This window comes from Ranitomeya imitator, chromosome 4, assembly GCF_032444005.1.
Source record: "Ranitomeya imitator isolate aRanImi1 chromosome 4, aRanImi1.pri, whole genome shotgun sequence".
Taxonomy (NCBI): Eukaryota; Metazoa; Chordata; class Amphibia; order Anura; family Dendrobatidae; genus Ranitomeya; species Ranitomeya imitator.
The window spans coordinates 536,587,992-536,732,170 of NC_091285.1; the positions used below are offsets into that span (position 1 = coordinate 536,587,992).

General features: G+C 44.4%; 1 protein-coding gene across 2 annotated transcripts; it reads left to right on the forward strand.

Annotated features, from left to right (window-relative positions):
• Positions 1–39,992: 39,992 nt before the first annotated feature.
• Positions 39,993–103,804, forward strand: MFGE8 (milk fat globule EGF and factor V/VIII domain containing). 2 transcript variants are annotated; one of them, XM_069766225.1, is made up of 10 exons: positions 39,993–40,169; positions 64,650–64,772; positions 66,380–66,511; positions 78,201–78,314; positions 78,799–78,980; positions 88,077–88,232; positions 90,187–90,331; positions 96,573–96,775; positions 99,800–99,955; positions 101,687–103,804. In XM_069766225.1, the coding sequence occupies exons 1-10, from the start codon at positions 40,106–40,108 to the stop codon at positions 101,828–101,830; spliced, it is 1,419 nt and encodes a 472-aa protein (XP_069622326.1). In that variant the 5' UTR covers positions 39,993–40,105; the 3' UTR covers positions 101,831–103,804. The 2 variants fall into 2 exon arrangements, with proteins under 2 accessions (XP_069622326.1, XP_069622327.1); XM_069766226.1 differs by having other exon boundaries at positions 40,022–40,169; positions 96,591–96,775.
• Positions 103,805–144,179: the final 40,375 nt, after the last annotated feature.

Genomic DNA, 144,179 nt, shown 5'->3' on the forward strand with positions numbered 1-144,179 from the left:
GGGAGCGTTAGGAGCAATCCACAGCTATTTCTAGTGTGTTTGATAGGATTAGGGATTGCGGTCAGCAGAGTTCCCACGTCCCAGAGCTCGTCCTTTATTATCAGTAACTATCAGGTCATTCCGTGTGCTCTTAACCACCAGGTCCATTATTGTCCTGACCACCAGGTCATAACAGGCAGGATCCTTTAGCCCTTGCCAGTAGTCAATGTTCCTTGTGAAGTGTTGGATCACTTTCTGGCTTCTCCTGCTCGCTGCCAATTTCAGCAAAGAAAAGTGTTTGGTTTTTGTTTCTGTGGCACACTGCCGGTGTGCTTGTTTCAGTTTTATTCCTGCTCTGATTGTAGGATTCACTGGAGTTGCAGATTTACGCTCCTACATCTTTCAGCAAGATGTAGGAAGTTTTTGTATATTCTGCTGTGGATGTTTTGAAGGGTTTTTATACTGACCGCACAGAACTCTGTCCTATCCTGTCCTATCTAGCTAGAGTGGCCTCCTGTGCTAATCCTGTTTTTCTGCCTGTGTATGTTTTTTCCTCTCCGACTCACCACCAATATTTGTGGGGGGCTGTCTATCCTTTGGGGATTTTCTCTGAGGCAAGATAGTATTCCTATTTCCATCTTTAGGGGTATTTAGTTCTCCGGCTGTGACGAGGTGTCTAGGTGTGTTAGGTACACTCCACGGCTACTTCTAGTTGCGGTGTTAAGTTCAGGATTGCGGTCAGTACAGTGGCCACTTTCTCCAGTGAAAGTTCTCATGCAGCTCCTAGGTCACCGGATCATAACAACCTCCCAACTTTTGAAGATGGGAAAGAGGGAGAAACTTTGCGGCGCGCAACGTGCGCCGTGGCAAATTTTAGGCCACGCCTCTGACCACACCCATTCATAACTAGTCACACCCATATCCACACCCCAACCACACCTATTTAGCACTGCTGATCACACGGTTTCATAAAGAATAATTATAAATAAAAAAATATGGCCACACAGTGCTCCATACTGTATAATGGCCACACATGATGCTCCGTACTGTATAATGACTGCACATGATGCTCCATACTGTATTTTGGCTGCACATGATGCTCCATACTGTATAATGACCGCACATGATGCTCCATACTGTATAATGGCCACACATGATGCTCCATACTGTATAATGGCCACACATGATGCTCCATACTGTATAATGGCCACACATGATGCTCCATACTGTATAATGACTGCACATGATGCTCCATACTGTATAATCGCCACACATGATGCTCCATACAGTATATTGGCCGCACATGATACTTCGTACCGTATAATGGCCAGACATAGCTACTCCTACACACGTGGCTGCGCTCCGTACACTTTGCACACACGGCTCCACTCCGTACACATGCGCTCCGCTCCATACACCTCGTACACACGCGGCTCTGCTCCGTACACCTCGTACACATTTAGCTCTGCTCCATACACCTCATGCACACTCGGCTCCACTCATACACACACGGCTCCGCTCCGTACACCTTCAGCTCCGCTCCATACACCTCATACACACACTGCTGCACTCCATACACCTGACCTCATACACACATGGCTCTGCTACATCCACATTGTAAACACCTCCTGACCCCACACATAAGGCAGCTTACTTACCTCATCCAGCAGCACCATGGCAAGTTGGGTATGCAGTATTCAGTGTCAGAACACACACTCCATGGCGGGACATGCAGACGCACCACGCACAGAACTTTATGCTCAGTAAGCACCTCCATGAGAAGGTATCCAGTTTGTCGAGACAGCTTATCTTGACTCCAGGTTCGGCCCAAAATTTCCTGCAGCAAAACGTGGTGGATCGGTATCAGATTTCTGTCTAATGCCTCCAGAATCTGCTGAGTGTATCATCCATCGAATGAACGGGCCTATCCAAAGTCATTCAAGTAGTCATGGACCAAGTTGAACTACATATAGGAGCATTGCATACGGAGATCATCTTCTACTGTACATGCTAACTGGTATATTTCATCCACTTATCTTAGGTCTTCTATGCCTGAGAACTTATGATCCCATTCTAGACTGGAGGTCTGGTAAAGTGCTTCGTTAGGGACAGTTGTGCCACAAGAGGTGTCTGGTCATTATACGTCCAGATCGGTCGCCAGTGTTGCCATCTTCTCCGCCATGAACCTCCCACCTCAAGGATGTATCTTCGGTGAGACCAATTTGATGACTAACCCAGAGAAGGTATGGGCAGCACGGTGGCGCAGTGGTTAGCACAGCAGCCTTGCAGCGCTGGGGTCCTGGGTTCTAATCCCACCCAGGACAACATCTGCAAAGAGTTTGTATGTTCTCTCCGTGTTTGCGTGGGTTTCCTCCAGGCACTCCGGTTTCCCCCCACATTCCAAAGACATACTGATAGGGATTCTAGATTGTGAGCCCCATCGGGGACAGTGATGATAATGTGTGCAAAACTGTAAAGCGCTGCAAAATATGTTAGCGCTATATAAAAATAAAGATTATTATTATTAGGGTATCTTCTGGTTCCAGGTGGTCACAGGATGGTCAAGTCTTTACTATCTACCGACCAGATTGAAGAATCCCAATCCATCTTCGTTTCTTGCAAGGGGTTGGCCAGCCTTGCAGGGCTAAGAGAGACTCAGCAATTTAATGTTCTTGTTGCCAAACCCCCTCTGGTCTGTTCCGAGGATGTCCAGTCAGTGAGAAGCATCCTGGCCAAAAAGGTGGGAAATGTAACCTTTCTTCCAGTAGTTTGGAGAGAATATGGTACTGGTTGTTGGAATTCAAGAAGAAGAATCTAACTCCATCTTCTCTGAGTTCTTATGGCACTGAAGAAGAGGGGGCACAAGGTGGGTTACTGTAACACCCATTGCTGGCACTCCTGTGTAGTTCCCCTCCTCCCTGCATGTGGGGACACTGGCATACGTCCTAACGCTCCTCTCCCTCCTTCCCTTACGCACGTGTGTGTTCCCTTGCTCTTAAAGGAGCAACACACACCTGCAAAGATGCCCCCAGCTGTTATGGACCTGGTGGTTAGGAGCACCTGGAACGACCTGATGGTTAAACTAACACAGAACAAGCTCTGGGAAGTGGGAGCTCTGCTGACCGCAACCACTAAACCTATCGCACACACTAGAAATAGCCGTGGAGCGTACCTAACTCGGCCTAGACTCCTCTTCACAGCCTAAGAGCTAACTAGCCCTAGAGATAGAAAATAAAGCCTACCTTGCCTCAGAGAAATTCCCCAAAGGAAAATCCAGCCCCCCACATATATTGACTGTGAGTAAGATGAAAGTCACAAACACAGGAATGAAACAAGTTTCAGCAAAGGGAGGCCAGACTAACTAAACAGACTGAGGATAGGAAAGGTATCTTTGCGGTCAGCACAAAAAACTACAAAAGACCACGCAGTGTGCAAAAAGACCTCCGCACCGACTCACGGTGCGGAGGTGCCACTCTGCATCCCAGAGCTTCCAGCTAGCAAGGCAAAATCATGATAGCAAGCTGGACAAGAAAACAAAGAACAAATAATAAACTAGCAGGGACTTAGCTTCTGCTGGAGTAGACAGGTCACCCGAAAGATCCAAGAGCGAACTGAACCAGTACAAGAACATTTACAGCTGGCATGGAGTAACGATCTGAGTGGAGATAAATAGAGCAGCCAGCCAAAGAATAAACTACGTCACCTGTGGAAGGAACCTCAGAAGCAACAACTCCACTCACAGCCACCAGAGGGAGTCCATGGACAGAACTCGCCAAAGTACCATTCATGACCACAAGAGGGAGTTCGATAACAGAATTCACAACACCCAGCCAACAGATGGGAGGCATTTTGTATAAAAGGTACTCTCCCCAATAGGGAGGTGCCTGAGCAACCCTTATAGTTACTTAGTGGTAGTTTGTGAACTTGTGTGTGCAACTGTATATTGCCAGGTCCCCCGTCCTTAGCCTATTATAGTTATCTCCTTATCTAGTGTCATCTCTTTAGTCTTGTTTAGTGTGTACGTGACCCTGAAGCTACTCTAAGCAGCGCCAGCTTTGCCTGATCTGTTTCCTGAGACCTGTGTGTCTAAAAGAGAACCATTTCCCAAAATCCATGTTGTCCGGTCTGTCAATCTCCCAATCCTGCCTGTCAGTGAGTCCAGTCACTTATCCCCGTCCAGCGAACCTGACCCTTGGGGTTGGCAGGTACAGTACCACCTAAAAGTGGTACCTGGCAGCTATCTACAGCTCAAGACTGACTCAACCTTCAGGAGTTGCAGTGAACAACAGGTAGCCACTTAGCTACGCCCCTCCTAGGCAAGCTGGCCACTAGGCACAGTGGGTCCACGAACCACGTGCACCACCTACGGGTGTGACAGTAGGCAGAGGTTACGTCCTTTGGGTAGAGACAGTCATGTGGATGCAGACTTAACTAGTTATTTTACTGATGTTATAGTTTCCCTTACAGTGATTGTACATGTACTAGGCTCCAGGTTAGTTGCTAGAGCCATCACTCAAGAGCAGATGGTAGGTGATGTGGAATCTGTAGTACAGAGAGCCCAGCGGATTTCAACTTTTAAGCCTCCCATAAAAGGGCCCAAGAGGAAAGGATGGCCACTTGTACCTACAAAGAAGCACTTAAGGAGGTGCCTTAGGATGAATTATTGGACTGCAAAGGGCCCAAACACTATTCTTGTACATGGGCCTTTTTCTGTTTATGCAAATAGTCAGACACAAAGACAGACAAACTTGCTGATAGTTGCAGGCATGGCTGACAGTTTAATGTGTATGGGTTGCTCATGACTCTCCCCCGAACAGATGTTTTCTTGGAAGAGAAAGATCCTACCTATTAGACTTCCAGCTGTCAGTCATATTGTTTGGTGGGAAGATAAGCTGCTGCCAGATGAGTCTGGTAACAATCTCAAAGAGAAGACGGGCAGATGGCCAAGCAAAGCGTTCTTGTATATGGGGGAGTCATGAGAGATTGTTGTTGGGTGACTGACCAGCTATCTAGTGTGTATGGAGGCCTTTAGGAACCACCTTTGGCGCTGCGCCAACCGGAATAACACTTATTTTTTCCATTCATTCCAGCTGCTAAAACATTATACACTTCAAGCACTGTCTGTAGTTTTACAAGTTTAAAACTGCTGGCACACTCTTTTTAACTGTTCCTTTAAGGACATCATTGTCATATAAAGTAAAAGTTTTTACTTCAACTATATAAAAGTGTAACATGCACAAAATAGTATTTAATGTGTTGCATTGTTACAAGTCATGAAGCTAATGGGGATGCAGATAATGCTGAGGCATACTGTGCCTGGTGCCAAAATTACTCCAGGACTAGTGATGAGCGAATAAACTCGTTACTCGAGATTTCTCGAGCATGCGCAGGTGTCCTCCGAGTATTTTTTAGTGCTCGGAGATTTAGTTTTTCTTGCCGCAGCTGAATGATTTACATCTGTTAGCCAGTATAAGTACATGTGGGGGTTGCCTGGTTGCTAGGGAATCCCCACATGTACTTATGCTGGCTAAGAGATGTAAATCATTCAGCAGCGGCAAGAAAAACGAAATCTCCGAGCACTAAAAAATACTCGGAGGTCACCCGAACATGCTCGAGAAATCTCGAGTAACGAATATATTCGCTCATCACTACCCAGGACCCATCTGAGACATATTACCCAGGTCTTGGAGAGCGTTTGGTCCACATTCTCAAGATTGACTGCAAAATGCTATCCTTAATAGAGTTGTGTTGTGCAATTAGGCAACTTTCGGATGCAATGACAATATCCTGTAAATGTTGACAGTATGTACTATGTTAAAGCTGCAGAAAGACACGGTGATTCTAACATGCTCAACTATAGGCTGGATGCATGTTTCAACAGAATCGTTTATTAGAAGGGCAAATTATCACTCAAGAATTCTTATCTCTCACACAGGCTGAAACTGGTATGTTCCAGATAGAAAGAAGTTTACAATGTATATTTCCAGTCACTCTTTTTAATGTTTGTTTTTAAGAGAAATGTAAAGAGGCAAAAGTGCCTGTAAGGGCAGCCAAAACGGATACCCCTTTACTTAATATAGAATGTTAGCGTTGGAAGGGACCTCGAGGGTCATTGTGTCCAACCCCCTGCTCAATGCAGGATTCACTAAACCATCGCAAACCGATGTCTCTCCAGCATCTGTTTGAAGACTTCCATTGAAGGAGAACTCACCACCTCTCGTGGCAGGCTATTCCATTCATTGATCACCCTCACTGACAAAAAGTTTGTTCTAATATCTAATCTGTATCTTCTCCCTTTCAGATCCATTCCATTGTTTCCATGTGCAAATGAGAATAGGTTTGGGCGCATGACAGAGCTCGGAAGCGAAGGAGCGCCATTTGACTCTTCAATGCAAAATTGACTGGAATTGAAATGGGACACCATGTTGCGTTTGGAGAGCCACTGATATGCCTAAACATTGAAACCCCCCACAAGTGACACCATTTTGGAAAGTAGACCCCCTAAGGAACTTCTCTAAATGTGTTTTGAGCGCTTTGACCCACCAAGGGCTTCACAGAAGTTTATAATGCAGAGCCATAAAAATAAAAGAAAAATCTTTTCCCACAAAATCTATTTTTTTAGCCCCCAGTTTTGTATTTTCCCGAGGGTAACAGGAGAAATTGGACCCCAAAATTTGTTGCCCAATTTGTCCTGAGTGCTATGATACACCATATGTGGAATGCAGACTTAGATGGAATGGTCTGCAGGTGTCACATTGCATTTGCAGAGCCCCTAATGTACCTAAGCAGTAGAAACCCCCCACAAGTGACACCATTTTGGAAACTAGACCCCCTAAGGAACTTATTTAGATGTGTGGTGAGCGCTTTGACCCACCAAGGGCTTCACAGAAGTTTATAATGCAGAGCCGTGAAAATAAAAAATCTTTTTTTTTTTCCACAAAAATTATTTTTTAGCCCCCAGTTTTGTATTTTCTTAAGGGTAACAGGAGAAATTGGACCCCAAATTGGACCCCATTGTTGTCCTATTTGTCCTGAGTACGCTGATACCCCATATGTTGGGGTAAACCCCTGTTTGGGCACACGGGAGAGCTCAGAAGGGAAGGAGCACTGTTTTACTTTTTCAACGCAGAATTGGCTGGAATTGAGATCGGACGCCATGTCGAGTTTGGAGAGCCCCTGATGTGCCTAAACAGTGGAAAACCCCCAATTATAACTGAAACCCTAATCCAAACACACCCCTAACCACAATCCCAACAGTAACCCTAACCACACCTCTAACCCTGACACACCCCTAACCCTAATCCCAACCCTATTCCCAACTGTAAATGTAATCTTAACCCTAACCCTAACTTTAGCCCCAACCCTAACTTTAGCCCCAACCCTAACTGTAGCCCCAACCCTAACCCTAACCCTAGCCCTAATGGGAAAATGGAAATACATTTTTTTTAATTTTTCCCTAACTAAGGGGGTGATGAAGTGGGGTTTGATTTACTTTTGTAGTGGGTTTTTTAGCGGATTTTTATGATTGGCAGCCGTCACACACTGAAAGACGCTTTTTATTGCAAGAAATATTTTTTGCGTTACCACATTTTGAGAGCTATAATTTTTCCATATTTTGGTCCACAGAGTCATGTGAGGTCTTGTTTTTTGCGGGAAGAGTTGACGTTTTTATTGGTAACATTTTCGGGCATGTGACATTTTTTGATCGCTTTTTATTCCGATTTTTGTGAGGCAGAATGACCAAAAATCAGCTATTCATGAATTTCTTTTGGGGGAGGCGTTTATACCGTTCCGCGTTTGGTAAAATTGATAAAGCAGTTTTATTCTTCGGGTCAGTACGATTACAGTGACACCTCATTTATATCATTTTTATGTTTTGGCGCTTTTATACGATAAAAACTATTTTATAGAAAAAAATAATTATTTTTGCATCGCTTTATTCTCAGGACTATAACTTTTTTATTTTTTTGCTGATGATGCTGTATGGTGGCTCGTTTTTTGCGGGACAAGATGACATTTTTAGCGGTACCATGGTTATTTATATCTGTCTTTTTGACCGCGTGTTATTCCACTTTTTGTTCGGCAGTATGATAATAAAGCGTTGTTTTTTGCCTCTTTTTTTTTTTCTTACGGTGTTTACTGAAGGGGTTAACTAGTGGGCCAGTTTTATAGGTGGGGTCGTTACGGACGCGGCGATACTAAATATGTGTACTTTTATTGTTTTTTTTTTATTTAGATAAAGAAATGTATTTATGGGAATATTTTTTTTTTTCCATTATTTAGGAATATTTTTTTTTATTTTTTTTTTTACACATTTGGAAAATTTTTTTTTTTACTTTGTCCCAGGAGGGGACATCACAGATCGGTGATCTGACAGTTTGCACAGCACTCTGTCAGATCACCGATCTGTCTCAGAGCACTGCATGCTTCACAGTGCCTGCTCTGAGCAGGCTCTGTGAAGCCACCTCCCTCCCTGCAGGACCCGGATGCTGCGGCCATCTTGGATCCGGGCCTGCTACAGGGAGGGAGGTAGGGAGACCCTCGCAGCAACGTGATCACATCGTGTTGCTGCGGGGGGCTCAGGGAAGCCCGCAGGGAGCCCCCTCCCTGCGTAATGCTTCCCTGTACCGCCGACACATCGCGATCATGTTTGATCTCGGTGTGTCGGGGGTTAATGTAACGGGAGCGGTCCATGACCGCTCCTGGCACATAGTGCGAATGTTAGCTGCGATAGGCAGCTGACACCCGGCCGCGATCGGCCGCGCTCCCCCCGTGAGCGCGGCCGATCGCGTATGACGTACTATCCCGTCGGTGGTCATAGGGGTCCACCCCACCTCGATGGGATAGTACGTCTAATGTCAGAAAGGGGTTAATAGTACTTGGTGACTACACTGTGTGTACAGTTATAGGCAAACTGTATTTTTGATGATCAATTTTTTATTGAATAACTACAGAGCTGTGGCTCAAACCAAAATAGGTTAAAAAACTTGAATATTTATGAAAGTTAAAGTGAGGCTTTGTCTTTCTCTGTAGAATATCCATGAGTGCAGAATTATTATGCAACTAAATGAAAAACATATATTTTCTTATTTGAATTGTTTATTTTGATCTGTTATATTGAGAATGATAAGGAAACAACTCAAAGTGTACCAAATACATTTCTGGGATGTAAAAAACAAACAAAACAGTGAACAACAGCCAACCTTCAATAACAGCCTAAGCCTCCCATGGAGTCTATTAGTTTCTGAACCCCTTCACTACAGCACCAATTTCTGTTTCTGATTTTTCTTTTTCCCTCCTCTGCTTCCCAGAGCCATAACTCGTTTATTTTTCTGTCCACAGACATATGAGGCTTGTTTTTTTGCCAGACGAGTTGTACTTTTGAATGACACCATTCATTTTACCACTCCAAGTGGGGAGAAATTGTGAAAAAAAAAAACGCAATTCTGACATTTTTTGTGTGAATTGTTTACACTGTGTACATTTTGTGATAAAAATGATGTGGCAATGTGTTTCTGCTCATTAGCTTGATTACAGCGATACCAAACTTGGCTGTTTTTGTATTATTTTAGTGGTGTATAAAAAACCCCAGAAGTTTGGAAAATTTTTCTTTTGGGGGGTTGTGTAGCCATTTTACGAGAGCAGTAAGGTTTTTATTTTCAGATAAATGGAGCTGTGTGATGGCTCATATTTTGCTGGGTGAGACGAGATTTTTATTCGTACCATTTTGGGATATATGTGAATTTTTGATCGCTTGTTACAGCATTTTTGTGGAATTACAGCAACCAAAAAACAACAATTTTGGCGATTTTCTGGTTTACGGTGTTTAACAAATGGGTTCATTACTTTTATATTTTAAGTGGACAGACTTTTGTAAATGTGATATGACATGTGTATTTTTTATATCTTTATTTTTATTTGGGGAAAAGGAGAGTGATTTGCATTTTTGTTTTATTTTTTTCATATCTTTTAAAACTTTTTTTTCACTGTACTTGTTAGTCCCCTTAGGCCGGTTTCACACGTCAGTGGCTCCGGTACGTGAGGTGACAGTTTCCTCACGTACCGGAGCCACTGACACACGTAGACGCATTAAAATCAATGCATCTGTGCAGATGTCATTGATTTTTTGCGGACCGTGTCTCTGTGTGCCAAACACGGAGACATGTCAGTGTTCGTGGGAGCGCACGTATTACACGGACCCTTTAAAGTCAACGGACGTTGTCCGTGTGCAGTCCGTGTGCCGTGCAGGAGACAGCGCTCCAGTAAGCGCTGTCCCCCCCCACATGGTGCTGAAGCCGCGATTCATATCTTCTGTGCAGCAGCGTTTGCTGTAAAGAAGATATGAATAATCCATTTTTTTTGTGGTTTCTCGTGTATAAAATAAAGGTCCATGTCCCCATCCCCTGTGCGCCCCCCCGCTGTTCTGAAAATACTCACCCAGCTCCTTCATAGGCTGTCGCTGCTTCCTCTCCTGGCCGCACCTTCTACTGTATGCGGTCACGTGGGGCCGCCGATTACAGTCATGAATATGCGGCTCCACCTCCTATAGGGGTGGAGCTGCATATTCATGACTGTAAATGAGCGGCCCCATGTTTTTTGGGGCGCACAGGGGGTGGGGACATGGACCTTTATTTTATAAACGATAAACTTAAAAAAAAAAGGATTATTTATATCTTCTCTGCAGCAAACGCTGCTGCACAGAAGATATGAATCGCTGTTTCAGCACGATGCAGGGGACAGCGCTGTCTCCTGCACGCTCCATGTGGTACCCAGTGGGCACACGGGCGGCACACGTGTGCCACACTGATGTGCCATAAACGTAGGGGCACACGGACACGGATAATTCCGGCACCGATTTTTTCCGGTACCGGAATTATCTGGACATGTGGGACTGCCCTTAGGGGACTTGAAGATACGATCATTCGATAGCTTGTGCTGCATCCGGCGATGCCACAGCAGTAGGTTGATGATTTTGGCTCTGCCTGCAGTAGGGCAGAGCATAGTGCGCAGCTTGGCAATTTCTCTGCGCAGGATCTCATCCGGCTACATGAATGATGCAGGAGGCGTCATCCACAACAAACCAAGCAGGAGGAGGGCAAGCAGTAGCCGAGAGGACGGATAGAGAGCCCAGAATGGACGCCTCTTGGACTGGACCGACAGGATTACCTTACAGAACGTGAGAACTTTAAAAGGTTTTTGGGGCAAACTGGCAACAGGTTCCCTTTAATGGGTGTGATGAATGGGCAAACCTGTGGACCGATTCACAAGTAATGGCGGACACAAATGGAATAAAGAACTTTAGCATCCAGAAAAAGGACAATATTAATATTCCACTTTAAGCATAATTGCTGTAAAATGTGAAAAGGATGTAAAACATAATGAAACACTTTTCCTACACGTTTCAAGTCCTAGGTTTTTTTCATTTTGTGTTTCATTAAGTTTTTTTTTTTTTTGTTATTTTAGAGCAAGTATGATTAAAGTGGAATTTTAATATTTTCCATTTTGGAAGTTCTCTATTCCGGTAGAATCTTACCTACACGAGCTACAATACTAAATCATAAGCTCTGAGATTCTAGTTGTAACACTCTTCGAGGCCTCATCCGTGTTTCTTCACATACGCCAAGAAATGGCACAAAGGTCATCAATGTTTTGTATGCGAGCCCTCTCACGGCTTAAATACAAGATTCCATAATGCTGTATATCTGCCCCCAACCCGACCTGTAAGAGAAGTAAGAACTTGGTCTTCGTCCGGCAATCTTGGACAGCGGGATTTAACACGCGCCACAAATCCCATCCATCAGCACCCCTGTCATGTGATCGGGGGGCACTGATGGGTTGTCATGACAGCCGGGGGTCTGTAGAAGATCCCCATGCCTGTCATCATGGTACTCCTGTGCATGCTGGCTAGTAGATCATGATTTCTATATATAGCGAAGCCCTACTATGCATAGCACAGGCAATCGGACGATCGCAGCTTCAAGTCTCCTAAGGGGACTATTCAATACAGTAAATAGTGAAAAAAAAAAGTTTTTAAAATATGAAAAAAAAACATAAGTTTGAATGACCCCCTTTTGCCCCATTGAAAATAAAATATTTTTAAATAATACACATATTTGGATATCGCTGTGTTCAGAGCTGTCTGATCTATCAAAATAATAAATAATTAAATCAGATCGGTAATCAAAGTAATGAGTAAAAATTCGTTAGAATTATGTTTTTTTTGGCCATCGCAACTCGCAAAATTGCAATAAAATTCAATAAGAGATCAAAACATTGGTATGTACCCCAAAATAGTATCAATAAAAACATCAGCTCAAAGCGCAATTTATAAACCCTCACAGAGCCCCAGATCCCGAAAAATGAAAACGCTACGGGTCTCGGATAATGGAGATAAACTCAAAACCATTTTTTTGTACAAATTTCAGAATTTTGTGTCACGACTTAAATAAAAAAACAAACTATGCGTGTTTGGTATCAGTGTACTCATACTAACCAGAAGAATCATATTGCCAGGTCAGTTTTACCATATAATGAACATGGTAAATAAAAAACGCAAAATACACTTTTTTTTTGCAATTTCACTGCACTTGGAATTTTTTTCCGGTTTTCCAGTACAATACATGGTAAAATCAATGGTGCCAATCAAAAGTACAACTCGTACCGCAAAAAAAAAGGTTTAAATACCTGCTATATGGTTCCAGACATATTTATGGGGGTTTTAATTTATTGCAATTAATGTGCTAATTTTTTATGATCTTTACTAAAGGGGCTTTGTCCACAAGATTCTTAAATGACTGACTTTAGTTTTAGGCTATGTGCACACATTGCGGATTGGTGTGCGGATTTTTCCGGCTTTGGTGCGGATTCCACCTGTGGTTTTACATCTGTCGATTCCTATTGAGGAGCAGGTGTAAACCGCTGCAGAATCCGCACAAACAATTGACATGCTGCGGAAAAAACACTGCTGCATTTCTGCGCGATTTTTTCCGCAGCATGTGCACTGCAGATTTTGTTTTCCATACGTTTAGGCTACGTTCACATTAGCGTTGTGCGGGGCAGCGTCGGGCGCAGCCGTGGCGACGCATGTGTCATGCGCCCCTATATTTAACATGGGGGCGCATGGACATGCGTTGTCTTGCGTCTTGTGACGCATGCGTCATTTTGGCGCAACTGTCAGGGCGCAGAGGACGCTGCATGATGCAGTTTTTTTCTGCGCCAAAAATCATGCAAAAATGAATGCATGCATCACAAAAAGCTGCGTTTTGCATGCATTTTTGCATGCGTTGCGTCGCCGACGCAGCACCACACAGCGCTAATGTGAACGCAGCCTTACATGGTACTGTACAACGCATGGAAAACAGCTGCAGACCCGCAGCGTCAAATCCGTTGTGGATCCGCAGCAAAGTCTGCAATATGTGAACATGGCCTTAGCCTTCCTGTAATGCATCACACAAGCTTTAGGGGAACGGTTTCCCTTTTGGAGCTTGTAATGGGATGGATTCCACACATTATTTCCCAGATTTACATATCAATCCTACAACAAATGTGAACAATGCTAAAAATATTCACCAATGTTAAAAATCACCATTCCTCCCTCAGGGACTGTCCAGGACCCTCTAAATAAAAGCATCACCACTGCTAGCTATTACCATAGACCCAGTACAGATAACAGACATTGCTCTCACTGCCTATTGTCTGCTGACAATATTGCTTTATCTCACTGGAGGTGGGATACCTTGTAAGATACAGAAGAATCTTTCCAAGGGCTTTTTTAAGGAAAATACAGGAATGGTTGAGCAGTCTTCCAAATGTGTGGTACCGTGACTTCCTAAATGCGTGTCCTCCTCAACAGATTGATTTAGTAGGACCGTCACCTCAAATGAAAACAGGTCGAATGAACAACGACTGATGATCCCAAACACATCACAGTCAGCATCGGACAATATTGGATTTTTCTGCTCATGATGCAGCCAGGGTGCCCACCCTACATGTCCGACCAATGTTTTGAACAATTATGAAGGTTTGTAGTGAGTGAAAAACTATTGGTTGTTTCTCAAAACCAGACGATGATTGTTATGGTTGAAATCGGCCATGTCAGACGTACTTGATTTGTGAGAACTCCTTAAGTCACTCACACATTAGAGGAAAGTTGGCCAACCCTACCAATTTTGGCAAGACTTGCTGCTGACCACTGATGTGTATGGGAGCCTCCTGACATATGAGAGAGAACAGACCTGGCACCTGGAATTTCAAACCCTGCTTCTTTTGTTTCCCAAGCCACTGCCAGAAAAGTGTGGCAGGGCTTTCTCTAATTTCCCTGTTCAAAACACATGAATTGCTCATGGGTTTGAGGTGAGGTGGGAGAGAGTGGTCTGCTGCACGAATGCTTGGCTGACAGCCGAGGGGCATTTACACTGCACTTATTGGGACCAATTGTTCTTAGGGCGCAGTCAGACGGCCGTATAAATCTGAGCGAAATTAGAACAGTGCACGGACTGGCCAGCAGCTCTCCCGACCACAGTGTGAAGGCTTCATACAGTATATTTCCATGCAGCTGTCACAGGGCAGGACTGGGACTAAAATTCAGCCCTGGCATTTGAAGGTACACAGGCCCACTTGTCATATGGTGACGTGACTGCATAATATCTTTGTACACTTGTAGGTTACAAGAAGTGAGCGGAGTGTACAGTCATGGCCAAAAGTATTAACACCCCTGCAATTCTGTCAGATAATACTCAGTTTCTTCCTGAAAAGGATTGCAATCACAAATTCTTTGGTATTATCTTCATTGAATTTGTCTTAAATGACAAAACACAAAAAGAATTGTCCTAAAGCCAAATTGGATATAATTCCACACCAAACATAAAAAAGGGGGTGGACAAAAGTATTGGCACCTTTCGAAAAATCATGTGATGCTTCCCGAATTTGTGTAATTAAAAGCACCTGTAACTTACCTGTGGCACCTAACAGGTGTTGGCAATAACTAAATCACACTTGCAGCCAGTTGACATGGATTAAAGTTGACTCAACCTGTGTCCTTGTGTGTACCACTTTGAGCATGGAGAAAAGAAAGAAGACCAAAGAACTGTCTGAGGACTTGAGAAACCAAATTGTGAGGAATCATGAGCAATCTCAAGGCTACAAGTCCATCTCCAAAGACCTGAATGTTCCTGTGTCTACCATGCGCAGTGTCATGAAGAAGTTTAAAGCCCATGGCACTGTGGCTAACCTCCCTAGATGTGGATGGAAAAGAAAAATTGACAAGAGATTTCAACGCAAGATTGTGCGGATGTTGGATAAAGAACCTAGACTAACATCCAAACAAGTTCAAGCTGCCCTGCAGTCTGAGGGTACAACAGTGTCAACCCGTACTATCCGGCGGCGTCTGAATGAAAAGGGACTGTATGGTAGGAGACCCTGGAAGACCCCACTTCTTACCCCGAGACATAAAAAAGCCAGGCTGGAGTTTGCCAAAAAAGCCTAAAGCATTTTGGAAGAATGTTCTCTGGTCAGATGAGACAAAAGTAGAGCTTTTTGGGCAAAGGCATCAACATAGAGTTTACAGGAGAAAAAAAGAGGCATTCAAAGAAAAGAACACGGTCCCTACAGTCAAACATGGCGGAGGTTCCCTGATGTTTTGGGGTTGCTTTGCTGCCTCTGGCACTGGACTGCTTGACCGTGTGCATGGCATTATGAAGTCTGAAGACTACCAACAAATTTTGCAGCATAATGTAGGGCCCAGTGTGAGAAAGCTGGGTCTCCCTCAGAGGTCATGGGTCTTCCAGCAGGACAATGACCCAAACACACTTCAAAAAGCACTAGAAAATGGTTTGAGAGAAAGCACTGGAGACTGCTAAGGTGGCCAGCAATGAGTCCAGACCTGAATCCCATAGAACACCTGTGGAGAGATCTAAAAATGGCAGGTTGGAGAAGGCACCCTTCAAATATCAGGGAACTGGAGCAGTTTGCCAAAGAAGAATGGTCTAAAACTCCAGCAGAGCATTGTAAGAAACTCATTGATGGTTACCGGAAGTGGTTGGTCGCAGTTATTTTGGCTAAAGGTTGTGCAACCAAGTATTAGGCTGAGGGTGCCAATACTTTTGTCTGGGCCATTTGTGGAGTTTTGTGTGAAATGATCAATGTTTTGCTTTTTCCTTTATTCTCTTTTGTGTTTTTTCATTTAAGACAAATTAAATGAAGATAATAATACCAAAGAATTTGTGATTGCAATCATTTTCAGGAAGAAACTGAGTATTATCTGACAGAATTGCAGGGGTGTTAATACTTTTGGCCATGACTGTAACTCGACTATATAACATATAATCACAGCTGTATCCAGCACTACAGCTCAGTCCTATTTATTGCTTTTAGTTGCAGTACCAAGAAAAGCCGCTACTTTACCTACATAACTGGATCTCGTACATAATGAAGGGATTGAGACGACCAAAGGCTATGGAACCTCATTCTGATGCTCCATAAACTTTGCCTACAGCCACTTTTGCTTTCGCTGTGCAGCATGAGACCCAGTGACTCTGAAGAGCGGTGACATCAGTAACGTCACCGCTCTTCAGATATTCCGGCGACTGTGAAGAGCGGTATTGTTACTACCGTCACCGCTCTTCAGAGTCGCTGGGTCTCGCCTGGTCTGGGCTAGTAGTGGGGGTGTGTGATAGACACCTCTCCATTACTTACACCAGGGATTGAGAGCAGCTGACATTACACAGCTGACATCAACCCTAAAAATCATTACACATACCAGAATTAAATGCTCTGGTGGCTGGGAAAAGCAGTAGAGTTAGCGCTATTCCCAGGCGCCGGGTGCTAACTACAACTGTCATCATCCTTGCCTGGTCTCCCTGCAAAGCATTTCTGCTGTATTTACGAGGGGTGATCAAAAAGTAATGATAATCAATACTAAACACAATGAATATAGTCAAAAAATAAATTTATTTTTCTACATAGTCTCCTAACAAGTCTATACATTTAGTCCATCTCTTTTCTGAACTTAGAATTCCCTTCGAAAAAAATTCTTGATCTTGACCCTCAAAAAAATCCCCAACAGCGGTTATCACGTCGCTATTGTCGTCAAATTTCTTGCCCCGGAGGTGTTCCTTGAGCCGAGGAAAGAGAAAAAAGTCACTGGGGGCTAGATCTGGTGAATAGGGGGGGGTGTTCCACCAGTTCAAAGCCCGCTTCTTGAATGGTAGCCATGGCAACAGCAGCTTTGTGAGCCAGCGCGTTATCTTGGTGAAACAACACTCCAGCCCGCAGTTTGCCACGCATTTTCTCCTTGATAGCCTCCCGCAATCTTCTTATTTATTCTGCGTAGTAGGAGCCGGTAATAGTGGCTCCCTTCTCCAAATAGTCCACCATAATAATTCCTTCAGCATCCCAAAAAATGGACGCCATAACCTTCCCTGCTGAGCTTGACACTTTGAATTTCTTCGGCGTCGGTTCGTTTCCATGTCATCGATTGTTGTTTAGTTTCGGGATCAAAGTGGTGGATCCAGGTCTCGTCCATGGTCAAAAAACGTGACAAAAAATTTTCCTTGTCTGCTTGGAACTTTTCGAGATTTGCTATTGAAATGTCAACTCGTTTCTTCTTTTGTTCGTCGGTTAACATTTTTGGCACCCAACGCGCGGAGACCTTTCTCATATGCAATTCTTTTGCAAGGATTCTTTGAATACTGCCATATGAGATCCCTGTGACCTCAGCTACATGCCTGATAGTCACTCTTCGATCTGCCAATACAACTTCTTCAACTTTTTTCACGTTTTCTTCATTGAGGGACGTGGATGGGCGTCCTTCACGATGTTCATTTTCCGTCGATGTTCTTCCCAGCTTAAATTCCTTGGCCCAGCATGCAACTGTGGAATATGGAAGAGAAGAGTCCCCCAATGTTTCCACCAAGTCGCTGTGTATGTCTTTGGTAGTCATTTTTTTCAAGCAGAGGTATTTGATGACCGCTCTGAGCTCGTTTTTTTCCATTTTGATGTTCACTCCTCGGCAGTTCATATTCAAATGAATGTAGCTCCCGGGAATCGTGATCTATTTAAGTAATTTTTTTTTCCTGGACTAGTGGGTACCTAAGAGAGAAGAAAACATTTAATTTTAATTTCTGTGTGCAATAGAAATAACCGATTATCATTACTTTTGGATCGCCCCTCGTACATGCGCTGATCTCAGGCCACTAAACGAGTGTGATCGACAATACTGAAGTCGTTCGCTTGTTTTCCGGACTCTTTAAACCAACTGAGAAAGAATGAAGGGAACAGAACAATCACAATTAGATCAATCTGTCCCCATACAGTATCTTGTTATCAGCAGCACATCTACAGTTTAAACCGGCGATGTGCTGCTGAGAACAAGGATTTCTGTTCCCACATAAACAATCCAATCACTCGATAAATAGGCAGCATTTTGCTTGTTTAGTATAATATACCCCATAGTCCTCTATATATTATAATATGCACCTTAGTCTTCCATTTAGTATAATACATTCCTCAGTCCTCCATATAGTATAATACACTCCTCAGTCGTCCAAATAGTATAATACATTCCTCATAGTGATCCATATAGTATAATGCACTCCTCAGTCCTCCAAATAGTATAATACATTCCTCAGTCCTCCAAATAGTATAATACATTCCTCATAGTGCTCCATATAGTATAATGCCCCGCCATTGTCATCCATGTAGTAAAATTCACTTCCCATAGTATAATGCACCCCATAGTGCTTCATATAGTATAATGTATTTCCCATAGTCCTCGATACAGTATAATGCAGCCCACATATAGTATAATGATGCCACCCCAGAGTATAATGCAGCCACCCCACAGAATATATTGTAGCCCCTGAGTATAATGTAACCCCCCCAGAGAATATAATGCAGACCCCTCATATAGTATAATGCAGCCCCTGCATATATAACATATGTAGCCCCCTCATAGAGCATAATGCAGCCCCCCATAGAATATAATGTAGCCCTTCCATAGAATATAATACAGCACCCCATAGAATGTAATACAGCCCTCCCCATAGAATGTAATGCAGCCAACCCCCATAGAATGTAATGCAGCCAGCCTCCCATAGAATGTAATACAGCCAGCCACCCACAGAATGTAATGCAGCACAGCCCCCATAGAATGTAAGGCAGCACAGCCCCCATGGAATGTAATGCAGCACAGCCCCCACAGAATGTAATGCAGCACAGCCCCCATATAATGTAATGAAGCCAGCCACCCATGGAATGGAATGCAGCACAGTCCCCATGGAATGTAATGCAGCCATCCCCCATAGAATGTAATGCAGCACAGCGCCCATAGAATGTAATGCAGCACAGCGCCCATAGAATGTAATGCAGCCCCGCAATAGCCCCACAATCCAGTTATCACTCAGTGATATGTTTAAAAAAAAAACCCAAAAAAAACCACTTGCCTCTCCTCGTGCCCAGCGCAGCTCCTGGCTCCGGTCTCAGCAGCTGCAGTCTGCCCGGTCACACAGCAGGTGTGTGATGATATGACATGTCTTTATGCTTACAGATACACCAGGGAACTCTGAGCAATAAAAAATGTCTTCTTCTGGGAGCCCTCCTCCACAGCGTCTGCATAGTGAGGTATTTTAATATTTTTTTTTAGTTTTTGGTGTTCTTGTTAAAATTTCTGTTAAACACTATATGCATTAATTATGTTTTCACAGGAAGCTGAAGCAGCCGAGGGCCTCTCAGAAGGAGACTTGATGGGTGGAGAAACGCAAGGAGCGGCGGCACAGATTGTAAGTTGTGCCAAAAACAGTTGCTTCACACATCACAGTGCACCCAACACATACAAAACAGTTCATCATACATCACAGTATACATACAACATATGCCTACATACAACATAATTCTTTTTCCTTTTTTTTTAGTCTACTGCACATCCTCCCAGCCGCTCCCAGAGTCGGCGTCGTAATCGCCGCAACGGTCAGTCAGCAGTGAGTTGTTTTTTTTTTCTTTTTTCTCTTGTTACTTTTGTGTTTCAGTGTACTTATTTTTTTTTTTGCTCTTTTCACAGTGTGCTGCCGACTCAGATGGTGATGACGGCGGACTTGATGTGGGCCGCCTCATCGAGGAGGTCCGCGAGCTGGAGCCGCTGTGGAACATGGCTGACCGCAGGCATGCAGATCAGTTTGTCACACGTCGGCTCTGGGAGTTAGTATGCGACAACGTTGTGGCCAAGTGGGAGGACCTTGATCCAAGGCAGCAGACTCGAGAACGTAAGTAGTCACATTTCAGTAATTTCTGGAGCAGGACGGAATGTGTTGTACTTAACTGATTTTTTAATTTCATTCTTCTCTTTACAGGTGAAAGGGTTATGAAGCGGAGGCGGTCACTCAGGGATCGCTTCAAGAGGGAGTTTAACCAGGAGACGCAGGCCCTGAGTGGCTCAAGAGGACGCAGGACACAATACAAACACAGCCGCGCCCTGTCCTTCCTCCGGTAAACGATGTTGAGAATTGTTGTTGATGTTGAGCCCATTGAATAATTCACCATGTTTACTTGTCTAACCTTTTTTTGTTTCAGGCAGGGCTTTTTCCTATCAATATATTAATTGTTATTTTTTTTATTATTTCACAGCACCTTCTGTAGCACTCGGGAGCCTGCTTCTACCTTGGACCCCTTCGGAGCAATCTCTTAGGAGTCCACCACCGTGGGCCACATCGGTAGACCCCACCCCTCTGACCCCTCGTCTGGCCCTTCCCTCACCTCGGCCCCATCCACATCAACATCCGCCAGCGCTGGAGCATCATCGCAGACTTCGTTACTTGAAGCTGCTGGTGACGAGTTAGCGTTCCCTTTACCCCACCCCTCTGATCCTGCCACCTCTAGAACACCAGTAGGTTCGGCGCGGCAGCGACAGAGGGGTCAGGAAAAGAGTTATGCTCCTGAGTTCTTGCTTCTGAATGCAGCCTTCCAGAGCTCTTTCAAACTTTTGGGAGAGCAAGTGACTGCTGGGTTCAGCATGGAGAAACAAAGTATCAGAGAACGCAGCAGTCGCTTGGATAGGCTGCATTCAGATGCAAGGGAATCTCCAAACAACTTTTTCTTTTTCCAATCAATGCTCAGGAGCATGGAAAAGCTAACTCTTGACCAGCAGATGCATGTAATGCAAATGCTGCTCTAGTGCAGACCATCACCCAAGCCCCTCCAACTCCCACACCTCCCCACACAGCCACTGTCTCTCCTACCAACCCTTTCCAAACCACTTGTCGTTTCCCAACTCAGGCCCAATTCCCAACCCAGGATCAAATGTCCTCCCCACTGTTTCCTTCCCTGTCAAATTTTCCTTCCCCGTTTACTTTGCCACCTACACCACCACCCCTGTCCAACCTGACCTCCCTGCTCAGCCTCATGTTTCCCCCCCCCCCCTTCCACTTCACATCAACCCCAGCCCAGTAGGCTTTCCCCCACTATCGATATGGTCCAACCTTCCAGCCCCTCCGTATCTCCACCCCACAGTTTACAGATTTGTAAATGTTTGCCTGTTAAAGTTGTTTAATAAAAATGTAAAAAAAAAAAAAAGATACAAAATTTTTTTTAAGCTAAACTGATTACAAAAAGTTGTTAAAAAGTGTAATAAAAATTTGGTTTTGTTTAAAAAAATTTTTTATGGTCAAGTGTCTTCATTTAACTATGGTAATAAAAAAAAGGTACACAAACATAAGACGTTTTTAAGGTATAGGAAACCTACCAAACTTTTAGGGAAAACTTGGTGTCAAGAATATCATAAGACTCGGTACATAACCATTATAGGCATAGACATTAAAGAAACATCTCAAAAACTATGTTGTCTTGCCATGGAACTCGGCCTTCAGGTGATATGAAATAATCAGCGAAGTGGTCCATCATTCTAGAAACCGCAACTGCGGTCCGAACAGAGTTGCTTTGATAATCCCACAAGGTTGTCTGAGGCTACTTTCACACTTCCGTCTTCTCGGCTCCGTCGCAATCCGTTGTTATGGGCAAAAATGTGCTTGCAGGATGCGTTTTTTGCCCATAGACTTGTATTAGCGACGGACCACGACGGATGGGCACACGTCGCATCAGTCGTGCAATGGATCCGTTGTGTTTTGGTGGACGCGACGCACAAAAAAAAGTGCAATGTAACGTTTTTTTGTGCGACGTGTCCGCCATTTCCGACCACGCATGCGTGGCCGGAACTCCGCCCCCTCCTCCGCACTCATCACAATGGGCAGCGGATGCGTTGTAAAACTGCATCAGCTGCCCATGTTGTGCTAAATTTAGCACAATGTCCGTCGGTACGTCGGGCCGACGGAAGTGTGAAAGTTAAGTAAATAAGGCAGCACACTGCAGCGCTAAAACATGTAAACTTGAAATACGAAATTTGAACTGCATTACAGCACTAGAAATATGAAAAATGAGAGCGTTTAGCGCATAAAAATGGCCAATTTTATGTGTACCTGGTAGCCCCTTTACGGCATCTCTCTTATACCAGGTCCTAAACTTGCCTTACCTCACTGAGAATAAACGTCTCCATCTGAATGGGTACATGTGAAACCTCTTCCTAGACTAAAATTCTCTGTGGAGGGGTACCGGAACTGCTGTAATTAAAACACCTGTAGGCTAGGAGGCGGAGTGCACGATCAGAAGGCTAAAGAACACATTTCAAAAACCTGACCGGCACATCCAAACATAGACTAAGTGTGAACAGGTGCTGAACCTAGAGTCGCCAACTCGTATATAGTTAAGTGTGAAAGTAGCCTGAGAGTCCTCATCATCCATGGAAACTGGCTCCTGTGAAATCACATAATTATGTAGCACCACACAGACCTTGACAACTTCATCCACAGTCTCTGTCTGTAGTTTTATGGCGGTTAGCAGCACTTGCCACTTTGCGGTTAAAATGCCAAACGCGCACTCCACCACTCGTCTGGCTCTAGTTAAACGGTAGTTAAATACTCGTTTGGTTCGGGTCAATCCACTGCTTGCATAAGGTTTCAGTAGGTGTGGTGACAGCTGGAATGCCTCATCACCAACATAAACAAATGGCATAGGTGGGCCAGATGTTCCCGGTCTTGGTGGTGGGAAATCATAGGTGTCTCCATATAGACAACGGCCCATCGAAGAAGTTATGAAGACTTGTGAGTCGTTTGACCGGCCATAGGCTCCAATGTCCACATCACTAAATTTACAATTGGCATCTGCTATAGCCATAAGTACTATGGAAAAGTACTTTTTGCACTTATAGTACTCAGAGCCAGATCCTGCAGGTTTTGAAATCCGGATATGTTTGCCATCTACAGCACCCAAGCAATTTGGGAAATGGCACAGTTTTTCAAAATTTTCCGCACTCTTCAGCCAGATGTCCATAGTCGGATTCGGAATGTATTCCTGGTGCAAAGTATCCCAGAGGCCGGTTTCACACATCAGTGGCTCCGGTACGTGAGGTGACAGTTTCCTCACGTACCGGAGACACTGACTCACGTAGACACATTAAAATCAATGTGTCTCTGCACATGTCAGCGTGATTTCACGGACCGTGTGTCCGTTTGAAAAACACGGAGACATGTCAGTGTTCGTGGGAGCACACATATTACACGGACCCATTAAAGTCAATGGGTCCGTGTATAACACGTACCGCACACGGAGGCTGTTCGTGTGCAGTACGTGTTCCGTGCAGGAGACAGCGCTACAGTAAGCGCTGTCCCCCCAGCGTGGTGCTGAAGCCGCCATTCATTTGTTCTCTCCAGCAGCGTTCGCTGGAGAGAAGATATGAAAAATCTTTTTTTTTTTTTTGGTGTTTAAAAAAAAGATCCCTGTCCCCCACCCCATCCCACCCCCTGTGCGCCCCCCCGCTGTTAATAAAATACTTACCCGGCTCCCTCACTGCTTCAAGCAGGGGGCGCACAGGGGGTGGGGGGGGGTGGGGGTTGGGGACAGGGATCTTTTTTTTAAACACCAAAAAAAAAAAAAAAGATTTTTCATATCTTCTCTCCAGCGAACGCTGCTGGAGAGAAGAAATGAATGGCGGCTTCAGCACCAGATACAGGGGACAGCGCTTAACTGTAGCGCTCTCTCCTGCATGGTGCGTGTGGTACCCAGTCGGCACACGGGCGGCACACGGATGCCGCACGTGTGCCACACTGATGTGCCACGTGAGCACACGGACACGGATAATTCCGGTACCGATTTTTCCAGTACCGGAATTATTTGGACATGTGAGACTGGCCAGAGTGCGCGGCAGGTCACTTTGACAATTCCGGAAATTGTCGAGATTCCAAGGCAAAGCTGCTAATGCAGTGATGTTAGGGATTCTCCGGTAGCAAGGAAACTCTTGGAAAAAAAAAAAAAATTATTAAAAAATGCAAACACCAACATTACATTTTAAAGCAATTTTCACAAATATAATAATACTAGATGTTGGCCCGATTCTAACGCATCAGGTATTCTAGAATATGTATTTATGTATGTATATAGCAGCCACATAGTATATAGCACAGGCCACATAGTATATAGGAACCATGTAGTATATAGCAGACAAATACTACGTGGCCTGTGCTATATACTATGTGGCTGCTATATACATACATATTGTAGAATACCCGATTCGTTAATACTGGCCACGCAATATATAACAGTGGCCACATACTATATAACACTGCCCACGCAGTATATAACACTGCCCACGCAGTATATAACACTGCCCACGCAGTATATAGCAGCCACGTAGTATATAACACTGCCCACGCAGTATATAGCAGCCATGTAGTATATAACACTGCCCACGCAGTATATAGCAGCCACGTAGTATATAACACTGCCCACACAGTATATAGCAGCCACTCCGTATATAACACTACCGATGTAGTATATAGCACAGCCCACGGAGTATATCACTCAGCCCACATAGTATATAACGCTGCCTATGTAGTATATAGCAGCCACGCGGTATCTAACACAGCCCACGTAGTATACAGCAGTGTGGGCACCATATCTCTGTTAAAAAAATAATTAAAATAAAAAATACTTATATACTCACCCCTGGGATCCAGCGAAGCTCCGGCGATATGTGCACGGCTGCCGCCATCTTCCGTTCCCAGGATGCATTGCGAAATTACCCAGATGCCTTAGCGGTCTCGCGAGGCCGCTAAGTCTTCTGGGTAATTTCGCAATGCATCACCGGGAACGGAAGATGGCGGCCGGTGCGAGCGGCTCGGTGGACAACGGAGGGTGAGTATAGCAAGTTTTTTGTTTTTTTATTATTTTTAACATTACATTTTTTTACTATTGATGCCGCATAGGCAGCATCATTAGTAAAAAGTTGGGGACACACAGGGTTAATAGCAGTGGTAACGTTACCCGCGGCATAACGTGGTCCGTTACCGCCGGTATTAACCCTGTGTGAGCGGTGACTGGAGGGGAGTAAGGAGCGACCATTTTCTTCCGGACTGTGCTCGTCGCTGATTGGTTGTGGCTGTTTTGCCGCGACCAATCAGCGACTTGGACTTCCATGACAGACAGAGGCCGCGACCAATGAATATCCGTGACTGAAAGACAGACGGAAGTGACCCTTAGACAATTATATAGTAGATCTTTAATACATATATTTTTTTTTTTTAATTTTGTTAAACGGCACTGTGGACGATTTTTTTCTGTTTTAGTGCACATTTAAACCAGCATTTTTACATCTGTGCATTCCTATTATGGAGCAGGTGTTAAACATTGTACTGTAGAATGGGCACAAATAATAAAATAATTGACATGCGGCAGAAAATGCAACGCAGTGTTTCAGCGCAGTATTTTCTGCAGCATGTTCACTGCTGATGTGGTTTACCCACTGCAAAAAAAAACATGTGCACATGGCATTAACTATGAACAATGATAAAAAAATACATATCAATAGGCTTACCGCAGTGTCACCATCAGCCGCTCCGCCGGTGAGATGGAACACCTGAACTGTGTGTCCTTCCTTCGGATGACATCCCCAACAAGTTCCACCAAAACATCAAAGTGTTCCTGTTTCATTTGAACAAAATTAAAGAATTTCTCCGGGTTCTGCCGCAACTCTAGGTAGAGAGTAGAATAGACGCCCCGGGTCATTCGCTGGGCGTTTATGGGATGTATCTATAGGTGTTGCCGGCGACGTCGCTGTTGAAGAATCCTCTCTCTTGCTGCTGCCTCCTTCTCCCGAACTATTATTGCCAGCCTATTGGTCTCAAAAATAACATCAGTAACTACATTCGCTATCCTCACAAGCACTCCACCCTGTCAAAGATGGGCTGTAAAACAGGCAATATATAGGTTGCCCTTATTTTCCTGTAGCCAATCACATTTGGGAGACTCCCATTTTTTTGGTATGGAAAACGGATCCGTCAAAAAACGGATGAAACGGATGGTAAAGACGGTCAAGACTGATGCAACGGTCTAGCGGATCCATCAAAATACTGGATGCGTTGCATCCGTTTTTCACTATTTTTTGACGCATCCATCGATACGTTGCGCCGACGCATTGTGACGGACGTCACATGACGCAAGTATGAAAGAAGCCTTACAACCACAATGGCCTAGAATATACCAGAACTTAGCCACGTTTGTGGACATTGCACAGATGTACATGACTTTGGTGTAAATGGAGCGCCCCCAGACGCAGGGCCGCGGGGTACTCGGTACCGGTCCTCTTTGTCTCGGTTCTAGGGTTGTCACGGTGGCTGGACCCGGTCCGTGACCCTGCTAAGGGGTGTCCAATGAAAGGGGTGATGAAAGTCGGCCAAGGTTTCGTGACGCCACCTGTGGTGTTCGGTCAGGGTGACCGACGCTGCTTGGGGTCCACTGGGGTGATGTGACGGCAGCTAGATGGTATACCTTCCCACAGGTGAAGTATGTCCCCAGGGCTTCCCAGTAATGTAGGTGGCGATGGTGTGAGGCACAAGTAATAACGAGGACACAAGGTTGCAGTCTCTTTACCTTTTACTGAAGACTTCGGGATCCGCAATCCAGAGCACAGTTAACAGGGCTGAGACCGGCCGGTCCGAAGGCACATCCAGAGTTCCCTTTGCAGGTGGAAATCAGTGCCTACCAACTAGCGCCTGTGTGTTGTAGTTCTTCCCTGCTGAGCATTCGGGATAGTCCTCACAACTTTCGTGTTCGTTCTTTCTCTCTCTCTCTCTCTCTCTCCGTCCCCCAAGTTTATCTGGATAGGACGCACCCGTTTGACGGGAAGGCTCGGAGCTATTTTGGGACCCTAGAGACGCTCCTCTCCACGCTTGCCCCCTATGTCTTCTTAGGTGATGTATGGTAGACAGCCAACCTATAATCAACTGTCCTGCGGTATTTGAAGTAATGCTTGGAGTCAGTTACTTCCTCGGTGTTCCGGCCACTGGCTACGTGCCTCAGTAGGATGTTGCCGTTCTCGGGCACGACTCCTACTGGCTCTCCTTTGTGCTTTGATCTCGTTTCTCACTTCTCCACAATATCCTTCTCTTCGTGTCCTTTCTTAGGATGTCGCCGCAAGGTAGTGCAGGCGCGGTTCCGTCACTTTCTATCCTTTCTGCTAGGTACCTGTCAGCAACCCACCCCTGACAGGTCCTCCCTGGAGCTCTCCCAGGCTGCGTTCTGAACTAACTTCCTATCCAACCCCCAGTTTTACCAGTGTGAGGAGTGGCCTAATACATAGTGCCTTTTGCTCCCCCTGGTGGCCGGAGTGTGAAGTGTAATGTGTGACTGTGATACCTGGTCAGGTGAACTCCTTTAGTGCAATGAGACATAACATCACTCCCTTTAGTGGCAGAGCGACATTACTGCAACGACCAGGACTCTGGGGCGCTGCATAAACACTATATACCGTTATACATGTGCCCACAAGGACGGTAGCTAGTAGGGTTATCTGTTGTGAATTCTGTGGCAGAGCTCCCTCCTGTGGTCACAAGTGGTACTTCGGCTGATTCTCTCTGTGAGCTTCTGTTGGTGGAGGGAAGTGGTACTGCGGCTTCTGAGTTTCCTCCCTCAGGTGATCTGGTGAGGTCGTTAGGTGCTTTGTCATGATCCCAATGGCAGGGGATCACTAAAGGACAAGCACAGATACAAACAAGCTCTAGGGCGATGGAACCTGAGCTGACCACGACCCTGAACCTAACACACAAATAAAAGTAGCCGGGGAACGTGCCTACGATGATCCTAGACGTCTCGCTCCAGCCGAAGATCTAACTTCCCCTATTAGAAGAAACACAGACCTCTCTTGCCTCCAGAGAAATACCCCACAGAAATAGCAGCCCCCCACATATAATGACGGTGAAATGAGAGGAAAGCACATACGCAGTATGAAAACAGTTTAGCAAAATGAGGCCCGCTAAAGCTAGATAGCAGAGGATACAAAAGTGAACTGCGCGGTCAGCGAAAAACCCTTCAAAAAACCATCCTGAAATTACTTGAACTCATGTGCCAACTCATGGTACATGAGGAGCAATTTCAGCCCACTAGAGCAACCAGCAGCAAAGAATCACATATCTGCAGGCTGGACTAAAAACCAAATAAAGCAAAACACCAAAACAGGAAAATCCAAACTTAGCTTGACCAGAAGGTCCCAGGAGCAGGGAGCAGAGGTAACAAGACACACTGGATACATTGATAACCGGCGAGGAAATGCCAGCAAAGCCAGGTTAAATAGGAAACTCCCATATCCCGATGGAACAGGTGGAACCCAGAGACCCAGGAAAGACAAGTCACCCAGTACCATCAGTAACCACCAGAGGGAGCCCAAAAACAGAACTCACAACAGTACCCCCCCCTTGAGGAGGGGTCACCGAACCCTCACGAGAACCACCAGGGCGACCAGGATGAGCCCTATGAAAAGCGCGAACCAAATCATCAGCATGAACATCCGAGGCAACCACCCAAGAATTATCCTCCTGACCATAACCCTTCCACTTGACCAAATACTGGAGTTTCCGTCTGGAAACACGAGAATCCAAGATCTTCTCCACAACATACTCCAATTCTCCCTCCACCAGCACTGGAGCAGGAGGCTCAAGCGAAGGAACAACAGGTACCTCATACTTCCGCAACAACGACCGATGGAACACATTATGAATAGCAAACGATGCCGGGAGATCCAAACGAAACGACACAGGGTTAAGAATTTCCAAGATCCTATAGGGACCGATGAACCGAGGCTTGAACTTAGGAGAAGAGACCTTCATAGGAACAAAACGAGAAGACAACCACACCAAGTCCCCAACAAGAAGTCGAGGACCCACGCGGCGACGGCGATTAGCAAACTGCTGAGCCTTCTCCTGGGACAACTTCAAATTGTCCACCACATGACTCCAAATCCGATGCAACCTATCCACCACCATGTCCACTCCAGGACAATCAGAAGGTTCCACCTGACCAGAGGAAAAACGAGGATGAAACCCCGAATTACAAAAGAAAGGAGAAACCAAGGTAGCAGAACTAGCCCGATTATTAAGGGCAAACTCGGCCAGCGGCAAAAAGGTAACCCAGTCATCCTGATCAGCAGAAACAAAACACCTTAAATAAGTTTCCAAGGTCTGATTAGTTCGTTCAGTCTGGCCATTCGTCTGAGGATGGAATGCAGACGAAAAGGACAAATCAATGCCCATCTTAGCACAGAACGTCCGCCAAAATCTAGACACAAACTGGGATCCCCTGTCAGAAACGATGTTCTCAGGAATCCCATGCAAACGAACCACATTCTGAAAAAACAGAGGGACCAACTCAGAGGAGGAAGGCAACTTAGGCAAGGGTACCAGATGAACCATTTTAGAAAAGCGATCACACACAACCCAGATGACGGACATTTTTTGAGAGACAGGGAGATCCGAAATAAAGTCCATGGAAATGTGCGTCCAAGGCCTCTTCGGGATAGGCAAAGGTGACAACAACCCACTGGCCCGAGAACAGCAAGGCTTAGCCCGAGCACAAACCTCACAAGACTGCACAAAAGAACGCACATCCCTCGACAAGGAAGGCCACCAAAAAGACCTGGCCACCAAGTCTCTAGTACCAAATATTCCAGGATGACCTGCCAACGCAGAAGAATGGACCTCGGAGATGACTCTACTGGTCCAATTATCCGGAACAAACAGTCTTTCAGGCGGACAACGATCAGGTTTACCCGCCTGAAACTCCTGCAAAGCACGTCGCAAGTCTGGGGAGACAGCAGACAAAATCACCTCATCCCTAAGGATACCAGAGGGCTCAGAATTTCCAAGGGAGTCAGGCACAAAACTCCTAGAAAGAGCATCCGCCTTCACATTCTTTGAACCTGGCAGGTATGAAACCACAAAATTGAAACGAGAGAAAAACAGTGACCAACGAGCCTGTCTAGGATTCAGACGCCTGGCAGACTCAAGGTAAATCAAATTTTTGTGATCAGTCAAGACCACCACACGATGTCTAGCACCCTCTAGCCAATGACGCCACTCCTCAAATGCCCACTTCATGGCCAAAAGTTCCCGATTACCAACATCATAATTCCGCTCAGCCGGCGAAAACTTTCTAGAAAAAAACGCGCATGGCTTCATCACTGAGCCATCGGAGCTTCTCTGTGACAAAACCGCCCCCGCTCCAATCTCGGAAGCATCAACCTCAACCTGAAAAGGGAGCGAAACATCTGGCTGACGCAACACAGGAGCAGAAGAAAACCGGCGCTTAAGTTCCTGAAAGGCCTCCACAGCCGCAGGAGACCAATTAGCAACATCAGCACCCTTCTTAGTCAAATCCGTCAAAGGCTTAACAACACTAGAAAAATTAGTTATAAAACGACGATAGAAATTAGCAAAGCCCAAGAACTTCTGTAGACTCTTAAGAGATGTAGGCTGCGTCCAGTCACAAATAGCCTGAACCTTGACGGGATCCATCTCAATAGTAGAAGGGGAAAAAATATACCCCAAGAAAGAAATCTTCTGGACTCCAAAGAGACACTTTGAGCCTTTTACAAACAAGGAATTGGCCCGCAGGACCTGAAACACCTTCCTGACCTGCTGAACATGAGACTCCCAGTCATCAGAAAAAACCAAAATATCATCCAAATACACAATCATAAATTTATCCAGATATTCACGGAAAATATCGTGCATAAAGGACTGGAAGACTGAAGGAGCATTAGAAAGTCCAAAAGGCATTACCAAATACTCAAAATGGCCCTCAGGCGTATTAAATGCGGTTTTCCACTCATCACCTTGCTTTATTCGTATAAGATTATACGCACCCCGAAGATCAATCTTAGTGAACCATTTAGCCCCCTTAATGCGAGCAAACAAATCAGTCAACAATGGCAAAGGATACTGATATTTTACGGTAATCTTATTCAAAAGACGATAATCTATACAAGGCCTCAAGGAACCATCTTTTTTGGCCACGAAAAAAAAACCTGCTCCCAAAGGGGACGAAGATGGACGGATATGTCCCTTTTCCAAGGACTCCTTAACATAATCCCGCATAGCAGTATGCTCTGGCACTGACAGATTGAACAAACGACCTTTAGGAAATTTACTGCCTGGAATTAAATTTATAGCACAATCGCAATCCCTGTGAGGAGGAAGCGAACTGAGCTTAGGCTCCTCAAAAACATCCCGATAGTCAGACAAAAACACAGGAATCTCAGAAGGAGTAGATGAAGCGATAGAAATCGGAGGTGCATCATCATGAACCCCCTGACAACCCCAGCTTAACACAGACATTGATTTCCAGTCAAGGACTGGATTATGAGTTTGTAACCATGGCAGACCAAGTACTAGGACATCATGCAAATTATACAACACCAGGAAGCGAATCACCTCCTGATGAACGGGAGTCATACGCATGGTCACTTGTGTCCAGTACTGAGGTTTATTCATAGCCAAAGGTGTAGAGTCAATTCCCTTCAAAGGAATAGGGACTTCCAGAGGCTCCAGACTAAACCCACAGCGATTGGCAAATGACCAATCCATAAGACTCAGGGCAGCGCCTGAATCCACATAGGCATCGACGGAAATGGATGATAATGAACAAATCAGAGTCACAGACAGAATGAACTTAGACTGTAAAGTACTAATGGCAACAGACTTATCAACCTTTTTTGTGCGTTTAGAGCATGCTGATATAACATGAGCTGAATCACCACAATAAAAGCACAACCTTTTTTTCCGCCTATAATTTTGCCGTTCACTTCTGGACTGAATTCTATCACATTGCATTATCTCAGGTGACGGTTCAGACGACACCGCCAAATGATGCACAGGTTTGCGCTCCCGTAAACGCCGATCAATCTGAATAGCCATAGTCATAGACTCATTCAGACCAGTAGGCGCAGGGAACCCCACCATAACATCTTTAATGGCCTCAGAAAGGCCATCTCTGAACTTTGCAGCCAGGGCGCACTCATTCCACTGAGTAAGCACCGACCACTTCCGAAATTTTTGACAATAAATTTCTGCTTCATCTTGCCCCTGAGAGAGGGCCAACAAAGCTTTTTCAGCCTGAATCTCTTGGTTAGGTTCCTCATAGAGCAAACCCAATGCCAGAAAAAACGCATCCGCATTAAGCAACGCAGGGTCCCCTGGTGCCAATGCAAATGCCCAATCCTGAGGGTCACCCCGCAGAAAAGATATAATAATCTTGACTTGCTGAGCAGGGTCTCCAGAGGAGCGAAATTTCAAAGAAAGAAACAACTTGCAATTGTTCCTAAAATTCAGAAAACGAGATCTATCTCCAGAAAAAAACTCTGGGACAGGAATTCTAGGTTCAGACATAGGAGCATGTACAACAAAATCCTGTATATTTTGAACCTTAGCGGCAAGATTATTCAGGCTGGAAGCCAAACTCTGGACGTCCATGATAAACAGCTGGGATCAGAGCCATTCAAAGATTAAGAGGAGGAGGAAGTAGCCAGGCTGCAATAAGGCTAGGCAGCAAACTCTGAGGGAAAGAGGAAAAAAAAAAAAAAAAAACTTCCTCAGACTACTTATCCTCCTACTTCAGCCAATACAATTAACACTTTGTGGGCCGGTTATACTGTCATGATCCCAATGGCAGGGGATCACTAAAGGACAAGCACAGATACAAACAAGCTCTAGGGCGATGGAACCTGAGCTGACCGCGACCCTGAACCTAACACACAAATAAAAGTAGCCGGGGAACGTGCCTACGATGATCCTAGACGTCTCGCTCCAGCCGAAGATCTAACTTCCCCTATTAGAAGAAACACAGACCTCTCTTGCCTCCAGAGAAATACCCCACAGAAATAGCAGCCCCCCACATATAATGACGGTGAAATGAGAGGAAAGCACATACGCAGTATGAAAACAGTTTAGCAAAATGAGGCCCGCTAAAGCTAGATAGCAGAGGATACAAAAGTGAACTGCGCGGTCAGCGAAAAACCCTTCAAAAAACCATCCTGAAATTACTTGAACTCATGTGCCAACTCATGGTACATGAGGAGCAATTTCAGCCCACTAGAGCAACCAGCAGCAAAGAATCACATATCTGCAGGCTGGACTAAAAACCAAATAAAGCAAAACACCAAAACAGGAAAATCCAAACTTAGCTTGACCAGAAGGTCCCAGGAGCAGGGAGCAGAGGTAACAAGACACACTGGATACATTGATAACCGGCGAGGAAATGCCAGCAAAGCCAGGTTAAATAGGAAACTCCCATATCCCGATGGAACAGGTGGAACCCAGAGACCCAGGAAAGACAAGTCACCCAGTACCATCAGTAACCACCAGAGGGAGCCCAAAAACAGAACTCACAACAGTGCTTCTCTACTTAACTCCACCTAATGCTTTGATCCTGGCTTCCTGTCAATGTTCCAGTGTTGGACTTGCTTTTCCCTGGATCATTCCTGTGGCCTGCTGCTCTGCATAGCTAAGTTCTTCTTTGCTATTTGTTTGCTATTTTTTCTGTCCAGCTTGTCTAATTTGTTGCTGGAAGCTCTGGGACGCAAAGGGTGTACCTCCGTGCCGTTAGTTCGGTACGGAGGGTCTTTTTGCCCCCTTTGCGTGGTTTTCTTTAGGGTTTTGTGTAGACCGCAAAGTTACCTTTTCTATCCTCGATCTGTTAAGAAAGTCGGGCCTCACTTTGCTGAATCTATTTCATCTCTACGTTTGTCTTTTCATCTTAACTCACAGTCATTATATGTGGGGGGCTGCCTTTTATTTTGGGGTATTTCTCTGAGGCAAGGTAGGCTTATTTTCTATCTTCAGGCTAGTTAGTTTCTCAGGCTGTGCCGAGTTGCATAGGCAGAGTTAGGCGCAATCCACGGCTGCCTCTAGTGTTGTTTGGAGAGGATTAGGGATTGCGGTCTGCAGAGTTCCCACGTCTCAGAGCTCGTTCTATGATTTTGGGTTATTGTCAGATCACTGTATGTGCTCTGACCGCTATGTCCATTGTAGTACTGAATTGCCTTTCATAACAGTTATCCCAAGACTGACTCCTACTGATTGAGACCCCACTGTTGCCCACCATAGGGTCTTGCATAGGTCCGAATGACATCACACATCGCTGCTTCAATCACTGTCTACAGGACGGCTGCTCCAATCACTGTCTACAGGACGGCTGCTCCAATCACTGTCTACAGGACGGCTGCTCCAATCACTGTCTACAGGACGGCTGCTCCAATCACTGTCTACAGGACGGCTGCTCCAATTACTGTCTACAGGACGGCTGCTCCAATCACTGTCTACAGGACGGCTGCTCCAATCACTGTCTACAGGACGGCTGCTCCAATCACTGTCTACAGGACGGCTGCTCCAATCACTGTCTACAGGACGGCTGCTCCAATCACTGTCTACAGGATGGCTGCTCCAGTCACTGTCAACGGGACGGCTGCTGCAATCACTCACTATGGGATGGCTGATTTTTTACAAGCCAAAAATAAGAGGAAAAATTAAAAAAAAAAAAAAACTAAAAAATGTGAGTTGCTCCCTCAGGTGTAATATTCCTGTGCACAAAGCACACATACCCAATAATCCCCATCTATGGACGTCTATACACATTAGATGTATGCATGACTTATACGTGGTGTGTAGCAAGTAATGGTAAACTGACTGAACAGCAATCTAGTCTGAACTGGTGCATAACCAAAAACAACAGGCTAGGTTCACATTGCGTTATGTGACCGCGTTTAACGGACTATGTTACACCGCGGCATAACCCGGTGTAATGTAGTCCGTTAACGCCGCCATTGCTTGTAATGGTGAATGCATCGCTATCGCACGCCCACATTGGGCGTGCGCTAGCGATGTGCCGTCATTTGAGTGACGGACCGCGAACGCTGCTTGCAGCGTTCACGGTCCGTTCCTCGCTAGCGCAGATCAGGGATCTGTGCTAGCGGGATCGGCTAACGCGATCCCTTTTGGGACATTGCATTAGCGCAGTCCGTAGCGCTATGCCCTAAACGGACTGCCCTAATGCAATGTGACCCTAGCCTTACATAACAAATAGATCAATGGCTGCACTAAGGTAATGTTCACACTAGCGTTATGCTAGTTTGCGTGGGGCGACGCAGCGGCGACGCATGCGTCATGGGCCCCTATATTTAACATGGGGGACGCATGCGTTTTTTTTGTTGCGTTGTGTGACGCATGCGTCTTTTTTGCCGCTAGCGTCGGACCAAGAAAACGCAACAAGTTGCATTTTTCTTGCGTCCAAATTTCGGCAAAAACCGACGCATGCGTCGCAAAACGCAGCGCTTTTGCGTGCGTTTTGCTGAGTTTTTGCGTGCGTTGCCGACGCAGCGGCGAACAACGCTAGTGTGAACGTAGCCTAAACTGTACTAAAGCAAGGAAATGTGTGATACATGAAATGTGAATATCATAATGGCGCGTGAAATCTATGGAAAAACACATGAGACGCTTAGCACAAAATTTGGCCAAAAAATGTGAGCCCATCCACCAACATCAAGGTAATGTCAGATCGGATGGGTCCCTGACCTGACTACCTAGTGTGAACACTTACCTCTGATATTAGCCAGTGATATTAGCCAGAGGTTAGGCCGGCTTCACACTTGCGAGTTTTACGGACGTAAGAGCGCAGAAACTACGTCCGTAAAAATCGCAAAAAATACGGCACAATTATTCTCTATGCCCCTGCTCCTATCTGCCGTATTTTACTGATCAGTATTATACGGCTTTCTACGGCCGTACAAAATCGCAGCATGCTGCGTTTGTCACCGTACTGCGCAAGAAATACGCCAATGAAAGTCTATGGAAGCGTGAAAAATACGGATTACACACGGACAAGCAGTGTGACTTGCGAGAAATACGCAGCGCTGTTAGAGAGAAAAGCCGGCAATTCAGTGCGGTGTACAGTAAAATCACACTGACAGCTTACAGAAGAATAGGTAGAATAAATGTGTACACATAGAATAGGTATATATATATATATGTCAGTGAGACACATATATGTATATATATTAATATTTATTCCAGCGCTATACAGCTTGAAAGCCGGTAATTCAATTACCGGCTTTTTCTTTCTCCTTCCTAAACCCGACATGATTTGAGACATGATTTACATACAGGAAACCATGTCTTCTCTCCATTTTTTTTTGCAGATTCCACACTACTAATGTCAGTAGTGTGTATCTGCAAAATTTGGCCGTTCTAGCTCTTAAAATAAAGGGTTAAATGGCGGAAAAAATTGGCGTGGGCTCCCGCGCAATTTTCTCCGCCAGAGTAGTAAAGCCAGTGACTGAGGGCAGATATTAATAGCCTGGAGAGGGTCCACGGTTATTGGCCCCCCCCCCCCTGGCTAAAAATATCTGCCCCCAGCCACCCCAGAAAAGGCACATCTGGAAGATGCGCCTATTCTGGCACTTGGCCACTCTCTTCCCATTCCCGTGTAGCGGTGGGATATGGGGTAATGAAGGGTTAATGCCACCTTGCTATTGTAAGGTGACATTAAGCCAAATTAATAATGGAGAGGTGTCAATTATGACACCTATCCATTATTAATCCAATTGTAGTATAGGGTTAAATAAAACACAAACACATTATTTAAAATTATTTTAATGAAATAAAAACAATGGTTGTTGGAGTATTTTATTCTACGCCCAATCCAGTCACTGAAGACCCTCGTTCTGTAAGTAAAAAAACATAATAAACCAACAATATACTTACCCTCCGCAGATCTGTAACGTCCAACGATGTAAATCCTTCTGAAGGGGTTAAAACATTTTGCAGCAAGGAGTTCCGCTAATGCAGGCTGCTCCTTGCTGCAAAACCCCGGGGAATGAGGCTAAATATAGATCAATGATCTATATTTAGCTTCATTTGCGGTGAGGCGCCCTCTGCTGGCTGTTCATAGATCGTGGGAACTTTCCTAGAAAGCCTGGGAGCTATTAATATCTGCCCTCAGTCACTGGCTTTACTACTCTGGCGGAGAAAATTGCGCTGGAGCCCACACCAATTTTTTCCGCCATTTAACCCTTTATTTTAAGAGCTAGAACGGCCAAATTTTGCAGATACACACTACTGACATTAGTAGTGTGGAATCTGCAAAAAAAATGGAGAGAAGACATGGTTTACTGTATGTAAACCATGTCTCAAATCATGTCGGGTTTTAGGAAGGAGAAGGAAAAAGCCGGTAATTGAATTACCGGCTTTCAAGCTGTATAGCGCTGGAATAAATATTAATATGTATACATATACAGTGGGGCAAAAAAGTATTTAGTCAGTCAGCAATAGTGCAAGTTCCACCACTTAAAAAGATGAGAGGCGTCTGTAATTTACATCATAGGTAGACCTCAACTATGGGAGACAAACTGAGAAAAAAAAATCCAGAAAATCACATTGTCTGTTTTTTTAACATTTTATTTGCATATTATGGTGGAAAATAAGTATTTGGTCAGAAACAAAATTTCATCTCAATACTTTGTAATATATCCTTTGTTGGCAATGACAGAGGTCAAACGTTTTCTGTAAGTCTTCACAAGGTTGCCACACACTGTTGTTGGTATGTTGGCCCATTCCTCCATGCAGATCTCCTCTAGAGCAGTGATGTTTTTGGCTTTTCGCTTGGCAACATGGACTTTCAACTCCCTCCAAAGGTTTTCTATAGGGTTGAGATCTGGAGACTGGCTAGGCCACTCCAGGACCTTGAAATGCTTCTTACGAAGCCACTCCTTCGTTGCCCTGGCTGTGTGCTTTGGATCATTGTCATGTTGAAAGACCCAGCCACATTTCATCTTCAATGCCCTTGCTGATGGAAGGAGGTTTGCACTCAAAATCTCACGATACATGGCCCCATTCATTCTTTCATGTATCCGGATCAGTCGTCCTGGCCCCTTTGCAGAGAAACAGCCCCAAAGCATGATGTTTCCACCACCATGCTTTACAGTAGGTATGGTGTTTGATGGATGCAACTCAGTATTCTTTTTCCTCCAAACACGACAAGTTGTGTTTCTACCAAAAAGTTCCAGTTTGGTTTCATCAGACCATAGGACATTCTCCCAAAACTCCTCTGGATCATCCAAATGCTCTCTAGCAAACTTCAGACGGGCCCGGACATGTACTGGCTTAAGCAGTGGGACACGTCTGGCACTGCAGGATCTGAGTCCATGGTGGCGTAGTGTGTTACTTATGGTAGGCCTTGTTACATTGGTCCCAGCTCTCTGCAGTTCATTCACTAGGTCCCCCCGCGTGGTTCTGGGATTTTTGCTCACCGTTCTTGTGATCATTCTGACCCCACGGGGTGGGATTTTGCGTGGAGCCCCAGATCGAGGGAGATTATCAGTGGTCTTGTATGTCTTCCATTTTCTAATTATTGCTCCCACTGTTGATTTCTTCACTCCAAGCTGGTTGGCTATTGCAGATTCAGTCTTCCCAGCCTGGTGCAGGGCTACAATTTTGTTTCTGGTGTCCTTTGACAGCTCTTTGGTCTTCACCATAGTGGAGTTTGGAGTCAGACTGTTTGAGGGTGTGCACAGGTGTCTTTTTATACTGATAACAAGTTTAAACAGGTGCCATTACTACAGGTAATGAGTGGAGGAAAGAGGAGACTCTTAAAGAAGAAGTTACAGGTCTGTGAGAGCCAGAAATCTTGATTGTTTGTTTCTGACCAAATACTTATTTTCCACCATAATATGCAAAAAAAATGATAAAAAAACAGACAATGTGATTTTCTGGATTATTTTTTCTCAGTTTGTCTCCCATAGTTGAGGTCTACCTATGATATAAATTACAGACGCCTCTCATCTTTTTAAGTGGTGGAACTTGCACTATTGCTGACTGACTAAATACTTTTTTGCCCCACTGTATGTGTCTCACTGACACATATATATATATATATATATATTACATATTTTTTTCTTTTTGGGACACATGGATCACTTCTATAGCGGTATGTTGGTTTTGCAAGCCTGCGAGAAAACCACGCAGTACGGATGCCATACGGATTACATACGGAGGATGCCATGTGCAAAAAACGGTGACACACCCTGCCTACGGAGGAGCTACGGACCACTATTTTCGGGACTTTTCAGCGTATTACGGCCGTAATATACGGACCGTATTTTCATACGCTGAGTGTGAAGCCGGCCTAAGTGTTCACATTAGGCAGTCAGGTCAGGGACCCATCCGATCTGACATTACCTTGATGTTGGTGGATGGGCTCACATTTTTTGGCCAGATTTTGTGCTAAGCATCTCATGTGTTTTTCCATAGATTTCACGCGTCCTTATGCTATTCACATTTCATGTATCGCACATTCCCGTGCTTTTATACGTGGTGTGAACGAGCAGCAAGAAACTGTCTCTTTATGGAATGCTGGGACTCGTAGTTCCACAGCAGAAGAAGCTTTTGTGTAACTAAAAGTACAAATGATGGGAGTAGGAACAGTGTTTCCTCCCTGCCTGCAGCACCAGGTGCGGTGTCCGTCTCCCGGCACTGTGCGGTGTTCACACCTGTGACCGACAGACGCCGCGGCCGCCGCAGACACAACAATCCTCCCGCCCCCCCCTCCCGCACTGTCTCCACAGCGCCGCGGCCTCCTCTGCCTCACAACCCGCGCTGATTGGTGCAGCCCCGCGGTCACATGACTCTAATCCGCAATCTCAGCCTCAGAGAACAGTCCCGAGCGAAATCCTCCCGGAACAGCGAAGATCCAGCGAGCGGACGGCGGAGGCACCATGCGCGGCCCCGGGGCACTTCTCCGCACTTTACTCACTTTCTGCGCTTTTCTCCAGGTGGACGGTAAGTGTCGGGAGCGGGCCGTCCTCGGTCACCGGGCCACTTCTGCTGCCTTCCCCAGTGTCACAGTCCTGTGCCGGGCTATGTCTGACACTGGATGACCCGCAGAGATGAGAGCTCTTCTGCCCCTCTCACTATATATATATATATATATCTCTTACTGCAGCTGACATTAATCTGTGCCCGTGATTTCTAACATATACTTAAAGGGGCAGTACACTTCAGCATGCTTACTGTGCCGATGAGCAGTCTATTGCTTTCTGTTATCAGCCACTCCGGGATGTTGCGTTGCTGCCACCTACCTACTATTGGATATAATCTACATATATAATTGTCTAAGGGGTACTTCCGTTTGTCTGTCTGTAAGGCTACGTTCAGACTAGCGTTGTGCTAGTGTGCGTCGGGTTAGCGTCGGGCGACGCAGCGGCGACGCACGCGTCATGCGCCCCTATGTTTAACATGGGGGACGCATGCATTTTTGTTTGTTGCGTTTTGCGACAAATGCGTCTTTTTTGCCGCAAGCGTCGGACCAAGAAAACGCAACAAGTTGCATTTTTCTTGCGTCCGATTTTCGGCAAAAAACGACGCACGCGTCGCAAAACGCAGCGTTTTTGTGTGCGTTTTGCCGCGTTTTTGCGTGCGTTGTGCGTTGCGTCGCCGACGCAGCGGCGCATAACGCTAGTCTGAACGTAGCCTAACTTCTGTAACGGAAATCCCGCGTCGCTGATTGGTCTCGTCAGCTGCCTGTCATGGCTGCCATGACCAATCAGCGACGGGCACAGTCCGATTAGTCCCTCCCTACTCCCCTGCAGTCAGTGCCTGGCGCCCGCATACTCCCCTCCGGTCACCGCTCACACAGGGTTAATGCCGGCGGTAACGGACCGCGTTATGCTGCGGGTAACGCACACCGCTACCGCTGCTATTAACCCTGTGTTTCCCCAACTTTTTACTATTGCTGCTGCCTATGCAGCATCAAGAGTAAAAACACGTAATGTTAAAAATAATAATAATAAAAAAAAACCTGCTATTCTCACCCTCTGTAGTCCGCCGAGCCGCGCGCGGCCTCTGCCATCTTCCGTTCTCAGAGATGCATTGTGAAATTACCCAGAAGACTTAGCGGTCTCGCGAGACCGCTAAGTGATCTGGGTAATTTCGCAATGCATCCTGGGAACGAAAGATGGTTGCAGCCGCGCGCGCATTGCCAGCGCTTCGCTGGATTGGATCCCGGCGGGTGAGTATATAACTATTTTTTATTTTAATTTTTTTTTTTTTAACAGGGATATGGTGCCCACACTGCTAAATACTGCGTGGGCTGTGTTCGATACTGCGTGGCTGCTATATACGACCTGGCCAGTGTTATATATTACGTGGGCTGTGCTATATATTACGTGGGCTGTGTTATGTAGTACGTCGCCTGTGTTATATAGTGCGTGGGCTGTGTTATATGCTGTATTAATGCATCGGATATTCTACAGTATGTATGTATGTTTGTATATAGCAGCCACATAGTATATAGGACAGGCCACGTAGTATTTGTCTGCTGTATACTACATGGCCTGTGCTATATACTATGTGGCTGCTATACATACATACATACATACATACATACATACATACATACATACATACATACATACATACATATTCTAGAATACCCGATGCGTTAGAATCGGGCCACCATCTAGTCTCCTTATATGAGCCTTGTACCTGGTGCTCCTGCACAGAGACCCTTCCCTGAGTATATAAGGGGTATATAGAAGCAGTTTTGCCAGGACAGGTGGTAACACCTAATGACCCATCTGACAAAGCAGCGGCTGCCTGTACGGAGTCAGTGTTCGGATCAGCGCCCCAAGATCTGAACGGCAGCCAAGTCTTTCTCTCCATTCATTATTTGGCCCTAAATGACTTCAGCCGTTGTTGTGATCGCCACCCCTGGTTACTTTGGGAGCGAAGACCGATTGAAGCAGCGACGCACCAGATTAGGGAGGAGGTGCGATTTGTTTCTTAGTTTAGGATTGTTTCCAAGGAATACCAGTTTTACCCGTCTGCTGGAATCATTAGTGATCAATATACGCGCCCGGCCTGCGGCAGCATGACTTGTACATGAAGCATCCTGCAGTGAAATCTAATACTGAAAGGGTTAAAGGGCCCTGGAGTTTATATAAAAAATGTTTATTTACTAAAATAATAAATATTTCTCTATATGAGATACAGTGCTGATCACTGTGGGGTCAGTGGCGTTCAGCCAGGAATGGCTGATAACAGAGAACAACTTCATATGGGGGATATAAGCTTTTGGATCTTTGTCCTTGGATAGATGTGGATGTGCCGCTGTATAGAGAACTAATACATAATGATTAACTAGATGCTAATAAATGTAATTAGTGGGATATTTATTTCCCTTTTTCTTGCTTATATTGAGTATAACAAACAGTAGTATCAGGACAATAGTAATGTGATGCCCCAGACGTGGGATTATAAAAGAAAGCAGAAGAGTTTATTATGGCCGGGTCTCCGGTGGGAGAGGGAGTTTGTTTTCTAGCATCATGTAATGGGCGTTGTGTGTGAGAGAATGAGCTCATGCTGGCAGCCCAGCAGCCTATGGGAGCGATCAGCAAGCACCGACCTGATATTCTGCTTAGTAATACAGTGATGTACCCGCATCTGTGCTTCTCATTCCAGGAACCAATCGCACAGTGTGCCAGTGTAACACGCAGGGAACGTGCCCACCGGACACAGCCTCACGGTATCACCCAGTGTAACACGCAGGGAACGTGCCCACCGGACACAGCCTCACGGTATCACCCAGTGTAACACGCAGGGTACCTGCCCACCGGGCACAGCCTCACGGTATCACCCAGTGTAACACGCAGGGAACGTGCCTGCCAGGCACAGCCTCACGGTATCACCCAGTGTAACACGCAGGGAACGTGCCCACCGGGCACAGCCTCACAGTATCACCCAGTGTAACACCACCGGGCACAGCCTCACAGTATCACCCAGTGTAACACCACCGGGCACAGCCTCACAGTATCACCCAGTTTAACATGCAGGGAATGTGCCCACTGGGCACAGTATCACCCACAGGAGGAAGTCTCCTCTCCGACCTGTTATCTATTGCCATGGACCTTAATAGCCACATAATCCTGTCTAGACTGTAAAGCCAGTCAGTACATTACTGGCCCCTAATTCTCTTAAGTGCTCTGTGTCATCACTAAGTTCTGCCTTCAGTCTTTTGTATTTCCAGTTTTCGATGGTAATTGTATGGATATTTTGGAAGTAAACATTCGCAGATTGGCGTTGCATTAATTAGTGGTTTCTTTAGTGTCTGTAATACACTTCGTCTATTTAGCTGATAATATATTAAAAAGGATTTCCAGACAATACAAGTTATAACCTCCCCACTGGATAGGTGGTAACTGACTGGGACCCCCCAGTCTCTAGCAGAGTTGAGTGAATTTGTTTGGAATCGGTCGTCGAATCTGAATTTTCCATATTTGTGCAATATTGGTGCCCTGTTTGTGCCGAATATGTTTGATCAGTTCCGAACATGTTCGGCGAATATTGCAAAAACCATACTCACCGCCAATAGTAATCGGAACCAAATTTTGAAAAATTTTCCCAACTCTAGTCTCTGGTACATGGGACTTGTCTTCCACTTTCCCACTGCCTCAAGACTGTAAACAGGAGGAGTTCCATGGAGTTTCATGGTCTTCACAGAACACTTACCTATTATCATCTATGGAGCTGTACGCAGATCAGTGTATTTTTTGTTGTTTTTTTTTTTATGTATGAAAATCACTGATAGTAAAAACTGAAACACTGCTGACACTCAGATCCAAAATGCAGATTCAAATCTGACTGAGTTTTATTTACAGGAAGAGTCCTGAACATGTGACTGAGGCCTAACATTTAGCGTATGTGCGCATGGATTTTTCCGCTGCGGATTTGAGAAATCTGCAGGTAAAAGGCACTGCGTTTTACCTGCGGATTTACTGCGGTTTTTATGCGGAATTTGTGCGGATTCCACCTGCAGTTTTACACCTGGGGATTCCTATTGTGGAGCAGGTGTAAACCACTGTGGAATCCGCACAAAGAATTGACATGCTGTGGAACGTAACCCACGTTACACCTTTCCGCACGTTTTTTTTCCGCAGCATGGGCACTGCGGATTGCGTTTTCCATAGGTTTACATTGTACTGTAAATGCATGGAAAGCTGCTGCGGACCCGCAGTAAAATCTGCAATGTGTGCACATAGCCTAAAATGCTGTTTGTCCCCCCCCATCCAAAATAGCAGCGTGTGAACAAACTCTGCTACAAAAGAGCAGAATTCTGACAGTATGGAAACTACCCAGCTTTAACCCCTTAGTAACAGAGCCAATTTGGTACTTAATGACCAAGCCAATTTTTGCAATTCTGACCACTGTCACTTTATGAGGTTATAACTCTGGAACGCTTCAACGGATCCCGCTGATTCTGAGATTGTTTTTTCGTGACATATTGTACTTCATGTTAGTGGTAACATTTCTTCGATATTACTTGCGATTATTTATGAAAAAAACGGAAATATGGCTAAAATTTTTAAAATTTAGCAATTTTCAAACTTCGTATTTTTATGCCCTTAAATCAGAGAGATATGTCACGAAAAATAGTTAATAAATAACATTTCCCACATGTCTACTTTAGATCAGCACAATTTTGGAAACAAATTTTTTTTTTGTTAGGGAGTTATAAGGGTTAAAAGTTGACCAGCAATTTCTCATTTTTACAACACCATTTTTTTTTAGGGACCACATCACATTTGAAGTCATTTTGAGGGGTCTATATGATAGAAAATAACGAAGTGTGACACCATTCTAAAAACTACACCCCTCAAGGTGCTCAAAACCACATTCAAGAAGTTTATTAACCCTTTACGTGCTTCACAGGAACTGAAACAATATGGAAGGAAAAAATGAACATTTAACTTTGTTTTGAAAACATCTTAATTCAGAACCATTTTTTTTCTTTTCACATGTGTAAAAACAGAAATGTAACCATAAGTTTTGTTATGCAATTTCTCCTGAATACGCCAATACCCCATATGTGGGGGTAAACCACTTTTTGGGTGCACCGCAGAGCTTGGAAGAGAAGGAGTGCCGTTTTACTTTTTCAATGTAGAATTGGCTGGAATTGAGATCGGACGCCATGTCGCGTTTGGAGAGCCCCTGATGTGCCTAAACAGTGGAAACCCCACAAGTGACACCATTTTGGAAACTAGACCCCTTAAGGAACTTATCTAGATGTGCGGTGAGCACTTTGAACCCCCATGTGCTTCACAGAAGTTTATAACGTAGAGCCGTGAAAAAAAAAATCACATTTTTTCTACAAATATGATCTTTTTGCCCACAAATTTTTATTTTCACAAGGGTAACAGGAGAAATTAGACCACTAAAGTTGTTGTGCAATTTCTCCTGAGTACGTCGATACCCAATATGTGGGGGTAAACCACTGTTTGGGCGCACCGCAGAGCTTGGAAGAGAAGGAGCGCCGTTTTACTTTTTCAATGTAGAATTGGCTGGAATTAAGATCGGACGCCATGTCGCGTTTGGAGAGCCCCTGATGTGCCTAAACAGTGGAAACCCCCCAATTCTAGCTCCAACCCTAACCCCAACACACCCCTAACCCTAATCCCAACCTGATCCATAATCCTAATCACTAACCCTAACCATAATCACAACCCTTACCCCAAAACAACCCTAATGTCAACCCTAACCATAACCCTAATCAAAACCCTAAATCCAACACACCCCTAATCCTAATCTCAACCCTAACCTCAAACCTAACCCTAATCCCAATACACCCCTAATCACAACCCTAACCTTAACCCTAACCCTAATCCCAAACCTAACCCTAATGCCAACCCTAACCCTAATACCAACCCTAACCCTAATACCAACTCTAACCCTAACTTTAGCCCCAACCCTAACCCTAGCCCTAAGGCTACTTTCACACTTGCGTCGTTTGGCATCCGTCGCAATCCGTCGTTTTGGACAAGAAACAGATCCTGCAAATGTGCCCGCAGGATGCGTTTTTTGCCCATAGACTTGTATTGCCGACGGATCATGATGGATGGCCACACGTCGCGTCTGTCGTGCACTGGATCAGTTGTGTTTTGGCGGACCGTCGGCACAAAAAACGTTCAATGAAACGTTTTTTTTGTACGTCGCATCCGCCATTTCTGACCGCGCATGCGTTGCCGTAACTCCGCCCCCTCCTCCCCAAGACATAGATTGGGCAGCGGCTGCGTTGAAAAACTACATCAGCTGCCCACGTTGTGCACAATTTTCACAACGTGCGTCGGTATGTCGGGCCGACGCATTGCGACGGCCCCGTACCAACGTAAGTGTGAAAGAAGCCTAACCCTAAATTTAGCCCCAACCCTAACCCTAAATTTAGCCCTAGCCCTAACCCTAGCCCTACCCCTAGTCCTAACCCTACCCCTAGCCCTAACCCTAGCCCTAACCCTAACCCTAATTTTAGCCCCAAATGCTGTTCTCCTGCCGGCCAGCAGATGGAGACAGATGGCGGGCGCTCTGCGCATGCGCCCGCCATTTTCTTTTCCCCGGCAGCCAGGAGGAGCAGCAGGAGGACCCAGGGACACAGGTGAGTATGCTAGGGTCCCCGAATCCCCATATTTCTCTGTCCTCTGATGTGCGATCACATCAGAGGACAGAGAATTACACTTTACTTTTTTTTTTTTTTTTTTTTGCGATCGCCGGTAAACAGTTAATTACCGGTGATCGCAAAACAGGGGTCGGTAAAACCGACCCCGATCATGTTCTTTGGGGTCTCGGCTACCCCCGGCAGCCGAGACCCCAAAGATTCTCCCGGTGCCGGCCGGCAGGCGCACTGCGCATGCGCCCGCCATTTTGAAGATGACGGCGCCCACCGGGAGACACGAGGAGCATCGGGGGAGATAGGTGAGTATTGGGGGGCTACCTGGGACCCCTTTTCTCTGTCCTCCGATGTGCGATCACATCGGAGGACAGAGAAATTAAAGAGATCGCGTTTTTTTTTTTTTGCGATCGCCGGTAAACGTTTAATTACCGGCGATCGCAAATGCGGGGTCGGTTAAAAACCCCCCGAATCATGTTGTCTGGGGTCTCGGCTACCCCCGGCAGCCGAGACCCCGGAGAAAATCCAACTCTGGGGGGCGCTATTCACTTTTTCCACAGCGCCGTTATTTAACGGCGCTGTGGTTTAAGTACCCTTAGCGGCCGCCGTTAAAAGGCGTATCGGCGGTCGCTAAGGGGTTAATTAAGACTCAGGGTATGTGCACACATCAGGATTTATTGCAGAAATTTTCCTGACAAAAACCGGACATTTCTGCCAGAAATCCACATGCGATTTTACCGCGATTTTGACGCGTTTTTCCCAAATGCATAGAATTGCGGGAAAAACGCAGAAAATCCGCAAAAATAATGAACATGCTCATTTTTTCACCACAATGCGTTTTTTTTCGCGGAAAAAAAAGCATCCATGTGCACATAACATGCAGAATGCATTCTAAATGATAGAATACATAATGTATGCGTTTTTAATGAGTTTTTATAGCGTTTCTACCGCAAAAAAACAGCGAAAAAACCTGAGCGTGTGCACATAGCCTCAGTCGATATTCTTAAACAAGTAAGAATATCAGCAAGGAAGCTTATGTTCCATTCCTACAAGCTTCTGAGAGTTTCCCCTCATTAGAGAAGTTTCTGAACCGTAGATTTTTGGAACCATAAAATCTTACAATAGTTTCTTACAAATGGTGCTATAGAGATTGAATGAAACAGCAGAACATCTGCAAAACCTCCACTGTATTATAATGGAGGACACGCGCCCCTTTTTGGAGTTCAGGGCTAGCCTCAGCAGATGAACCCTCAGGCTATATGCACACGTCAGGATTTCTGGCAGAAATTTTCCTGACAAAAACCTGCGTTTTTTTCGCGTTTTTTTTTTTTTTTTGGGGCGTTTTTGATGCGTTTTTTCCAAATGCATAGAATAGTGGGAAAAACGCGAAAAAAACGCAAAATTAATAAACATGCTGCTTTTTTTTACCGCAATGCGTTTTTTCATGGAAAAAAACGAATCATGTGCACAAAAATTGCAGAATGCATTCTAAATGATAGGATGCATATGTCTGCAGTTTCTAATGCGGTTTTTATCATGAAAAAAACGCGAAAAAACCTGAACTTGTGCACATACCCTCACTGAAATTGAGCTCAGCTGGTGACAGACTCTCTATTTCTTAAACACGTGCATCAGCCAGGACTAGAGCAGTAGGATGAGCAGGACAGCGAACAAGAGATAAGCTGAGGCAGGTAGGTGTACATTGGACAGGTAACCAACTATATAGAACAAAGATACCTTCCAGCAGTGAGTGTGGGCACCGCATGGTGTCGGACCACTGTTGACAGTCCTGCCCCATAGAGCAGCCCGGAAGATGATGAGCTGCTCTCTTCATGTGGAATAGCAGAATCGCTGGCAGGAGCGGAGCGGTCTGTGCTTGCTCTGAACCAACACTGGGCAGAACAGGCAGGTAGTTAGTTAGCAACTACCTGCCTGTCAGTTCTTGGCTCCATGAAAAAAAAAAAAAACACTACATACTTACATTCCGATGTTTGTCACGTCCCCCGGCGTCAACTTCCCTCCCTGCACTGACTGTCAGCGCCGCCGGCCGTAAAGCAGAGCCAGAGCACAGCGGTGACGTCACCGCTGTGCTCTGCTTTACGGCCGGCGGCGCTGACAGTCAGTGCAGGGAGGGAAGCTGACGCCGGGGGACGTGACAAACATCGGAATGTAAGTATGTAGTGTTTTTTTTTTTTTTTTTTTACTTTTACAATGGTAACCAGGGTAAATATCGGGTTACTAAGCGCAGCCCTGCACTTAGTAACCCAATGTTTACCCTGGTTACAAGTGAACACATCGCTGGATCGGCATCACACACGCCGATCCAGCGATGACAGCGGGTGATAAGCGACCAAAAAAAGGTCCTGATCATTCCCAGTGACCAACGATCTCCCAGCAGGGGCCTGATCGTTGGTCGCTGTCACACATAAGGAGATCGTTAGCGAGATCGTTGCTACGTCACAAAAAAGCGTAACATTGCAACGATATCGTTAACGATATCGTTATGTGTGAAGGTACCTTTAGGAAATCCTGAAAACATGCACTGTTGGTGGCCCTTAAGGACTGTCAAGGGAGCAAGGCCTGGAGTAAGGACAAGTGAGAAAGGCTATGTGCACACTTTGCGGATTGGTATGCGGATGTTTCCGCACTGTTTTTGCAAAATCCGCAGGTAAACTGCATTGCGGATTTACCGCGGTTTTTGTGCGGATTCCACCTGCGGTTTTACACCTGCAGATTCCTATTGAGGAGCAGGTGTAAACTGCTGCAGAATCCGCACAAAGAATTGACATGCTGCGGAATAAAGAATGCTGCGGAATAAAGAATGCTGCGTTTCCACGTTTTTTTCTGCAGCATGTGCACTGCGGATTGTGTTTTTCATACGTTTACATGGTACTGTACAACGCATGGAAAACAGATGCAGATCCGCAGCGTCAAATCCGCTGCGAATCCGCAGCAAAGTCCGCAACGTGTGCACATAGCCTAACACCTTTCTAGGGCACCTCTCCAAAAAGTTGGGACAGGCGAGAAACAGCCGATCTAGTAATCAACTAGCCTGCAGATGGTTCATAAATGTAATACCATTTTATCATTTAGTGACAAAAATATTCATTGCATTGCTTTGAAAAATATGGAAACCATAATGGAACCTCAACAGATCCCATTATAAATGATATTGATTCACTGGCCACCATACATATCCATCTTATACGCAGATTTGAACAAAACCTAACGAGGGTAAAGTGTGGAATCTATCACTTTACTCTTATTACCATCATCATATTATAGAGTTTTTTTATGTAACATGTATAAAGTGTGTAGGGTTTCACCCGCTTTCAGGCATGGTAGCATTCACACAAGTATAAAGGTACCGTCACATTTAGCGACGCTGCAGCGATCTAGACAACGATCCCGATCGCTGCAGCGTCGCTGTGTGGTCACTGGAGAGCTGTCACACAGACAGCTCTCCAGCGACCAACTATGCGAAGTCCCCTGGTAACCAGGGTAAACATCGGGTTACTAAGCGCGGGGCTGCGCTTAGTAACCCGATGTTTACCCTGGTTACCAGCGTAAACGTAAAAAAAAAAAAAACACTACATACTTACATTCCGGTGTCTGTCCCCCGGCGCTGTGCTTCTCTGCACTGACTGTGAGCGGCTTACACAGTGCAGAGAAGCACAGCGCCGGGAGACAGACACCAGAATGTAAGTATGTAGTGTTTGTTTTTTTTTTTTACGTTTATGCTGGTAACCAGGGTAAACATCGGGTTACTAAGCGCGGCCCTTCGCTTAGTAACCCGATGTTTACCCTGGTTACCAGTGAAGACATCGCTGAATCGGCGTCACACACGCCGATTCAGCGATGTCTGCGGGAGTCCAGCGACGAAATAAAGTTCTGGACTTTCTGCTCCGACCAACGATGGCACAGCAGGATTCTGATTGCTGCTGCCTGTCGAACTCAACGATATCGCTATCCAGGACGCTGCAACGTCACGGATCGCTAGCGATATCGTTCAGTGTGACGGTACCTTAAGAAGGCCATGTGGTTGAGTCTAAACAGATTGTTTATTATCTCCATAAACTTTGGGGGACCCCAGGCAAAACAAAACAGCCTTTACGGCATAAAGGTATATTAGAAGAAAAGTATGTCCTCAGCAAGTAAAGGGTCATCTGTTTACAATTAAGTCCATTCAAGTCTCCAAATAATCACGGTTTCTTCACATTTTATAGATCCAAGACGCAGAGGTGTTTCCGCCTCTACTGCCAGACCACTGTGGAGCAGATCTGCATCCTTTTTACACCAGCTGCATCTCCTGGATTGGGGGTTGGGAATGACCAGTCCTGCCAGGTTCCTCCGGTCATTCCTAAAACCCGGACCCAAAATTTGGGCACATTAAAACGCCTCTTGGCACTATACGTGCTGGAGCCTGCTTCTCCCAGCTTTACATCACAGAGGCTAGACACCTCGGTGACACACATACTCCATCCATTACCTGTCTAGCTACTTTCTTATGTGTTATTCTGCAAATCACTCCTCACTAGTATCCAATACATTATAATAATTTCCATTTGCATGTGTATTACAAGACTTCTCCTCCTGCTTGAGGAACTATTCTGACAGAAATACTTTAAAGTATCTGCCAAGCTACTGGAAATGTGGCTTTCACAGCTTCCCTGGCGTGTTCTCCTAGAAAGTGACTGCAGAACAGCTGCTTGTATTCAATGACTGATCTTGCTCTCTCCTGGAGTGTACCAAACATATGGAATAATTCTTCATGTCACCCTATCAATATAGCAATGCCAACGATTTCTACCAGTAATCATATAAGGGATGCCTTGTTTTCCTCTGTGGTTGCACTGCACCCTCACTAGTAGTCACAGCAGAGTACAGAGACTTTGTTATTGGGGGTTCAGCTGTTGCATATAAACTATTGCTGTTCCTTTTATTGAACCTATTATACTACATTGTAGGAAGGGACCTTCTTACAGATTTTAATAAAGGACCCAAGAACTTGAAGTGGAATCCTCCCACTTACTACCAGTTATGGTTTCACACCACCACCAGTGGTCATTTGTTTGCCGACTAGAGAGTGCGTGTGACAGAGCCAGATGTTGTCAATTGTATTCAGAAGCCAGTAGAATCCCTGCCAAATATACAATATGTATATACATACTGTGTGTATGGAATTTATTAAAGGAGCACAAACCCCAAAACTAGAATGGCCCCAGCCTACAGGTTGCAGCCCACAACTACACCATATAGAAGATGGAAGCCATACAAAGTCAATATGTGCAGTGGCAACATTCTGGCTCTACAGAGGAGTGTAAACTTTGCCATTGCACACATGGACTAGTTAAAAGGTTTTTTTTTTTTTGTTTGTTTTTTTCATTTCTGATTAATACACATGCATCTGCAGACCATGACGTGCAAAATCTTTTGGGATAGGAAGGGTGTGATTCCTCTAAATTGCCTACAGGAGCTGTACGTTCTGAACACTTCATGAAAACCCAAAGGCTTGACGTTCTAGAGTTGAGGTGAGAGAAGACAACTGATCGCTAGAAACATAGCGCGAAGACCCATCCCAGTGTCAGGATCACAGAGTGCATTTCAAAATTTGGCTGGTAAAAACAAAGGATTCCTTTGCTGGTATAGATTTCTACCAGCACTGCAAGCGGGTTCTTGTTTGTTGCTGACAAATAAGCCTAACCAATGGTGGTGACTGGAAAAATGTTATGCAGCTGAAATCCTGCTCTATTTCTGTGTTGTTACTCTCTGTATCTGTTGGAGTTTCCATGTACGGTAAATAAACAGGAGCCATTACTTTTGGATCAACCTTCGTCTATATAAGATGTGGACAAAATTGTTACTATCGTTCTGTTTAAAGTAAGAAAAATCCACAATAGTCACGGAAATAACTTGAAACTGACAAGTAATTTTCAATTTATATTTACTGAATATAAACTAATGAATATCAGACATTTGCTTTTGAATTGTGATTCAACAGAAAAAAAACAATGAACTAATGTAAATGGCCTGGACTAAAATTATTATTATTATTTATTTATATAGCACCATTGATTCCATGGTGCTGTACATGAGAAGGGGTTACATACAAGTTACAAATATCACATACAGTAAACAAACTAACAATGACGGACTGATACAGAGGGGCGAGGACCCTGCCCTTGCGGGCTTACATTCTACTGATGGTGTCCTTAGAAAATTTGGAAAATAGTTTAACATTTCCCTACTGTCAAATTAAGGTCTGTCCTGTAATTGACATCACAGTTGTCTCCAAACTTGTAGTCAGTCAATCTGCCTATTTTTGAGGGTGAAAAGTAGTCACTGTGCTGTTTGGTATCATGGGTATATACCACACTAAACATGGAGCCAAAAAAGCTTAGAGAGCTGTCTCGGGAGAATAGACACAAATTAATAGACAAACATGTTAAAGGCATGTGGTCTAGTAGTAACCTTTCCAAGCGGCTTTATGCTCCTATTACTACAGTTGCACATATCATTCAAAAGTTTAAGGTCTAAGTAACATAGTAACATAGTTAGTAAGGCCGAAAAAAGACATTTGTCCATCCAGTTCAGCCTATATTCCATCATAATAAATCCCCAGATCTACGTCCTTCTACAGAACCTAATTGTATGATACAATATTGTTCTGCTCCAGGAAGACCTCCAGGCCTCTCTTGAACCCCTCGACTGAGTTCGCCATCACCACCTCCTCAGGCAAGCAATTCCAGATTCTCACTGCCCTAACAGTAAAGAATCCTCTTCTATGTTGGTGGAAAAACCTTCTCTCCTCCAGACGCAAAGAATGCCCCCTTGTGCCCGTCACCTTCCTTGGTATAAACAGATCCTCAGCGAGATATTTGTATTGTCCCCTTATATACTTATACATGGTTATTAGATCGCCCCTCAGTCGTCTTTTTTCTAGACTAAATAATCCTAATTTCGCTAATCTATCTGGGTATTGTAGTTCTCCCATCCCCTTTATTAATTTTGTTGCCCTCCTTTGTACTCACTCTAGTTCCATTATATCCTTCCTGAGCATCGGTGCCCAAAACTGGACACAGTACTCCATGTGCGGTCTAACTAGGGATTTGTACAGAGGCAGTATAATGCTCTCATCATGTGTATCCAGACCTCTTTTAATGCACCCCATGATCCTGTTTGCCTTGGCAGCTGCTGCCTGGCACTGGCTGCTCCAGGTAAGTTTATCATTAACTAGGATCCCCAAGTCCTTCTCCCTGTCAGATTTACCCAGTGGTTTCCCATTCAGTGTGTAATGGTGACATTGATTCCTTCTTCCCATGTGTATAACCTTACATTTATCATTGTTAAACCTCATCTGCCACCTTTCAGCCCAAGTTTCCAACTTATCCAGATCCATCTGTAGCAGAATACTATCTTCTCTTGTATTAACTGCTTTACATAGTTTTGTATCATCTGCAAATATCGATATTTTACTGTGTAAACCTTCTACCAGATCATTAATGAATATGTTGAAGAGAACAGGTCCCAATACTGACCCCTGCGGTACCCCACTGGTCACAGCGACCCAGTTAGAGACTATACCATTTATAACCACCCTCTGCTTTCTATCACTAAGCCAGTTACTAACCCATTTACACACAATTTCCCCCAGACCAAGCATTCTCATTTTGTGTACCAACCTCTTGTGCGGCACGGTATCAAACGCTTTGGAAAAATCGAGATATACCACGTCCAATGACTCACCGTGGTCCAGCCTATAGCTTACCTCTTCATAAAAACTGATTAGATTGGTTTGACAGGAGCGATTTCTCATAAACCCATGCTGATATGGAGTTAAACAGTTATTCTCATTGAGATAATCCAGAATAACATCCCTCAGAAACCCTTCAAATATTTTACCAACAATAGAGGTTAGACTTACTGGCCTATAATTTCCAGGTTCACTTTTAGAGCCCTTTTTGAATATTGGCACCACATTTGCTATGCGCCAATCCTGCGGAACAGACCCTGTCGCTATAGAGTCCCTAAAAATAAGAAATAATGGTTTATCTATTACATTACTTAGTTCTCTTAGTACTCGTGGGTGTATGCCATCCGGACCCGGAGATTTATCTATTTTGATCTTATTTAGCCGGTTTCGCACCTCTTCTTGGGTTAGATTGGTGACCCTTAATATAGGGTTTTCATTGTTTCTTGGGATTTCACCTAGCATTTCATTTTCCACCGTGAATACCGTGGAGAAGAAGGTGTTTAATATGTTAGCTTTTTCCTCGTCATCTACAACCATTCTTTCCTCACTATTTTTTAAGGGGCCTACATTTTCAGTTTTTATTCTTTTACTATTGATATAGTTGAAGAACAGTTTGGGATTAGTTTTACTCTCCTTAGCAATGTGCTTCTCTGTTTCCTTTTTGGCAGCTTTAATTAGTTTTTTAGATAAAGTATTTTTCTCCCTATAGTTTTTTAGAGCTTCAATTGTGCCATCCTGCTTTAGTAGTGCAAATGCTTTCTTTTTACTGTTAATTGCCTGTCTTACTTCTTTGTTTAGCCACATTGGGTTTTTCCTATTTCTAGTCATTTTATTCCCACAAGGTATAAACCGCTTACACTGCCTATTTAGGATGTTCTTAAACATTTCCCATTTATTATCTGTATTCTTATTTCTGAGGATATTGTCCCAGTCTACCAGATTAAGGGCATCTCTAAGCTGGTCAAACTTTGCCTTCCTAACTGTAGCCAACCTCTCTGGACGTGCCCACAAGGAAAATTGATGACAAATTGGTTACCATTCATTTTATTCATCTCTTCAAAGAGCAAAGAACAACTTCCAAAGAGATTAGAGGTGACCTCCAAGGTGAAGGTACATCAGTGTCAGGTTGCACCATCTGTCACGGTCTTGGCCAAAGTGGATGTCATGGAAGATGACCGAGGAGGTAACTATTGTTGAAAGCAAATCACAAAAAAACAAGTCTGTAATTTGCTAAAAATGCATATTAACAAGTCATAAAGCTTCTGCGAGAATGTCCTTTAAGACAAAACTGGAGCTTTTCGGCAAGTTCCATCAGCTTTATGTCCAGACTCAAAAATGAAGCATACATGTGGTTGTCCTGAAGATTGAGTGTGATGACTTTGAAATATGTTAACAATAAACCACTTTATTATTCCTTGGTCCCTGTATCCTTGACTAAAAGTTTAGCAGCACAGAGTAAATCCACTTTCCTGATATCTTGGTATGTTGAGTCCTTATGGATGCTGCATCAGCTGATATTAGACATCATATACTGGTTTTGTCACACACAACCTCATCTGGTAGGCATATAAAACATGTTTACCAATTTTGCTTAACCAGATCAGACCCTACTTACACTCTAGATTCCCTTTTATTGTAAAAAACTAATTTGCAAAAATGCATATTTACAAGCTATAAAGCTTTTAGGAGAGCGTCCTGTGGACAGCTACAACAAAACTGGACCCTTTTGGCAAGTGATATCTTTATGTTCAGACACAAAAATGAAGTGTACAAAGAAAATAACATTGTACCTACTGTGAAACATGGAGGAGGCTATAATTGCATTTTGGGGCTGGCACACGGTGCCTTGAATCTGTGCAGGATACAATGAAATCTCAAGATTATCAAGGTATTCTGGAGTGTCATAAAGCTTGGTCTGAGTCGCAGGTCATGGGGCCTCAGAGATAATGACACAAAACACATAGCTATTCTTGGATGTTTTTATTTAAGGGCACAACATTGGACTATTCTGGAGTGGTGTTCTGTGAAGAATGATCTACCTATTGAATATCTGTGGAAAGAACTGAAAATTGCAATTTGGAGAAGGCTCATGAAGAGTGGGTCAAAATACCTGTGGACAGAAGGCAAAGTCTTTAATGAGAATTGTTATGAAGGCAATCCAGTAACACAGTGTGCCAGTAATCAGAGCACATACAGTGATCTGACAATAACCCAAAAACAATAGAACGAGCTCTGAGACGTGGAATCTCTGTAGACCGCAATACCTGAACCTATCCTAAACACAACTAAAGGCAGCTGTGGATTGCGCCTGACACTACCTATGCAACTCGGCACAGCCTGAGGAACTGACTAGCCTGAAGAGAGAAATACAAGCCTGACTTGCCTCAGAGAAATACCCCAAAGGAAAAGGCAGCGCCCCACATATAATGACTGTTAGCAAGATGAAAAGACAAAACGTAGGGATGAAATAGATTCAGCAAAGTGAGGCCCGATATTCTAGATAGAGCGAGGATAGCAAAGAGAACTTTGCAGTCTACAAAAAACCCTAAAGCAAAAAACCACGCAAAGGGGGCAAAAAGACCCACCGTGCCGAACTAACGGCACGGCGGTACACCCTTTGCGTCTCAGAGCTTCCAGCAAAAACGAATAGACAAGCTGGACAGAAAAAACAGCAACAAAAGCAAAGAAGCACTTATCTAAGCAGAGCAGCAGGCCACAGGAAAGATCCAGAAGCTCAGATCCAACACTGGAACATTGACAAGGAGCAAGGAAGACAGAATCAGGTGGAGTTAAATAACAAAGCAGCCAACGAGCTCACCAGAACACCTGAGGGAGGAAGCCCAGAAGCTGCAGTACCACTTGTGACCACAGGAGTGAATTCAGCCACAGAATTCACAACAGAGAATAACAAATCTTTTGTTTGCAGTGATTGCCTCAAAAAGTTGTGTAACAAAATATTAAGTTAAGGGTATAATCAGTTTGCCTAGACCAATTTCATTAGTTTATATTTTTCTGTTGAACATCAAATATTGCTTTTATTTTTTTGTTCATTAGTTGATATTCAGTAATGTTAAATTGAGAATTTCTTTTGTCAGTTTCACGTTATTTCAGTGACTAATATGGGTTTTTATCTCTTTTAACGGTTGACAAATTTGTCCACATATGGATAAGCCATGGAGCAAGACATGGTCAGTAGGGTTAATTTTCTAGCCACTTGTTTGGGGTCCTATTAAACTCTAAATCAGTGTTCCCCAACTCCGGTCCTCGAGAGCCACCAACAGGTCATGTTTTCAGGATTTTCTTAGTATTGCACAGGTGATGGAATTATTGCCTGTGCAGATGATGCAATTATCACCTGTGCAATACTAAGGAAATCCTGAAAACATGACCTGTTGGTGGCTCTTGAGGACCGGCGTTGGGGAACACTGCTCTAAATGTTACTTGCTCTTTGTACAGCTGGAACCAAGGCTACTGGAACAGAGAAGCGAGCAAGAATTTGATCTTCCCATAATCTCCATTAATTAGATCTGTTCCAATAAGGAGAGTATGACAAAGTCGCTGTACGTGCAGGTCTCCAATTTACAAGGGGAGTTACAAATGTACATTAATGTTCACGTTTTTTTTTTTTTGCTCTTCACTGGATTCTGATGATGTTGTGCAACCAGGATTTGTAACATGAGCTGAAGGACAATTAAATAACTTAAGGCGCACAAACTGCATGACACAAGAAACATGCTTACGCTTTACAAATGTCCTCTTCTTTCTCTAGAGAACACAGCTGGACCTTGAAATGGCTGAAAACAATTGTCCAACTATGATAGACAGTGCACCCTTTGTGTGCCTGCCGGAGAAGCCTCGTCTTTGCAGAATGAATTACAGCTAAAGTTATTTAGCCACCCTTAATTGTTTCTCCATACACAATCTGTTCAGGCCGCGTTCACATGTCACATCGATAAATATTAACCAGTTATATGGACATTTTAGATATTCTAGTTGCTCTCTCTCGGTTGGCTATCCAAACTATCTACTGATGGCTCCACCACAACATTTAGATTAAGCAGCTAAATGCCAAAAATTGTCATGTCAGATCTTCACCTTTCTGACCACTTTGTTTTATATAAAGTTAACCCTTAATCTAACTTCATATAAAAAGGCTCTTTTCCTCCCTTCTTATTATGCCAATATATCAGGGCTGTTGAGTCAGAGCTTGGTGTGATTGGAGTCATAGTCTATAGAAATGTTTCCACTCCAGCTTTTAAATTATTACTTGTTATTAATATTGATGTATTCATTTTCATAGGAAATTAGACAAGTTTAGAAATGTTTAATCATATAAATATACTTGTTCTGTCACTTTAAGGCCCTAATCCAAAAAAATATAGTGATGTTCTAGTTTTATTACATTAAGTTTTTATTAATGATCAGTCACCAGTTTTGAAGGAGTCAGCTGAATTTACTGACCCACAGCTCTGCACAATATATTTGTGTCAGTATGTTTGGAGTGCAGTAGGAAAAAATACATTCATATGATGGCGTTGCATTTGTCAACTGATTAAAATCTCATGTATATGGCTAGTTTACACAACACCGCAGACTCCTCTACCAATAAGAAAGTTTTAAAGAGGTTGTCCACTATTTTACATTGATAGGCTATCCTTGGGATAGGTCATCCATGTCTGATCGTCTGGGTTCCGACACCCCTGCCGTTCTGCCGTTATCGGTGTTGGCCGCAAGTACTTGCGGAGCTGGCCGTCTACTTATAGTGGCTGCCACATGGTACTACACATCCGCCTCCTATAGGTTTGAATAAGAGGCGGATGTGCAGTACCAAGCCCCGGCGACTACAAGTAGACGACCTTCTCTGCAAGAAAGTACTTGAACTTGATTCTGCCGACACCGATTACAGCTAATCGGCGGGGGAGCCAGGTGTCTGAACTTGGCCGATCAGACATTGATGATAAGATTGCTTATCTTCTTGCTAGGAGGCTCCCATATACATTAGCTGGTCAAAATTAATTTCTGAATATTTTTATCTAATATGTAAGAGGACGTTTTGTTCATGGAATTGAACCTGACAATAAAAGCATTTCTTATACGTCCAGCTTTCGAGACTGCAATTAACTGATTCTTCCAAAAAAGAAGTTTAATATTGGGTAACCATGATTAGCGGTCACAATGTGACAGATGCTCTTTAATATCGCTAATGTCCTTTGGAATGTTATCTGGGTTGTTGGGTTTTACAATTACAACCACTAGGGGCATCAGAAGCTGCTAGCATAGTCGGAGGAAGCCAGTGGTCGGTACACAGGAGTGGCAGTACGGTATTGGAGGATTATTAGGTAGCATATTCAGTAGGGAAGCCAGAGATCGGTACACAGGAGACAGCAGTATGGTATGAAGCAGCAGTAGGTGAGAGCTAGACTATAGGCTGGGAGCTCAATCTCACGGTGACAGGTTTATATAGGGTGTTCAGTCAGGAAATCGAGGATGAAGCCAATTGGGAATAACACAGGTGCTGGTATCTGGATTAGCAAGGAACTGTCCAGAGAACTGAATATCTCAAGTGGAAGAGCTTCTGCCTGATGCATAGGAGTCACTGGGTTTGATTCCTGACATGTTGTTTCCCATTTGGCGCTGACCTATTTGCGACAACTAGATGACGATTAGACATACTAAGGTTTACAACGTAGCAAACAGGAAATATTTTTATTACTAATAGCAAATCCTCTGACTGACAGTGGGTGGTGGTGAAGCACATGACACTTAGGGAGGAGGACCTCATAGGTGACTCCTAAAAGGGTGCATGAGAGAAGCTATGAGCAACAGTGACCTAAAATGACATGTACACTGTACACATTTTGGCAGAAGCTTTTATAAATTGTGGCACTCTGAGTACTACAGATTTAGATGAAGAGGGACCGAATAATCATGACTGGCGTAGAAAACTCATGCCAAGGATATTGGGCGGGCAGCGTGCATGTGTTCTCTTCTGTGTTCTATTGCTTAGAGAATCACTTTCTGGTCACCATCTAGCATGCTCTAAACAATATGTATAGTTTGTGTGGTCTTCTTAGTTATCATTTATGAAATATTATGGAAATGTATACATTTTATTTATTTTTTTTAAATTTTATTAATTTATATAGCGGCATTAATACAATAGCGCTCTACAGATATTATAATCTCTGTCCCATTGGGGTTCACAATCTACATTCCCTATCAGTATGTCTTGGAAGTGTGGGAGGAAACCCACACAAACAACTTGCAGATGTTGTTGTCCTTGGATGGAATTCAACCCAGGATCACAGTGCTGTAAAGGTACCTTCACACTGAACGATATCGCTAGCGATCTGTGACGTTGCAGCGTCCTGGCTAGTGATATCGTTCAGTTTGACAGGCAGCAGCGATCTGGATCCTGCTGTGCCATCGTTGGTCGGCGCAGAAAGTCCAGAACTTTATTTCGTCGCTGGACCTCCCGCAGACATCGCTGAATCGGCGTGTGTGACGCCGATTCAGCGATGTCTTCACTGGTAACCAGGGTAAACATTGGGTTACTAAGCGCAGGGCCACGCTTAGTAACCCGATGTTTACCCTGGTTACCAGCGTAAACGTAAAAAAACAAACAAACACTACATACTTACATTCCGGCGTCTATCCTCTCCGGCGCTCTGCTTCTCTGCACTGTGTAAGCGCAGCGGCCGGAAAGCACAGCGGTGACGTCACCGCTGTGCTCTGCTTTCCAGCCGGCGCTCAGTGCAGAGAAGCAGAACGCCGGAGAGGACAGACGCCGGAATGTAAGTATGTAGTGTTTTTTTTTTTTTTTTTTTTTTTTACGTTTACGCTGGTAACCAGGGTATACATCGGGTTACTAAGTGCGGCTCCGCGCTTAGTAACCCGATGTTTACCCTGGTTACCAGGGGACTTCGGCATCGTTGGTCACTGGAGAGCTGTCTGTGTGACAGCTCTCCAGCGACCACACAGCGACGCTGCAGCGATCGGGATCGTTGTCTAGATCGCTGCAGCGTCGCTTAATGTGACGGTACCTTAAGCTGCACTGTGCTGCTAGTAAATAAACTAGCCTGTGGGTATACACCATGCAACATGTTGACAAAGACTTTTTTCATGTGTTCAGCTGATAATCTAATAAGCTTTACTGATAAATCCTTAGTAAGCTCTTTACCATTGGAAATGATCCAGAAAGTACAGGTTGGCTAAACGGGAAGCAAGAAACCATGTCACAAGAGCCTAATCTACTTGGCCTAGAAGTGTCCTAGACCAATGGCTAAAGTGGTTGGTTTATCTGGACTTTATCCTCATATTCATACTCATGACCCTGGAGGTCCCATGCAACTCTAACATTCTAGGATTCTATTGAGATGGTTGAGTGAATCCTGCATTGAGAAGGAGATTGGCCATGATGAACCTGGAGGTCCCATCCAACTCTAACATTCTAGGATTTATACTGCCTTACATTTCAACCCCACTATTTTGAACATTTAACCTTTGCCTCACGCATATACTCAAAATTATACATTCATAGGATGATTTGTGTAGGCCCTGCAGCTATGACGCATATAGGATTCTTTCGTAAAACCTCTCCATTTTTCAGGGCAGCTTACTGTAACCTCCCTCTTCTTTTTACTTTATATTATACATCCAGAAGAACAAATGTCTCCTGGGGCATATGATTAATGTTACCAGACCTTCAATTTTCGCTGCTTGGAAATCCGCTGTTTAACAGGTTACAATCTGCTGATCCTGCTGGAAGCAAGCATATGGAAGAGTTTCCAAGTTTATCTCGGTTAAACCAACTTTGACATTTCTTTCTAAGATCTAGACCCCACATTACACTTTTTCTCTCACTTGAACTTGTTTCCATCTTTTAAAGACTATTTTTGTTTCTGTTTTTATGGTTACTAAGCAGAAATAACTACAGAACACGTGAACAGAGCCCGAGATGACTATTTCCCTACAGTTTTCTCCAGACCGTTTTCAATGTAACAAACATTTGAATACTATCCTTCCATTGTCTTTGTGACCACACTGCAGTATGGTGGACATCATAACTGCGTCTATTTATCTAATTATACAGTGTGCTTATTATTTATATTACATGTACATCTATGGGATATAAAAGTGATAAAGGGGTTGTCTGGTCCAAATCGATAAGTCTGCAGTCACCCAGTGTGACTGCAGACTAATGAATCCCTCCCAGTGCACACACTGTACTCTGGGGAGTCGCCAAATTCAGACCCGCGGACGGAGGGCATGTATGAGTTATACATGCTCCTGGCCAGTGGGCGTAGCCTCGCTCTATATAGTTGTATGGAGCAAGTCTGCTCCCTCTAGTCGGACACGCCAACTGGCCGTCCCCTTCACTGGTCGGGACGTGGTCTTGGTTCTACACAGGTGTCTGGAGCCAGGCCGTGCCCACCGTCCGGAATTATGTATAACTCGTACATACCCTCCGGTCCCGGGACAGAAACCGGTGAATCCCCGCAGCCCACATTTATTAATTTTTTTCATGTGTAGCAATATTGGATTTCATGTGTATATATTGTTTGCAAAGTGCTGTTACATAGTGTACATTAGTTTTATATGGCAGCCACAGTATACTTGCACATGCTTAGTCATTTCATGGTAAAGGTAGTGTTGGCCAATATATATTTTATTTTTCTAACAGAAAAGAATGCACTGCTCACAACGCTAAGATTATGCCCCATCCTACATATGATAACTTGTACAGTGTAAGTACCCCCTAAAAGCAATGCGTGTACACCTAAGGTACCACTTGTAGATTGTGAGCCCTCGCGGGCAGGGTCCTCTCTCCTCCTGTACCAGTTGTGACTTGTATTGTTCAAGATTATTGTACTTGTTTATTATGTATACCCCTCCTCACATGTAAAGCGCCATGGAATAAATGGCGCTATAATAATAATAAATAATAATAATAATAATAATACCACAGCTTGAGAACCTAGCCTCTGAACAGTGCCATTGATCTCTATTTGTTTCCCCAGTACACCATGGGGTTTTTTAAGACGGGTAGAGGGATATGTTTGCCCTGAGAATGGATTTGTCATCATATTTCATGATATTGGAAAAACTTAAAAAAATATATATATACCGTATATATAAAGAAAAAAAAAAAAGCGCAATGAAATTATTTGGATGGTAGACTCTCATTGGCTTCATAATGACTATCGAAAACTTTGCAAAAGTGTTATTTAAAACATTCACGTCACAAAGGTTTTATTTATAATTATAATAACCATGTCTACGAGACTTAAGGTACCGTCACATTTAGCGACGCTGCAGCGATCTAGACAACGATCCCGATCACTGCAGCGTCGCTGTGTGGTCACTGGAGAGCTGTCACACAGACAGCTCTCCAGCGACCAACTATGCGAAGTCCCCTGGTAACCAGGGTAAACATCGGGTTACTAAGCGCAGGGCCGCGCTTAGTAACCCGATGTTTACCCTGGTTACCAGCGTAAACGTAAAAAAAACAAACACTACATACTTACATTCCGGTGTCTGTCCTCCGGCGCTCTGCTTCTCTGCACTGACTGTGAGCGCCAGCCGGAAAGCACAGCGGTGACGTCACCGCTGTGCTCTGCTTTCCGGCCGGCGCTTACACAGTGCAGAGAAGCACAGCGCCGGGGGACAGACAAGTATGTAGTGTTTGTTTTTTTTTTTTTTTACGTTTACGCTTAGTAACCCGATGTTTACCCTGGTTACCAGTGAAGACATCGCTGAATCGGTGTCACACACGCCGATTCAGCGATGTCTGCGGGAGATCCAGCAACAAAATAAAGTTCTGGACTTTCTGCTCCGACCAACGATGGCACAGCAGGATCCTGATCGCTGCTGCCTGTCAAACTGAACGATATCGCTAGCCAGGACGCTGCAACGTCACGGATCGCTAGTGATATCGTTCAGTGTGACGGTACCTTTATGGAGCTGTGAGGAATATATGTTTTACAATCAATGTGCACTCAGCGTCCTGATCTCCATATTGTTCTTCTGAAGAGCTAACCTATTTATTCCTTGTGGTTTCTTTCACTTTTAGGCGAGCTTTGTGTAACCAACGTATGTCTCAATGGAGGAACCTGTTTTGTCAGTGCCAGTAAAGATCACTTTTGTATCTGCCCCGATGGCTTTGCAGGAACAGATTGCAACGTGACAGAGAAAGGTAATGTAGGCACAGCGCCGCTGCTTGGAAACTGAGCGCTTAACATTACACAAGCCTGACATAGGGAATTATCATTACAAAGCATGACCTGATCACAAAAACAAAATTATGACTCATTAATATTAACATGTATTCCCCTTTTTTGGCTTTTGCCAGCGCACATGTGTTTCTTAACAAGTACCAATTCTTACTGTGGCAATTTCCAGACCGGTGTACTACATTTCCTAGAAAGCCTAGCCACCTCTTCTCAGCCTGCGCTAGCTTCTCCCAGCTCCATTTTCTGTAATCCTGCCTTCCTCACACATTCAGCATTGTGTGAACATAACTTCACTGGTGACATCCTGTACGGAGTCCAGAACAAGGGAGAGCGGAGCTAAGGATGCAGAACATAATGGAAAATGGAGGGGAAGGGGGAGTGTGAAAATTGCATGACCTGCGCTAAGATCAGATTCGGCGCCGTATCACTACCGTATGTAAATTAGGAAAAGCTTACATTATCTAAGAGCCTGAGAGATCATTCAGACATCGATCCAAGCACAGGTTGCGATTCTCTGAACCCGAGCAGGACAGTTTCATAGACCCGCGGTCAGTCTATACATTGCGGTCTGATCTCGGACTGATTTGCAGGAACGTCTGAATGAGCCCTAACAAGTGCTAGACGTTTTCAGTTAATCAGATGCTTGTGCTCCGGGACGAGACTGTAGGCACAGTCTTATCTTCCTACTCTAAGCGAGAGAGACCAAGGAAAGACCTGCCCACAGGCCGCCCCGAAGCACAAACATGTTCCTCATCATAGAGAGGGAGACAGGCTCTTTGTTCTTCTGGGGGCCCTGTGGGCAGGTCTCTCTTTGGTTTCTCTGGCTTAGAGCTGGAAGATAAGACTCTGCCTACAGGCCCGCCCCCCGGAGCACAGGCATATCATTAACTGAATACTTCTAACACTGATTACACAAGAACCACAAGACAGATTTCTTCACCCCAGGTATCATTTTAAGCAGTTTACCACTGCCAACCTGATAGTGTCTGTAAATTACTTAGCAAAATCCTGCTGACACGTTCACTTTAAGGGGTTGTCTGTGATCTTTGTTTATTTTCCCCATGGGGCTAAGAACTTAAAGGCAGGTCGTTGCTGTCTGTTTTGCCCAGTGATGCTCCTGCTTCATTTCCTTTTGCATCAACAGAGCTGTGCTTTCTCTCCCGGGCTTCTGTGATAACAGAACATCACTTCTGCCATCATGCCGATTGACAGCCAGCTCCCCGCAGTTATGCAGCAGGGATCCTGTTGTCAATCGGCAAGCCGTCAGCAGTGATGACCCGTCGACAGAGCAGAATACAACTGTTAATGTGATGTTAACAGAACCTGGAGAATCACCGGCACAAGCCATCCGTATCTGCTCTGAGATTGGCAGATTAACCTGTTGACTGACCTTTTTGTTTTTAGAAATGAAATATTGACTTCAAAATCTGCAAAAGTTCCCTATGTGAACAGAGCTTTGGGTAACTACACTGTACCCGGCTGTGTATGACCATCATAGTTATGCAGTCTGGAAAATCTCTAAATTCAGAATTTTTAGTTTTACTTTTACCTTTTATTATTTTTTACATAGGTCCTTGCCAACCAAATCCCTGCCACAACAATGGGGAGTGCCAGGAGCTTTCCCACACTCGCAGAGGAGATACATTTGCCCAATATGCTTGCAAATGTCTTGCTGGCTACTTTGGAGAGAACTGTGAAAACAGTGAGTATGCATATGTCTTGGTACACAGTGTCAATTGCCGACTGTATTCTATTGGAGTGTGTCCATACAATCAGGATTTGTTGGAGATGTTATCTCCGTATTGGGCTGAAACCTTCTCAAATCTGCTAATACTCCATGCAAGTGAATGAGGTGTTTCATACCCTATTTATATCCAGCAGAATAAAGATCACGCTGCTGATTTTAAGATCTACAGACATCCTAAAAATCTTGTATGGCTTTTAATAAAAAAAAAATAAAATAGAGAGGCAGAAATGAACACTGTGCTTTTCTATAAACCAATTTTTGTCTTACTTGTGGTATGAATGTATTTTTGGAGTCAAGATATATAAACAGGCTTGGAAATAGAATCTGTATGAGTCATGACATAAAGCTTTCCGGAAATATCGCCAGTCTGGATTTAGGAGCACTGTGAGCCTCTTCCTGTGTTCATGAACACTGGAGCTGATTCTTCAGTGCCCACCTGTGCTTTTAGCCCTTAGACTTTGGGTTACAAATGTATTTTAATAAAAAAAAAATAAAGTTTTGTAATTGCTCACACATGTAATCTGACGTATTCTCAATAGAGGCATGTACTGTAGGTGTGTTGTCCCATGAGGACAAACTTCCTCTAGTGTGATAGTTCCCCCCCCCATACAATGAAGTTTGTCAGGGTCCTACTATTAAAATCCGCTGTGACGCATTGTCGGTGACCATACCAAGTCCTCCAGAGTGAGAGTAGCACTCATCCCTGGCTGCCCATATACCGTATATACTCGTGTATAAGCCGAGTTTTTCAGCACTTTTTTGTGCTGAAAATGCCCCCCTCAGTTTATACTCGAGTCATTGTGACAGAAGACGACGGAAAGGGGGAGCGGCGGGTCACAGGAGGCGGGAGCCGGATCCTGCGGCTAAAGCCTGTGCCCGCTACTAAAGGGAAATTAATATTCACTGCACTGGCAATGAATATTAATTTCTCTTATAGTAGTGTGCACAGTTACAGCTGCTAGCTTCCAGCAGCGGCCAGGCTATCATGGGTGCCCGCTCATTAAGGTAATGAATATTCACCTCTCTCCACTCCCGTAGCCATGGAGAGAGGTGAATATTCATTACTTTAATGAGCCAGGACACATGATCGCTCGGACGGAAGATCTGCTGGCACCAGAAAAAGATGCAGGGAGGGTAAGAGTAAGTAGCATGTGTGTTTTTTGTTGTCTTTTTTTTCCCCATTTTTTTTTTTTTTTTTTTTTTTTTGGGGGGGATGAGGAACCATGCATACATTGACAGGGATGGGGAGGGAGCCATGTATACAAAAGACTGGGATTAGGAGCCATGCAGACAAGGATAGGGGATAAGGAGTGATGCATACAAGGACGGGGAACCATGCATACAAGGATAGGGATGCGGAGCCATGCATACAAGGATAGGGATGGGGAGCCATGCATACAAGGATAGGGATGGGGAGCCATGCACACAAGGACAGGGATTGGGGTCCATGCATACAAGGATGGGGATGAGGGGACAATGCATACCCAGCTTATACTCGAGTCTATAAGTTTCACAGTTTTTTGTGGTAAAATTAGGTTCCTCGACTTATACTTGGGCTGACTTATGCATGAGTATATAGAAGGTACTGACCTGAACCTGGAAATCCACGTCGCTGATTGGTCGCGGCAAAACAGCCACAACCAATCAGAGATGGGCACGGTCGGGAAAAAAATGGCTGCTCCGTCCTCCCTGCAGTCACTGCCCGGCGCCCGCATAATCCCCTCCGGTCAGTGGTCACACAGGGTTAATGGTAGCGTTGACCGCGGTGTAACGCACTCGGTTAACGCTGCTATTAACCTTGTGTGACCAACTTTTTACTATTCATGCTGCCTATGTAGCATGAATAGTAAAAATATCTAATGTTAAAAATAATAAAAAAAATAAAAAATAGTTACATACTCGCCCTCGGTTAGCCCCCGGATCGAAGCGACCGGTTACCGATGCTCCTCGCGAAGCCCGGTGACCGCTCCATGCATTGCGGTCTCACGACATGATGACGTGCGTCTCGCGAGACCGCAATGCACTTTTCAGACCGGAGCGCGCGACAAGCATCGGTAACCGGCCACTTCGATCCGGAAGGTGAGTATGTAACTATTTTTTATTTTAATTCTTTTTGTGACTAGCCAATATACTACGTGACTCGGCAGTATACTACGTGTCTGTGCTGTATACTACGTGCCTCTGTGCTGTATACTACATGACTGGGCAGTATACTACGTGTCTGTGCTGTATACTACGTGGCTCTGTGCTGTATACTATGTGACTGGGCAATATACTATGTGGCTGGGCAATATACTATGTAGCTGGGCAATATACCATGTGGACATGCATATTCCAGAATACCCGATGCGTTCGAATCGGGCCACCATCTAGTGTGTATATGTGTATATATGTATGTGTGTGTATATGTATATATGTATATATACATATATATATATATATATATATATATATATATATATATATATATATATATATATATATATATATATATATATATATATATATATATATATATATATATATATATATAAAAATTTGTATATACTGTGTGTGTATGTATGTATGTCGCGACGGCGGAGGGTGAGTATAACGTTTTTATTTTTTTTAAATTATTTTTAACATTAGATCGCATATAGATACGCAGCATCAATAGTAAAAAGTTGGTCACACAGGGTTAATAGCTGCGTAACCGGAGTGCGTTACACCGCGGTCCGGTAATGCTGGCATTAACCCTGTGTGAGGGCTGACTGTTGGGAAGTATGGAGCGGGCACTGACTGACTGCGAGGAGGAAAGAGCGGCCATATTGCTGCCGGACTGCGGGCGTCGTTGATTGGTCGTGGGCGTTTGGTCGTGGCAAATCAGCGACTTGGATTCCATGACAGACAGGGCCGCGACCAATGAATATATGTGACAGAAAGACAGACAGACAGAAAGAATATTGCTGAACAAAGCACATTGTTAGGAGCAGACCCAATATATAGGAGCTACCGAACAGGTAACATGGGTAGGAGTTGAGTTTACATAGGAGGTATTGATGAAGGCACCTGGGTAGGAGCTGATCCAATATATAGGGGGTACTGAACACGATATATAGGTAGGAGTTGACCCTGGATAGGAGGTATCGAATAGGGCACTTGGGTGGGAGCTGACCCAAAGCTATAGGGGGTACTGAACAGGGCACATGGGTAAGAGTTGAACTTATACAGGCGGTATCGACTAGGGCAATACTTACTATATATGAGGTACCAAACATTTTACATAGGTAGGAGCTGACCTTTTATATAGGAGGTACCGAACAGCACACATGGCTACGAGCAGACCCAATATACCGGAGGTAATGAACAGGTATCATTTGTAGGAGCAGACCCAATATATTGGAGGTAATGAACAACACAAACGGCTAAGAGCAGACCCAATATATAGGAGGTACCGAATATGGCACGTGTAGGACCAGATCTAATATATAGAAGGTAACGAACTGGGCATATTTGTAGGAGGTGACCCAATATATGAGGTACCTAACATGTTTTACATAGGTAGGAGTTGACCTTTATATTGGAGGTACCAAACAGCACACATGGCTAATAGCAGACTTCATGTATATGAGGTACCGAACATTTTCCATAGGCAGGAGGTACCAATCAGTGCACACGGCTAGGAGCAGACGCAATGTATCAGAGGTCACGAACAGGGAATCCGAGTAGGTGCAGACTCAAAATAAATAAAAAAAAAAAATCTCTCACACGCACGCACGCACGCACGCACGCACGCACACACACACACACACACACACCACGAAACCATAAAGGGAACACAGTAAATCAAATTTCTGTGAAATCAAACTGTCCACTTAGGAAGCAACACTGTTTGACAATCAATTTCACATGCTGTTGTGCAAATGGAATAGACAACAGATGGAAATTATTGGCAATTATCAAAGCACTCTCAATAAAGGAGAGGTTCTGCAGGTGGTGACCACAGACCACATCTCAGTACCAATGTTTTCCGGCTGATATTTTGGTCACTTTGAATGTTGGTTGTGTTTTCACACTAGTGTAGCATGAGACGGACTCTACAACCCACACAAGTGGCTCAGGTAGTGCAGCTCATCCAGCAGGGCACATCAATGCGAGCTGTGGCAAGAAAGTTTGCTGTGTCTGTCAGCATAGTGTCCAGAGGCTGGAGGCGCTACCAGGAGACAGGCCAGTACACCAGGAGATGTGGAGGGGGCCATAGGAGGGCAGCAACCCAGCAGCAGGACCGCTACCTCAGCCTTTGTGCAAGGAGGAACAGGAGGAGCACTGCCAGAACCCTGCAAAATGACCTCCAGCAGGCAACAAATGTGCATGTGTCTTCACAAACAGAAACCAACTCAATAAGGATGGTCTGTTTGCCCGACGTCCACAGATGCGGGTTGTGCTCACAGCTCATCACCTTGCAGGACACTTGGCATTTGTCACAGAACACCAGGATTGGCAAATTCGCCACTGGCGCCCTGTGCTCTTCACAGATGAAAACAGGTTCACACTGAGCACATGTGGCAGAGTCTGGAGATGCTGTGGAGAGCGATCTGCCTGCAACATCCTTCAGCATGACTGGTTTGGCAGTGGGTCAGTAATAATGTGGGGTGGCATTTCTTTGGAGGGACGCGCAGCCCTCCATGTACTCGCCAGAGATAGCCTGATTGCCATTAGGTACCGAGATGAGATCCTCAGAACCCTTGTGAGACCATATGCTGGTGCTGTTGGCCCTGGGTTCCTCCTAATGCAGGACAATGCCAGACCTCATGTGGCTGGAGTGTGTCAGCAGTTCCTGCAAGATGAAGGCATTGAAGCTATGGACTGGCCCACCCGTTCCCCAGATCTGAATCCGATTTAACACATCTGGGACATCATGTCTTGCACCATCCACCAACGTCACGTTTCACCACAGACTGTCCAGGAGTTGGCGGATGCTTTAGTCCAGGTCTGGGAGGAGATCCCTCAGGGACCATCCGCCATCTCATCAGGAGCTTGCCCAGGTGTTGCAGGGAGGTCATACAGGCAAGTGGAGGCCAAACACTACTTAGCATCATTTCCTTGTCTTGAGGCATTTCCACTGAAGTTGGATCAGCCTGTAACGTCATTTTCCACTTTGATTTTGAGCATCATTCCAACTCCAGACCTCCATGGGATATTATTTGTGATTTACGTTGATAATTTTTTAGTTTTTATTGTTCTCAACACATTCCACTATGTAATGAATAAAGATTTACAACTGGAATATTTCATTCAGTGATATCTAGGATGTGGGATTTTAGTGTTCCGTTTATTTTTATTGAGCATTGTGTATATATAGTTATATATAGTACCGGACATGGTACATGGGTTGGAGTTGACCTTATGAGACATCCCGATAATGCCTCAGTCTCCAGTCATGGTGGGTTCTAACTTCCTTTTGCTTTTGTCTGAACTGCTGCCATGTGCACACTTACATTGCTTCTATATGTGAAGATTTCTAGTCTATGCACATGGGAGAACAATTATAATTTTTTTTTTTTTTTTTTACACTTTCCTATAGGATTATAGGAAAGTGTATAAAAAAAAATAAAAAAAAAAAATTTTTATCGCATCGCCAATTGGAAAATAATTACTTTCATTTCTTAGAGCAAATGAGAACATGGATGCAATTGCAGAAGCTATGCAGGAACTCTGTTATTAAGCTGTGTTTAAAAAACAAAAATCACTTTAAAATTGCCAATTGTCTATTAAAAATAATATATATGCAGAATAAGAGGCAGGCAGTTTTATTCTAGGGGTAACTGGTGACAGGTTCATAGCTCCATAATTGCAACGTTAATCTGAAAATCGGTAATTGGCAAAAATTGCACTTGAAAAGTAGTAACGCTGTCCACTCTGTGTTTTCTTAGTTTACGTTTCGTCTCTTGTGAGAAACTCCAGAGGGTTTTAGTCAAGGAATGTGCAAAGAAAAATCTTTCCAAACATAAACTATCTGCAGCTTTTCCTGGGGCCGGTAATGATGTGAAATGATTACAGTATGTGCCCAGGGCCACAGGAGGACAATCTGACTGAACTAAATCTATGACTCCCACAATCCGCTGGAGATTAGAGTTCACAGTCCTGAAAAATAAACTTTTTTTTTTTTTTAACGACCTTCAGATTAATTCCTGAAGTGGCGATTTGTAGTTGGCATTTAACTGAGCATGATTGTTTTACTTCAGGCAAAATGTGAAGTTGAGGGATTTTTAGTTTTCACATGAAGCATTGCCAACTTGTTTTGCTTAAAGAAAAACTCCAATTTCAGATTTTTTTTTTTTCTTCAAATTTTATGGTTTTCATCTTTTATAAAACATTTAGTGCAAATATTATGATCTGGAAAGTCTTCTGATCCAATTTGCTATAATTTTAGGATGTCTTACCTGGTAGTCTGACTCTTGGCATCATTGCTTTTTCCATAGTGAGTCTATGGCATTTTTTTTGTTTTCCCATTACTTGTTGAATGTTGATGCCGGTGCATGTGAATAATGAGTTGGTAATTCAAATAATAATAATCTCTGACCTTTGAATCTTGAAATTCTCCATGTAGGTAGACAACGCAATAAGCAATGTTAGCTGTCATCCACTCCTAAGCCACCAGGAATCTGAGAGATGTTGGCGGACGTGCGTCTGTGCAGACTCTTAGTAAAAGACCGGACAACTCCTTTAACCTCTAAAATAATGCCTGATCCCCTAATTGAGGGGTTGGCAATTCATTTTCACAAAGGGGCCCCATGTTGTGAATTCCGTGGCAGAGCTCCCTCCTGTGGTCACAAGTGGTACTTCGGCTGATTCTGTCTATGAGCTTCCGTTGGTGGATGTGAGTGGTACTGCGGCTTCTGAGTTTCCTTCCTCAGGTGATGTGGTGAAGTCGTTAGGTGCTGCTCTATTTAACTCCACCTAGTGCTTTGCTCCTGGCCTCCAGTCAATGTTCTAGTATTGGTCTTGCTTCCTCCTGGATCGTTCCTGTGGCCTGTCTGCTCTGCATAAGCTAAGTTTTGCTTGTGTTATTTTTGTTTGCTATTTTTTCTGTCCAGCTTGCTTAATTGTTTTTTCTTGCTTGCTGGAAGCTCTGAGACGCAGAGGGATCACCTCCGTGCCGTTAGTCGGTGCGGAGGGTCTTTTTGCCCCCTCTGCGTGGTTGTTTGTAGGGTTTTGTGTTGACCGCAAAGCAATCTTTCCTATCCTCGGTCTGTTCAGTTAGTCGGGCCTCACTTTGCTAAATCTATTTCATCTCTGCGTTTGTATTTTCATCTCAACTCACAGTCATTATATGTGGGGGGCTGCCTTTTCCTTTGGGGTATTTCTCTGAGGCAAGGTAGGCTTATTTTTCCGTCTTAGGCCTAGCTAGTTTCTCAGGCTGTGCCGAGTTGCATAGGGAGCGTTAGGCGCAATCCACGGCTGCCTCTAGTGTGGTTGGATAGGATTAGGAATTGCGGTCAGCAGAGTTCCCACGTCTCAGAGCTCGTCCTATGTCTTTTGGTTATTGTCAGGTCACTTTGTGTGCTCTGAACTTCAAGGTCCATTGTGGTTCTGAATTACCTATTCATAACAGAGAAGGCTCAACGTTTCGCTAATCCCAGACGCTGTGTGGGTACCCGACTTCGTGTTGGGGATTTGGTTTGGTTGTCATCTCTGTTATGTAGGCAATCCAGTGACACAGTGTGCCAGCAATCAGAGCACATACAGTGATCTGATAATAACCCAAAAACAATAGAACGAGCTCTGAGACGTGGAATCTCTGTAGACCGCAATACCTGAACCTAACCTAAACACAACTAAAGGCAGCTGTGGATTGCGCCTGACACTACCTATGCAACTCGGCACAGCCTGAGGAACTGACTAGCCTGAAGATAGAAATACAAGCCTGACTTGCCTCAGAGAAATACCCCAAAGGAAAAGGCAGCCCCCCACATATAATGACTGTTAGCAAGATGAAAAGACAAAACGTAGGGATGAAATAGATTCAGCAAAGTGAGGCCCGATATTCTAGATAGAGCGAGGATAGCAAAGAGAACTTTGCAGTTTACAAAAAACCCTAAAGCAAAAAACCACGCAAAGGGGCAAAAAGACCCACCGTGCCGAACTAACGGCACGGCGGTGCACCCTTTGCGTCTCAGAGCTTCCAGCAAAAACGAATAGACAAGCTGGACAGAAAAAAACAGCAACAAAAGCAAAGAAGCACTTATCTAAGCAGAGCAGCAGGCCACAGGAAAGATCCAGAAGCTCAGATCCAACACTGGAACATTGACAAGGAGCAAGGAAGACAGAATCAGGTGGAGTTAAATAACAAAGCAGCCAACGAGCTCACCAGAACACCTGAGGGAGGAAGCTCAGAAGCTGCAGTACCACTTGTGACCACAGGAGTGAATTCAGCCACAGAATTCACAACACATCTCGTCATATTCCTATGAAGGTTTCCTCTCCTAAGTTTAAGCGTCGTTTCATTGGTCCGTATAGGATTTCTGAGGTTCTTAATCCTGTGTCTTTTCGTTTGACCCTTCCAGATTCTTTTTCCATCCATAACGTATTCCATAGGTCATTGTTGCGGAGATACGTGGCACCTATGGTTCCATCTGTTGATCCTCCTGCCCCGGTTTTGGTGGAGGGGGAGTTGGAGTATATTGTGGAGAAGATTTTGGATTCTCGTGTTTCGAGACGGAAACTTCAGTATCTGGTTAAGTGGAAGGGTTATGGTCAGGAAGATAATTCCTGGGTCTTTGCCTCTGATGTCCATGCTGCCGATCTTGTTCGTGCCTTTCATATGGCTCATCCTGGTCGGCCTGGGGGCTCTGGTGAGGGTTCGGTGACCCCTCCTCAAGGGGGGGGTACTGTTGTGAATTCCGTGGCAGAGCTCCCTCCTGTGGTCACAAGTGGTACTTCGGCTGATTCTGTCTATGAGCTTCCGTTGGTGGATGTGAGTGGAACTGTGGCTTCTGAGTTTCCTTCCTCAGGTGATGTGGTGAAGTCGTTAGGTGCTGCTCTATTTAACTCCACCTAGTGCTTTGCTCCTGGCCTCCAGTCAATGTTCTAGTATTGGTCTTGTTTCCTCCTGGATCGTTCCTGTGGCCTGTCTGCTCTGCATAAGCTAAGTTTTGCTTGTGTTATTTTTGTTTGCTATTTTTTCTGTCCAGCTTGCTTAATTGTTTTTTCTTGCTTGCTGGAAGCTCTGGGACGCAGAGGGAGCACCTCCGTACCGTTAGTCGGTGCGGAGGGTCTTTTTGCCCCCTCTGCGTGGTTGTTTATAGGGTTTTGTGTTGACCGCAAAGCAATCTTTCCTATCCTCGGTCTGTTCAGTTAGTCGGGCCTCACTTTGCTAAATCTATTTCATCTCTGCGTTTGTATTTTCATCTCAACTCACAGTCATTATATGTGGGGGGCTGCCTTTTCCTTTGGGGTATCTCTCTGAGGCAAGGTAGGCTTATTTTTCTATCTTCAGGGCTAGCTAGTTTCTCAGGCTGTGCTCGAGGCGCATAGGTCTGGTCAGGAGCGATCCACGGCTACCTCTAGTGTGGTTGGATAGGTTTAGGGATTGCGGTCAGCAGAGTTCCCACGTCTCAGAGCTCGTCCTATGTTTTTTGGTAATTGTCAGGTCACTTTGTGTGCTCTGAACTTCAATGTCCATTGTGGTTCTGAATTACCTGTTCATAACAGCCCCATGAGAGACTCTTGGGGGAGAGAGTACTTCATTTTGAACAGAATTTGATCTGTTTAGCAAATGCTACTGTCAATACATGTTACAATCTGACTTTTTGTAATGTATAAATGTATATTCTGACCAGTTGCAGCTAATAAAAGCCATATAATTTACTGGTGTTTATATGAAGCAGTTTAATCATTATTCTGCCTTTAGACCTTGATAAACCAGTCCCCACACCATGTGATGCACCTAGTCATCCACCCGCAGAATGATGCTCCTTCAGCCTCCAGCACAGTATTTTGGACCTCGCATCCATCCTCAGCACACTGATGGTCCTCACCTCATCCACCCTCCACACACAATATGATGACCTCTGCTGCTCCCCACCAACAGTATAATGTCTCCACAATTTTTCCCAATTACTGTCTGACAAAAAATAAATAGAACTACCCACCTATCCCCGTGTACTACTTTGTGCAGGATAGAAGATGAATGGTGGTACCTGGACCCTTTGAAGCGTAATGTGCATGTGAAATGGTCGTAGTCCGCACGGTCCCCCGCCTCATGTCGTTTCTTTTTTTTTTATGCAACTATTGAAGAATTTATATTTATATCAATGTCCATGGAGTGCCACCATTCATCTTCTATCCTGCATATCTGAATGCGCTCATCTGCTGGGGTGCACCTGTGAGTCTTCAATGTAAGAAGCAATCTGTCCACAAGCTGAATCCTATGCTCGCGTGGAGGTATGTGTTTGTTTAGTGCTGGTTTTCCTTCTCCTTTCATAGTATGCTACTTTGGTCTGTGCATCGAGTTGGCCTCCGGCTCCGTACATCAGGCACAATCTAGTGACGTCATTGCGGCTCAGAAGTCCAGGGCAAAAGGTGTAAGAAGGAACAGACTGCTTCTTGTTCCACCTTTTTGTTTTCACCGAAATCTACCTCATAAGGATGCTTGCAGATACAAGTGACTTAGTTGTGGGGGATGAGAGACACTGCTACTAGCCCATCATCAGCTGGCTTGGGCCGGATGCCTGTCTGTTCCCAGGTCTGCCCTAATTAAATCCACCGCAAAATGGAGTGGATTAGGAAGCAATGGATGACTATTGTCTGTAGCCTTCAGGAAGACCACTTCCCTCCGTAACACACAAAGTCTTGAAGATAAACAAAAAGTAAACGCAGTTATAACTTGTTCATTTCCTTGTCTGCATGGCTCCTTATCCCCATCCTTGTCTGCATGGCTTTTCATCCCCATCCTTGTCTGCATGGCTCCTCATCCCTATCCTTGTATGCATTGCTCCTTAACCCCATCCTGGTATGCATGGCTCCTCATCCCTATCCTTGTATGCACGGTTCCTCATCCCTACCCTTGAATGCATGGCCCCCCATGAGAAAAGCATAAAAAAAACAAACTCCTACTTGCCTTCCTAGCGCGCCCTTGCAGCATCTTGTTCCGGCTACCAGCCGCTCCTGCGACCGAGCGATCATGAATCCCCTCTCATTAAGATAATGAATATTCACCTTGCTCCACTCACCGGGGACATGTGATCGCTTGGCCGCAGGAGCTGCTGGAAGCCGGAAAAAGATGCTGCGAGGAATCCAGCCCTGAGGCTGTGCGCGCTAGAAGAGAAATGAATATTCATTGCCAGGACAGTGAATGTTCAGTTCTCTTCAGCAGCGGGCACAGTCTTTAGCTGCAGCCGCTGGCTCCTGCCTCCTGTGACTCACTGCTCCGCCGCTCCCCCTCCAGCTTCTGGGACAATGACTCGTGTATAAGCCGAGGGGGCGTTTTCAGCACAAAGAAAGTGCTGAGAAACTTGGCTTATAAACGAGTATATACGGTATATATATTGTATTTTGTGTGTTATATATGTATATATAATATATTATAATAATTTGTCATGTTTTTGAGGATACTGTTTCTTGTTTTTCTTATTTTTTTTTCTGACTTAAATATTTGTCCTAGGTGAGAATCATTGTTCTTCATATCCTTGTAAAAATGGAGGAGTTTGCCAAAATCTTATTAATGATTACAGCTGTAAATGCGTCTCACCATTTATTGGAAAAGGGTGCCAAATTCGTAAGTGATTTTCATTTTGTTTGTTTTGGTAGTTTGTAATTCTATTCTGTTAGGACAACCCTACGTTTTAGACTATAAGACTCACCTTCCCATAAGACTCATCCCTGGTTTAGACAGCACAAAATAGGAAAAACATTTTTCCTGTTAATTAAAACTTCCCTGGTGGTGTAAAATCTATTGTTGGTGTCTCTCTGTGGTGTGATTTCTATAATCAGCTGGCTACAGTGTATAATTATGTCATGCAGTGCTAGTCTAATAATAACGTTACCAAAAAATATTGTAATGTATTGGTTTTTAGATTATTCTGCAGCCAGCCATAGACAGTGCAGCACAGAGGCTATTTAAGGCAAGTGGTGTCAAATTTTAAATTAAACTCCGTTTCAAAAAATACATTTGAAAAGCTATTCAGTGAGTAGATTTGCTTGTCTAATATTGTACATTTGTGCAGTGATTTTCCTCTAATCCAATACGTTTAATTGCCTAGGTTGCGCAAATGCATTAGGAATGGAGGGTGGCGCTATATCCGATGCCCAGATCGTATCTTCTTCCTTATACCATGGTTTCCTTGGCCTACAGCGCTGGGGCCCTAATCTGGCTCGGTTGAACAATAAAGGATTAGTCAATGCCTGGACGGCAAGTAGCTATGACAAGCATCCATGGATTCAGGTATATGTGTTTCTTATAGTAAGACTAGATGGTGGCCCGATTCTAACGCATCGGGTATTCTAGAATATGCATGTCCACGTAGTATATTTCACAGCCCACATAGTATATTGCCCAGCCACGTAGTATATTGCCCAGCCACGTAGTATATTGCCCAGCCACGTAGTATTTTGCTCAGCCACGTAGTATATTGCCCAGCCACGTAGTATACAGCAAAGAGCCACGTAATATATTGCCCAGTGACGTAGTATACAGCACAGAGCCACGTAGTATATTGCCCAGTGACGTAGTATACAGCACAGAGCCACGTAGTATATTGTCCAGTGACGTAGTATACAGTTCAGTGATGTAGTATATTGCCCAGCCACGTAGTATATTGCCCAACCACGTAGTATATTGCCCAGCCACGCAGTATATTGCCCAGCCACGTAGTATATTGCCCAGCCACGTAGTATACAGCACAGAGCCACGTAGTATATAGCCCAGTGACGTAGTATACAGCACAGAGCCACGTAGTATATTGGCCAGTCACGTAGTATATTGCCCAGCTGCGTAGTATATTGTCCAGTGACGTAGTATATTGCCCAGCCACGTATGTCACAGGTTAAAAAATAAACATATACTCCCCTTCCGAGGGCCCCTTGTAGTTCGGTCACATGACCGTGACGTCATGGCAGGTCCTTCTCGCGCAGGCGCGGAGGACCTGTGATGACGTCGCGGTCACATGACTGTGACGTCACGGCAGGTCGTTGTCGCGCAGGCCCTGTGATGATGTCGCGGTCATATGATGTCATGGCAGGTCCTTCTCCCATACCATTCTTGGCACCTGAACCTGCCGGAGGTCACCTGAGTGTTGCGAAAGGTGAGTATATAATGATTTGTTTGTTTTTTTTAATTATTTTTAACATTAGATGTTTTTACTATTGATGCTGCATAGGCAGCATCAATAGTAAAAACTTGGTCACACAGGGTTAATAGCGGCGGTAACTGAGTGAGTTACCCGTGGCATAACGCGGTCCGTTACCGCTGGCATTAACCCTGTGTGAGCGGTGACTGCGGAGAGTATGGAGCGGGCGTCGACTGCAGGGGAGTAGGGAGGGACTAATCGGACTGTGGCCGTCGCGGCAGCCATGACAGGCAGCTGGCGAGACCAGTCAGCGACTTGGATTCCATGACACACAGAGGCCGCGACCAATGAATATCCGTGACAGACAGAAAGACAGAAGGACAGAAAGACGGAAGTGACCCTTAGGCAATTATATAGTAGAAGGGGGACAGAATGTCAAAGATAGTTAAAGGGAACCTGTCGCTGATGTAGCTTGATTCCAGCGATGTGTCATTCTTCTGTGTGCTGCAATTTTGATAAAATCAGTTTTATCTGTTGCAGATCTAGCAGTTCTCTGAATGCTGAGTTCTGTATAACCCCGCCCACACCACTGATTTGTAGCTTTCTGTGTACACATGCGGAAACCTGCAAATCAGTGGTGAGCGCGGGGTTATACAGAGCTCATGAAATGGAGGACTACATGGCATCAGTTTTTCTAGCCCTCTAATGATGATCTGCTGCTGATAAACCAGTGATTTTACAGCAAGCAGCCCAGTAAGCGATACATATCTGTATTTTGGGTCTCTGCCCCCACATCATGCTGCTCTCAGATTTGCTTGAAAAAACCTGTGATCAATTTGCCTTTTAAAAGGAACCGGATAATGGGCAGCATGAATTTTGAGAATGGCTCAGTTACTTGTGGTGTTCTCCCCTCGACAGTTTTCCTCCTATTTGTCTAGCACTTCAGAGTAAAGCCTACACGGCATCAATAATAAAATCTGTCTCCGGTTGATGCGACTACACATGGTTCTGGCAGCAGGAATAAACTGGATTATTTTCAGTGGGCGTTGTTTGTGATTTTCTTAGTACATTGTGTTTTCCCTTTTGTATAATGCTCATTATGCTTCCATGTGTGTGCGCAAATATACCGTAGTAAGAACATGTCCGCATCTGAAGCAACCTTCGAGGATGACGTGAACCTGCTAATCCGGCCTGACATTGCAGTTATGGCTCACAAACGTGAACAACCTTCTGCTATCAGAAACCTCTCTTGTCAAATAGACAGAGGAGCCACTTCATCTCTTCGCACTTCGTTGTCTTTTTGTGGCCTTTGAGATTACAGACAGTTCACAAAACAAGGTGGTAGCTCATTAGGGCATGAGTGGAGTGGAGAATCAATGATAGGCATACGGTAAGTGCCATGGGTGAGGATTTGAGGTGATGGTGTGTAGTTCCTGTGACGCTGTATGAGGACCAGGACGAATCTGCACTGACTGCTCTTCCGTCGCTGTCCGCCATGTTAGTCACAGAACATTCTCCCTGGGGATCTGATGGAAATCCCTGTTATTGGGAGGGTCCCTTGTCACTGTTTTGGACATAGTATTGGTGTACTAATATTTTGCTATTGTGGCTGTAGTTTCGTGTCGTCACGTTGTGGTCATATTTATTCCTGATGTAAAATCTCTATTTATAAAGTCCCGTGCCTCACTCAGTACAAAGATTGATGCAAAAAATGAGAAAAGCAATGAAAGGCACTAAGGCAATGAGACTACATTGCGCGCGAATTTTTGCCTGTAGGACATTATTGCAAGAGAGCTTGGCTGAGTAGATTACACAAGAAGGAAAACACACAGCAAGTCAGCAGGATCTAGGAGCAACATGGCAGATGTGACAACCTACATGGTGAGCTGCAGCATGTGCTACATGTTCACAGATCGACCAGAAGAAGAATCAAATTTCACCTGTCAGAAGTGTAGACTAGTGGCCCTTTTAGAAGAAAAGGTGCGGGGTCTGGAAGAAAGAATAGCAACTTTGAAACTCATCAAAGAGAATGAAGACTTTCTAGACAGAACAGAAGCATCTCTACTGGTCACAGAAGGTGAAAAAAGTGTCAGAGAACCTCCAAAAGCAGATGAGTGGAAGCATATGACCAAAAGAAGCAAGAAGACCATGGAGAAATCACCAACCACACAACTGAAGAACCGATATCAAATCTTTGTAGAGGATGAAGATGGCACACCTAAGGATGAAGCAATACCAGCAAGCAAAAAAGAAAAGGGCACACAGCAACAAGTGACAGCAAAAAGTACAGCCAAGAAGCAACGAAGAGTGGTGGTGGTGGGAGACTCACTACTGAGAGGCACAGAAGCAGCCATCTGCAGACCGGACATAACTGCAAGAGAAGTATGCTGCCTTCCAGGTGCGATGATCAAGGATGTGACCGATAGGATACCAAAGCTCTTCAGCTCCAAGGACGTCCACCCATTTCTTCTGATACATGTTGGCACCAATGACACGGCAAGGAAGGACCTACCGACAATCTGCAAAGACTTTGAAGAGTTGGGGAAGAAAGTAAAGGAACTGGATGCACAGGTAGTTTTTTCTTCTATCCTTCCAGTAGACGGGCATGGCACCAGGAGATGGAACAGGATCCTTGATGCAAACAACTGGCTAAGACGATGGTGCAGACAACAAGGATTCGGATTCCTGGACCACGGTGTGAATTACTTGTACGATGGACTCCTCGCCAGAGACGGACTACACCTCAACAAACCCGGGAAACACACATTCGCCAGAAGACTCGCTACACTCATCAGGAGGGCGTTAAACTAGAAGAAGAGGGGACGGGAAGAAAAACATTAGACTTGAACAAAGAAGACCCAGGAAAACATACTCAGAAGGGAGGTAAGAACATTTCTAAAACAATCCACAGCGAGGACATTGGAACAAAACAAAATCCTCTAAACTGCATGCTCGCAAACGCCAGAAGCCTGACAAACAAGATGGAAGAACTAGAAGCAGAAATATCTACAGGTAACTTTGACATAGTGGGAATAACCGAGACATGGTTAGATGAAAGCTATGACTGGGCAGTTAACTTACAGGGTTACAGTCTGTTTAGAAAGGATCGTAAAAATCGGAGAGGAGGAGGGGTTTGTCTCTATGTAAAGTCTTGTCTAAAGTCCACTTTAAGGGAGGATATTAGCGAAGGAAATGAGGATGTCGAGTCCATATGGGTCGAAATTCATGGAGGGAAAAATGGTAACAAAATTCTCATTGGGGTCTGTTACAAACCCCCAAATATAACAGAAACCATGGAAAGTCTACTTCTAAAGCAGATAGATGAAGCTGCAACCCATAATGAGGTCCTGGTTATGGGGGACTTTAACTACCCGGATATTAACTGGGAAACAGAAAACTGTGAAACCCATAAAGGCAACAGGTTTCTGCTAATAACCAAGATAAATTATCTTTCACAATTGGTGCAGAATCCAACCAGAGGAGCAGCACTTTTAGACCTAATACTATCTAATAGACCTGACAGAATAACAAATCTGCAGGTGGTTGGGCATCTAGGAAATAGCGACCACAATATTGTACAGTTTCACCTGTCTTTCACTAGGGGGACTTGTCAGGGAGTCACAAAAACACTGAACTTTAGGAAGGCAAAGTTTGACCAGCTTAGAGATGCCCTTAATCTGGTGGACTGGGACAATATCCTCAGAAATAAGAATACAGATAATAAATGGGAAATGTTTAAGAACATCCTAAATAGGCACTGTAAGCGGTTTATACCTTGTGGGAATAAAAGGACTAGAAATAGGAAAAACCCAATGTGGCTAAACAAAGAAGTAAGACAGGTAATTAACAGTAAAAAGAAAGCATTTGCACTACTAAAGCAGGATGGCCCCATTGAAGCTCTAAAAAAACTATAGGGAGAAAAATACTTTATCTAAAAAACTAATTAAAGCTGCCAAAAAGGAAACAGAGAAGCACATTGCAAAGGAGAGTAAAACTAATCCCAAACTGTTCTTCAACTATATCAATAGTAAAAGAATAAAAACTGAAAATGTAGGCCCCTTAAAAAATAGTGAGGAAAGAATGGTTGTAGATGACGAGGAAAAAGCTAACATATTAAACACCTTCTTCTCCACGGTATTCACGGTGGAAAATGAAATGCTAGGTGAAATCCCAAGAAACAATGAAAACCCTATATTAAGGGTCACCAATCTAACCCAAGAAGAGGTGCGAAACCGGCTAAATAAGATTAAAATAGATAAATCTCCGGGTCCGGATGGCATACACCCACGAGTACTAAGAGAACTAAGTAATGTAATAGATAAACCATTATTTCTTATTTTTAGGGACTCTATAGCGACAGGGTCTGTTCCGCAGGATTGGCGCATAGCAAATGTGGTGCCAATATTCAAAAAGGGCTCTAAAAGTGAACCTGGAAATTATAGGCCAGTAAGTCTAACCTCTATTGTTGGTAAAATATTTGAAGGGTTTCTGAAGGATGTTATTCTGATTTATCTCAATGAAAATAACTGTTTAACTCCATATCAGCATGGGTTTATGAGAAATCGCTCCTGTCAAACCAATCTAATCAGTTTTTATGAAGAGGTAAGCTATAGGCTGCACCACGGTGAGTCATTGGACGTGGTATATCTCGATTTTTCCAAAACGTTTGATACCGTGCCGCACAAGAGGTTGGTACATAAAATGAGAATGCTTGGTCTGGGGTAAAATGTGTGTAAATGGGTTAGTAACTGGCTTAGTGATAGAAAGCAGAGGGTGGTTATAAATGGTATAGTCTCTAACTGGGTCGCTGTGACCAGTGGGGTACCGCAGGGGTCAGTATTGGGACCTGTTCTCTTCAACATATTCATTAATGATCTGGTAGAAGGTTTACACAGTAAAATATCGATATTTGCAGATGATACAAAACTATGTAAAGCAGTTAATACAAGAGAAGATAGTATTCTGCTACAGATGGATCTGGATAAGTTGGAAACTTGGGCTGAAAGGTGGCAGATGAGGTTTAACAATGATAAATGTAAGGTTATACACATGGGAAGAAGGAATCAATATCACCATTACACACTGAATGGGAAACCACTGGGTAAATCTGACAGGGAGAAGGACTTGGGGATCCTAGTTAATGATAAACTTACCTGGAGCAGCCAGTGCCAGGCAGCAGCTGCCAAGGCAAACAGGATCATGGGGTGCATTAAAAGAGGTCTGGATACACATGATGAGAGCATTATACTGCCTCTGTACAAATCCCTAGTTAGACCGCACATGGAGTACTGTGTCCAGTTTTGGGCACCGGTGCTCAAGAAGGATATAATGGAACTAGAGAGAGTACAAAGGAGGGCAACAAAATTAATAAAGGGGATGGGAGAACTACAATACCCAGATAGATTAGCGAAATTAGGATTATTTAGTCTAGAAAAAAGACGACTGAGGGGCGATCTAATAACCATGTATAAGTATATAAGGGGACAATACAAATATCTCGCTGAGGATCTGTTTATACCAAGGAAGGTGACGGGCACAAGGGGGCATTCTTTGCGTCTGGAGGAGAGAAGGTTTTTCCACCAACATAGAAGAGGATTCTTTACTGTTAGGGCAGTGAGAATCTGGAATTGCTTGCCTGAGGAGGTGGTGATGGCGAACTCAGTCGAGGGGTTCAAGAGAGGCCTGGATGTCTTCCTGGAGCAGAACAATATTGTATCATACAATTATTAGGTTCTGTAGAAGGACGTAGATCTGGGGATTTATTATGATGGAATATAGGCTGAACTGGATGGACAAATGTCTTTTTTCGGCCTTACTAACTATGTTACTATGTTACTATGTTACATGACTATGGATGAGGATCCTATTGTTGCTGAAAACTGTCGGTATTAGGCAATAGATGTTCGCCACTCAGCATCAGAAAGTACATAGGACATGAAAGAAGAAAGAAATCGTGACGCGGTACTCACCCAGTTGCTGTAAAAGTGCAGTCCTTTATTAAACCATCATGGGTTTTAGACATGGTTCACAGGACAAGCAGGTAAATGGAGGAATGCGGGGAAGGAAGACCGACGACGGCCGTTTCGTGTGCGTGACGCTTCAACAGGTCAAGTTGAAGCGTCAAGCAAGCAAAAAGGCCGTCATCCGTCTTCCTTCCCCGCATTCCTCCATTTACCTGCTTGTCCTATGAACCATGTCTAAAACCCATGATGGTTTAATAAAGGACTACGCTTTTATAGCAACTGGGTGAGTGCCGCATCACTATTTCTTTCTTCTTTCAAGTACAAAGATTGAGTTTACATAATTTTTCTGTCTTGGGTTAGTCACTTTTTTGCCAAATACAGAGATAAAACGTAATCTCTTTTTCATTGGATAAGGGGAGATCTTGCTGATTACTCGCGGCCGTACTGCTCGGAACTACAAAGCCCTATTCTCAGTATCCCTGGAGATCTCAGTGGTCAGCAAATTATCCATTTTTCCTCTAATATGGAGGCTACCGCCTGATTTTACTTAAAAAGATAAACTGTTAGTTTACAAAAAAATTTCAAACAAGTTTTTTTTTTTTCTTTGGGGTGGGGGTGAAATATCCCTAATGTGTCTGAGTAATCCTTTGTATTATACTTACCAGTGGAGCAGAACGTTACAAGACATTTTCTTAAAAAATCTAAATCTTATGGTATGAGGCATTGTGCTGACGGGAAAATGCTGACCTGGACATCTTCTCAAGGACCGACCATCCACATCGATATTTGTAATTCAGTGTTTGATTTGTGTGAAACTAAATCTCATCTCCTGTGGTGGACTATTTCCTTCAGTTCTTCAGTTACACATCAACCATCTTTCCATCTTGGCACACCATTAGATGCAATTTCCTTTCATGGAGACCTTTTGTATAGGATTATATTCTTTAAGTTGTGCACACATGTAAGCATGTGACTGGATGCAATGCACAAGGCGGAACCAAAAAATAAAACTTTATTGCTTCTGGTATAGTGGTAGTGTGTGGATTATGCAATGCAAAACACAAGTCTTACAGTTCAATCAGAATAATCGAAGAAGTCTCTTACAAGATTCTACTAATCTTCCTTCAACTGGGTGGTACACCCATTCCTTTGCTATGCTAGCTCATGTTGACACAGTGGACCTAGCAGGGGTCTCCGGGATTCCCGCTTTGCCACAAGTCCTCCTGACTAATTACATGTATATCAAGGAACGCTGAGCCTCCTTCACCCCAGCCGACCCTCACCCCATCTGTTGTCCTTGTCCAGGCCGACCCCTCTACCATACGTTGGTGTAGGAAGTGACGGCTGCAAGCATTCTCCGGTCAAAGTCTCCTCTTGGATCTTGGTGCATGACCGATGGCGGGTGTCTCCTGAGCATAAGGGAAAGAGGGCTGGTCTCCAGTTCCTGTTCGTCGTCTTACCTCTGAACATTGACCGTCACAGATTTGGGATTCGGACCTTGACCGTGGTAGTCTGGGCTCTGCCTCTTGTCTGGCTTAGATCTGGTTCTTTTCTCTTGTCTTGATTAGATGTCGGGTCTTCAGATCTCACTGGCGTCGTCCGGGCACTGTCTAACAGTGGCCAGCACCCTGCAGTTGCACGGTCTCCTCTGAGGTCTGTGACACTGGCATCAGTGCCATCTCCGGCCCACATTCCACTGCTCCTCTCCTTGGCGCCAAATCCCACTGGTGCACAGTTACTTTATATCTGGGAACCTCATCATCTAAGGCACCTGACTGGGTCCCACACATGAACTTGTTCCCCCTGCAACTCTTCCAGTGCCGGATGATTCCGTCTAGCCAGTAGATGGCAGCCTTTCCGCTCTAATGCCACACCACGCAGGGCCTCTTCAGGGGTACCATCGCCTTGTCTTACACACAGACCTTGTAAGATACATTTAAAGGATTGTCTGACATTTAAAAAAAAAAAAAAAAAAAGTGGGGCATGAACGGCAAATGTGTGGAAAATGACAAAATAACGAATACTCCCTCAACTGAATGGTTAGATTCCAAAGTACAGGATGATTTGATGCCGTAAACACTCTTTGTCTATAAGATGACATGCAAGTTACTAAACTAATAAGTGGTTTATAGGAGCTATATCGGTACTGGTGGAGATGATAGAACCCATATAAAGGCATTGTACAGGGGTCCACCACATTTGCGCTAATCCTAATGATTACTTAATTGTTTTACTTCTCTTCCTATCTCTATTTGTGCTTACACTTTCTGTATTACTATGTTTCTATAGGTTAATCTCTTGAGGCAGATACGAGTTTCTGGGATCATTACTCAAGGTGCCAGTCGGATGGGCAAGGCAGAGTACGTGAAGGAATTTAAGGTGGCATACAGTGTGGATGGACATGAATTCACCTTTTACAAAGTTGATGGACAGAAAAAAGACAAGGTGGGATTTTTTTCTGCTGATTTAGTGTAAAGTTAAGAGGAAGGTACATTTGAAAATGGCCTATTTATTTATCACAATTTGTATTAAAAATAATGGGAAACAAATTCTTGCAATTTGGCTTTTTAAAACTGTTACTACTTGTTGTTTCAGGAAATAACACATGTACAAAGCTTCAGTGGTCATATCCAGACACTATATCTTTTGTATCTAATTGGTCTGTGGAGAGGTCATTGTGAATGGAGGGAAACTGTGACATCACCTATTGTGATTGGTGGATCTTGTGTTATTAGAGATGTGTTATCTGTCATTACAATCCTGCCTCTACTGATAACAAAACTCCTCTAAACTCTTCATGACAGGACAGTGACTATGGGAGCAATTCATGAAGACTGACGATCCTCTCGCCGGTCTTGATAAGGTGGCATTTTGGAGAAGACACTTGTGATTCACTAAGAGGCAAACTCCACTGCTTGTCATGAATTTGAGCAGGGTTTGCCACACCCCGTTCCACCCACTTTGTCAAAGCTGAGGCAAGAATACACCAAAAGTTGCATTCTATTGTGCAACCTCACGTTTGTGCAAAAAACTGCAACTTTTACAGTCGTGTGGTTTTTTATTTTTTTTTCCATCTCCACAAGTCTGAAGAAAAAGCTTAGAATTGCCCCATGAATCCAAAAATGCGTTTGGCCAGTGTAAAAATAGCAGTATTACTAATTTTGCAGCTTTTTTTCCCCTTATTCTTCATATTATGATATTTATACAAATAAATAAATACCTCTAACAAACCTCCCTGATTTGAACTATGGGTAATTTTCAAGTGATGGCTTCCCTATACGGGCATGTGCACACGTTGCAGATTTGCCTGCGGATCTGCAGCAGTTTTCCATCCGGTGTACAGTGCCATGTAAACCTATGGAAAACCAAATCCCAGTGCACATGCTGCTGAAAATACCGCGCGGAAACGCTGCAATTTATTTTCCGCAGCATGTCAACTCTTTGTGCGGATTCCGCAGCGTTTTACACCTGCTCCTCAATAGGAATCCGCAGGTGGAATCCGCGCAAAAAATACTGCGTGAAAAAGATGGAAAGATCCGCACAGAAATCTGCAACGTAGGCACATGGCCTAAGGCTACTTTCAAATGTCTGTTTTTTTGATGGATGTAGAAACGAAAAAACAATGTTTGTTTCTCTCTCATGAGTCATCCATATTTTAAAGGGAACCTGTCATATAAAAAAAATCACTGTTAACCTGCAGATTAATCATATATCTGCAAGTTAATAGATTTTTTTTTTTTTTTTGCATGATGGGTTCCCGCCAAAGAGATTTTCCACTACTTTATCATTTGATGATTTATCCTTAGGATCAGTCGTTAATGGCTGATTATTCAGGGTCCAACAGTTTCCACCTGGAAGTGTTGGATTGTGGAGCTGCTCCGTCTACTGAATAGTGGACACAGCAGGGTACTGCGCATCTGCCTCCTATTGAAAGCATTTGAAGGCAGATGTGCAGTACCCTGCCGTGGCCACGATCAGAAGATGGAGCATCTTCACAGTTGAGCACTGGCAACAGCTGATCGCCGGGGGGGTGCTGGGTGTCGTCAGACATTGATCTATCCTAAGGATAATTCATCTGTGTGTGTTTGTGTCTGTGGTTGTTTGGTTGTTTTTTTGTCTTGTTTATTTTTTTCCACTGGAGGAAGTAGCTTATGTGTTCTTAAATTCCCCGTCACTGCTAGTCACAGCGACTTAGTTGGTAATACTGAAATCCTCTTTTATAGCAGGATCAAAAAAATGTTGAATTGCATGGGCAATATGTTTTTCATGTGTTGACAATGAATTGCAGGTGCTAAACCTCAGAGTATTATGTGGCAAGCATTGCTCGCCATTGCTGCAAGTGAGAGCTGATTAGTATAATGTCTCTAAATAAAAACACTCTTCTGTTTCTTCCTTTTAGATCTTCCATGGAAACCTGGACAATGAAGGCAGAAAGGCCAATATTTTGAGTCCTCCTGTCACCGCACAGTACATCCGTGTCTACCCCGTGACCTGTCACAGAGGCTGCACGCTGCGCTTTGAACTCTTTGGTTGTGAAATGAGTGGTAAATCTTTTTTTTTTTCTCTTCTGTTTAACTGAATTATCTCAGAATCTCTGCTCGACTATCCTTACGATAACTAGTTTTGTAAATAACTGTCAGACCCCTGTACTAATATTACTGAAAACTGCCCTTCTAAACATATTTTTTCAATTTGAATACTTTTTTTTAAAGGGATTTTGTCACCTGGTGTCTTTTTACCTCTTCTGAGAGCAGGAGGATGTAGGCAAAGAGAAGCTGAATCCAGTGATGTCACTTAATTTACTGGTTCCAGCAGTTGTCACATCAGAGTATTTAGATGAAGCATTGCAGCAGAGCTGAGAAAGCTAGCCCCGCCCACACTACGCTTTCTGTGTACATTCTCTATACACAGTGAGCTGCTTATGACAGGAGGGGGCGGAGTCAGACTTCTGCCTGCTAGTCACAGGATTGATAATCACCAGATGATGTAAACCACCCCACACAGCTTGACACGTGACACATCCTTGATGCTGCCCTCAGATTACATAGCAAAAACCTGCTGATGGATTCCCTTTAAATCTTCATAAAATATTATATTTACAAATTCACTGCTTTACTTCTTTAGTGATCTATTCTTGAACAATTTTGATTTATATGATGTTTTGATCTCAAATCATCTCTAAAGCTAAATCAGAATATTCAAGAATCCCAAGGCACCAGAGGATAATCCTTAAAAGATCTTTGATCTTTATTCCATATTAAAGAATCACAATAATAGGAAGACAAGGCAATGTTTTGGCCTCATCTGGCCTTAATTACGCCTCAAAATTCAGCTGTTTGTATAGAATGTATCAATGGTGCATGGGACTTTCCCATTGGTCTCGGAATTTTACTAGTTTTCAGATCTCCTATTGCTAAGTACTGTGGGAGGCCACATAATAGTTACGGAGCTAAGCTGCTAGGTCTCATGACTGACAGCTACAGAAAAATAAACCATTGTCTGCTTCCAAAGGCAGCCACTAAAGTTTCCATTGCTGACAACATAAAACAATCATTTATAATTTTTTCTTTAATAAATAGTGTGTGTATGTGTGTGTGTGTAAATATACAAGTGCTTCTCACAAAATTAGAATATAATCAAAAAATTATCCAGGAAATTGGCTAGAATTGTCATGTCAGAATCTATGTGGTATTGTCAAGACAAAGATGAGACCCAACAATGCAGATGAGCTGAAGGCTGCTATCAAAGCAACCTGGGCTTCCATAACACCTCAGCAGTACCACAGGCTGATCGCCTCCATGCCATGCCGCATTGATGCAGTAATTGATACAAAAGGACCCCCAACCAAATATTGAGTGCATTTACTGAAAACATACACTTCAGTAGGCCAACATTTCAGATTCTAAAATCCTTTTTCAAGCTGGTGTTATAAAGTGTTCTAATTTACTGAGATAATGACTTTTGGGTTTTCATGGGCTGTAAGCCATAATCCTCAACATTAACAGAAATAAACACTTGAAATAGATCACTCTGTAATGGCTCTATATAACAAGTTTCACTTTTGTATTGAAGAACTGAAATTAATTAATGTTTTGATGATGTTCTAATTTAGTGAGAAGCATTTGTACGTACGTTCAAACGAAAAAATTACGTTTGTTTGCTTTATTGACCTTTCTCTCCACATCTACTAAATGAACACTGACACCAGCTAATAGAGTAGAATTACTAACTTTTCATCTGTTAGGGCATAGGGATCAGGTTTGCCCATAAGGTTTTACATTTTTCTAGACAACTTATCCTATGATCATATACTTACGATTACCGCAAGGTGTCGGGGGGGGGGGGGGGGGGGGTTGGGTGTCTGCACCGGACCCTCCCGTGTATGATCCAGAGCAGAGGGACCCTCATTTGAATTTGACCTACAGGGGTTAGAAAGCCTGGACCCATGCTGATCATCCGATGGTAAAGTCCGTTTCTATACCAGAAGGGGTTGTCCTTGAGATAGCTTACCTTTTGAGAGGAGGAGTAATCCGGCTGTTTTTTTACATTTACTTTTCTAAAAAGAAATGGGTAAGTTTTGTTTTTTTCATCACTATTTTTTTATTTAAAAAAAAGTTGGTAATCTTGCAATCTTCAGTGGTCACTGGGGAGTTTTAGACTCCTACTTCCTGTCCTTTCTGGAACAATTTTCAGCAAGGCTCCATATGATCAGAAGCAGGATTACATTACAGCTAACGCCTCTATATACAGCTGATAACGCCGGATCCACCAATCACAATAGGTGATGTCACCTCTGTCTATACCCCCACCTCCTTTCACAATGACCTTTGCACGTGTCCTTTAGATGCTTCTATACGAAATATAGGGTCAGGATCTTATTATTGTGGCTAATGTTTGTGTTGTTTCCTGAAACAAAAGGAAGATAGTCTAAAAAAGCCTCAGTGGCTAGTGTGAACATTTATATTTTTGATACAGATTGTAATTTAAAAAAAAAAATCAAAAAATATTTTTAAAATACTTTTAATGCAACAATTTGAATTAAATAATAATTTTCTGATGATGGCTGCATGTGCAGAAATTATTTTTTCTTTTATTGGGCTAAAAAGACCACTGCAGTTTTAATCTTCTTTATTGAGTTAAAGTCACAAATGGATCGAAGAAGGAGAATAAGTAGAAGTCCTTGCTTAATTATCTTTCCTTATGAATCCACTCCTGATTGTGGCTCAAAAAACTGCATCCAAAATTGGAATTAAATTGCCACTACTTATTGAATCCCCTAGAGTTTTGGTGCTTTTGGCCTATACTATAGCAATCATCCATCATTCAAGTTACAACCAGTCTCAGTTGGTCAGTGCGGAGGCCAGCGATTGGCTGCAGCGGTCATGTGAGTGAAACATTCTAGAGAAAATATTGTAGACAATTCGGCTTCGGGTGTGTTGACTTGAGTGGTTTAAAATATTAATTTATTAGTAACATTAAAACATGAAGTGTGCAATGAAAAACCTATGTGTTTCAAGCTCTTGGTAGAGAACTTGATGTTTGAAACTCGTTCGATTTCAAAACACTGAAAGCTAAACTCAAACTGGCAAAACTTTTTATTGGATTGTTTTTTAGTAAATTATATGGTAAAATGAATGGTGTCATTCAAAACTACAACCTGCCCCTCCTAACACAAGTCCTCATGTGGCTATGTCATTAGAAAAATCAAGTTATGAATCTTGGAAAAAGGGGAGACAAAACTAAAGCACAGAAAATAAAATTGGCCTCAGCATGAAAGGGTTAAACCGCCACTAGTTGTGGGTAAATTTAGCAAAATCCAAAAAATCCCCATAGGGCCTGATTCATCATTTCAGTTCTGCAAGTGTTTTGGCGTGAATGCCTCTCTATTGGTGACGTATTTATTTGCAATAATTTTATTAAATTGTTTGGGCCTTTTTTTTCAAGATGGTTTTGTGTTTTTGTTTTTTATATTTCATTGTAGCACTTCCGAAAATTTTTGACAAATTCATGAAATGTGACTTTAAAAAAACAAAAACAAAACAAAACACAAAGTTGCAAGACTTGGCACAACTCTACTTCAGTCTCCCCCTCCCAGGAGTGACTTTATGTGTACCATATATTTTGGTGCATTTTTTGCAACGTATTGTGAAATGTGCAACTTTTTCTACTCACAAAACCAGGTAAACGCAGGGAAATTAGACAATTTTGGGCTTTGCACAAAATTCATTCTGTACGTCATTTCGATGAATTTGGCTCAAACGTAATTGGATACCGCAGCTCAAAAACGAAAAGGGACTTTAAAAGAACAAAGCAAAATGCAGATGATGAATGCGGCCCATAATGCATACAATTCTAACTATTACACCTGTAAGATTCCTTTTCTTCAGTGTGTGCTCTAGAACTGATGATCTAGAGTTATCAGCAGTGAGATCTGATCTGGTGTCTGGCCTGGATTATCTTGTTAGAACGCTTCCTATCAGTGTCTCCATCTAATGGCATTGAGGGACATTACACGGCAGCGCACCATCGGTGCCAGATGAGTCAGCTCAGTGTTATGTTCTTGCAGGGAAGATTATTGAGAAATCCTGCTGCTGTTTGTATCGTTTGGTGATTCATAAAGGGTGGGGGGTTGAGTCATGTTCTTAGATGAAAGCGAAGGCATGGTGTGAGCATCCACATCTCGCCCTCCCTTAGTAATTTGCTAAACTATTTTGTCTACAGTTTTTCTAATATTTAGAGATGATGGAAATTTGAATTGCATCGAAGTTATTTGACACCAATTTAATGTTCCTTGTTACGATCTGAGATCTCGCTATATCTCAACACACCTAGAATGTTAAAAAAAAAAAAACAAAAAAAAAATCTCACTGCGTCCTCCTAACTGTGGCATCCCCAGCACGTCTTTCGATTGCTATCCCCCGCCCAAACATCATGCATGCATCACTCTACAACATGATGAAGTCCTGGCGCTGCTAATCGAGAGGCGCTGGCCTTGCCGCAGGTAGCCGAAGGTTCACAGTGGCAATGATCTGCCATGGACTCCACAATAATAATAATTTATATCCATAAAGGTGTTGTCCTTTACTGGACCACCACTGCTTAGTCCATTCAGGGCCCTATAGAAAACAAAGCCACTCACCTCTAGCAGTGGCGCTGTTCCAGCTAGGGTGACGCTATTGTTGTGCCACGTGATCATTGCAGCCACTGACTGGCTACAGTCTTTGCCAATTTGTTAGAGTGGACTTCCAATCTGGGATTATTGATGAGCTGGAGATGATCACGTAGCACAACAATGTCATGCCACCTGCTAGGAACAGCAATGCCAATATTGCTGGAATGGCGCTTGAAAGTGAGCCACCATTGTTTTTATTTTCTATGGGGCCTCAAATTGATAAGCAAGGATTGTTGAGTAGTGGACAACCTCTTTAAAGCTCACATTATCTCTGTAATATTGGAACAGACCGTGAGAGAAGATGGATTTAAAGGGGTTACATGGGTTGAAAAAAGACCTAGGTCCATCAAGTTCAACCTTTCTCCACCAATTGTACATTTTGTCACTAATTTAACTATAACCGCAATGTTATGTGTATCGAGGAAATCATCCATTCCTTTTTCAAAAGCTGTCATTGTGTCTGCCATTACTACCTCTTGTGGTCGGCATTCCACATTCTGACTGCTCTAACTGTAAAGAAACATTTCTTATTTAGCTGCCGGATTCGCCTTTCTTCCACCTGTAATGAGTGCCCACTGATCCTTTAGTATATCTGTACCAAGTTTGGACATTATCCCAAATACGGGGCACTGGGGCTCTTCAGAATCTAGCGGCGGTCGATTTATGCGCACCTCTGCTTCATTCATTCTTAGTGTCTTCGACCGACACTCCCATTAAGAATGAATGGAGCTACAGCGCACATGATTGTCTCGCTCCATTCTGAAAAGGTCAGGATCTTGGGATCAGGGGTGGTCCTAGTGGACACTACACTTTTTAATGCAAAACATCAGAGGTCCTTCTAAACCAAACCCAACCCTCAACGGACTGTTTATAATTGAGAAAAGCCTCAGAAGTATCTTCTCCCTCCCAGCCCCAAAAATAACATTCTCACTCGCCTGACCCGAACAGACATGTTAATGGCAGTCAGGGGAGATGGCTGTCATCTGACCGATCAGTCTTGTCATGTCTGTGGCCTGCAGTACGCTAACACCAAGTAGAGTCCAGTACAGCACTTGACAGCTGAGTGATGGGCTCTCGCTCACGTTGGTGTTTACTACATGCATTATAGGTGTGACCACACACACACACAAATCACTCTTATCCGTCATCTGGATTTTTCTCCGGTGTTAATCACCAGCTCATTGATTAGGAACAGATGGCTGCTCGCTCCACAGCTCCAGTTTATTACTCTGCATCCTTGGGGTCTGTTAAGAAAGAACCCCTCATTCCAGGGTCTGATATAGTTGATGGTATGAGCTCCATTATTCTGGAGATTTTAGGGCTGTTATCTATTCTATAGAACTCTGAAAATATTATATATGTCCATAGCTCCTCTTGTCAGGATTTATCCACATGTCGCTGTCAGGTTCTGTTTTCGAAAGTCACGGCAATGCACTGACCTCACAGAGAATTTGTAAAATAAACTGAATATGATTGTAATGTGTGATTATATGTACCGGTATATTTATCTCCTCCGGACTGTGTTGCTGTCACTTCAGAAGTCACGCTTGCACTGAGCTTGTAATTCTGAGCACGCCTCTTTTCCCACCCTTTTATAAACCGTTGTGTTACAGTGTATTTCAACACGGTAGGTTGCTCAGACCCCCTCGGAATGAAAACCCATATGGTTCCTGATAAGCAAATAACCGCATCCAGTGTCTTCAAGACTTGGGGGATTGATGCGTTCACCTGGCACCCACACTATGCCCGCCTGGACAAGATTGGGAAGACCAATGCCTGGACTGCCAGCGAGAATAACCAGTCACAATGGCTCCAGGTATGTATTCTCTGTTGGTTGGGGTATGTTATGCTTACTGGGCCGTTTTAGCTTTTTGTTCACGTATTGTCTTTTTCCATTTTATGTTCCTTTTTATTTGCTCCTTCTGATTAATAGATAACCAAGGTGGATTGTCGCCTACAAATGGAAGAATGACTTTGTACATAGAGTTAGGGACGTTTTTATGGACTGATTGAGTGTTCTTGAACACCAGCCTGGGTAAACATGCCAGCAAAAGGGCAAATCGCTTCCTCGCTGAGTGATTGGCGTCTATTGAGTTTATGCCGGCATGGAGATCTTCGTTGTTGGCACATGGCCCCATGTAAATGGAGGATGTGGTGCTGATAATATGCATATTATTTAGGGGCCAAACGAGCTCATTAGTCATTGTTCTCAGCCCGTGTGAACAGGCCACTAAGCAAGACAACAAAAACTCCTCTAACTCTCTCCACCATGTGTATTGTACACGAGCTTTATATGTCGAGCGTGAGTGTATGGCGTGATTTCAGGGGCAGGCGGATGGGAGATCATTATTTGTACTAGTTTTGGCAATACTAAAGGGTTGCAGTATAGGGTGCAAATGATCACACGAGGTTCAATAAGGAGACTGAATAAAAAAATGTAAAGTAAGAAATTAATTAAAAATATTAATAGACAAACAAAAGTCTAATTCTCTCCCTCTTTTCCCAATCTGAAACTAAATAAAGCATATTTAATACATGATATTAAAGAGTTTGTAAAAGTTCAACCTATCAAAGCCTAAAATTAATTAACCCATATGGTAAATTCTGTAAAGAAACAGAAAAAAAAGAAATGCCAGTGTAACTGTTTTTCCGTCACCGCACCTCTCCACCCCCTCAGGGCTAGCATATTTTTTTAATGAAAACCAAAACATTGTATATACCCCAAAATGGTGCAAATGAAAACTACAGCTCACCTCAGACACACAAATCCTTTTACAACTCCATCAAAAGAAAAATTGGAAAGATACAGGTCACAGAAAATTGCAAATTTTTTTTTTTCAAAACATTTAAAAAAAAATTAAAGCAACCATTTGTTATTGCCATAATGCTGGAGAAATATGGTGTCAGGCCATTGTTGCCGTACACTGATTGGCAGCCCCCCCAAAAAACAATACTGGAATTGCAATTTTTTTTTTTTTTAATCTTACCAATTTTTCCGCATCTTCTAGTACATTGTGTTGTATAATGAATGGATTTAAGCAAAAAAAGAAACCTCAAGCCCTCATACAAATGTGTACATAAAAATAAAAAGGATATGGCTCTTAAAATAAGAGGGGGAAAAAAAAAAGAAAATGTTGGTGAAAACGCAATCCCCAGTGTTGTGACGCAAGAACAGTCACTGATCATTCCCTCCTTATTCACAGGTCAGTGTGACCGCTCGCTGACCCATCCAAGTCCGGATTCTTTTTTTCTCTGGTCCAATTCTGGTCAGTCTGTGGGATTAAGCAGAAATGTCTGCACACACTGAAGCCTCCTGTGTGCTATACATTTCTCATGCTATTTTTCTCTGAAGAAATTTTGACAAGATTGTGTGACTGTTGCCTTCCCCACCATTTTATATAAGATGGCTTATAGAGCCATAACTAATATACTCAGTAGCATTAAAGGGGAAATAAATTGTTACATGCCCAAGTTTCATCTGATGTTGGATTGTACTCGTCCACGCAAGTCAATGAGAGCGTGAAAAACATCGGACTGCACTCGCACGACATCTGAGTGCCGTCCAATTTCTGCGCAATGACAGAATGGAGAAGATGGAATACGTTTTTTTTTTTCTCCATCTTCTCATCAGAGAGGGTCGAAGCACACTAGATGACCCTGAATCTGCCCTACTTCTCCTGCATGACAGACTCTACGGTCGTCTGCACCTACGTGACGCTCGCTCTGTTCATTCTCTATGGGTCTGCCTAAGAATGCCATGGCAGTGCTGTAGAGAATCAATGGAGTGTCGGTCAAGCAAGTACAATGCCACTCTATTGAAGTGGGATGGAAGCGCCTTGTTCTGTTAATTGGTGGTGGTCTCATCTCTCAGACCCCTTCTGATCTAGATGGTATCGCCAATCCTGTGTCTAGGTGATAACGTGGTCACCCATACTTCATGATGTTTGCTCAGACATTGCACTCGGCTTCACCATTGGAAGTATATCTTTGGCATACAGGGGCACTGCTTGGCCATGCGTGGCCCTGAGGACATGCTTGTCATTTTTAATAACCGCTGTCCCATATAAGCCGGATACCTATTTTCTAATCAGTCTATTTATTGCACACTACATACAATGGACAGAGCAGCTGTCAGCACCCGGGCAGTTTACACCGACACCGCTGCGGACAGTAGTTCCATCATGCCAGCTGTTACAGTCCTCACTATCCCACCATGCCTTTACCCCATATATGAACGGTAAACTTTCCTCGACTTTTTCATCTAAGTGTGTTAGTTTAGTTGGAGAACATCAAGAAAACCGAATATTGTAAAGAAGTCACGCTTAGAAGCCAAAGGCCTCCACCAGCGTGACCATCAATAATGGTGTTTATATCAGGGGAAAACACAACTGAAATGAAAGTGATGATATAGCGAGCCTTTGATATACATTCCCCTCTATGGCTTTTCCCTGTGTTTTCATTCTTCCCGTGACCGACAGCAGTCCTGTGTAAATAAGTCAGCACTCTGATGTTGGAAGTGCTGTTTCAGCTTGAAAACAGATGTTATCTCTGTGCCATTTGGATTGTTGTGATATGGTCCCTGGCATTGTTTTCTTCCCGGCCTTCCGGAGCTCATTTCATGGCACTTGATGAATAACTGGATTACTCCGTGTTCCTTTTTCATGGTTACTATATAGCAGAACAGAAGCACCTTTACCGCCTTTTCATCATCTGCTTGTTCTTATTAGTTACAGTTCATCTTTGTTTCTTTTATATTTTATTTGACAAAATATTTTTCTATAATATTATTATTCTAACGCTTTGTGTGTTCCATATCTCTCTTTTTGCCTTTCCTACATAGATTGATCTAGGCGTTAATAAGAAGATCACTGGAGTTATCACACAAGGTGCAAAGGACTTTGGAAATATTCAGTATGTGGAAGCATATAAAATAGCGTACAGCGACACTGGCTCAACATGGCTTGTGTACCAGGACAGTCGCACCAAAACAGACAAGGTATGTTCTTCCTGCAATCCCATAATATGAATAGGCTAGTTTATAAACTTCTACCGATGTAGCAGAACCAAGCTTGTAATTTTGAAACCTATTGTAGCATCACAATGTGAGAACAATGGCATTACATCCGATTTCATGGACATTAAAAGGGTTGTACAGGATTGGGGTTCATGCTTGCAGTTACTCTATGTGCCTGCAGACTTGTGAATCCTCACAGCGCGCACATTGCACACTGTCAGAATTCTCCAGTGCTGGGAGCAGGCGGGCGCGTGACCACAAGTTTGTGATTTGCGTGCCGAATAGACGTGAGCAGACTCCCTCAATGCTAGGAAATTGAGAGAGGCCGACTTGTCTAGTCGGAATGTGTCTGGAAGAATGCACATAACATACTTGTGGTCACATGACTGCCTGCTTCTGTTACCCGAGAATCTCGACACCACGCACTGCGCGCACTGTGAGGATTTAAAGTCTGCAGTCGCATAGTGACTGCAGGCTTGAGCCCCAAACCTGGACAACCATTTTTAACCTACAGCCGTGACGAAAAGTTTTGACACTGACACAAATTTTGTTTTCTATAAAGTTTGCTGCTCTAGTGTTTTTTTTTTTTTTGTTTTTTTTACATCTTTTTAGTTGTATGTTTCTCTGCTATATTGAAGTTCAATTATAAATATATCCTATTTTTTTTAAACATACATCAGGTTTAAGCAAAGACTCAGTGTTTTTAGCGTTGACCTAAATTTTTCAAGACTTCTGCGATTTGCACTGGCAACTGCATATCAGGAACTCGGTCACATACTGACTGATGGCAACCATAAAAGATCTAAAGAAACAGTAGAATTTGTGAAAGCCAAAATTTATGTCAGCCTCCAACATTTGCCCACTACTGTACTGTTCTTAATTTGGTGAGCGTATACAACTAAAGCAACCCCAGCTCTTCTACATTATCATGTTTAAAGGACCAGAACGTCTAAATTACCAGATGAAAGTTGTTCCTACAAATAAATAACCTTCCATCAATCAATAGCACAAAGGAAGATGAGAAACTTTGTAATGTATCTTATGCCGAGAAATTGGCATGTGTGTAATATCAGACTCTCCTACCACTGTGCCCCTGCACAGATTATAGGATCCATCCTCAGAAACAGCGGTAAGAACGGAGGAGTATCCGCTTCAGGCTGAATTCACATGGGTGTTGAATTTCGCGCCTTAATCAGGCCTGCAAATTGCAGACCTGATCGGCTCCGGGTGCATGAGCTTACTCCTGTTTACAAGCAGTAGTTTGGTCTGTAAATCAAAGCAGACTAGAACACGTTCGATTTTTTTTTTTTTTTTGTTTTTGTTTTTCTTCCACATGGACTATCACTTGGTATTTTCTGCACACAAGGCCAAAAACACCCTGGTGTAAACGTAGCCTTACAAACCCTAGTAGCAGAGTGTTTCTGACCTTCATAGACTTCTGTGGGCAGCAGCTGTAACCTGATCCCTTAGTGAATTGCTATTCTGTCAGATTTTACCAGTGCCACAGAGTAAGTGGTCAGTGCAGGAGAAGACGAGTCTGGTAGGTGGAGAACGAGCCAATCTATCTTTTAATGAGCTGTATGACAAAGTTGGCTCTGCCGAGCACAGGGCAGTTCTCAGCCTCTTTATTCGTCCGTGAGTGTAATGTAATTGTATATTGTGATTGCCGTGTGATATTCTAAAACCAGTTCCTGTTCTTTAATATTTTGACAGGTGTTTCTTGGAAATACTGACAACTATTCCCACAAAAGGAACCTCTTCAGTCCTCCTTTCTCAGCCCGTTACGTGCGCATTCTTCCCCAGTCCTGGCACGAGCGGATCACGCTGCGGATGGAGCTTCTTGGATGCGACAACTGAACAGCAGACGAGTTAATGACAGTAGCATTGTGCACCAAGTGATCGATCAGTTGCCATTTTTTTCGTATACTCCCCTCCTGTCCATGTAATTGTTGTCAGAATACCGGAGGGTCCTCGGTCAGTGGCAGGTCCCCCTATCTTTGGCTGAAGTGGAGCAGATTCCATGTAACTACACGATTAAGCTGCTACATCGGGACTTAACACTGCCAAATGACATAATTAACGCCCAAATTAACGGTCCTGACTGATCGGCTGTCAGATGTTCGGGGGAGCTGTAATTCATGTTGTGAATTTCTTGCCACCTTGTCGTGTAACCAGTTCAGTATTTTAAAGCTTTGAAGTGCACTGTTGATAAACCACAATGCTGCTACTCCATCCACTGGCGCATCAGCATTGGACAACTAGAGTCCTTTGTATTTCAGTATTCTAGTTCTACCACACCCAAATTTGTGTTGGCTATTTTAATGTCATTTTCCTGATATCACCTTTAATGTTACTATATAGACTCCGACCTTCTGTCAGGTTCATCAGACAAGTAACCCTGGCTCCTGTAATGTCTGGCTGCACATGGTCCCACCAAATGGTTTATATATCGAGAGGAATCCTCATGTACATCCGCTTTACTTCGAGGGGAGATTAGCTCTTCACCTCCGGCATTCGTAGAACCTGTATGATTGTTCGCAGGGGTCCTGCAGCCCCATAGTAGGGGATCGTTAAACCTCAGCGCACACAAGGACCAAAGCTGCCCACACATCTTTCATCCTTAGGCCTCCTTCACACGTCTTTTTTTTTTTTTTTTTTTTTTCCGCATATGAAAAAAAAAAAGGCAATTTTTATCAATGTGCTTAATTTAGATATTCGGTGTTTGCCCGTTTATCATCAGTAATTTTCTTTTATGCAAATACCGTAATATAAAAAAAATTGCAGTTTTTTTTACCTGTTTACAATGCTAATCGCGTATAACACACAGACCTGCATGAGTGATTTTGATCCAAAGAATGACTCAATGAATAATCGCATGCGTGGCAGTTTTTAATTCTTTTTGGGGACTCCCGATTCGTGAAAAAAAAAAAAATAAGGGTGTGCGTGTATATAGTATCTGTTTTTTCACTTGTTTTATCTTTACTTTTCACAGACCTGTGAATGAGGCCTTGCTTATCTGTCAGCTGAACATTTCTTCTGACCTCCCCATCACATCTGAATTATAAGGCAGAGAACGTTTTACATGTGCGATCATCTTCTCTCTGACCTCATCTGTTGGCAGGACTCTGTACACAAAAGATGGACGGCTAGTAGTGCTGAGCGAACGTGCTCGGATAAGGTGTTATCTGAGCCTGCTCAGGTGCTGAGTGTGTTTGGTGTGCTCGAATAATTTGTTAGAGTCCCCGCTGCTGCATATCTCATGGCTGTTCGACAGGCGCAACATACGCAGAGGTTGCCTATTTGTTAGGCAAGACATGCAGCTGCAGGGACTCGAACATATTATTAGAGCACGCCGAAGACTCGGTTATTACCCAAGCGTGTTGGGATAACACCATATCCGAGCATATTCGCCGATCACTAATGGCTAGTACTGCTGACATTGCAGGTTCAGAAGACTTTTCTTTAAAAATTTATATAGACTTTTGGATGGGCCAGCAGAAAATTTTTTCACAGAAGCCCCAAATGGCCTGGAAAGCTGTGAAATTACACCCATTCTTTGCAATGTCAGGGTTCTTTGTTGCAGTTTATGGGCAGTAAGCAGTGATTTCTATAAATTTCCACCATTTATATCCTACAGATACAGTACAAGGTCATTAAATTTAGAAAGTCTCAACTAGAAAGGATATGGCTTTATCATAGCATAGTGTCTGTTCACAAATGTGGAGGATTGGTTATTACCCTTTTTATAAAGTCACTGTAAGGAGCACTTTAACTTAAAGGTTATCTACTGTTTTAAAGGGCTTAATAAAATCCTAAAACATTACCGGTGAACCCAGTCTGTAAGAGAGGTGTTTATTTTTCCTGTGACTTGAGAAATGAAGCCTCATCTTGTGAGGAGTGCAACTATCGGAATCCAACTGTGTGAGGCCAGGTTTGTGTCGTGTTTTCGAAATGCATACAAGTATGGAGGCCATTTATTGCTGCTATCTCCGTAAACTACGTACTACAGTGTTTTAGAATGAAGGGAAAAAAATGTAAAATGAGGTAACACTGTGTGAAGGCTCCCTAAGGACTTGTGCACAATGTTGCATTAGGTATACACCTATGGTTTCACTGGGGAAAACCACTACATATAAACACACTGGTGTGAAGATTTATCAAGCAAAATGGGCCAAAATTCTGGAGTAATTTGTACCACAAAAAAACTCTTTCATGACTTTGTACCATATTTACTTCTTGTTTTACACCAGAGGTCCCCAACAGCTGTCCACTAACTTGGTGCATTAGCTCCCGGTGACACAAATGGCTATTAAGAGTAGATCTCTAGACGGTGACTTTTGTGTGTAGTCCTGCACAGAAGAGCAGGTCTGGATGGGAATAAGATAGGAAACCCTAGAGTTTGGCATACTGCCTTGGTGTGACTTCAGTGGAAAAGCGTTGGCTTTCATTACAGGGGGCTTTGGGTGTCACTACTGTGAGAGGGGCAGGAGCTGGATGTAGCTCTCAGTTAGACAGGTTGGGGACCTCTGTTTTCGACAATTATGCTTCTTTTACAGCAAGTGGTGTGACCTCACTGAAAGGAGCATGGTCTAACATTGCAAACCCGTTCACAGAAAAAACTGCATGAAAACTATGGCTCACACAGTAAGGTAACTAGAAGGTGGTGTAAACTGTGAACCTCGATGATAAAAATGGAGCATTGTAAGACTATCTAATCGAAGTCTGCACTTTCTAAGGTTGGATTCATACTTCTGTGTTTAGCTGTCTAAGTATGAACATAGACATTTATGAGGCAGTTGCTTTAGGCTCAGGAGACTCGTTGGTGGTCTGTGTATTGTGGACAGTATTTGGACCATGAAATAAGGTTGTGTAAATCCAGCCTATGAGCGTAGTCACAGGGCCGTATAAATCTGATCAAGATTGTCCCGCAGTGCTCGGACTGGTCGCTGCTTTCCTGAACTGAGCGTCACGCTCGGGTTGGGAGAGCTGACAGCCAAACCGTGCGTTGTGGTCCGATTTATATGGCTGTTTGATTGTGTAATAAGGCCAACCACTTCAAGAAAGCCATTGCCAAAACCTCTTAAGAAAAACTTCTCCAAAAAATGAGCTTTTCCTGAAGTGCTTGTGCAGGATTTTGTTCAAACTTCTTTTTAGAGTAGGGGAATAAAATTCTTAAACAGCCAAAACTGTGACCATAGCCTAAAAATTTGACAATATTGATAACTCACATCTTTTCCATTCTGTACTTTTCATCGTACTGATGCCAGCAAAATTTCATAGAAAAAGCTTTTCTACGGGTGTCTCTGTGTGAGATCCTCAGATGGACGCTATAAAAAAAAAAACCGCATGAAAAGACCCTTATTTTGTTTGCTAGTTGTCACCAAGATTACTTCTCAGTAAGGGTGTGTTAATATGTGCTGGTAGTGATATAGGAGAAAGCCTACGCAACCACAATTGTACATAATGCAAAACATGTACAGAAATACTGCATTTGTATTTAAAGAAGCCATTTCTCAGGATCTCATATGTGCCTTGTGCTTATGAAGGTAGACGTTCAGGTAGGGAGAACCGTGCTCAGTTTGGGTATTGGAGAATGACATACACCTGACTGATCTCGATATAACAGAAATTGGAGCATTTTTATGGATTCCCACATGGTGCAGTGGACATATTGTAAATGGAACTGAAATGTGCGCTTCCCCAGCTCTTTCGCAAAGGGGGAAATTCGTGCCTGTATCTACCAGAAATTGAGATGCTGTTGACTTGGAAACCCGCAGCCCATGTTAATTTCTTCTGTGGATATATTTTGCAGTGAGCGCAGGATATTTCTAAAATCTCATGCACAATGCTGACCCTTCAAAACGCAGTCGATTTTCCACCAGAGAATATGCAGTGAAATATTGGCTGTGTTTTTGCAAAGTGTATTGGAGCAAGAATCTCGTTGAACATGTGGGAACTATTTATCCATCAAACTTTTCTTTGACATGGGAACATGGCATGTCACACGATTTATTCCTTGTGCGGATATCAGGAATGCACGACAAAGAGACAGATGAAGCCCCATTTTATCTGACTGGTAACTAAATTTTAGGTATAAATTATGCTGCAGATTTGTTGCAGCAATTTCTGCAACTGAAAATCTGTCCCATATATCTCAATGCAGTATGTAAAAATCCCAAGCACCTGTTGCAAAAACAACTCTAAACCTATAAAATAGGATTCCAAGTGTCGACATTTCGGCAACATACGAGGGGTGTTAGATAATTTATTGATTTGAATATGAAAACAAAATTTACAGTGCAAGGAGCAAGTTCAATTTTCTTAGTAATCTCCCTTGACTTCAGCACACTTGTTCCACATCGCTTCCAGCAGTTGGATGCTCTCAGTGTAGAAGACTTCTTCTGCAAGAACCCTGTTATTACTGCTTTATCATCAGGAAATCGTTGGCCAAACACAAATTTCATTATGGTCTGAAATAGAAGGAATTTTCAGGGAGCCTGCTGACAACTTACCACAATGGTTCTCTTTGATTGCCTCACCTAATGCCTTCATTGTTGAAGAATAGCTGTCTCCAGTAATTGTTGTCTTGTGTGGCACGAGTTCTGGTAATAAAAGTCCTGTATCCCAAAAAACTTGCCACGATCTTTCCAGTTAGGCTACTTTTACACTAGCGTCGTTTTCAATACGTCACAATGTGTCGTTTAGGGGGGAAAACGCATCCTGCAAAGTTGTCTGCAGGATGCGTTTTTTCCCCATATACTAACATTAGCGATGCATTGCGACGCATTAACGCACGTCGCAACCGTCGTGCGACGGTTGCGCCCTGTTGTGGCGCACCGCCGGCAGCAAAAAAAGTTACATGTAACGTTTTTTGCTGCGCTGTGTCTGCCATTTCCGACCACGCATGCGCGGCCGGAATTCCACCCCTGCCTCCCCGCACCTCACAATGGGGCAGCGGATGCGCTGAAAAAATGCATCCACTGCCCCCCTTGTGCGGCGCTTTCACTGCTTGCGTCGATGCGCCGCAACGTCGCATAGCGACGTGCAGTGCACGACACAAGTGTGAAAGTAGCCTTAATTGCTGGACACAAAAATTCTTTGGAGTCTGTGACCCTTTGTGTTTCCATTGCATGGACTCTTGTTTGGTCTCCAGATCATTGTGGTAGACCTATGTTTCATCTCCCATAATAATTCAAGAACAGACATCTACTGGATTTCTATAAGAATGTCTAAATTCTCTTGGTTAAATTATGCTGACATGTTTTATTGCTCATTCATCAACATTCATGGAATCCACTAGGGGTTTGACATCATCAAAACATCATGAATGATTTTGGAAGCCATGCCCATTTAAGTGATGAATTCATGAGCTGTAACATTGACTTTGACCCAACGTCCTCTGTAAATGATTCCTTACCCCATTTAAACTGCTTGGCCCAAAACTTTACTTGGTAGTAGGAAGGTGCATCATCATCATATACAGAAATCATCCTTTCATGAATTTCTTTAGGCTTCTTTTCTTACTTTTATAAGGAATTTATTCATGATACAAAGCTCAAAATTTCTCACTTTCTTTGTAGAGTCGCACTGTACTGCACTTGCCATCTTGTCACGTCCAGTACATTCATCAGACTGAACCTCTACTGTGGTTTTTGTATATCCACACATGTCTCAACATGCAGAGAAATGTACAGAACCTCAGGAGGTGGAGCAAAGGGAGGAGGCGCAGCACAGAGCAAACCCGCAGGAGGTGGAGCACAGAGCAGAGCTACAGTAGGTGGAGCAAAGAGCAGAAGAAGTGAACACAAGGAAACAGCGGAATAGGAAAGTCTACAGGCAGGGATATAAACGGACACAGGTATTGGACTAAGTTCGGACAGGGTAAGGAACGGGGCAAGGCACAGAAACAAGGAATCAGGCCAGGGTACGAAGCCCACTGGGTGGTTGAAACGAGACACAGCTACAGGCCAGGGTACGACGCCCCCTGGGTGGCTGACGCAAGAGATAAAGCAAGACAGGACCTTTCAACTCAGCAGCAAGACACTGAGTAAATATATTGCTCAGGTATCCCCTAGGGGTGGGAATGCCTTAAGTACCTGATGCCTCTTGGCAATTGGCATGGGACACCTTAGGAAGGTGCACACAGACTCAATAAGAATCAGGAAGTGCCGGGGATGCATACAGCCAGGAAGTATGCAACAAGCAAGAGCGTGAGGCCCAGAGCTTGGAGCCGGCAGAGGAGAGAACTCAGCGGGGCTTGGAGTGGTGAGTAAGAGGGGAGATGGAAAGCCATGCAGTGATGTCAGCAGGGATGTTATAGTGTCCCCCTCTTCTTGAAGCCTGCCAGGATGATCTGCAGAAGGAGTATAGGACCACACACAATCCAGCTCAAAACATCTTTAGAGTAGAATGAGTCAGGCATGAAATCAGGAGTCCCAGAGTGCCAAGTCTCTCTCTGCCTAACGACGTCATCTCCAACCACGGAAGATGCGACAATCAGAACCTCTTCCTGGTTGGAAGAAAGAGACATGAGACCTTCCATTTTGGTCTTTTCACCCACCGACCACATGGAAGCTGAAAGTACTCTTACAGTATTCATCCTCTGCCCGTTAGCCAAAGAAAAGTTTCTTAGTGGCAGAGATGTTTCTGAGTACTAGTTTCTGGTAAAGCCTTTGGAGATGAGTGGAGAGAACGCCACCTCCTCCTGGTTGGTGAAAAATAGGGACACGAAAGCCTCTGTTTTATCAACTTTATCAGACGGCCACATAAAAATAGGAGACACCTTCAAAGGATCCGTCTTCTGCCGTTGTTCAGAGGAAAAAATTCTAGAGGCAGGGATGTTTCTGAGAACTGGTCACTGGTATAGTCGTTGGAGATGTGTGGAGAGAACGCCACCACTTCCCCTTCATTGGAGATGTCAGCACACTTTGATTCGACGACTAGCAGACCAGATGAAGCTGAAGAAGCCACTGCTGATTGACTTTGACGTATTGGAACCAGACACCTCTTGCGACTTGGTTGTTCCAAACAAAGCACCTTGCTGGATCTCCAGAACAGGTGGTAGAGTCTTTGGCTCTGAATGGCCCATGGGCATATCAGACAGCATGTGGAAGACAAACTTCTTTGAGTAGGATGCTCCAACTTTGAGCTGTAGTCTCTGCAGGACTAGACTGCTCTTAAGTAAGGCTCTGCCATCATCAGACAACACCCTCACCGGATTCTGGAGCTGTAGAACAGAGATCACACACCGACTCCGTATGGCTGGCAGCTTTAACACACCAAAGCTCCCAGAAGGCAAAGAGACAGTCATCAACTTTAGTAGAGAGGAAGTACTCTTGCCAAGGGCAGCCTTTCCTACTGGCCCAAGGTTGTGGAGTATAGAGTTCTCAGGGCAGAGACCGTGAGGATGTTCCACACATCCGCAGCGATACCGCATTCCCTCAAAACTGGATTCAGGCTGCTGCTCTGCCAGCCCACTTTTATCAGTTTTGCTGGGTTTTGCTTGGGTAGCTGCTTTTGCAGGTTAAAGAACAGGTGGGTATTAGATGGTCATGGACGGACGTGACAGTTTACGCACAGGTTTCTTTCCTTGACCCGATCAGAGAAAAATAGGGAGCATGCCATTTTGAAGTATCGTATGCACTGCTCCAAGAACTTACGGCACTGCTTTGGATCCCCATCGTACCTGGGCGGGTTCGCTGGGATGAACTCAACTCTTGGAGCGCAAATCAGATGTGAAAGGACTATGATTGTGGGTGGTGCAACAAAAGTCTGAACTTCTGATCGGGTAAAGAATTAATTTGGTCGCTAATGCTGGCAGAAAAAAAGTTCATCTTGGTCTGCTGGGATCATGGCCTGAGCAAACTGTTACGGGGATTCTGGCCCCACTGTGCAACAAACCAGACCAACCTGGAAGGGATGTTGCTAAGCCGCTACCTTGGTGTTCACTGGAGCCTCTGATGGTGAGGTCAGGCTTGTGCGGCAGGTAGCTACCAGGTACCACTCCAGGGCGGTGTCTGGCTGTGGCATCTGATCCCACTGAGGAACAAGACACAAGTGACAGGTGCGAGCAAGTATGGATAGGTGCGACTGGTACGCTGGTGGGCACGGCTGGCACTCTGGAAGGCAGGTGGGCACAGCTGGCACTCTGACAGGCGGGCACGGCTTGCACTCTGGCAGGCAGATACGGCTGGCAGGCAGAGCTGGCACTCTAGACAGGCACGGCTGGTACTGCAGGCAGGTGGGCACGGCTTGCACTCTAGGTAGGCAGGCGAGCATGGCTAGCGGGATTGGAACTGGTTCAGGTAGGACAGGAACATAGGCAGGTACAAGTAGGGAAAAGATAGGAACCAGTTCAGACTGGAGGAACAGGAACTGTTTCAGGAGACACGGGAACACAGGCTGGAATAAATAGGATAAGGGAGCAGGTTGGAACCAGTACAGACTGGAGGGACAAGGACACACAGGGCGTGGAGCTGGAGAAGAGCAAAGACGCACGATGCGGAGAGCAGGACAGAGCCGCAGGAGGCGAGACGGGAGTAGAGCAGAACCACGGCAGGCAGAGCAAACACCAGAAACACAGGAGGTGAAGCAAAGAGCAGAGCAGCAGGTGGCGGAGCAAAGAGCAGAGCTGTAGATGACGGTGCAAAGAGCAGGGCTGCAGGTGACGGTGCAAAGAGCAGAGCCGCAGGTGACGGTGCAAAGAGCAGAGCTGCCGGTGACGGTGCAAAGAGCAGAGCTGCCGGTGACGGTGCAAAGAGCAGAGCTGCAGGAGGCGAAGCAAAAAGCAGAGCCTCAGGAGGCAGAGCAAAGAGCAGAAGGAGTGAACACAAGGAAACAGCAGAATAGGAAAGGCTACAGACAGGGATACAAATGGACACAGGTATAGGACTAAGTTCAAACAGGGTCAGGAAAGGGACAAGGCACAGAAACAAGGATTCAGACCAGGGTACGAAGCCCCCCTGAGTGACTGAAACAAGAGACAGGTACAGGCCAGGTTACGGAGCCCCCCTGGGTGGTTGACATGAGAGATAAATCAAGGCAAGACCTGGCAACTCAGCAGCAAGACACTGAGTAAATACGTTGCTCAGGCATCCTCCAAGGGGTTAGAATGTTTAAGTACCTGATGCCTCTTGGCAATTGGCAGGGGTCACCTTAGGAAGGTGCACACAGGCTCAATAAGAATCAGGAAGTGCCAGGGTAAGCATACAGCCAGGAAGTAGGCAACAAGCAAGTACACGAGGCCCAGAGCATGGAGCCATCAGAGGATAGAACTCAGCGTGGCTTGGAGTGGCCAGTAAGAGGGGAGATGAGAAGCCATGCAGTGATGCCGGCAGGGATGTTACAGTTCTGGTGCTGTATTCATGTAGTTATGATTATAGTGATATTTTCATCACTTGAACGATCATCAATACATTAAAACCAAAATCATCATCGCTACATAATTCATAATTAGAGTACCATAGCCATCAATACTGCTTGAATATGGCACCAGAGCCACCATTAGTATATGAATGCATCACTAGAACCACCATCAGTACATGAATACTTCACCAGAATACAGTACTTGAATACAAGAAACAAGCTCAGTACAACAATCAATTGTATTGTAAAGGTAGCCCCATAAACAATTGTTTATCTCATGAGTTGTAATTAACCCCTTTCTGACATATGACGTACTATCCCGTCGAGGTGGGGTGGGCCCGTATGCCCACCGATGGGATAGTACGTCATACGCGATCGGCCGCGCTCACGGGGGGAGCGCGGCCGGGTTTCAGCTGCCTATCGCAGCTGACATCCGGCACTATGTGCCAGGAGCGGTCACAGACTGCCCCCGGCACATTAACCCCCGGCACACCGCGATCAAACATAATCGCAGTGTGCCGGCGGTACAGGGAAGCATCGCGCAGGGAGGTGGCTCCCTGCGGGCTTCCCTGAAACTCCTGCAGCAACGCGATGTGATCGCGTTGCTGTGAGGGTCTCCTACCTTCCTCCCTGCAGCAAGGCCCGGATCCAAAATGGCCGCGGCATCCGGGTCCTGCAGGGAGGGAGGTGGCTTACCAAGTGCCTGCTCAGAGCTTGCTAAGCCTGCAGTGCTCTAAGTCAGATCGCTGATCTGACAGAGTGCTGTGCAAACTGTCAGATCAGCGATCTGTGATGTCCCCCCCTGGGACAAAGTAAAAAAGTAAAAAAAAATTTTTCCACATGGGTAAAAAAAATAAATAAAAAAATCCTAAATAATAAAAAAAAAATATTATTCCCATAAATACATTTCTTTATCTAAATAAAAAAAACAATAAAAGTACCCATATTTAGTATCGCCGCGTCCGTAACAACCCAACCTATAAAACTGTCCCATTAGTTAACCCCGTCAGTAAACACCGTAAGAAAAAAAAAACGAGGCAAAAAACAACGCTTTATTATCATACCGCCGAACAAAAAGTGGAATAACACGCGATCAAAAAGACAGATATAAATAACCATGGTAACGATGAAAACGTCATCTTGTCCCGCAAAAAACGAGCCGCAATACAGCATCATCAGCAAAAAAATAAAAAGTTATAGTCCTCAGAATAAAGCGATGCAAAAATAATTATTTTTTCTATAAAATAGTTTTTATCGTATAAAAGCGCCAAAACATAAAAAAATAATATAAATGAGGTATCGCTGTAATCGTACTGACCTGATGAATAAAACTGCTTTATCAATTTTACCAAATGCGGAACGGTATAAACGCCTCCCCCAAAAGAAATTCATGAATAGCTGGTTTTTGGTCATTCTGCCTCACAAAAATCAGAATAAAAAGCGATCAAAAAATGTCATGTGCCCAAAAATGTTACCAATAAAAACGTCAACTCGTCCCGCAAAAAACAAGACCTCACATGACTCTGTGGACCAAAATGTAGAAAAATTATAGCTCTCAAAATGTGGTAACGCAAAAAATATTTTTTGCAATAAAAAGCGTCTTTCAGTGTGTGACGGCTGCCAATCATAAAAATCCGCTAAAAAACCCGCTATAAAAGTAAATCAAACCCCCCTTCATCACCCCCTTAGGGAAAAATTAAAAAAATGTATTTATTTCCATTTTCCCGTTAGGGCTAGGGTTGAACAACTGAACTACTTGTGTTTTTTCTACTAACCTCACTCTACCCAACATCGAAATTACCCTGGAGGGTTCAACCATAACTCCCAAACAGCATGCCCGCTGTCTTGGGGTCATATTCGACACCGAACTTTCCTTTGCTCCCTATATCCGATCACTCACTCGCTCCTGTCACCTGCATCTTAAAACATCTCCAGAATCCGACCTTTTCTCACCTTTGAAACTGCTAAGACCGGCGTCACACTGGCGTTTAAAACGGCCGAGTGCAATGCGATAAAAAATCGCATTGCACTCGGACCAATATTAAGTTATGGGGCCGCTCCCAGCAGCCGACTTTTGTCGGCCGTTTTCCTCGGTCCGAGACAATTGCAGCATGCTGCGATTGTCTCGGACCGAGGAAAACTCGCGGCTCACTCGCACCCATATAAGCCTATGGGTGCGAGTGAGACAGTGCACATCACTCGGATAACATCCGAGTGATGTGCGCTATAAGCGGACCCCAGCAATGGAGGAGATGGAGAAATTCATTTCTCCGCCTCCTCCGCAGCTGTGCTCCGATCCTCCCTGTGCGAGAGAATCGGAGCACAGACGCATGACACTCGGCTCCTGCTCTGCTGCGAGCAGGAGCCGAGGGTCATTAGCATATCGCATCCGATGCTCTCGCATCGGATGTGATACGCCAGTGTGACGCCGGCCTAAGTCTCTTACTGTCGCTCTTATTCATTCTCGTCTGGACTACTGCAACTCTCTTCTGATCTGTCTCTTTCCAAACTTTCTCCTCTCCAATCCATCTTGAATGCGGCAACCAGGGTCATATTTCTGTCCAACCGCTTCACCGATGCCTCCATCTTGTGCCAGTCATTACACTGGCTACCCATTCGCTACAGGGTCCAGTATAAACTCATCTCTCTCACCCCCAAAGCTCTCCGCAGTTCTGCACCGCCTTATATCTCTCTCATCTCCATCTATCGCCCTTCACGTGCCCTCCGTTCTACAAATGACCTAAGACTAACATCCCCCGTAATCCGAACCTCGCACTTCCGTCTCCAAGACTTCTCTCGTGCTGCGCCAGCTCTCTGGAATGCATTTCCCCAGACTTATCAGACTGATACCGAGCCCTGACCTATTTAAGTGCGCTTTAAAAACCCATCTCTTCAAACAAGCCTACCACATCAACTACTCAGTAAACTAACTTTGTCCTGTTCCCTCCTTCCAAATATTATCTGCATGTGAATCTGCACCCTACTATTCATCTGTCTCCACACCCTCCATGCACACGATAACTGCACTTGATACTTGACTATTGCACTTAAACACATGGGCTGATGACCGGATCATGCAGCTTCATATGAAAATCCCTATTTATTATAATTGCCAGACCTGAAATAACAAGCACTTTTCACCTATTGTGTCCCCGCATTTCCTTGTAGATTGTAAGCTTGCGAGCAGGGACCTCACCCCTAATGTCACTGTTTAAATTGTCTTAACTTATACTGAATTTATTGTCTGTACATGTCCCCGCTTAATTTTAAAGTGCTGCGGAATATGTTGGTGCTATATAAATAAAAATTATTATTAGGGTTAGGGCTAGGGTTAAGTGTTTTTGCTGGTAATTCAGTACCACAATAGACATAGAGGTCAGTGCACATACAGTGACCTGGCAATAACCCAAAAAATAAGAACGAGCTCTGAGACGTGGGAACGCTGTTGACCGCAATCCCTAATCCTCTCCAACACAACTAGAGGCAGCCGTGGATTGCGCCTAACGCTGCCTATGCAACTCGGCACGGCCTGAGAAACTAGCTAGCCTGAAGATAGAAAATAAGCCTACCTTGCCTCAGAGAAATACCCCAAAGGAAAAGGCAGCCCCCACATATAATGACTGTGAGTTAAGATGAAAAGACAAACGTAGAGATGAAATAGATTTAGCAAAGTGAGGCCCAACTTCCTGAACAGAGCGAGGATAGCAAAGGTAACTTTGCGGTCAACACAAAACCCTACAAAATCCACGCAAAGGGGGCAAAAAGACCCTCCGTACCGAACTAACGGCACGGAGGTACACCCTCTGCGTCCCAGAGCTTCCAGCAAGCAGAAAAAACAAATTGACAAGCTGGAATGGAAAAAACAGCAAACAAATAGCAAAGAGGAACTTAGCTATGCAGAGCAGCAGGCCACAGGAACGATCCAGGAGGAAACTGGTCCAACACTAGAACATTGATTGGAAGCCAGGATCCAAGCACCAGGTGGAGTTAAATAGGGTAGCACCTAACGACTTCACCATATCACCTGAGGAAGGAAACTCAGAAGCCGCAGTGCCACTTTCCTCCACCAACGGAAGCTCACAGAGAGAATCAGCCGAAGTACCACTTGTGACCACAAGAGGGAGCTCTGCCACAGAATTCACAACAGTACCCCCCCCTTGAGGAGGGGTCACCGAACCCTCACCAGAGCTCCCAGGACGACCAGGATGAGCCATATGAAAGGCACGAACAAGATCGGGAGCATGGACATCAGAGGCAAAGACCCAGGAATTATCTTCCTGAGCATAACCCTTCCACTTAACCAGATACTGGAGTTTCCGTCTAGAAACACGAGAATCCAAAATCTTCTCCAAAATATACTCCAACTCCCCCTCCACCAAAACCGGGGCAGGAGGATCAACAGATGGAACCACGGGTGCCACGTATCTCCGCAACAATGACCTATGGAATACGTTATGTATGGAAAAAGAATCTGGAAGGGTCAGACGAAAAGACACAGGATTAAGGACCTCAGAAATCCTATACGGACCAATAAAACGAGGTTTAAACTTAGGAGAGGAGACCTTCATAGGAATATGACGAGAAGATAACCAAACCAAGTCCCCAACCCGAAGTCGGGGACCCACACAGCGTCTGCGATTAGCGAAACGTTGAGCCTTCTCCTGGGACAAGGTCAAATTGTCCACTACATGAGTCCAAATCTGCTGCAACCTGTCCACCACAGTATCCACACCAGGACAGTCCGAAGACTCAACCTGCCCTGAAGAGAAACGAGGATGGAACCCAGAGTTGCAGAAAAACGGTGAAACCAAGGTAGCCGAGCTGGCCCGATTATTAAGGGCGAACTCAGCCAAAGGCAAAAAGGACACCCAGTCACCCTGATCAGCAGAAACAAAGCATCTCAGATATGTCTCCAAGGTCTGATTGGTTCGTTCAGTTTGGCCATTTGTCTGAGGATGGAAAGCCGAGGAAAAAGACAAGTCAATGCCCATCCTACCACAAAAGGCTTGCCAAAACCTCGAAACAAACTGGGAACCTCTGTCAGAAACGATATTCTCTGGAATGCCATGTAAACGAACCACATGCTGGAAAAACAATGGCACCAAATCAGAGGAGGAAGACAATTTAGACAAGGGTACCAAATGGACCATCTTAGAGAAGCAATCACAGACCACCCAAATGACTGACATCTTTTGAGAGACGGGAAGATCTGAAATAAAATCCATAGAGATATGTGTCCAAGGCCTCTTCGGGACCGGCAAGGGCAAAAGCAACCCACTGGCACGAGAACAGCAGGGCTTAGCCCGAGCACAAATCCCACAGGACTGCACAAAAGCACGCACATCTCGCGACAGAGATGGCCACCAAAAGGATCTAGCCACTAACTCTCTGGTACCAAAGATTCCAGGATGACCAGCCAACACCGAACAATGAACCTCAGAGATGACTTTATTCGTCCACCTATCAGGGACAAACAGTCTCTCCGCTGGGCAACGATCAGGTTTATTAGCCTGAAATTTCTGCAGCACCCGCCGCAAATCAGGGGAGATGGCAGACACAATTACTCCCTCTTTGAGGATGCCCGCCGGCTCAGATACACCCGGAGAGTCGGGCACAAAACTCCTAGACAGAGCATCCACCTTCACATTTTTAGAGCCCGGAAGGTAAGAAATAACAAAGTCAAAACGGGCAAAAAACAACGACCAACGAGCTTGTCTAGGATTCAACCGTTTGGCGGACTCGAGATAAGTCAAGTTCTTATGATCAGTCAAGACCACCACGCGATGCTTAGCTCCTTCAAGCCAATGACGCCACTCCTCGAATGCCCACTTCATGGCCAGCAACTCTCGATTGCCCACATCATGATTTCGCTCAGCAGGCGAAAACTTCCTGGAAAAGAAAGCACATGGTTTCATCACCGAGCAATCAGAACTTCTCTGCGACAAAACAGCCCCTGCTCCAATCTCAGAAGCATCAACCTCGACCTGGAACGGAAGCGAAACATCTGGCTGACACAACACAGGGGCAGAAGAAAAACGACGCTTCAACTCTTGAAAAGCTTCCACAGCAGCAGAAGACCAATTGACCACATCAGCACCTTTCTTGATCAAATCGGTCAATGGTTTAGCAATACTGGAAAAATTGCAGATGAAGCGACGATAAAAATTAGCAAAGCCCAGGAACTTTTGCAGACTTTTCAGAGATGTCGGCTGAGTCCAATTATGGATGGCTTGGACCTTAACAGGGTCCATCTCGATAGTAGAAGGGGAAAAGATGAACCCCAAAAATGAAACCTTCTGAACACCAAAGAGACACTTTGATCCCTTTACAAACAAAGAATTAGCACGCAGGACCTGAAACACCGTTCTGACCTGCTTCACATGAGACTCCCAATCATCCGAGAAGATCAAAATGTCATCTAAGTACACAATCAGGAATTTATCCAGGTACTCTCGGAAGATGTCATGCATAAAGGACTGAAACACTGATGGCGCATTGGCAAGTCCGAACGGCATTACTAGATACTCAAAATGGCCCTCGGGCATATTAAATGCAGTTCTCCACTCATCGCCTCGCTTAATACGCACAAGATTATACGCACCACGAAGATCTATCTTGGTGAACCAACTAGCCCCCTTAATCCGAGCAAACAAATCAGAAAACAATGGCAAGTGGTACTGAAATTTAACCGTGATCTTATTCAGAAGGCGGTAATCTATACAAGGTCTCAGTGAACCATCCTTCTTGGCTACAAAAAAGAACCCTGCTCCCAATGGCGACGATGACGGGCGAATATGCCCCTTCTCCAAAGACTCCTTCACATAACTCCGCATAGCGGCGTGCTCAGGCACAGATAAATTAAACAGTCGACCTTTTGGGAATTTACTACCAGGAATCAAATCGATAGCACAATCACAATCCCTATGCGGAGGTAGGGTATCGGACTTGGGCTCATCAAATAGATTCCGGTAATCAGACAAAAACTCAAGAACCTCAGAAGGGGTGGATGACGAAATAGTCAGAAATGGGACATCACCATGTACCCCCTGACAACCCCAGCTGGACACAGACATGGATTTCCAATCTAATACTGGATTATGGACTTGTAGCCATGGCAACCCCAACACGACCACATCATGCAGATTATGCAACACCAGAAAGCGAATAACCTCCTGATGTGCAGGAGCCATGCACATGGTCAGCTGGGTCCAGTACTGAGGCTTATTCTTGGCCAAAGGCGTAGCATCAATTCCTCTCAATGGAATAGGACACTGCAAGGGCTCCAAGACAAACCCACAACGCCTAGCATACTCCAAGTCCATCAAATTCAAAGCAGAGCCTGAATCCACAAATGCCATGACAGAATACGATGACAAAGAGCAGATCAAGGTAACGGACAGAAGAAATTTTGACTGTACCGTACCAATGGTGGCAGACCTAGCGAACCGCTTAGTGCGCTTAGGACAATCAGAGATAGCATGAGTGGAATCACCACAGTAGAAACACAGCCCATTCAGACGTCTGTGTTCTTGCCGTTCAACTCTGGTCAAAGTCCTATCGCACTGCATAGGCTCAGGTCTAAGCTCAGGTAATACCGCCAAATGGTGCACAGATTTACGCTCGCGCAAGCGTCGACCGATCTGAATGGCCAAAGACATAGACTCATTCAGACCAGCAGGCATAGGAAATCCCACCATGACATCCTTAAGGGCTTCAGAGAGACCTTTTCTGAAAATAGCTGCGAGCGCACCTTCATTCCACTGAGTGAGTACGGACCACTTTCTAAATTTCTGACAGTATACCTGTATTTCATCCTGACCCTGACACAGAGCCAGCAAATTCTTCTCTGCCTGATCCACAGAATTAGGCTCATCGTACAGCAATCCGAGCGCCAGGAAAAACGCATCGATATTACTTAATGCAGGATCTCCTGACGCAAGAGAAAATGCCCAGTCCTGAGGGTCGCCACGCAAAAAAGAAATAACGATCCTAACTTGTTGACCTGGGTCACCAGAGGAACGAGGATTCAAAGCCAGAAATAGTTTGCAATTATTTTTGAAACTCAGAAATTTAGTTCTATCTCCAAAAAACAAATCAGGAATAGGAATTCTCGGTTCTAACATAGAATTCTGAACCACAAAGTCTTGAATACTTTGTACTCTTGCCGTGAGCTGATCCACAGATGATGACAGACCTTTAATGTCCATTGCTACACCTGTGTCCTGAACCACCCAAATGTCTAGGGGAAAAAAAAGGCAAAACACAGTGCAAAGAAAAAAAAATGGTCTCAGAACTTCTTTTTTCCCTCTATTGAGAATCATTAGTACTTTTGGCTTCCAGTACTGTTATGGCTGGTAATTCAGAACCACAATAGACATAGAGGTCAGAGCACATACAGTGACCTGGCAATAACCCAAAAAATAAGAACGAGCTCTGAGACGTGGGAACTCTGTTGACCGCAATCCCTAATCCTCTCCAACACAACTAGAGGCAGCCGTGGATTGCGCCTAACGCTGCCTATGCAACTCGGCACGGCCTGAGAAAGTAGCTAGCCTGAAGATAGAAAATAAGCCTACCTTGTCTCAGAGAAATACCCCAAAGGAAAAGGCAGCCCCCACATATAATGACTGTGAGTTAAGATGAAAAGACAAACGTAGAGATGAAATAGATTTAGCAAAGTGAGGCCCAACTTCCTGAACAGAGCGAAGATAGCAAAGGTAACTTTGCGGTCAACACAAAACCCTACAAAATCCACGCAAAGGGGGCAAAAAGACCCTCCGTACCGAACTAACGGCACGGAGGTACACCCTCTGCGTCCCAGAGCTTCCAGTAAGCAGAAAAAAACAAATTGACAAGCTGGAATGGAAAAAACAGCAAACAAATAGCAAAGAGGAACTTAGCTATGCAGAGCAGCAGGCCACAGGAACGATCCAGGAGGAAACTGGTCCAACACTAGAACATTGACTGGAAGCCAGGATCCAAGCACCAGGTGGAGTTAAATAGGGTAGCACCTAACGACTTCACCATATCACCTGAGGAAGGAAACTCAGAAGCCGCAGTGCCACTTTCCTCCACCAACGGAAGCTCACAGAGAGAATCAGCCGAAGTACCACTTGTGACCACAAGAGGGAGCTCTGCCACAGAATTCACAACAGTTAAGGTTGGAGCTAGGGTTAAGGCTACAGTTAGGGTTGGGGCTAAAGTTAGGTTTGGGGTTGGGGCTAAAGTTACGGTTAGGGTTTAGATTACATTTACGGTTGGGAATAGGCTTGGGATTAGGGTTAGGGGTGTGTCAGGGTTAGAGGTGTGGTTAGGGTTACCATTGAGATTAGGGCTAGGGGTGTGTTTGGATTAGGGTTTCAGTTATAATTGGGGGATTCCACTGTTTAGGCACATCAGGGGCTCTCCAAATGCGACATGGCGTCCGATCTCAATTCCAGCCAATTCTGCATTGAAAAAGTAAAACAGTGCTCCTTCCTTCCGAGCTCTCCCGTGTGCCCAAACAGGGGTTTACCTCAACATATCGGGTGTCAGCGTACTCAGGACAAATAGAACAACAACTATTGGGGTCCAATTTCTCCTGTTACCCTTGGGAAAATACAAAACTGGGGGCTAAAAAATAATTTTTGTGGGAAAAAAAAGATTTTTTATTTTCACGGCTCTTCGCTATAAACTGTAGTGAAACACTTGGGGGCTCAAAGTTCTCACAACACATCTAGATAAGTTCCTTGGGGGGTCTAGTTTCCACTATGGGGTCACTTGTTGGGGGTTTCTACTGTTTAGGTACATTAGGGGCTCTGCAAATGCAATGTGACGCCTACAGACCATTCCATCTAAGTCTGCATTCCAAATGGCGCTCCTTTCCTTCCGAGCCCTCCCATGCGCCCAAATAGTGGTTCCCCCCCAGATATCGGGTATCAGCATACTCAGGACAAATTGGACAACAATATTTAGGGTCCAATTTCTCCTATTACCCTTGGAAGAATACAAAACTGGGGACTAAAAAATAATTTTTGTGGAAATTTTTTCTTTTTATATGCACGGCTCTGCGTTATAAACTGTAGTGAAACACTTGGGGGTTCAAAGCTCTCACAACACATCTAGATAAGTTCCTTAGGGGGTCTACTTTCCAAAATGGTGTCACTTGTGGGGGGTTTCTACTGTTTAGGTACATTAGGGGTTCTGCAAACGCAATGTGACGCCTGCAGACCATTCCATCTAAGTCTGCATTCCAAATGGCGCTCCTTCCCTTCCAAGCCCTCCCATATGGTGGTTCCCCCCCACATATGGGGTATCAGCGCACTCAGGACAAATTGGACAACAACTTTTGGGGTCTAATTTCTCCTGTTACCCTCGGGAAAATACAAAACTGGGGGCTAAAAAATAATTTTTGTGGGAAAAAAATGTTTTATTTTTACGGCTCTGCATTATAAATTTCTGTGAAGCCCTTGTTGGGTCAAAGTGCTCACCACACATCTAGATAAGTTCCTTAGGGGGTCTACTTTCTAAAATGGTGTCACTTGTGGGGGGTTTCAATGTTTAGGCACATCACTGGCTCTCCAAATGCAACATGGCGTCCCATCTCAATTCCTGTCAATTTTGCATTGAAAAGTCAAACGGCGCTCCTTCCCTTCCGAGCTCTCCCATGCACCCAAACAGTGGTTTACCCCCACATATGGGGTATCAGCGTACTCAAGACAAATTGTACAACAACTTTTGGGGTCCAATTTCTTCTCTTACCTTTGGGAAAATAAAAAATTGGGGGCGAAAAATAATTTTTGTGAAAAAATATGAATTTTTATTTTTACGGTTCTGCATTATAAACTTCTGTGAAGCACTTGGTGGGTTAAAGTGCTCACCACACCTCTAGATAAGTTCCTTAGGGGGTCTACTTTCCAAAATGGTGTCACTTGTGGGGGGTTTCAATGTTTAGGCATATCAGTGGCTCTCCAAATGCAACATGGCGTCCCATCTCAATTCCTGTCAATTTTGCATTGAAACTCAGGACAAATTGTACAACTTTTGGGGTCCAATTTCTTCTCTTACCCTTGGGAAAATAAAAACTGCATTCGCTATTCCTTCATAAATCCATCATAAATTAAGCATGTAAAAGGTCTGGAGCTGATTCCAAGTGTGGTATTTGCATTTGGAAGCTATTGCTGTAAACCCACAACATGTGGTCAAAGGAGTTCTCAATGGAAGATAAACAGACCATCATTAGGCTGAAAAATAAAGAGATTAATCAGAGGTAGCAGAAATGGTGGGAGTGGCCAAAACAACAATTGAGCTTGAGAGTGCACTGGTGAGCTTGGAAACTCAAAAAGGCCTAGATGTCCACAGAACACAACAGTGGTGGATGATTGCAGAATCCTTCTCATGGTTAAGAAAAACCCCTGCACAACATCCACCCAAGTGAAGAACACCCTCCAGGTAGTAAGTGTTTCAGCATCTAAGTCTACCAAGATTTCATAAGAGCAAAGATAGGGGGTTCAGCACAAGATGCAAACCATTAATCAGCTTTAAAAATAGAAAGTACAGATTAGATTTAGCTAAAAAACATCTAAAAAAGTCAGCACAGTTCTAGAAAAGGATTTTTGTGGGCATATGAAATTAAGATCAACCTGTACCAGAATAATGGGAAGAGGAAAACAGTATGGAAAAGGCTTGGAACGGTTAATGAGCCAAAGCACACCACATACACTGTAAAACATGGTGGAGGCAGTGTGATGGCATGGGCATGTATGACTTCCAATGCCATTGAGTCACTAGTATTTATTGATGATGTGCCCGAAGACAGAAGCAGCTGGATGAATTCTGAATTGTACAGTGCTATATATTCTGCTCCAATTCAGCCAAATGCAGCAAGGTTGATTGCACAGTACAGATGGACAAACACCCAAAACATACTGTGAAAGAAACCCAGGAGTTTTTTAAGACAAGTGGAATATTCTGCAATGGCTGAGTCAATTATCAGATCTCAACCTCATTGAGCATGCATTTCACATGCTTAAGACAAAATTTAGAACCAAAAGACCCACAAACAGGGCCGTATTTGCCACTAGGCACTTGAGGGCACCTGCCTAGGGCGGGACGATGTGGGGGGCGGCACCTAAGCAAGGTTTTATTCATGACCTTAGTGAGCGGTACCACATGACCGCTCACTCAGGAAGAAGGTGCTGCGCTGGGAGTTGGGACAGAGCTAGAGGGATGTTCGGCGCGGTCGCGCGGTGTCGGAAAGGTGAGTATGAGGGACAGGGGGATGAAGGAGGACGGGGAGCAGAGCCATGCAAGATGGGAGCAGGAGTGGGAGTGCGGAGATTGAGAGAAGAGCCATGCATACAGAGGGGGGAATATGAGCCATGCATACAAGGGGGGGGTGTGTGTGAAAATGAGTCATGCATACAGGAGGAGGGGGGGAATATGAGCCTTGCATACAGGAGGAGGGGGGAATATGAGCCATGCATACAGGAGGAGGGGGGGAAATATAAGCCATGCATATGGGGGAATATGAGTCATACATACAGGAGGAGGGGGGAATATGAGCCATGCATACAGGAGGGGGTGAAAATGAGCCATGCATACAGGAGGAGGAGGGGGGAATATGAGCCTTGCATACAGGAGGAGGGGGGGAATATGAGCCATGCATACAGGAGGAGGGGGGGAAATATGAGCCATGCATACAGGAGGAGGGGGGGAATATGAGCCATGCATACAGGAGGGGGGGGGGTGAAAATGAGCCATGCATACAGGAGGAGGAGGGGGGAATATGAGCCTTGCATACAGGAGGAGGGGGGAATATGAGCCATGCATACAGGAGGAGGGGGGGAAATATGAGCCATGCATACAGGGGGGGGGATATGAGCCATGCATACGGGGGGGAATATGAGCCATGCATACAGGAGGAGGGGGGGAATATGAGCCATGCATACAGGAGGGGGGGGGGTGAAAATGAGCCATGCATACAGGAGGAGGAGGGGGGAATATGAGCCTTGCATACAGGAGGAGGGGGGAATATGAGCCATGCATACAGGAGGAGGGGGGGAAATATGAGCCATGCATACAGGGGGGGGGATATGAGCCATGCATACAGGAGGAGGGGGGGAATATGAGCCGTGCATACAGGAGGGGGGTGAAAATGAGCCATGCATAGAGGGTGGGAATATGAGCCTTGCATACAGGAGGAGGGGGAATATGAGCCATGCATACAGGAGGGGGGATATGAGCCATGCATACAGGAGGGAGGGTAATATGAGCCATGCATACAGGAGGGGGGTGAAAATGAGCCATGCATACAGGAGGAGGGAGGAATATGAGCCATGCATACAGGAGGAGGGGGGAATATGAGCTGTGCATACATGAGGAGGAGGGGGGGAATATGAGCCATGCATACAGGAGAAGGAGGGGGGAATATGAGCCATGCATACAGGAGGAGGTGGGGGAATATGAGACATGCATACAGGAGGAGGGGGGAATATGAGCCATGCATACAGGAAGGGGGGATATGAGCCATGCATACAGGAGGGGGGAATATGAGGCATGCATACAGGAGGGGGGAACATGAGCAATGCATACAGGGGGGATATGAGTCATGCATACAGGAGGGGGGGAATATGAGCCATGCATACAAGGGGGGAATATGAGCCTTGCATACAGGTGGGGGGGAATATGAGCCATGCATATGGGATGGGAGGGAGATGAGCCATGCATACAGGAGGGGGGAAATATGAGCCATGCATACAGGAGAGGAGGGGAATATGAGCCATGCATACAGGAGGGGGGAATGTGAGCCATGCATATGGGATGGGAGGGAGATGAGCCATGCATACAGGAGGGGGGAAATATGAGCCATGCATACAGGAAGGGGGGGAATATGAGCCATGCATACAAGTGGGGGGGGGGAATATGAGCCATGCCTATGGGATGAGCCATGCATACAGAAGGGGGAATATGAGCTATGCACACAGGAGGGGGGTAATATGAGCCATGCATATGGGATGGGAGGGAGATGATTCATGCATACAGGATGGTGGGATATGAGCCATGCATATGGGATGGGAGGGAGATGAGCCATGCATGCACGAGGGGGACGGGGAATATGAGCCATGCATACAGGAGGGGGGAATATGAGCCATGCATATGGGATGGGAGGGAGATGAGCCATGCATACAGGATTTAGGGGAGATGAGCCATGCCTACAAGATGGGAGGGGGGCATTATACAGTATTGAGCATCATGTGGAGTCATTATACAGTATGGAGCATCATGTGTGGCCAATATACAGTATGGAACGTCATGTGTGGCCATTATACAGTATGGAGCATCATGTGTGGCCATTATACAGTATTGAGCATCATGTGTGGCCAATGGCCATTATATAGTATTGAGCATCATGTGTGGCCATTATACAGTATGGAGCATCATGTGTGGCCCTTATACAGTATTGAGCATCATGTGTGGCCATTATACAGTATTGAGCATCATGTGTGGCCATTATACAGTATAGAGCATCATGTGTGGCCATTATACAGTATGGAGCATCATGTGTGGCCATTATACAGTATGGAGCATCATGTGTGGCCATTATACAGTATGGAGCATCATGTGGGGCCATTATACACTATGGAGCATCATGTGTGGCCATTATACAGTATGGAGCATCATGTGTGGCCATTATACACTATGGAGCATCATGTGTGGTCATTATACAGTATTGAGCATCATGTGTGGCCATTTTACAGTATGGAGCACTGTGTGGCCATATTTTCTTTTGGTTATAATTATTGTATATGAAACAGTGTGATCAGCAGTGCTAAATGGGTGTGGTTGGGACATGCATATGGGTGTGACTAGTTGTGAAATGGGTGTGGTCAGAGGCGTGGCCTAAAATTTGCCGCTACGCGCGCCGCAAACTTTATACCTCTTTCCCTTCTTCAAAAGTTGGGAGGTATGGTACCGCATTTGCCAGATCACGGTAAGTGCCGCAAATCCCATAGGGAATGAATGAGGCCACACGCAGTGTTGCCGTAAGTGATCCGTTACGCGGCAAATGCAGAAAAACTGCCGGATCTGCTGCAAAAGGCTACTTTCACATCAGCGATTCTTGCCAAAGTCACTGCCGATAGTGTTATACTCACCAAAGGGGGAGGCAACACTAAAAGTGCCTAGGGCAGCAGAAACTCTAAATACGGCCCTGCCCACAAACAAGCAACAACTGAAGTCTGCTGCAGTAAAGGCCTGCCAAAGCATCTCAAAGGAGGAAACCCAGTGTTTGGTGATGTCCATGGCTTCCAGACTTCAGACAGTCATTGCCTGCAAAGGATTCTCTACAAACTCTGCAAAAAATTTGTATGCAACAAGAAAAACCCACTAGAACATAAATTTGGGGTAACTGAATTCATAAATTAACACTGTGCACAAAGAATGGTTTAATAAATAATCAAAGAGTATATACTCGTCAAAAAGTATTTTTTATTAAATTTCACATATTAAAACCAAGAGTAAATTAGAAACAAACACACGACTGGACAATTAATAATGGGGACGCTATATAGTGCAAAATAAAACATAGTAAAGTGCTTATCATATCAAATAAATCTACAGAGGTAATAGTACACGGGGTAACACTTCCGACACAGTTTGGCTGAGTAGATTATAGCATAGCAGCATTACTTACATAAAATAGATTTGTAGAAGCGTCCCGAGACTTTGTAGAAAAATGGTTGTGATTCCTAAACATTTCCAACAATATTTTTGTTCGACCACTTTAATTAAATCTGAAAGTCTACATGTCAATTATATCTCAACTTAATGGAATAAACCGAAAGATCACACAGGATTGGGTGAATGCTGCGTTTTTTTCTATTTCTTAAGATAAAATTATATCTCAATTGTTGTTTTTTTAATTAAAGATAGTGTCATGCAGAGCCCAAATCACGAAGACTCGGTCACTTTCCAAATTTTTCTGGACTTCAATGTAAATAGCGCCATTAATTCCACAGCGTTACGATGCTCAATATACCATGACTCAAACGTTACCAAAAAAAAAAAAACATCAACCAACTCTTGTGTGGGGTGAAGAGGATGGGGATTCAAAACCAAATAGCGCGTCTAAAATTATTGTACCAGCAGTGGCACACCAGTAAGGTTGTGTAGCCCTACCTTGTAAAAACTGTATGATCCTTACAATCACTGGCTGAAGGCATGGTTTAGCAATGTTTGCTCTGTTTATTCTAAGGATAATTGAAAGCATTTGCAGATCAGGGTGAATAGGAAGAACTGAAGTGATATGCTGCAAGAGATTAACAGTATTTCTGGTGCCAGAGGCTTTGGCTTAAACATCTTGAGTTACAGAATGACATAGATTGTATGTTTGAGACGTCTCTTATTAGAGCCAAATCATGCATGGGAAATAGGTGTGGTTACTATATGAATTTCCCCTGGGGTCATAAATCAGGTGCCGGGGTCTTGGGCTTTGCACACAAAATAAACTATAGCATTGTTTATGGAATGGCCATTCCTTGTGCTAACAGATTCTTAGGGTACATTTAACCACAACCACCTTTGTGTCCTCATAATACTCCCATAGATTACATATCTATGTATCCGAATATAACTAAACATTTCCAAGAGCTGCAAAACCTTTACTCTTATAAAGATCATCGACAGAATACAGATCCCCAACACCAATCAGTGGGACTATAATGGATTGTTCACACGTTATGTTTTTGCTGCACAAAAAACAGTGTAAAGGTACCGTCACTAGTGTTGAGCGATACCGTCCGATACTTGAAAGTATCGGTATCGGATAGTATCGGCCGATACCCGAAAAATATCGGATATCGCCGATACCGATATCCGATACCAATACAAGTCAATGGGACATCAAGTATCGGAAGGTATTCTCATGGTTCCCAGGGTCTGAAGGAGAGGAAACTCTCCTTCAGGCCCTGGGATCCATAGGGATGTGTAAAATAAAGAATTAAAATAAAAAATATTGATATGCTCACCTCTCCGGCGGCCCCTGGACATCACGCTGGTAACCGGCCGGCTTCTTTGTTTAAAATGAGCGCCTTCAGGACCTGCGAATGACGTCGCGGGTCCTGATTGGTCGCGTGCCGCCCATGTGACCGGCACGCGACCAATCAGACGCCGCGACGTCATTCGCAGGTCCTTAATTCCGAGAATTAGGAGTTTTGTGAATGAGAATGAAGTCGCGGCTTCTGATTGGTCGCGTGCCGGTCACATGGGTGGCACGCGACCAATCAGAACCCGCGACGTAATTCGCAGGTCCTGAAGGTGCTCATTTTAAACAAAGAAGCCGGCCGGTTACCAGCGTGATGTCCAGGGGCCACCGGAGAGGTGAGCATATCAATATTTTTTATTTTAATTCTTTATTTTACACATCCCTATTGATCCCATACCGATACCCGATACCACAAAAGTATCGGATCTCGGTATCGGAATTCCGATACCGCAAGTATCGGCCGATACCCGATACTTGCGGTATCGGAATGCTCAACACTAACCGTTACACATAACGATTTCTTTAACGATATCGTTGCTTTTTGTGATGCAGCAACGATATCGTTAACGAAATCGTTATGTGTGACAGCAACCAACGATCAGGCCCCTACTGGGAGATCGTTGGTCGCTGGGAGTGATCAGGACCTTTTTTTTGGTCGCTGATCACCCGTTGTCATCGCTGAATCGGCGTGTGTGACGCTGATCCAGCGATGTGTTCACTGGTAACCAGGGTAAATATCGGTTTACTAAGCGCAGGGCCACGCTTAGTAACCCGATATTTACTCTGGTTACCATTGTAAAAGTAAAAAAACAAAACAAAACAGTACATACTCACATTCCGTTGTCTGTCACGTCCCCCGGCGTCAGCTTCCTGCACTGACTGTGTCAGCGCTGGCCGGCCGTAAAGCAGAGCACAGTGGTGACGTCACCGCTGTGCTCTGCTTTACGGCCGGCGCTGACACAGTTAGTGCGGGAAGCTGATGTAAGGAGGTTGCTTCCCCTGCTCCTTGCCTGGAACCACTTAGTCAGACAGCTGGGTTGTTGGGGGGAAGACTTTCTGACCTGGACAGAGGGGACCAGGTGACTGCTGGGAAGAGAGAGGGGAGTGGTCAGAAAAGTGCGGGAGAGAGCGCGCCAGAGAGGGGACAGCTGCACAGAGAGAGGGCAGGCTGCAGGGTCACGCTCCCCATGACAGAGTGCTCCCCGTGAGGGCACTAAGGTTGGAGTGAGAGTGGGGACTTGGAAGCCTCCATAATCTGAGAAGACTCTTCCCCTGATAGTGCACAGACAGTGACTCGAGTGGAGCCCTGGTGACCACAGTGACAAGCAAAGATCCCTGAGTGTGATAAGTAACTGCCCAGTGTGTGTGACATCGTTACTACAGAGAAGCTGCCAGGCTTAAAGGGAACCTGTCACCCCGTTTTTTCAGATTGAGATAAAAATACTGTTAAATAGGGCCTGCGCTGTGCGTTACTATAGTGTATGTAGTGTACCCTGATTCCCCACCTATGCTGAGAAATACATTACCAAAGTCGCCGTTTTCACCTGTCAATCAGGCTGGTCTGGTCAGGTGGGCGTGGTGACATTGCTCTTTTCTTCCCCAGCTTTCCGTTGGTGGCATAGTGGTTTGCGCATGTCGCAGTGACGAGTCCACTGCGCGCACGTGAAGAAGCAGCGCGCGATCTGCGCTATTACCCCCTGTCATCGGTGGGGGCGGTCATCCTGGGGCCGTGCGTGCACAGATGGAGTGCCCTGCTGCACGGGGCTTCAGGAAAATGGCCGCGGGATGCCGCGCATGCGCAGAAGAGATCGCGGCGGCCATTTTCCCAAAGCCGAGATGCAAACTCGGCTTTGGGAAAATGGCCGCTGCGATCTCTTCTGCGCACGCGCGGCATTTCGCGGCCATTTTCCTGAAGCCCCGTGCAGCAGAGCACTCTATCTGCGCACGCGCGGCCCCAGGAAGATGGCCGCCCCCACCGATGACAGGGGGTAATAGCGCAGATCGCGCGCTGCTTCTTCACGTGCGCGCAGTGGATTCGTCACTGCGACATGCGCACACCACTACGCCACCAACGGAAAGCTGGGGAAGAAAAGAGCGATGTCACCACGCCCACCTGACCAGACCAGCCTGATTGACAGGCGAAAACGGCGACTTTGGTAATGTATTTCTCAGCATAGGTGGGGAATCAGGGTACACTACATACACTATAGTAACGCACAGCGCAGGCCCTATTTAACAGTATTTATATCTCAATCTGAAAAAACGGGGTGACAGGTTCCCTTTAAAGAGGCTCCTGTAGCAGTGACAGAGAGACTGTGCTATTTCCTGGTTCCAGTTTCACTTTGAGAAGAACAGGCTGCAGAGATTTAACTCCGGACTTTCCAGGAGACAGAGAAGGGACCAGGATCTCAAGCCCTGCTGGTGACTGTATCCACGTTGGAAAAAGGACTCTCCAGTCAGGATCTCCCTGGGCTGATAAGTTACCAGAACACTTGTTAACCCTTTTGATTCCGCTTAACTGTTTACTGTTTGACTTGACTCTATTAACCCCCTGTTTACTCCCTGCGAGGAGAATTTTACCCCTGTTAATAAATCCCCTTAAACAGTTGGTCTGTCTGTTCCGTGGTGACATACTCAGTACCTGCATACTATTACACTTGGCGTAGTCGGCAGGATGTCACACGGTAGCGCGGAAGGGGCAGACCAAGCAGTTGGGGGAGGCCCCAGGTCTAGCATCTCCCTGGGAGCCATGTTAGTTAACTTGCCAAAATTCTCGGGGAGTGATGTCATGTTGTGGAGTTGGACGGAACGCATCCGAGGGATGATGCAGATGTATCCTATGACACCGGCTCTGCAGGCGGAAATAGCGGTGATGGCCCTATAGGGGGATGCATGGGACTCTGTTATGCTCAGACCCCCCCAGGCGAGAGATACCCTGGACAAAGTATTACGTATACTTGAGGAGACGCATGGGGACCCCACTGACGTAGGGGAGCTGCGCATGCGACTGTTCCGCTGGGTACAAAGAGAGGGAGACTGTGATGCAATATATGAACGCACTGCAGGAGCTTCAAACTGCCATTATACGGAAGGACGGCGTAGGTGTGGGGTCAGTTGACGTTGTGCTGCGAGACCAACTGGTGACAGGCTTGCGAGATGTGTTAATGAAACAGGCCCTGCGAGAGCGCATGCGTGTAAAGCTAGATATGACTTTCTCTGAGGTCGGGAGTGAGGCACGCACGCGCGAGCAAGAGCAAGGGGTGGTAGTGCCAGTGGGAAAGGTATGGAGCAGGGAGGTAACAGCCCCTCAATGGGTAGAAGACTTGAAGAAGGAGGTTAAGCGAGTCCGTGAGGAGGTGGCTGAATATAAGAAGATCCCATCTGCAGAGTACAGCCCTCTGGTGGGAGAAAGAGAGACCGCCCCCCAAAGTGAGACTAGTGCCGCTCGGCGAAGAAGACTGCCTACATGCTACAACTGCGGAGCACCCAGTCAAAATGAAGAGGAGGCGATGTGGACCCGAGATTCCCAGCTGAAGATAAGAAGAATCTGGGAGGAGATTGAGAGTCTGGGGAAAGCCCTTACTGCCGTTTTGGAGACCAGCGGCATACCCCGAGGTAACATGCGGAAGCCACCAGAAAGAAATCGAGGAGAGGTGCACAACATGAAGACTGCTTCGGTGGTGGCCCCAGAGTGTAACTCCATATGCTGGGGTGAAGAGCAACCGCAGATGAGAGATGAACCCCGCCGAGGTCGACGATCCAGACTGAAGCGCCCCCCAGACAGACGCAGACGTGAGTGCTGGACGTGCAGAAAGGTGGGACACATGTCCAGAAATTGCCCTACCCGAGAAGAGCGGTGGCAGAGATCCGCTCACCCCTCTGAGGGTCCTGATAACTGGAGGGAACGTCGCCCCTGGAGAGAGTGGTACGGCCGGAAGAGAAGAGTTCCACCTAAGGCAAGGCAGTACCACAATGTCGGACGCCAAGGGAAGGTGGAGAAGGTGTCGAGCATCTCCGGTGGAATGACTGCGCTGTCCCAAGGCGTGAAGGCGAGCCTGGTGGATCTCCAGCCTGGGTCTGAAGGTTCTGCTTGTGAGACTCAGCCCGGAAGAAAGAAAGTGATGTTCACTCGAGAAGACCACCAAAGTGCTTTACTACCCTGCCCAGTACGAGTTCCTGAAGAAGGAAAGAAAGTGCCAAGTGTTCCTGCGACACTCGTTTTCAAGGTCCTAGCCGATGAGAAGGAGGAACCACTGATGTAGTCCCCTGAGCTGAAGAATGTGCTGGCTGTCAGCTCACCAGTTCCTGATCGGACAGGGGAAATGGAACAGCTGTGTGAGACAGGGCGTGTGGCTGGGAAGCCCTGGGAATTGATGCCCGCAGAGCCCGGCGCAGATGACAAAGACTCCGGCCTGCATGGTCTTAATTCATCTGACTCAAGTTTCGATGGGAATGCTCCTGACAAAGAGAGGGGGAGCTATGGAGAAGAATTGCTTGTACTAAGCCCCCAAACTGAGGAGCCCGAACAAGAAGTCCCTAAAGTTTCCGATAACGACAAGGAGGAGGATGAATCATCTATGCAGACATCTGCTAGCGGCAAGGTTAAGAAGAAGAAGAAAAAGAAGAAGACAGCAGTTGTTGATGAAGCAGAGAAAGCATATCTCAACCTGACTGATGAGCAGCTCCTAAACCAATTAGTCTGGGAGTATGTACAAGAAGAAAGGCAGAAGGAAATGCGAGAATCGCAAGTATCTGACTCCCCTCCAAAGAACAAAGAGAAGCACGAAGAGTCCTCGCCCGTGGAATGGTGAGCTTTAAGAGAGGGGGAATGTAAGGAGGTTGCTTCCCCTGCTCCTTGCCTGGAACCACTTAGTCAGACAGCTGGGTTGTTGGGGGGAAGACTTTCTGACCTGGACAGAGGGGACCAGGTGACTGCTGGGAAGAGAGAGGGGAGTGGTCAGAAAAGTGCGGGAGAGAGAGCGCGCCAGAGAGGGGACAGATGCACAGAGAGAGGGCAGGCTGCAGCGTCACGCTCCCCATGACAGAGTGCTCCCCGTGAGGGCACTAAGGCTGGAGTGAGAGTGGGGACTTGGAAGCCTCCATAATCTGAGAAGACTCTTCCCCTGACAGTGCAGAGACAGTGACTCAGTGCAGCCCTGGTGACCACAGTGACAAGCAAAGATCCCTGAGTGTGATAAGTAACTGCCCAGTGTGTGTGACATCGTTACTACAGAGAAGCTGCCAGGCTTAAAGAGACTCCAGTAGCAGTGACAGAGAGACTGTGCTATTTCCTGGTTCCAGTTTCACTTTGAGAAGAACAGGCTGCAGAGATTTAACTCCGGACTTTCCAGGAGACAGAGAAGGGACCAGGATCTCAAGCCCTGCTGGTGACTGTATCCAGTTGGAAAAAGGACTCTCCAGTCAGGATCTCCCTGGGCTGATAAGTTACCAGAACACTCGTTAACCCTTTTGATTCCGCTTAACTGTTTACTGTTTAACTTTACTCTATTAACCCCCTGTTTACTCCCTGCGAGGAGAATTTTACCCCTGTTAATAAATCCCCTTCAACAGTTGGTCTGTCTGTTCCGTGGTGACATACTCAGTACCTGCATACTATTACACTGACGTCAGGGGACGTGACAGACAAAGGAATGTGAGTATGTACTGTTTTTTTTTTTTAACTTTCACAATGGTAACCAGGATAAATATCGGGTTACTAAGCGCGGCCCTGCGCTTAGTAACCCGATATTTACCATGGTTACCTGGGGACTTCGGCATCATTGAAGACAGTTTCAATGATGCCGAAGTCGTTGGTCGCTGGAGAGAGCTGTCTGTGTGACAGCTCCCCAGCGACCACACAACGACTTACCAACGATCACGGCCAGGTCGTATCGCTGGTCGTGATCATTGGTAAGTCGTTTAGTGTAACGGTACCTTTACAGTTTCCTTGCAGATTTGAACCTTGAATGTTTTTTAAATCTGCAGCAAGTCAATTCCCTAAAAGAGGGAAGAATAAGAAGCCTTTAAGGAAACTAGAATGGATGAATATAGAACTTAAACACTTGCTAAAAAAGGAAGAAAGAAATGTAAATCAAATGGAAAAAGGGAAGCATGTCTAAAGAAGAATATAATGCTGCCTGCAGAACCTTCAGGGCACGCATCAGATTAGCTAAGGCTAATAATGAATTAAGGTTTGAAAGAGACTTCAAAAACAATAAAGGGATTTTGGGGGTATGTCAAAAGTAAAAGAAAAGTTAAAGATGCTATAGGATTTCTACAGGATGAAAATGGTGAAGTGATTACAAATTATGTTGAGAGGACCGAACTTTTAAATTCCTATTTTGCATCTGCTTCCTCTCAGGAAGTGAATGTAACATCAACTGATCTTCACTGTACTATTGAAGGAATAGAAGAATTCAAACTATCCATAAACAGAGAGATAATGAGGAAATACTTAGGTAACAAATAAATTCAAGTCTCCAGATCCAGATGAGTTACATCCTAGGATACTGAAGGAGATAGCAGGGGAAATTTTTGAACCACTCTCCATAATCTTTGAATATTCTTGGAGAGCAAGAGAAGTCCCAGAATATTGAAGAAGCACAAATGTTGTCCCTATCTTCAAAAAGGGAAAGGTGGACCCAAGAAATTACTGGCCTGTGTTTTAGGTGTCGAGTTCCCACCACTGCACAGGTGGAATCTCAAACCATGTCCACTGCGGTCTCCCATTCTCTTCCAGCCACAGTGGAGCCTGCTCAGCAGAGACATCAATCCCAGAATCTGGCTCAAGCTAATACTGTGTGCTTGGTTACTGCTGCCTTTCCAGGCTCTGCCTTTGTAGCCAGCAGTGATTAGCAGCGAGCAGGCATTTCAGGGACTAAGTCCTGCGTTTCCCATACTGAGCATGCCCACGGGACGACCTCCCATTGGAGGTCGGGGGTCACATGCTCAGGTCCTGTTGCGACTCCTATTGGACCATCAGGAAGGTCCTCGAGCGCTACTACTATAAAAGGTTTGCATGGCCGCTCGGCCATGCGCTAGTGTAAACCTGTTAACATGTGTGTTTGGATGTATGCCTGTCAATGTATGAAAGCTCCGAATCATTCCTCTTTCTAGAGTTGTTGACTGCTCACGAATGGTGGAGCTACCTAGCGCCTGACAGTGCGATCCCGCACAATTAACACAAGAGACAGTGTCTATTAGCAGTGACCACCAGTGTAGTGCCCTGTGCAAATAGTGCACTTTCCTGGCCCAAGTTAGGGTGGATAGTGGCGTCCACCAGAGCTGCGCTGCACGCACTCTTGTGCGGTAAATCTTTAGTTTAATTTATTCCCTGACACCACCATAGCGGTGTCTAGTGCAAGAGGTTTAGAGGGACTCTTACCCTGAGTCTTGGGGCAGAGCTCTGTGTTGTGAATTCTGTGGCAGAGCTCCCTCCTGTGGTCACAAGTGGTACTTCGGCTGATTCTCTCTGGGAGCTTCCGTTTGTGGAGGAAAGTGGTACTGCGGCTTCTGAGTTTCCTCCCTCAGGTGATCTGGTGAGGTCGTTAGGTGCTTCTCTACTTAACTCCACCTAATGCTTTGATCCATGCTTCCTGTCAATGTTCCAGTGTTGGACTTGTTTTTCCCTGGATCATTCCTGTGGCCTGCTGCTCTGCATAGCTAAGTTCTTCTTTGCTATTTGTTTGCTATTTTTTCTGTCCAGCTTGTCTAATTGTTTTGCTGGAAGCTCTGGGACGCAAAGGGTGTACCTCCGTGCCGTTAGTTCGGTACGGAGGGTCTTTTTGCCCCCTTTGCGTGGTTTTCTTTAGGGTTTTGTGTAGACCGCAAAGTTATCTTTCCTATCCTCGCTCTGTTAAGAAAGTCGGGCCTCACTTTGCTGAATCTATTTCATCCCTACGTTTGTCTTTTCATCTTAACTCACAGTCATTATATGTGGGGGGCTGCCTTTTCCTTTGGGGTATTTCTCTGAGGCAAGGTAGGCTTATTTTCTATCTTCAGGCTAGTTAGTTTCTCAGGCTGTGCCGAGTTGCATAGGCAGAGTTAGGCGCAATCCACCGCTGCCTCTAGTGTTGTTTGGAGAGGATTAGAGATTGCGGTCTGCAGAGTTCCCACGTCTCAGAGCTCGTTCTATTATTTTGGGTTATTGTCAGATCACTGTATGTGCTCTGACCGCTATGTCCATTGTGATACTGAATTGCCTATCACAACAGTACAGGAAGCCAAAAGTGCTAATGATTCTCAATAGAGGAAAAAAAGAAGTTCTGAGACCATTTTTTTTTCTTTGCACTGTGTTTTGCCTTTTTTTTCCCCTAGACATTTGGGTGGTTCTGGACACAGGTGTAGCAATGGACATTAAAGGTCTGTCTGCATGTGTGGATCAGCTCACGGCAAGAGTTCAAAATATTCAAGATTTTGTGGTTCAGAATTCTTTGTTAGAACCGAGAATTCCTATTCCAGATTTGTTTTTTTGGAGATAGAACTAAATTTCTGAGTTTCAAAAATAATTGTAATCTATTTCTGGCTTTGAAACCTCGCTCCTCTGGTGACCCAGTTCAACAGGTTAGGATCGTCATTTCTTTTTTGCGTGGCGACCCTCAGGACTGGGCATTTTCTCTTGCGTCAGGAGATCCTGCATTAAGTAATATCGATGCGTTTTTCCTGGCGCTTGGATTGCTGCACGATGAGCCTAATTCAGTGGATCAGGCAGAAAAAAATTTGCTGGCTCTTTGTCAGGCTCAGAATGAGATAGAGGTATATTGCCAGAAATTTAGAAAGTGGTCCGTGCTCACTCAATGAAATAGATTCAGCAAAGTGAGGCCCGACTTTCTTAACAGAGCGTGGTTTTCTTTAGGGTTTTGTGTAGACCGCAAAGTTATCTTTCCTATCCTCGCTCTGTTAAGAAAGTCGGGCCTCACTTTGCTGAATCTATTTCATCCCTACGTTTGTCTTTTCATCTTAACTCACAGTCATATGTGGGGGGCTGCCTTTTCCTTTGGGGTATTTCTCTGAGGCAAGGTAGGCTTATTTTCTATCTTCAGGCTAGTTAGTTTCTCAGGCTGTGCCGAGTTGCATAGGCAGAGTTAGGCGCAATCCACGGCTGCCTCTAGTGTTGTTTGGAGAGGATTAGGGATTGCGGTCTGCAGAGTTCCCACGTCTCAGAGCTCGTTCTATTATTTTGGGTTATTGTCAGATCACTGTATGTGCTCTGACCGCTATGTCCATTGTGATACTGAATTGCCTATCACAACAGTTCTGTGACTCCTTGCTTGTGCTCTCTGTGTAGTATCGCGGTCTTGGGACGCAAAAGGGTTCGCTTCCTTCATACCGGGTGAAGCTAACCCATGTGTGTTTTCCCTTAATACCGCCATATAGTCCATCATTACTGAGCAGCAGGTGTCTTTTCTGTACGGTGGACCCCAGACTGCGAACGCATCTTACAGTGGGGCAAAAAAGTATTTAGTCAGTCAGCAATAGTGCAAGTTCCACCACTTAAAAAGATGAGAGGCGTCTGTAATTTACATCATAGGTAGACCTCAACTATGGGAGAAAAACTGAGAAAAAAAAATCCTGAAAATCACATTGTCTGTTTTTTTAACATTTTATTTGCATATTATGGTGGAAAATAAGTATTTGGTCAGAAACAAAATTTCATCTCAATACTTTGTAATATATCCTTTGTTGGCAATGACAGAGGACAAACGTTTTCTGTAAGTCTTCACAAGGTTGCCACACACTGTTGTTGGTATGTTGGCCCATTCCTCCATGCAGATCTCCTCTAGAGCAGTGATGTTTTTGGCTTTTCGCTTGGCAACACGGACTTTCAACTCCCTCCAAAGGTTTTCTATAGGGTTGAGATCTGGAGACTGGCTAGGCCACTCCAGGACCTTGAAATGCTTCTTACGAAGCCACTCCTTCGTTGCCCTGGCGGTGTGCTTTGGATCATTGTCATGTTGAAAGACCCAGCCACGTTTCATCTTCAATGCCCTTGCTGATGGAAGGAGGTTTGCACTCAAAATCTCACGATACATGGCCCCATTCATTCTTTCATGTACCCGGATCAGTTGTCCTGGCCCCTTTGCAGAGAAACAGCCCCAAAGCATGATGTTTCCACCACCATGCTTTACAGTAGGTATGGTGTTTGATGGATGCAACTCAGTATTCTTTTTCCTCCAAACACGACAAGTTGTGTTTCTACCAAACAGTTCCAGTTTGGTTTCATCAGACCATAGGACATTCTCCCAAAACTCCTCTGGATCATCCAAATGCTCTCTAGCAAACTTCAGACGGGCCCGGACATGTACTGGCTTAAGCAGTGGGACACGTCTGGCACTGCAGGATCTGAGTCCATGGTGGCGTAGTGTGTTACTTATGGTAGGCCTTGTTACATTGGTCCCAGCTCTCTGCAGTTCATTCACTAGGTCCCCCCGCGTGGTTCTGGGATTTTTGCTCACCGTTCTTGTGATCATTCTGACCCCACGGGGTGGGATTTTGCGTGGAGCCCCAGATCGAGGGAGATTATCAGTGGTCTTGTATGTCTTCCATTTTCTAATTATTGCTCCCACTGTTGATTTCTTCACTCCAAGCTGGTTGGCTATTGCAGATTCAGTCTTCCCAGCCTGGTGCAGGGCTACAATTTTGTTTCTGGTGTCCTTTGACAGCTCTTTGGTCTTCACCATAGTGGAGTTTGGAGTCAGACTGTTTGAGGGTGTGCACAGGTGTCTTTTTATACTGATAACAAGTTTAAACAGGTGCCATTACTACAGGTAATGAGTGGAGGAAAGAGGAGACTCTTAAAGAAGAAGTTACAGATCTGTGAGAGCCAGAAATCTTGACTGTTTGTTTCTGACCAAATACTTATTTTCCACCATAATATGCAAAAAAAATGATAAAAAAACAGACAATGTGATTTTCTGGATTTTTTTTTCTCAGCTTGTCTCCCATAGTTGAGGTCTAACTATGATGTAAATTACAGACGCCTCTCATCTTTTTAAGTGGTGGAACTTGCACTATTGCTGACTGACTAAATACTTTTTTGCCCCACTGTATATCACCTCTAATTAATATTTGGTGCGTTCCGCCAGTCCTAACACTGTGAGCTTGACATTTTTTACTAGGAAAGATCTTTGAACAAATTATTAAACAACATGTATGCAAGTACCTGGCTGCGAATGAAGTGGTTACCCAGAGCCAGCATGGGTTTCTAACCACTAAGTTATGTCAGATTAACTTAATTTCCTTCTATGGCAGAATTACTGACTGGGTAGATCAGGGAAATGCAGTATACTATATCTTGACTTCAGCAAAGCTTATGACAAAGTATCTCATACCATCCTCATTGAAAAAAATGACTAAGTATGGAATGGACAAGGCAGCTGTTAGGTGGATTCATAAGTGGTTTAGTGATCGGACCCAAAGAGTGGCAATAAATGGCTGCACATCCAGTTGGAAGAATATCTCAAGTGGGGTGCCACAGTGCTCTGTCCTGGTCCAAGAGGTGGCGAGTTTTCCTTCATTGGAAGTCTTCAAACAGAGGCTGGACAGGCATTTTTCTATGATGATTTAATAAATTCTGCATTCAGCAAGGGATTGGATACGATGACCCAACTCATTCACATTACACAATTATCGTGAACGATGGTTCATTAGTGCTAGCATCTGAAAGTTTATCAGCCAGTGTAAATGGGCCTAACAGCGCAGTCAGGTGGTTGTATAAGTATAGCTGATATAGGAACAGAGTGCACGGACTGGCCGGCAGCTCTCCCGACCCAAGTGAGAAAGCTGCATAGAAAAATATGAAGCTGTCACGCTTAAGTCAGGATAGTCGCTGGCCAATCTGTGCACTGCGGTCCGATCTCTGTCCGATTTATATGACTGCACCCTTAAAGCGAACATGTCATGTCTGATAATGCGATTAACCTGCAGATACGAGGAGTTATCTGCAGGTTAATAGGTATCCAAAGGTGTCAAGCCACAGTACTGAAAATGCCACACCCGGAAGAAGGTTAGCTTTATTTCTCCTGGGATCTGCCAGTTTTCAATCATATCAATTCTATTCAAAGCAATGACAGTCACCACTCACAGCACTGACTGACAGGTGATTTGGCAGAGCTTCAGTAAATTAATACAGTAGAGTACTTTTTTTTAGAGTTTTCGGAGCAGAAACTGGGCATACCTTCCATGTACTTGAGGATTTGGACAGTCAGTATCCATTCAGTTTCTGCTCCAAAACGTCCTAAAAAAACCTCTCCATGTGCACATACAGGTCCTTCTCAAAAAATTAGCATATAGTGTTAAATTTCATTATTTACCATAATGTAATGATTACAATTAAACTTTCATATATTATAGATTCATTATCCACCAACTGAAATTTGTCAGGTCTTTTATTGTTTTAATACTGATGATTTTGGCATACAACTCCTGATAACCCAAAAAACCTGTCTCAATAAATTAGCATATCAAGAAAAGGTTCTCTAAACGACCTATTACCCTAATCTTCTGAATCAACTAATTAACTCTAAACACATGCAAAAGATACCTGAGGCTTTTATAAACTCCCTGCATGGTTCATTACTCAAAACCCCCATCATGGGTAAGACTAGCGACCTGACAGATGTCAAGAAGGCCATCATTGACACCCTCAAGCAAGAGGGTAAGACCCAGAAAGAAATTTCTCAACAAATAGGCTGTTCCCAGAGTGCTGTATCAAGGCACCTCAATGGTAAGTCTGTTGGAAGGAAACAATGTGGCAGAAAACGCTGTACAACGAGAAGAGGAGACCGGACCCTGAGGAAGATTGTGGAGAAGGACCGATTCCAGACCTTGGGGAACCTGAGGGAGCAGCGGACTGAGTCTGGTGTGGAAACATCCAGAGCCACCGTGCACAGGCGTGTGCAGGAAATGGGCTACAGGTGCCGTATTCCCCAGGTAAAGCCACTTTTGAACCATAAACAGCGGCAGAGGCGCCTGACCTGGGCTACAGAGAAGCAGCACTGGACTGTTGCTAAGTGGTCCCAAGTACTTTTTTCTGATGAAAGCAAATTTTGCATGTCATTGGTAAATCAAGGTGCCAGAGTCTGGAGGAAGACTGGGGAGAAGGAAATGCCAAAATGCCTGAAGTCCAGTGTCAAGTACCCACAGTCAGTGATGGTGTGGGGTGCCATGTCAGCTGCTGGTGTTGGTCCACTGTGTTTCATCAAGGGCAGGGTCAATGCAGCTAGCTATCAGGAGATTTTGGAGCACTTCATGCTTCCATCGGCTGAAATGCTTTATGGAGCTGAAGATTTCATTTTTCAGCACGACCTGGCACCTGCTCACAGTGCCAAAACCACTGGTAAATGGTTTACTGACCATGGTATTACTGTGCTCAATTGGCCTGCCAACTCTCCTGACCTGAACCCCATAGAGAATCTGTGGGATATTGTGAAGAGAAAGTTGAGAGACGCAAGACCCAACACTCTGGATGAGCTTAAGGCCGCTATTGAAGCATCCTGGGCCTCCATAACATCTCAGCAGTGTCACAGGCTGATTGCCTCCATGCCACGCCGCATTGAAGCAGTCATTTCTGCCAAAGGATTCCCGACCAAGTATTGAGTGCATAACTGAACATTATTATTTGTTGGTTTTTTTGTTTGTTATTAAAAAACACTTTTATTTGATTGGATGGGTGAAATATGCTAATTTATTGAGACAGGTTTTTTGGGTTATCAGGAGTTGTATGCCAAAATCATCAGTATTAAAACAATAAAAGACCTGACAAATTTCAGTTGGTGGATAATGAATCTATAATATATGAAAGTTTAATTGTAATCATTACATTATGGTAAATAATGAAATTTAACACTATATGCTAACTTTTTGAGAAGGACCTGTACAAGAAAGGTGTGTTCAATGGTTATTTGTTTATATCCCAGTTTTTTTTGCTGAAACTTCGCAATTCTCAAACAAAACTCATGTTTTTTTAAAATTCCTTGTGGTATTTGGAGAGGTTCTGCTCCTAAAACCCCCGAAAAAAAAATTAATGTGAATATAACCTAGAATTGTCGAACATCAGCAGGTTTGCATTAGAATCTCCTGGTTTTCACTCCCCTCTAAACCTACATTCACACAGAGTTTAAGAGGAGCTTTTTTTTTTTAACAGATACGCTCCAAAGGCCTCATCAAAAACTGTTTAAAAAAAGCTAGGCAAACTCTTCCTATCAATTTATATCACAAGTCCACTTTGTTCTTCATATGAGGAGATATAGTTTTGCTAAAGAGGTTTTGAGAAATGCCTAGTCTATAAAAAATGACATAATACTTCTTTGAAGCAAATCCTGATGAAATATGTTTTATTAAAGTAGGCACTGTCAAATAAGAGCACTGCAGAAAATGCTTCAGGAAACAGTACACCTCCAAAAAACACTAACATAGCTTTTCCTGCTGCTTTTTAATGGCTCAACAATAGCCATTTGAACATAGCCAAATGCTGCATTCACACATCCCCATGCCACAGTTCAACTACAATAAACAAAAAAGCATTCTGTAGTGCTAAAGCATATCAATGTCAAATATATAAAATGTGAATAGCAATACTGCTTCTGGATACTAGGAAAAAATGAGACACTTAGCTCATAACTTGGCCAATTCATGCATGCCCAGCAACCAACGACAAGGCGGTCTCAAAACTGCTGTGTCCTAACGTGTCTAGTGTGAATACCTCTCTCTACGACTGAAGTCTAAATTCCTGGGTAGATTTGAATACCTCTCTTCCAAGTTTTTTTTTGGGGGGGGTAGGTAAGACCTTTTTGCAATTAAAATCTACAACATGCTGAAGGACAGAGTGCTCGGTCAGTAAGCTAATATACAATGACAAAAAAACTGACTGGAACTTCCAAGCTAATGTGAACAGGTGCAAAGTAGGAGCAGCTACCTCCATATACAATAAACAAAAAAAGTTGTACTCCGTAGTGCTAAAGCATGTTAATATGAAATATGAATAGCAATACTGCTTCTGGATACAAGGAAATAATGAGACACTTAGCACCTAATTTACACTATGCAAAATGTTCCTCATTTTGTTTTTCTTAATGCTGGCCACGGTGTATGGCTCCTGTTTATAAACTGGAATCCACAGTTTCCCATTCCTGCACGTGTAACATCTGTCTGTAGAGACAGTCTATTGAATTCCAGATTGTGCTAGATTACTGTACTGTCCGTACCTTTTGGGTTCATCTCAGGATAGGCTTCAGTGTGTTCCAATAACCACATTATATACATGTTATATCTGAATTCTCATCGTTCCCATTGGAATTCCCACAGCAGCTGAATTTCTTATAACAACGCGAATGCAACAATTATATTTCGAGATTTCAAATGAGAAAAGATCTGATGACACAGAAGCACCTGCAGTGCAGACGGCTCCAAAGAATCTTGCAAATTACATGATGCATATTTATAAAGTTGGATTACTGGGGTTGGCATTTAACATTTTATTTGAGAGATGTCATGAACATTGGCACTGAGCATGTATGACCTTGAAACCCACAGCCATATTCAATCATGGACAAAATTTTGGCCAACCTTGAAATAGTTCCAGAAAACAAAATATTTCTCCTAAAAAATTATTACAATTACACATGTTTTGTTATACACATGTTTATTTCTAGTGTGTATTGGAACAACACAAAAAAGAGAAAAAAAGGCAAATTGGACATAATTTAACACAAAAAATCCCAAATTGGCTTTCCAAAATTGTTGGCACCTTTCCAAAATTGTGGGTAAACAATTTTGTTTCAAGTATGTGATGCTAATTCAAACTCACCTGTGGCAAGTAAC

What these genes read in the sequence shown, in the direction of transcription:
- MFGE8 (XM_069766225.1), top strand. Translation starts at nt 40,106, where the DNA reads ATGCGCGGCCCCGGGGCACTTCTCCGCACTTTACTCACTTTCTGCGCT. An exon ending in ATGGACAGAAAAAAGACAAG is followed by an intron (nt 88,233 to 90,186) that starts GTGGGATTTTTT and finishes TCTTCCTTTTAG; the next exon opens with ATCTTCCATGGAAACCTGGA. An exon ending in GTCGCACCAAAACAGACAAG is followed by an intron (nt 99,956 to 101,686) that starts GTATGTTCTTCC and finishes ATATTTTGACAG; the next exon opens with GTGTTTCTTGGAAATACTGA.